General features: G+C 35.7%; 6 protein-coding genes and 2 non-coding genes across 8 annotated transcripts; 2 read left to right on the top strand and 6 right to left on the bottom strand.

Annotated features, from left to right (window-relative positions):
- Positions 1-22,922: 22,922 nt before the first annotated feature.
- Positions 22,923-35,437, bottom strand: LOC117343344 (E3 ubiquitin-protein ligase TRIM23-like). The gene is made up of 9 exons (XM_033905685.1): positions 34,379-35,437; positions 33,889-33,999; positions 32,139-32,263; positions 31,410-31,569; positions 29,930-30,061; positions 27,707-27,862; positions 27,225-27,335; positions 24,110-24,234; positions 22,923-23,501 (listed from the first exon to the last, which is right to left on the bottom strand). The coding sequence occupies exons 1-9, from the start codon at positions 34,521-34,523 to the stop codon at positions 23,340-23,342; spliced, it is 1,227 nt and encodes a 408-aa protein (XP_033761576.1). The 5' UTR covers positions 34,524-35,437; the 3' UTR covers positions 22,923-23,339.
- A 549-nt stretch (positions 35,438-35,986) lies between these two features.
- Positions 35,987-98,563, bottom strand: LOC117343343. Its single transcript, XM_033905684.1, has 9 exons — positions 98,376-98,563; positions 48,159-48,352; positions 47,650-47,760; positions 45,932-46,056; positions 45,233-45,391; positions 40,858-41,011; positions 40,365-40,475; positions 38,609-38,733; positions 35,987-38,042 (listed from the first exon to the last, which is right to left on the bottom strand). The coding sequence occupies exons 2-9, from the start codon at positions 48,301-48,303 to the stop codon at positions 37,881-37,883; spliced, it is 1,092 nt and encodes a 363-aa protein (XP_033761575.1). The 5' UTR covers positions 48,304-48,352; positions 98,376-98,563; the 3' UTR covers positions 35,987-37,880.
- Positions 49,767-59,203, bottom strand: LOC117343685 (ADP-ribosylation factor 1-like). The gene is given in 5 exon segments (XM_033906145.1): positions 49,767-51,779; positions 51,782-51,818; positions 52,388-52,512; positions 58,521-58,631; positions 59,010-59,203. Coding segments are annotated over 5 exon segments (486 nt in total). The 5' UTR covers positions 59,155-59,203; the 3' UTR covers positions 49,767-51,711.
- Positions 79,862-95,128, bottom strand: LOC117343342 (ADP-ribosylation factor-like). The gene is made up of 8 exons (XM_033905682.1): positions 94,981-95,128; positions 94,354-94,464; positions 93,344-93,468; positions 90,937-91,039; positions 84,334-84,528; positions 83,997-84,107; positions 81,847-81,971; positions 79,862-80,020 (listed from the first exon to the last, which is right to left on the bottom strand). Exons 1-8 carry the CDS (start codon positions 95,126-95,128, stop codon positions 79,862-79,864), a joined length of 1,077 nt encoding a protein of 358 aa, XP_033761573.1.
- Positions 97,250-97,321, bottom strand: Trnat-agu. Its single transcript has one exon. It is a non-coding gene; the product is annotated as a tRNA-Thr (tRNA).
- A 4,060-nt stretch (positions 98,564-102,623) lies between the features above and the next one.
- On the top strand, positions 102,624-115,088 carry LOC117343684 (L-galactose dehydrogenase-like). The gene is made up of 10 exons (XM_033906144.1): positions 102,624-102,736; positions 106,178-106,284; positions 108,372-108,517; positions 109,089-109,250; positions 110,098-110,228; positions 110,598-110,700; positions 110,857-110,988; positions 111,654-111,736; positions 112,535-112,621; positions 113,280-115,088. Exons 1-10 carry the CDS (start codon positions 102,723-102,725, stop codon positions 113,365-113,367), a joined length of 1,053 nt encoding a protein of 350 aa, XP_033762035.1. The 5' UTR covers positions 102,624-102,722; the 3' UTR covers positions 113,368-115,088.
- A 3,058-nt stretch (positions 115,089-118,146) lies between these two features.
- On the top strand, positions 118,147-118,218 carry Trnat-agu. Its single transcript has one exon. It is a non-coding gene; the product is annotated as a tRNA-Thr (tRNA).
- A 558-nt stretch (positions 118,219-118,776) lies between these two features.
- On the bottom strand, positions 118,777-129,683 carry LOC117343687. The gene is made up of 5 exons (XM_033906149.1): positions 129,478-129,683; positions 125,378-125,929; positions 122,854-122,950; positions 122,279-122,421; positions 118,777-122,003 (listed from the first exon to the last, which is right to left on the bottom strand). The coding sequence occupies exons 2-5, from the start codon at positions 125,867-125,869 to the stop codon at positions 121,884-121,886; spliced, it is 852 nt and encodes a 283-aa protein (XP_033762040.1). The 5' UTR covers positions 125,870-125,929; positions 129,478-129,683; the 3' UTR covers positions 118,777-121,883.
- Positions 129,684-134,109: the final 4,426 nt, after the last annotated feature.

Raw genomic sequence — 134,109 nt, 5'->3', positions numbered from 1 at the left:
TTTACTTGCCCGTTGATAAACTGATCACCGTCGCGATCCCTAAATATGATTAGGCCGTGTCTGTAGCGAACAGACTATAGACCAGAGTATAAACCATGAATTAGAAACATACCACCGCAATTAGGGATGGATGACTCTAAAGGAAATTTTAGGTCTGTGAATATATAATTATTTAATTCTTACGTATGATATCAAATAGTATTTCAGCTTTATCAAAAATGAAATATTGAATCTTTTTACAATAAAATTTGACTGCATAAGACAATTACTTTGTTAACAGGCTCACTATACGATTATAATTAACAAAAAATATAAATAAATAAAAAAATAATAAAAAATAAAAACTAGAACAAACTAGCTCGGAGGGTAGTTAATTTTTTGTAATAATTTCTTTTCATTTTTTGAAATAATTTTAATTGATGATTAGTTCAATAAAAGGATCAGACAACAGACACGTCAATTAGATAATTCCGAATTGTTTTTAATATGTGTTCAATCATATCGCGTCTGTTTTTGTTCAGTGTTGTAAAACTATTTTATCAGCTAGATCTAAAGTGGGTGACCTTTTCAAGAGGCTTAGGATATTGTATGTATTTTTTTACAATCGAACAGACAGCAGATTCTTAGACGGAGACGTTAGAAAGATTGGGAAATGAATAGGTAATTATGAAATTTTCCTAACATGCCTGTTCAAAAGACGATTGTTAAAACGAAAAAACGAGTTAGTGTTTAACTCTATAATGTCATTACCGGTTCCAGACAACCTGGAATCCAAACTTCAATTAATTCATATAATTACATGGCTGTATGTTTCTGATAAATATGATATACATCATTAGCCAAGGTTTCCTATTGTGTGACGTCATCAGTTGTTGCATTAGACCAAATTAGCTATTGATAAACGATCGATTATAATCAAATTCAAATGAGAAATGCGATTTAAATAAAAGTTAAATAGCCTCAATTATGTTATATTAAGAAATTAAGACTTGAATTGAAAATAATATCGTGGTGTAGTCGACCTATCTTACATTCCTCACCTAATAAAAATCACAGATTTGGTAAAAAATAAAAGTATATGGAATACAAAGGTTTTCCGGATATAATGACGTCACACTCGGGGGGTGGGGGGTGGGGGGTGGGGGGGGGGGGGGGATGGGGGCAGTGGCTAGGCATCCATGTCATCTCTGATGGAAGAAGGCAAAGTGTATTCATATATATATAAACCGCATGTAGTATTCGATATATCGTTATTTTATTATAAAACTTTGTTTTGTTTTCTAAATAACATGTAGAAGTTTTACGATATCACAATAACAAGTTTAACGATATAAATCTCAGGAGATTATATCATGATATTAAAACTGTTTTAAACGAAATCATTCATGAATTACGTATCTACTGAAATCGATGTTTCCTAATCCCCGGAAACAGATATTTGTAATGAAATTAATGAATGCAACGTTGTAACCGTTTCAGATTTTTTTCGAAACAAAGGATGTTTGACCAACATCCAGGAGTTACATAAGCATTCAAGCTAGTTATGGTACGCAGGCGATGGATGGCGACCACCTGTTGGGAAATCAATACAGAATTAATCAATGTTTATAATCAGAATGATCGATCATATCGATTACTCAGGCGGAATGAAAGTTTATCCATCATATTAAATTAAGAGACAATTTTTAAACGACTTGTGAAAATATTTACGAACTGTGGCAGACATATTGGAGTTTCCTCTGAGAAATGTACGTCTGTTTTCTTAAATGATTGTCAGAGCTTTAGTGCCTAAGGTCTAAGGCTGAACAATAAAAAAAAACTAATAAATCTTAACCGTGTAAAATTCCAGGTGTCATATCTTTTGACAGGTAATCTTATCTCGTTTCGTCCAAAAATTGGTCTTTTAACAAACAAGTTCGTCTGATAATTAGTCAAAATGACGTCATATGTCGATCGCCTCCGGATCGCGTTCGACGATACACCCGGAAAGTGACAAGTAAGGGTGAGAATTGGACACGGATTCCGGGATTCTTCCTTCCGGCTAAGGTGAAATGATTGACTTTACCAATCTCATTAGGTGCCCTTCAGTTTAATATCAGACGCTAACTTTTCACGATAAGAACCAATCAAAGACGAGTCCATTGAGTCTAAATGAATTACAGGTTGTACTGCAAATGTTTGTACTGACACAGACTCGCTAGTCTATCGTAAAGCTTCCTTCTTAAAATATATACCAAACTAATTTGTATTTAATGTGGCCGAGTGGCTAAGGTGTCCCGACACTTTATCACTAGCCCTCCACCACTGGGTTGCGAGTTCGAAACCTACGTGGGGCAGTTGCCAGGTACTGACCGTAGGCCGGTGGTTTTTCTCCGAGTACTCCGGCTTTCCTCCACCTCCAAAACCTGGCACGTCCTTAAATGACCCTGGCTGTTAATCGGAGGTTAAAAAAAGTTAAGGTAACTTATACCACTGCGCATGTTTAACTCCAAAGGGTTAACTCCAGGAAGGTTTACTGAAGAATTGTACCTGCCGCCCTCATTGCATGATTATAGGAGACGACCAAATTTGTTGTAACTTTCTCTTCCTGTTAATACTGTCTCAACATTTTCGGAGTGGCATAGTGTGACCGGATGGGGTGCCCCACTGGGTGTCTTCGACGGAATCACTGTCTTTTCGTGTCCTCCCTTTTCTCGATGATTCCATTTTCAGTGACCCTTTAATTAATCGAATACCACGGAAAGCCAACACGCCCAACGACGACGATGCTAAAGAATATGGACCAATACTTTCATCCCTACAGAAGAAGAAGAAGAAGAGAATTGGTGCACATTTACTATGTTTGGCCCCGCCTATCACCTGGGGGGCTCACCCAGCATTTCCTCTTCACCCAAGGATGATTCAGACCAACGTTTCCACATACTTAAGTCTTCATAACTCAGTGTAAAGTTGACGGCTGACGGAAGCTGCGACATGGCACAAGCTCATACAGTGATCCCTCATATATATTCATTCTTAATTTTGATGCCGTACATTCATAATAATTTATTTGCAACATCGATGGAATATTTATCACTGCTTGATGTAATCTAGTGAAATTTATAGAAACTAATTCTTAAATTTTTCTAATTTCTTTAAATAGAAAATATAAATAAATGTATTTTTTTCTTTCTACTTAGATATTTTGTACTGTCGAGCAGCATTGGCCGGTCTTTCCTGAGATGTTTATGCTCACATTCCTTTAGGGCAATGCGTGGACGATATGGCTGCTTCGTATGGCTGCATGTCGTAAGATACAACTAGAAATGCTATTTTGCCCACTCCTCGTTTGCAGGTCAGGTTTGGTTTTCCTATGTCTTCTGATTAGTTGACATCGGAGAGCCGAAGAATAAAGTCTGCTCTTTCGCTATATGTTGAACTGGCGAGGCTACTAAAATGATCCCCATCTGGAATGGGTAATTATGTTCTTTGTCTCCTACCTTGAGGGTTTGTCTCCTACCTTGAGGGAATTGAAGAGACCTGTTGCTCCGATTGCTACATTTTGAATTCTTATTCTTTTAAGGGGCCGCGGTGGCCAGGTACTGACAGTAGGCCTGTGGTTTTTCTCTGGGTACTCCGGCTTTCCTCCACCTCCAAAACCTGGCACGTCCTTAAATGACCAATAGGACGTTAAACAAAACAAACCAAACCAAAATTATCCTTTCCTTTCTTGTCTGGTTGTTCTTTCATTACTTCATTTTCTTACGTTGTCATCTCTCCGACACCCATCCTCATATAGTCTTGGTTTCAGCCAAGGCGTTAAACCACAGGGACTTGAGAATTTGTTACAGTCTACATGTATTTCGACCTCCCGGTGTATAGCGCATTTTGAGACGTTTAGGAGAGCTAGATTAAAATTCGGTAAAAATGACACCCCCGCTGTTCATTATATCACACCAACATCTGATAATAAAAAAGATGCTTGAAAGTTACGGTTTGTACCTCAAGAAGAAAATGGATACTGTTTAATCAACCTATTACCTAAATTTATTGACGAGGGTCTGAACGCGGATGTCATAAAAAAGCACCTTTTAGTTCAGCTATAAACAAGTTACCATGCACAATATCCTCAGCGATGACAGATGTTCAGATGGAGGCTTTTATTTGTTTGCTGGGTTTATTGTTCCGTGAACAGCCCAATAGTTATATTGAGGCGAGGTCTTCTTGTAGTAGTTGGCGACTACATCGCTGAACAACATATGGCAGGCCCGTCGCATGCCCTCAAGAGCAATTAGGGTAAAGTGTCTTGTCCAAGGACGCAACCATGACAACACTAGATGATACTTCAGTTTCCTCCCAAAGTTCCGACCCTACAAGCGTGATTGATATACGTTGTTATAGCTTGTTTCGTAATTGTTGTAAAATAATTATATATATTTAGAGAGAAATTTCTAAGATATTATCTCGCAACGATTTTGTTCGAAAACTGTAAAATAATGCCAATACGAAAGTCACTAAGATGATATTCTGTTCCGGAGTAAAAGACATCCGGATTAATTGAAATCGTGCGTTGAGTAGTACTGTATAACGCTTTCGGCGTCTTTCGTATATTTGTCGCTGGTGAACAAAAAATAATTATTGGTGTTAATTGCTTAATCGCTCTCTAAAATTCTCTCTTCACATACTGAATGATACATAGAGAAAAACATATTTACAATACGGTATAATATATACAATTATAGTAGTGCTTGTAATTGATACATAGCACTGCTTCACAACAAAACATATTCATTTTTATCAAGGAGGATATATCATGTTATTAATTATCCTGATAAAAGTATACATTTTCATTAGTGTTTTAACATTAAGGATGTTGTATTTTTGCTAAGGAAGGGTTTACCAAATATTATTAACCGAACTGTGTCATTTTACTGAATGTAAATCTGATCCTCTTTAATATGAAAAAAACTCTATACACACCAGGGCATCCAATTACAGTAATCACTGAGGATTTTTCTTGTTGGTACTAAGTCTACTTTTTCCCTCATTTACCGAAAATAAGCCAGATAAACGAATTACGGATTATAAATAACAAAACTCTCGTCTAAATATGTATATATTCATTAACAATTTGGACCGAATGCCGTTATGTCAATAATAATCACCATTACAGCAAACAAGTAAATAGCTGGTATTTATTATGATTATTTCGTCATCATTATAGCCAGTATCAATCCTCGTAAAGTGTGAAATTAGTAAAATGCACCTATTTGATATATAACATACTCGAGGTCGCTCGTATTGACGGATAATAGAGCCATCAAGATAGGCCGATAAAACAAGAGAAAGGATGTTAATTTCGTTGCCACACCAAGCGAAAATTGAAAATATAATGATGGCGCCTTGTACGGCTGATGACTATAAAGCAATGATATGATAATGATTTTCTGATAAGCAGTTATTTGCCTGTCTTGTCGGAGTTGCACAGCCCGTCTCCGATAATTATATTACATTATACCGAGGGCATGAAGGTCCCACAATCCGCCATGGCTTACCTGCAAAAAACCCGGATTGAGTAAGTAACGAGCGGTCCTCGGGGGATAATTATGGACCAGACGTTCTAATAGGAGGCATAGCCAAAAAGTCGTACCCCGTATCGTGAAAACCACGGCAATTTACTGCCAAAGCGATTAGCACCATTCCCCGCTAGGTGTCGCTGGGCAATTACGTCACTTCCAGATTAGGCGATAACGAGGTAATTTACGCGAAGACAACAAGAAAAGAGAAAAATAGTAAGAAATGAAATGAGTTTTGATTGCCATTTTTTTTTTATAATTGTCTCTGGAAGAGATCCACATATTCGACAGAAATTGAATTTAAACAGCAGGAGCAGCACGAGATAATGACTTAATTGCGAAAATCATGATTATACATGAGTAAGTGTTTAACGCATGCTGTCTACATGTGCGAAATGACGAACTTATTCCTTTTATAATGAACAAATATTCTTAGAATTGTTGTTTGTTAGTTAGTTTAGTTTAGTAGTCTTAAACGTCCTATCAAAAGCTATGGTCATTTAAGGACGGCCTACCGTGTGTACGAGATGCAGTCGTGTGGCGAGTGTTGTTTTGGGATTTGGGAGGAGGCCACGATTTGTTAGTAAAGGTTGTGTCCATATGATCATTTTAAGAGACCCTACTATATCTCGTTCAGGCAACAGGGCCCGAAGCTTTCCTCACATGGGCAAAGTGAGGCAGTGTCAAAGGAAACCTTAGGGAAAATGTGGTTAAAAAGAAGAGAAAAGATTTTAGTCTCTTACGGTTTTTACACCCTACAGCAGAGGCTGGTTCATTGTGCACAAGTGTCAATATAGGAGTATATTTATGAAACTCATTAAATAAATTTCATAAATTCATTTTCAAATCGACACGAGTGTGATAATATCTTGATCATATGCACGAGAATTCTCAAAATAATTTCTCTCCTATTCAGCAATTGTCGGCGGCAATGGTTTTTTATTACCAATATAATCATAAGACCTGTCTTAAAATATTAAAAGGTGCATGATTTTTGTGTGTGTGTAGCATGTTAAGTCAGGAACATAGATATGTTTTGTGCATACTGTTCAAAATAGCAAACTATATGATCTACAAAAAGTAATGTATGACACAATCTAAAAGATTAATTTCCTGGTTTTGGGGAAGTCAGGCATCCCAAATCACAAAAATGTTGAAAATATTATTATGATTTTTAACATCTGTCACGTTTAGGTCGAATCAGGCCAATGTACCCCATAACTCTTTCTGAATCTCAAAAATATTGCATTTGACGGGCTAATATGAAGAAGCATCCTAATTGTGAAATGTGACGTCATGTATGATCCTCTTCATAGGGTCCCCTCTCGCACTGCCTGACTATCTCTACACTTACACAAACATATACACTATTTACATACAATGTAATTGTGTATATTCCGACTCTAGTGTAAACTTGTATACAAAGCAATCTTTAGTTACTTTTCTGCATTTACTGCTAATGTACTACCAGTAAACATATCAGTTTAAATTATCCGACTTTTATTTTAGACCCCACGTCCTGCCACAGATGTACTTGTCAGGCCAGTCACGTTTGTTTCATCATGTTAAGTCAAATTGTCAAACACGTGCTTTAAAACGCCGTCGGTGATTGAACTGGTTAGCAGAAATACCTTTGTAACTAAAGAGCAAGGTCTGTGATACTTTAAATCACCTAGATTTCGCGAATACTTTATTTCGAGAACTTACCTCTTCAGACATATTCGAACGCATGATTTCACGGACGCTGAGCAAGAAATGACTTAAAATTCGCGGGTGATGAACTATTAAAGACAGGGCATCTGCAAGACTCCTATATCGGGGACCGATAGCGTCATATTAGCCGCCATTTTGTTTTTTTAGCATAACGCGACTACTGAAAAGGCATACGATTCAGTGTTGCGTAACTGTACATACAGAACGGAGACAGTGCAACCTTAGACTGTGAACGCTCCACGTGTTGTTTTTTTATATATATATATTTGAAGAGTTTGGTGAGTTGTTTCCGAGATAAATAAAACAACTCAATTGCCTGGAAGATGACAGAACTGCAATAGGCCAGACATACTATGGTATAATATAATCAACGGAAAGGGATGAGATCCGGGGTTGTTGTTACCGCGAAAATAAATCAAACGCGAAACACAGGTGGTTTACAGTAAACACTTAAATATGTGTTTAGAGTTCACGGTGGAAATTGACTGAGAGTCGAATACAATTTAGGAGATCAGGTCGGCCATGTTTGAAATTTTATTTATTGATTTAACAGAACGTTATCAAATAAAAAAAAAAGTCAAACTTTGTACTTCATTTTCAGAAATAGCTTATTATCACCATGTCGTCATATTTGACGTCATACTGGTCATTTTAATTTGTGCTTAGAGAAGAAACCTTAACTATTCGGTTTATTTCTACCGCAATGCAGTCGTGGTGTTCTTCCCTGTCTCCTGCTTAAGGAACGTTGACTTTAAAAACGTCACACTCTCTCCTTTTTACATGTAACAAACAGAATACAAGACACCCCACGGCCTCTCTGTCTCTCTCTCTGTCTGTCTCTCTCTCTCTCTCTCTCTCTCTCTCTCTCTCTCTCTCTCTCTCTCTCTCTCTCTCTCTCTCTCTCTCTCTCTCAGTGATCCAATGAGAGGGCACTGCACTTCGTCAGTGGGTGAAAAATGTACACAGCAACTTTCATTGAGATATTTTTAACTGTATAAAAGTTATCGCCCGAACAAGACATATTTAGACATGCACTTATTTGACCTTGCGGTCCAGGTCACGGTAACCGAACAGCAGTATGCTGTGCTAAGCGATGCAATACATATCATATATCTTCAACAGTTTATAAGTTATATTTCGGACAAAATTCGACCTTTGACCTCCTGGTCAAGGTAGCAATGACCCAATGACACACTGTACTTCGTCCGTGAGCGATAAAGCTATACATTTATTTGACCTTAGACCTTGGGGGTCAAGATCACAGTGGCCTAATGATAGTGCACTGCATACTGGCTTGATGTGATGTAATTATACTGAACGTTTTGTCAAGGTACATTGTATCTGGAGAATTGATGATTTTTTTGTATTTACATAAATAAACATATACATGTATAACAAACTAATACACATACCTTATTTTAAGTCAACATTATCATATAGATATAATATTAAGACAAAATATTTATGACAAAGAAATAGACGGCCGTGGTTCGTTTCCTCGATCGGATAAAAGTGAACACCGTGACACTAGTGGCCAGTGTCCTTACTATAGGCGGCCATGGTTCGATTCCTCGATTGATAGGTTGTCCGACCCCTCCGGTCTTCTCCAACTACTCCGAACTCATCCCCATTTAATTACAACGCCCGGTGAAGATGAACCCGGGCTGAGACGAAAAAACAACCAGTTGTAAAGTATCAAAGGTTTCATATCAAAAGCTATTCAATGTAAGTGTTTGCTTTTGTTTTCTTTATTTTCTTTGTTCCCTTTGTTTCTGTTGCTGTTGCATATTTGTTTGTTTGTTTGTTTTCCTTTTTATTGATCAAGTCCATTTAAGTATGTCCAAAACACTTAAACACAAAACTCATTATCTTCCTTACAAGGTAACTCTAAATAACTAACAACATCGATCATTGGTATACACGTGGTAGTTCGTGTCAAATTTGGAGAGTTTGTAAATATCATAAACACACTACAGTCTCGGCGCCGATCATGGTTACAGCGCGCGGACAACACTCTTCACTTTTAAGTAGTCTCAACGAGGTTTATATTCTTAAACCAAATCTTCATTTATGGCAGTGTTCAAGTTATCGTAATAGGAAAACTTCCGTTGCGGAAGGTCTTCCGTTCAGATCAATACGCCAGTGGCGAATCACCATCTGTCGTACAATGCAAAACTACAATGAATGTACGACAGCCCACACATCGCAGCAAAAAGAGTTCAGATTTAAAGTATACATGTTTATTTTTTCGACCGCAATGTCCCATATCAATATCATCAAATAATATGTAATTGAAATTTAAGCTTTGCTTCAAATCTAAATGTTCCCCACACATATTCCACATATATTCAACTATGTAACAACATGTACACAATACCAATACGCGAACTGTACTTATTCCATTGGCTAAATTTATCATTGATATATGAAATAATTAATTCACAATACTGATGTCCATCCTGTTTTACGATGTATCATTGTTATCTATTTATTATTAATGTTTATATTCTCTGCACTGTACTGTTTATGAGAATAAACAATTGTCATTGTCATGGGCGATGGACATTTTGACAACACGATAACCAATATAGCACGGATCATGGCAACCTTGACGACACGATACTGATGTACATTCGGACGATGTTTAGTTTGACAACACAATTCCGATGTTCCCACGGTCAATGGCTATATTGACGTCACGATGCCGATATACTCACGGATTATTATTATTTTGACGCCACTATACCGATATACTCACGGATTATTATTATTTTGACGCCACTATACCGATATACTCACGGATTATTATTATTTTGACGCCACTATACCGATATACTCACGGATTGTTATTATTTTGACGCCACTATACAGATATACTCACGGATTGTTAATTATTTTGACGCCACTATACCGATATACTCACGGATTGTTATTATTTTGACGCCACTATACCGATATACTCACGGATTGTTAATATTTTGACGCCACTATACCGATATACTCACGGATTGTTAATATTTTGACGCCACTATACCGATATACACACGGATTGTTAATATTTTGACGCCACTATACCGATATACTCACGGATTGTTAATATTTTGACGCCACTATACCGATATACACACGGATTGTTAATATTTTGACGTCACGATGCGATATACACACGGATTGTTGATATTTTGACGCCACTATACCGATATACTCACGGATTGTTAATATTCTGACGTCACGATACCGATATACTCACGGATTATTATTATTTTGACGCCACTATACCGATATACTCACGGATTATTATTATTTTGACGCCACTATACCGATATACTCACGGATTGTTAATATTCTGACGTCACGATACCGATATACTCACGTATTATTATTATTTTGACGCCACTATACCGATATACTCACGGATTATTATTATTTTGACGCCACTATACCGATATACACACGTATTATTAATATTTTGACGCCACTATACCGATATACACACGTATTATTATTATTTTGACGCCACTATACCGATATACTCACGGATTGTTAATATTTTGACGCCACTATACCGATATACACACGTATTATTATTATTTTGACGCCACTATACCGATATACTCACGGATTATTATTATTTTGACGTCACGATACCGACATACACACGGATTGTTATTATTTTGACGTCATGATGCCGATATAGGCACGGAGTGGTTAAATTTTGACGCCACTATACCGATATACGCACGGATTGTTAATATTCTGACGTCACGATACCGACATACACACGGATTGTTGATATTTTGACGTCACGATACCGATATACACACGGATTATTATTATTCTGACGTCACGATACCGACATACACACGGATTATTATTATTTTGACGTCACGATACCGACATACACACGGATTGTTGATATTTTGACGTCACGATACCAATATACGCACGGATTATTATTATTCTGACGTCACGATACCTACATACACACGGATTGTTGATATTTTGACGTCACGATACCGATATACACACGGATTATTATTATTCTGACGTCACGATACCGACATACACACGGATTGTTAATATTCTGACGTCACGATACCGACATACACACGAATTGTTGATATTTTGACGTCACGATACCAATATACGCACGGATTATTATTATTCTGACGTCACGATACCTACAAACACACGGATTATTATTATTCTGACGTCACGATACCGACATACACACGGATTGTTAATATTTTGACGTCACGATACCGATATACGCACGGATTATTATTATTCTGACGTCACGATAACGATATATAGACTAATACGCACGGACGTCATTGGACAGATATAAAAAGTCATGTCGTTTAGCCGATATGTATATGTTATCAACCAATCAAATCCTCTCGATAGATGAATTACAAAATGGATTTTTTTTATAAACACAAGCGAAATATTTTGAAAAATCTCAGTTCTCCTTTTCACGCTGAATAAATTTCAATACATGTTTATTTACATCTCTCCCTTCTTCGGCTTTGTAAACTCTGCATGACTGCGTTAAAATTAGCATAAAGGAGTGAAAAAAGCCTCAGCGAATTAATAAGCGCGGGAATCGGTACCATAAACATGACGTCGTCTCTTGGTGACGTTACCGGAACGTCAACTAGACTGCGCCATTTTCAAAGGACTGATCAACGTTATCTTAGCGTTTCCTCCTGTTAACCGATGATCTCTGTACAAAAAGATCATGCCAAGTGAATGTTTTGTCAAAAAACTAAACTGAAGATTGCAGAAATGAGTGATTATTTAACTTGACTGAAGCGTACAGTTCCTATAGAACAATCGACCACGTCACTACTATATATGTGTCAATACCCGCTGTACTTGTCAACCATAGTTAATGCGAGACGGAAATTGTGGACTGTGAATATATTAATGAATTGAAAACGTAAAATGTATTAAACAAAAACAATTGTAAACAATACTGGTGTCTTTACGTAGATTAATTGGAACTATATTATCTTAGCGACCACGTATAGAATATGTCTGTATCCTATTGCATTCATACCACCGTAAACGCAATAAAAACACCACTGAATCCCTATACAATTGTATCTGAATTGATAATGGAAGATGGCAGAAGATGGCAGGTATATAATGTATTAAAAGGAGGTAATTGATCCCGTTTTAAATTGTCTCCTTTACGTTTCCATACAATTTCGATATTTTCTTTTCCTTCAAGTGTAGTAGCGGACGATTTAAGACCACGAAGGCACCCGTCTGTCTGAGAGGTGATAGATGCGGTTTTACCTCCAGACTCGACTGTCGATATGTATATGTTTGTAGGAGTCCTTTAACATAGACGCTTAATTCAATAAAATTATCTTGTGACGTCATCTGGGACAACTACTTCGCCTTTTCAGTGTAATATATGACCGAGAATGCCACATATGTCAAGCCGAAATCACCAGATGATTGAGTGAAATAAAGTCGGTGTACACAACCTGTCAAGCAGAGTTTGTCAAATTACACACAGACACTGTTTCGTATCTCAACTGCTAAAACAACTCGTCTGTGTATCTACTTGAATCGATCGCCCCCTGTCCCCCTCCCTCGAATAAACCCCACCATACGTGAAATAACTTGAGCAAAGTTCTCATAGTTTGCATAAAGCAATAACACGATTAACTTTTCTCTGAAACTAGGCGACTTAATTTTGATTTCAGAAAACTGAAAAAAACAATAGGTAGAAAATAAAGACACTGGGCTTAGAACACGGAAAATGTCAAAGTATTTATAAACATATTCATTATGTATATATATTTACCATTGTATGGCACTGCCACTATATAACCCTACCAATTCAGTTGCGAGTTCACCAGCCTATGAACTGCCAACTGAAATTTGAATTTGAAAATTAAAAAAAAAAATCGCACGACAAATACAAAATCGCAGATGGTAAATATAAGCATTGAGCGGCTTTCAGTTGGCATTCATATTGACTATAAATGCCAACTGAAAGCCGTTCAATGCTTAAATGAACAGAATGCTTTCAGTTAACATTTGTTTAAATAGTCAATTCTCAAACAACGAAATTGCAGATCCGGAAGGAGGGACGAATGACGGACGGAATCCAGTTATAAATCCTTGGTCATCATTCGGTAGATAGTATACGGTGTTAAACAGCCTTTTAGAAGTATCAGTAATATTAACATTATCATATATGCATGGAATAATTAAGGAAGATGGAACAATTTTTTTCCGGCAAAGCAGTATAGTATCCTTTTGGTCCCGGATATGACGCGACAGGTGGCGTTACTGGTCAAGATGAAGTATGTGATTGGTCAATGTAGCGGTAAATGCAAAATGAATATATGCAGTTTAAAACCGAAATAAAGATAAGATTGAATACAAGCTGAATAAGTGGATGTATCTTTTCAAATGACACATTGATAAAATTTTATTCCTGATTCAAATGCAGTCTTATTATCACCAAAAATGATTCAAAATGATATAATTTTGTTATCCGTGCTGAAACGCATTAGTTCGTTGATTTAGTTCACCAGCAGTTTTTCATTATAACCACCAGCATTAAAACTATGCCGTTTATCTTTTTTAAAGATATTTCTTGTTCGTACATGAAATCCTATGATGTTTAAAGGCGACGTAAATTGTCACTGGGTATATAACAGGATTCATGACCGGAAACCTTGGTATACTGGAATGGTACTCCTATCGTAATAGTGGAGATTTGTTGTAGAGAAGAATGATATGTTAAGACTGGCTCTACTATATTAAAATTATCAATAAAATTAAGCTCCATGATGTTGGTCCCATGGATATGTCTGATTCTAGAGACCCTAAGTTACAAGCTAGGGGCAGATAATCTAGTATTATAATTTAGCTTGGCAATTATAAACAAAAAACAAACAAAAAACAAAAAAACAAACTTAGGGTCTGGTAGCCAGTCTATCCATGATACGAAACTTCCAGTTGCAGTAAAATAATGAAACTCGTTTGTATTAGAGGTCAATAGAGAACACTGGAACTCAATCGCAACACCCTGGAAAACTACTCGGGCCTTTCCGTTACATCTTCGGCTTTTAGTGTTCCCGAATGTATGACGTAAAGTCCCGAACGGTTTTCCGATTGGCTTCAAGGCTCGGATGATCGGATTGATGATCCGAGCCACGGTTCCGACCCTAGACGGTTTCGGTTTGGTTTGGTATTGTATTACTCAACGAAATATTAACAGTTATATATGGCTACGTGAGGATGGAAACCTTGAGGGTATGGATCGAGCTATTGCGATTTAATATTAGTTACAATCAATTGATCATAAAAACATTTTGTTTTGTCACGTTGTTTAAACTTTGACAAGATTCCGGCTCTTGACGGGAAAGGCGAGATTCTGATATGAAAGCATACTGCATCCGGAACTTCTCGTTTTTTTTTAATACACATGTACAGCCAAGCCGAGGATGATCCGAATGAGCAACCTTTTCATTCAACCTTTACATCTACCGGAACCGGAAATAGAACTCTTACACAAAGCATGACAAAAACAAACTGTTGTTATAAATCCAGCATATGTGATGTTTCGATGTATTGCATTTTACAAAAAAAGAACACGTGACTCGGTTTGGTCGGGGTTTGGCCACCTCTGGAGGCTTACACTTCCTTTAGACTCTTAATTATCTATGTAGAACACAAGATAAAAATGTCCCCCGTGTCAATGAAGACGGCTGTTATCATTATTATGTAATTACTCCCATAATGCCTATCATCTTTTCTCCCCAGAGTCACCAACAGCGACTGCTGGGGTCCTCTTCCCATGTAACCGAGAAAATGGGTTATCAGAAACACAACAGGCTGGTTTGTATCGTAACTAACAGCGAATTTACAGGGTTTGATATAGAAATTATAGGACTATGTTGCAATCGAAATCTCTCATTAAAAACACATGGTCCAGATAACTTTGTATTAACTTAAGTGTTTACACTTTGGACCCGGATATGACGCGACAGGTGGCGTTACTGGTCAAGATGAAGTATGTGATTGGTCAATGTAGCGGTAAATGCAGAATGCAGGTATGCAGTTAAAAACGAACCTAAGTTAAGATTGAATGCAAGCTGAAAAAGTCTATGTATCTTTTCAAATGACATATTAATAACATAATTCCTGATTCAAATGCAGTCTTATTATCATAAAAAATTATTCAATCTGATACAATTTTGTTATCCGTGCTGAAACGCATTAGTTTGTTAATTTATTTCACCAGCAGTTTCACATTATAACCACCAGCATTAAAACTGTGCCGTTTATCTTTTTTAAAGATATTTCTTGTTTATAGGTCTTTTGAATACATACAATGTACACATCACTAGTTTACACAGTATACATTAAAAAGTCGGCACCTCCAAAGGATTCTATTATTATGTAATAAAGTGTAGCCAAATCTATTTGACTAATTTGTTAGTTCCATAGTCTTTACGTACACTAAACGTAGCTGAATAGAGTTTTTTTCCTGTCGTTATACATCACTCTAATCGCCGAAATATTTATTTATTTTGATTCATTCATTCGTTTATTTATATATCTATTTACTTATTTGACATTAGAAACACACACCCCTTCACCATCTACCCTCCTCCCTTCTTTTTCTCACATGAAAGGAGACGGATTTACTTGCTTGTAACGATGCAAGGGGAGTAACTCATACAAAGAAGACGGAAAATAAGGTACGGTATAGTACAGTAAAATCCTTATAAACTGAATCAGAGATCTATATAAACTAACTAGTATCTATATTTCTCTCTGTACAACTACGACAGGAAATTCAAATCTATATCTTCGGATCTCCAACACTTAATCCCTTTTCCAGAGGTAAATCAAACGTGCGTCATCAGCCCCAGGGTAATGTAATTCACAAGTTTTGTAAAGTAACTTGAGACCCTCATATCTCTGTTTGTTCTACCGTAAATAAGTCTTCAGAAGTTCAGTAAATTTAGACCATTTTTCTCCCGCCCATCACCCCTGGGGGTCAGTGAGGGCCAATATGTGCATACCATCATAATGCCATCGCACGCTGATAATTCTAAACAGGTCTGAATTATTTCCGATGACAATCCAACAAATGATGCTAAAATGTGGTTACCTTATATAAACTATAGTAACGACCATGAGTTCACAGGATCAGGAAATTCACAATTTGGGTAAAGCATCTTATGACCATTCTATCTATGAAGAGTATTCGATTCTACCTTATTTGGGCCTTGAGAAGAATTTTTAAAGTCAAATTGACCCATTATTTCCCCCCTTCCTCAGGCCCCTGGGGGCAGTGATAATATAATTAAGAAATAATTAACGATGATTCGTGTATTGTTGCAGGATATACAACGAGGACGAGGATATTTTGCAATTAAATTAATAACGAAGGCCGCAGGCCTGAGTTATTAATTAAAATGGCAAAATATCCGAGTCCGAGTTGTATATCCTGCAACAATACACGAGTCAAAGTTGATTATTTCTATTCTACCATGTACAGTTTAGTTCTGAGATCGACCTCTTTCTAATAGAAAAACAGCAAAGAAACCCCGAGAAAACCTTGTAATTTATTTCTTGAGTATTGCATTATTTGTTGATGAAATATACAGGCAATACAGTACTACGATCAAAAGAATCAATCATATGGCATTGATTTTGAAAATTTAAAAAAAAGCAGAAAAAAAGGGGGAAGGGGGCCTCCGTAGGATTCGAACTCGCGTCGTGATCAAAATATAATGAAAGACTTACCATTAGCCCACTCGGCTATAGTAACCTCTGATAAAACGGGTAAATATTAGATGTATAAAATTGTAACAGCCGTGACTCACGACCGTGTATTATTGGCACGAGCGTGGGTTATTGGAAAATAATACATGGTTTTAAACCAATCAAAACTGGCGTTGCATAGCAAACATGGTAGAATTCACAATTTTGGTTGACCTTTTGTCCATGAAGGGTTTCTGCCAAATTTCATTGAATGGGACGAAAACGTAAATAATTTACGGACAGACGAACGGGCGCATGACGGACAACGACGGACAAAAGGCGATATCAGATTTCGTGTCATGTGACCTACAATGCCGAATCATTAATATCAAACTGCATCAGACTGCTGTTTCGTCCTTTAAGGACTCGCTGTTTGATGCTAGGGGCCAGAAGTGTTGAAGTCCAGAAGTGAAAGCAGAAAAATCCAAATGCCGCCGAACAAAATAATACAGTAGGATAGGACGGCATAACTTATTTGATAATTTTAAAACATACATAAATAGACTGACCACCATCCTTCTGTATTCGATTACTAGAATATCTCCCTTTAATTTGAAACGCTGGTTCACTAAAATCAGACATATTATGAATGCCAAAATGAGCAAGCTCAATTTAACCATTCTAGAGACAGGGATCTATAAAAAGGGGCTGGCTAAAAACATGATAAAGCTCAATTTTACCATTCTAGATACAGGGATTTATAAAAAGGGACTGGCTAAAAACATGATCAAGCTCAACATTATTCTAGAGACAGGGACTAATAATAATAGGCTCAACTGAGTTCTGATATGTACAGTGTAAGATGATGCATTAACACATCAACCCTGTGACCATGACAGTATACTATGGTCATTCGAACATAGAACCTACCTGGTAGTCCTCCATTCCAGCATGCCACTGGACCAATATCATGACCCTGGGGGTCTTCGTTATTAAGATGTCGTTTTAAGATTATGACGGACGCCAGACGACGCCGGACAAAAGGGGATCGTAAGACGACGCCAGACAACGCCGGACAAAAAGGGGACCGTACGACGGACGTCAGACGACGCCGGTAAAAAGGTGATCGTAAGACGGACGCCAGACGACGCCGGACAAAAGGCAACCGCAATAGTTCACGGGAGACTTGAGACTTTAAAAGGTGCTGCCTTAAAATGTTTCTGTAAGGTCGGAACCAGTAACCGACAATTGACGTTAACACGTCCCATTAGGTGACCTGCTTTGTCCACAGGCGCTTGCATAAAAAAGGAGAAATAAAAAAAAAATATGATATCAGTGGTATGTGTACTGTGTCAGAAATCATCCGTCCGTCGTCCAGTGCTATATTTGTTATTGTAGCTACATACATCGCATTGTCATGGTCTTATGTAAGTTCTACATGCCATGGTAACTGTACAGACGTCCTATCAACATCTCTGGTCACTTAAGAACCACATCCCTTGTGTGTGAGTGCATGTGTTTTGAGAGGCTGTGGTATGTTAATGTTCCGTCTGCTTGTGATAGCGCGGAACGGATGCCGACTTGATAGGGGTACCTCACTGAAACATACTGCCGAAGACACCCAGCAGGATACCGCGTCCGTCACATTATACTGACAAGAGGCACACAGGGCCTGCATCGTTCACCTGGATATTTCAGTAATCAAAGTGTCAAGGCCACCCATAGGTGCTGTGCACGAGGGAATGAAATACAGGAGAAAAGCAAGTGGTATATTAATATGAAATGACAGGAAATAAGAAGACATTTTTGGATTTTTCTTTTTTTAATTGCATTCCTGAATGTTTTACTGATGATTATCCTATGCCATTTAAAAAAAAAATGTTTATTTTAAAAAGGCTGTGGTTGCGTTAAAATTTTGATGAACGGTGAAGAACTACGTTTTTAAACCTCACTTGAATTGGCATACTATAATTAAGTTGAATTCTTAGATCGATTAATCCATGATGTCCGTCATGTTTCTTGATAAACAACATCGCGATTCCCTACATATAAGATTCCTGTGCATTACTCTCCAAGTACATTTTGGTTCCTAAAGTTTTAAAATTTTACTCAATTTATTGGGTTTATTTCTCTCTCCCCGTGTATTAACTGATCTGTATCATGATTAGATATTTGGCAACTTTCGTTAGAAGAAATTCGTATCGGAAATTTAATTTGCTCCCGATAAATGGGCCTACCTTATCTGTTCCGATGACTTGTTGAATCATATGTTCATGTTATATACTTTGTACAAGCATTTCACTATCGACTGATTTAAAACATACAACCTCTTTATTGCTATCGGAATCGCTGTTGCGGAAAATAGCTTGGCCATATATTTGTGTGGCGTATTTCTTGGAAATGACGAACAAATCAGAAGTATTTTACTTTCATTTTAAATATCAAATGTAAACACAATCGGAGTTTTCACTTATCGATTTCAAATTGGAAAATCCGACACTAAAAACAATATTCGACGGACGAAGGTCACTTATCAACCCAAGAGCTCGATGCGACTAGAGTGTATACGAGTTACCTCCCCTCACGCACAAAGCAGGAAGCAAGCGTAATAATTTGCACAGAAAAATAGTTCGGAATACACGGGGATAAAACAGGTAATTATGTACGATTTGAACTGTTTTTCTGTAATTCATTCCTAAGGGTGTCACATCCATCAGTTATGCAACGTTCAACACCGCCACAAAATCCATTTAGTTGTTCAGGACTAGTAGCGTTTTAAAAAGATTTCCCCTTCGGACCTGGTGCGTTAAAAATATAAACATGTACCGGTAAGTTACTATCGAATAATTTCCATTTCGAACTCGTCTGAGATATTGTCGATATATGGCTACATTCAAAGTTTCATTAAACTTGGTTGACATTTACTCCAAGTTATCGTGTTCACGGGGTTTTTGTTGACAGACGGACGAACGGCCAAGGTTGACTTGTGAGGTGTAGTGTTTTGTCTGTTGACTTGTGGTGTGCACGACGGAAGTCGCTCAGATTGCGCAGTGAGATTTAATTTGAATTATGGGTAAAATAATTAATTACTTTAAAATTCGTCACGTAATGAATCGGTGAAAACCAGTCATCCCTCTCCCACAACGCAAGAGCTCAACTAAAGGCAAAAAAGTGAGGCAATGTCAAGAAAGGTGTTAGGAACTGAAAGTTGCTTAGAAATAAGATAAAGGAAATTTAGTCGCCTCCTACCATCATCTGGGAGAATGGGAGCAGCAGGTACCAATCTTCCGACCACCCAACAGGATAATGGAAAACTCTTCTTTTTAAGTTAGGTCTAAGGAGTGATATTTTCGGAAGAAAAACGTGCTTTAGGAAGAGAAAATACAAGCTCATGCATGGGTTCTTATATTTGTTTATAGATATGGGGTTGGTTTGCTCCTTCAAACTTACATTAAACATATCTCACTTCTGTGACCTTTGCAAATTGAGCAAGGTTTGTATCTTTGAGAAAAGTCGACCAGAATAGACACAGGAGACTCTCCGATTCTCAGGTGACCTATATCGCAAATGTATTCTCTTATGAGTCATATAATTTGGACAGCAGGTGAAATTCTCACAAAAGTGGATAACGACAAAATGGTAAAATGCGAAAAAAATCGATTTTGTTCTGCATGATTTTGCTATTACATCACTCCTAGACTTCTAATGAATGCATAAATCAAATAAGAAGGGTGTGAGGTATATACTTTTGGACTTTTAAGCTTCCTAAAAACTTTAAAGTGGGGTGGGACGCCGACGCGGACGCCAGGGGTACAGCATTAGCTCACGGTTACTCGTAACCGGTGAGCTATCAAGTTAGTAATAAATTCAACATTTATCAAATAATCGGTACAGTTATATAATCTTACATTATATTTGTTTCGTTCAAAAGTGTGGAAATCTGGAAATCAAATTTTCCTGAACTTGAAAGGTCAAGGTCATTTACGTAAGGAAACAAAACACTATTGACAAAAATACAAAAATTGAATTGTTAAAGATTTACTACACCAACAATTGACTTTTAATTCGCCTACCTTTCCTTTATACAAAAGATAAATTTAAATTCACCTCAATGCAATTTAGAAGCACATACATATTCTGCTTAATGCAAGTTAGAAGCACATACAAAGACTATTATTAAGAAGACAATTTCCGATATGACCAAAATAAAATCCAGATACAATATACACGAAAATCAAATTTCAACAACGTGCAAATACAATATCAATGTAATAAATCCTGCATGACCATTCTTTTTCAAAGCACTCACACTAGCTATGATATAATAATTATATATATCATAGCAGTCATTCTCGCCTAGTTGGAGTGCTCTCCATTATATGGTTAGACTGATCAAATGGGTCCGCCTTATATCATGGAATGAGCCTCATCTTTCCGAAGATGAGCTTGGAGTTTAGAAAGCGGAATTGTAGTGTTAGTATCAAATTCTACCAAAGTTGCATTTTTTCCTTTTGTTAATGATATCACATCTACGATATGATAAAACCTAAATGGTTATGGAAATGGCGATCTTAGAAATAACTCGAAATTTGGTCAGACCAAACCGAACAACGGAAACCATCAATTTTGTTTAAATAAAGAAATAACATCATTATGACATACATATATTGTAAACATGTACAGCGATCTTATGTTAGTGTTCTTCAATCAGAACCAGTAAGAACAGTATCAAGAGGAAAAAATGTATAGATCACATGTGCCTTAACCTAAGAAATATTGTCACTGGAAAGCAATACAAAATTTAATTAAAGTTCCTTTTTCTATGGAAAAAGTTAAGTTAAGGGATTTACTCAAGTTAAGGAATATTGATGGAGCGGTGGCCTGATAGCGAACAAAACTGAAGAACTGGTCTGCCTGTTGGCCCCAATTGTCTGCAGCTCGGTTCAAACTTGATTTGAAACCCACCAACAAACCTGTGACTGCTGTAGCAGACAAAACTTTCAATTGATTATTGTGGTTAATACATTGTATGCTAATTAATGACTGTTAAGCAGTCACTGGTGCTAATTTTTATGGCACCAGACAGGTAGGATACAATATATATTCTGAAACCTGTAGCAACAGGGAATGATTTTTTTTAAATCTGATATTGGCGTGGTTTTAAGAATTTTTTTTAGATAACACATATTTTTGGAAACAAGATTTCATGAATATTTCTGTCAACACTTTCCTTACAAATAAGATTCGTACCTATTATCTTGGATATCTACCCCCACCTCTTTCAGTTACACAATGGCAATGACAGGATTTAAAAAAAAAGGTTATGGCCATAACAGTGTACATACAAGTCTCTCTTGTGAGATTTCCGAAGCTAAACTATCTCTGTACTACATGCCAACGCAAAAATATATCATAACATCTAATTCGTTCAATATCTCTCATTTGAATGTATACATGCCATTTTTAACAGGTGACTTGAATAAATACAGCTCGTTTATAAACCTTTGATAATTAGACAATAGAACCAAAGGAAAGTATTTTACAATTGGATGATTTCTTAAAACGATAAATTTATTTCACTTTTGTTCACCAAAAAATAATTAAAATATGCGAAAAGGAAGAACTACATTTGATTTGACATTTAACAGTTCAACATTACATCTGGTGTTATGTCCTTCTCTCGACACAATACATAACTTAAGAAATAGTGAGAATTGTCTACCCCTGCAGAAAGTCTTCCAAGACAAACACTTCTCCAATAGTATTACACATCCCTGCCAACTTATCATTTCTGATTCTTAAGTTGATTGGATTGGATTATCTCTGATTACTACACCACCTCTCTCTGCAACACAACAGTAATGACAGGATTTCAAAAATATGTACACATGATAGAAAGTCATGTTCAATAATACAAAATAGTAAATAAACAAGCATCCCTTGTAAAATTTAAAAAAAAAAGATTTCCTGTCATTTGAAGTTAATGTGATGTTTATCTTAACAGGTAACTTAACAAATACAGAACATTTTTGTAAACTTAAACCATTAATAATTGGGCATCAGAGCCAAATACATGTACTAGCATTCATTTTATAACTGGATTATTTCTTAATATGATTCATTTTACTTTCTTACATTAATAAAAATTCAAAGTGTAACAAGCAGGTATTCCAATTTATTAAGATTCTCTTTTTTTCCTGAAAAAAAAATGACTTAAGAAATAATGAGAATTTTCACCCCCTGCAGAAAGTCTTCTGAGACAAACATTTCTCCAATAGTATAACACATTTCAGTAAAATAGTATTACACATCCCTGCCAACTTATCATTTCCGACCCTTAAGTTGAGCGGATAACCAATCAAGTCCCTCATATAGACCGTCACCGCTTGTGGCGCATGTTGCTTGAATGTACCAGTTTCTGTTTCTCAGGCTTTGGAGTCCAAGTTTATCAGTGATCTCTGCTGCATTCATGGCATTCGGCAGATCCTGTCACAGAAGAAATATTAATAGGGATTTGAAATGTTACAGTATAGAATGCCCCATCTGTGTACAGAGGTTTTGACACTGATGCAAGACATTTTATTATGTAAACAAAAACACATTTGATTTTTGTTTAAAAATTTGCGGGCAATCAAACAAAAAAAATATAAGTGAAATTACTTTCAGCACTTTGTAAAAAATCTACAGTAGCAAATATCTCATTCGTGTCCATAAAAACAAAATAAAACATGCATTCGTTGATTAGATAATTGACATGTTTCTGATCTTGCTCTATCACAACGTCCACAGTACCCTAAAATCTCGATAAACAGGATTTATTTTCTTTCCTTTCTTTTTCTTTTTGCTAGGAATCACAGGCTTGTATTTAGGATATTACCCGACACGTGTAATTAATATTTCCTGCATAGTCTTTCTATTTTGCCAGGACTACAATTCTTCAAGGAGAAAAGGCTACCAGGTACATATTTTTATATTGGATGATGAGACAGTTGATATAATTTAACATCACAGCCTCGCCTACGCTTTGATTATCAACGAGAGGATCATAGTATAATTCACCGTTGATATCAAATGATACCTAGACTGGCACTTACCTGTTTGTTTGCGAACACCAATAACACTGCATCCCTTAGCTCATCTTCATTTAACATCCTATTCAGCTCTTCTCTGGCCTCTCCTGCACGCTCTCTGTCATTGCTATCCACCACAAATATCAATCCTGATGACAAAACAGTACATTTCGTTATAACTAATGTGAATGAATGTATGAAACCTTCTAGGTAATCAAAGGGCCAAAGGCACTAAAAAACGTCAGGGTCTGAGGTCATAAAATAAGAAATTTTAAATTGGATTTTATAGACAGACAGCTACTATCTGCTGAAAACTTTCTAAAAGATGAGTCTAGTTCTTTCCCTGACCTATTTCTTTAATGTTTGTGGAAGATTATATATTGATATACTTCTTAATCAGTAAAGCTTCTTGCAACCTTTGAAAAAAATCAACTGAAGGCCAAATCGGTTACATGTACAACTACTTGTAGAGATAAAATCCAAGATGTACACCATGTATATATGTAAGGGTAAATAGACTTGTCCAGTTCTCTAATTAATTGGATAGTTCCAATCTCTGGAGTTCAGGACACAGCTCTATAACTGTCATTGTACATCTATTATTATCTATTACTGTAAATACCGTTACTATCTACTGAGAGAGTCAATAATAGAGAGAGTTTGGAGAATATTGTATGATTACTTGTATTGTTTTATTCTCTTTAATAAACGGTAACCATAAAGGTGTGCGTAAACTTATCTTGCGCTTTATAGTTTTCTTTGATTGCTGGATCTGGTATAGTTTAGGATAGAGGTTTGGAAATACCATATAATTTCCTGGGGGCTTGTCAAGCAAATCTAAACAACAATCGTGCTCTACAAAAAGGGTTTAGCCAGGGGCGAAAACCGTTACAATACTTCTTAATCAGTAAAGCTGCTTGCAACCTTTGAAAAAAAATCAACTGAAGGCCAAATCGGTTACATGTACAACTACTTGTAGAGATAAAATCCAAGTTGTACACAGCCTAAGTTTTTTTAATTGATAAGATGTTAATTAGGCCTAGCAAACATCTATTTTATGACCTCTAGTCACATCGAAAATGCAAATATTTTACCCCCGATAAAAAGCATGCGGTCGCGCTGTCGATCACGTTGTCCGATGAGACATATAGAGGCCTACAGTTTTGACAAACAAGACGCCAGTACATCAGTCACGGATCGTAATCGTTAGATTCTTTTCAAATTAACCAAATGATAATCTTATCTAATCAAATCCTCATGAAAAACGGCAATGTAGCTTGTTACAACTTGCCTTCAATTACTGTTGATATTTCTTGCGAATCATACTAGCGACATACAATAAATATGAAACTACGAACGGTCGCTGGTTTAGTTACATTAGACATAACCGCCATTTACGCCGATAAATGATGATCACGTGATTAGTCAGGTGACAGCTATAGTTACGAGAATGTTTGGATGCAAGGCTATTTATAGAATTGTAAACATTTTACTACGTAAACACGGTTGGTTTTAGGCGTATATGAAATGTCCGTACACATGAACTCAGGATGAACATGGGTCTAAGACATGTGGATAGTTTCTGTGGACGCATGCAAATTTCCACGACGATTAAACTGCATTTTTTTACTTTCGTTTTCAAGGCAGGATACGTAATCCTATGTCAACAAAATTGCATATACTGATGCGGGAAATGTTTATATATTTATAATCTAAAGTAGTCTAGAACATCAAACATTCATACTTCATTTTAAATAATTGCAGTAAACATGGGAACCATAAGTTAAATCGTATCAATAATTGCTGTTGAAATAGGAACTTTATTAGGCTGCAGATGTATATCATTTGTATTACAGAAAAGAGAAGTTGTTAGCCGGAAACAAAAGTGTGGCTAACAAAATTTACCCACCATGACTATAACGGCAGGTGCCAAATGCATGCTGACGTTAAAAATGCTTTCCACCTTGTTATGTTTTACTTACACCTATCAGGACTACCTGTTAAATTGTGTTCATTTTTTTTATTATTTGTATTATGCTTTGAACGTAACACAATTTTGAAAATGGAAATTTTATTGAGAGTAATGTTAGATTTTAGGCTCTAACCTAACAGGTAATTTGTGCTTGTCACCTTCATATTTTGAATGTTTATAACACAATTTTGAAAATGGAAATTTTAGTATTAAAGACAAGTGTAAGAATTAACACCTGTACCTACCATGTAAGTTATGTGTGTCAGTTCATGCAATTGTTCAAACGGAGCTTTTCACCGCACCGGTGAATTTCCTAGCGCATGGTTAATTTAAACTCAAAAAGTCAACCACTGCTCAACAATTGGCTATCACCTACAATTGGCTATCAGCCACAATATTTGTAATTTTGCACAATTGTTATATCTATCGAATTGCATTTAACACTGCTAAAATAAGCCACTCAATTACGAAATTGCTTTACAACTTCAGATTTTATGAAATTTTAATTTAGCGACATTTATCTCGATCTTTGTCGACATAAACAAATTTCAAAAGGCCAGTCATATTATCATCTGTCAGTAAATTGCAAGAATGATGATGAAGACCACAACAGTCAAAATCTGTTTTTGGTAATTGTGAAATTCTGTTTTTAGTAATTGTGAAATTCTGTTATCAGTAATTGTGAAATTCTGTTTATAGAAAATGTGAAATTGATGTTATTTTAGTGTAATGAATATAATATTAGAGACAACAATTGTAATTATTTAACATAAAATATCCCATTGAAAATAACTTTTCTAATACTTTGACAACAGCAAAATCTTCTAGTTCACCTCAGCAAGGGATATAAATATAATTTTTAATCTTGTGCTTGTTTCAAGTAAAACTTACCTTGTGTGGACAATGGTTTGTATCTTATCTTGTGTGTACAATGTTTTGTACCTTATCTTGTGTGTACAATATTTTGTATCTTACCTGTGTGTACGATGTTTTGTATCTTACCTTGTGTGTATGATGTTTTGTATCTTACCTTGTGTGTATCATGTTTTGTATCTTATCTTGTGTGTATGATGTTTTGTATCTTACCTTGTGTTTATGTTTTGTATCTTATCTTGTGTGTATGATGTTTTGTATCTTACCTTATGTGTTCGATGTTTTGTATCTTACCTTGTGTGTTTTGGAAGTAATGTCTCCACAGAGGTCTGATCTTGTCCTGACCACCAACATCCCACACAGTAAAACTAATGTTTTTGTATTCTACAGTCTCGACATTGAAACCTGCAATTTAATGACAAGAATTTTGCATGATTAATTTGTTTTGCCGGCCAATCCGTGTAATGAGTTTAATTTGCAGTGACTAGCATAAAAAACAAGAGGCCAAAGTGCCTTAACGGGCATCCGACTCTAAAGACCCTTGTATTATTGTAGTTTACATATATGTACTAAATAGCCATTATAGTGGTACTGTTGGTCATTTCAGACCCTCTTAAAAAATAACAACACTTGATCAGGACCAACTCAGGATCATCTAAGGTACGTTAGAGCTGAATCATACTGGTAAGAGTAAAAAAGTTTGAAATGTGACAAAAATTACCCTTCTAGTCAGATGAGATGACCTAAAAAGAAACAAAATTCTCAGAAAGACTTACCTATAGTTGGGATGGTTGTAACAATTTCTCCAAGCTTCAATTTGTACAGAATTGTTGTTTTACCAGCAGCATCCAACCCAACCATTAATATCCTCATCTCCTGTTTGCCAAAAAGTCCTTTGAACAGAGATGCAAATGCACCCATGACTACTACTTATTCTGTGAACACAGGTGATGCTGGTGTCGGTTATTATCTGGGGAAAAAAGAAGAAAAGTCTAAGGACCTTGATGGTATTCAAGACTTTTATTTAAGTTTGTGGTTTCAATTAAATTACCAAATATGGAAAAATAATAAAATAAAAATAAAATATGATGTGGTAAAGATACTACTAGGTACCCCAGAGATAAGCCAGGTTTCCTTTGGCCCTGACATCATGTCTGGTGCCAGGGCCAGAGGAAACTTTGGCTACCCTGAGATATGGTATTCACGAGCTTCATGAATGATTATGGGGAAATATTCATCATTTTCCATCAAATATCTCTAATAAACTGTTCATGAACAATAACTGTTGCAATTCCCATAATTCCCATTTAACTAAACATACCACCTATGCATAATGAGAATTAATGAATTATTAAACATAAACATTCTTTTCTAAGAATTTAGAAGGAGTATATATGTGTTCACATGATTCTGAACCATTGGAGCTGGAATTATTGCCAGTCCTCTAGCCGATCTGTACCTACAGGTCTGGATTGACTTAAGTCCTGATTTTGAGAAGTAGTGGGGGCACATCACTGTGAATCAATTTTAAAATTTGAAATGAGTGATGGTTCAATTTGTAAGCAAGATGCAATGGGAGGACTACGAGGGCATCGTTAAACATCCAGTGTTACAGTTTTTGATGAACTTTCATGAAATTAAGTGATGAAATGCCTATATATTTTTGAATTAGTTCCTGATTAACTCATGAATGTTCATGAACTGAAAAGGTCTCTTTTTCAAAATTCATGAATGTTCATTAAATAATGTAATCATGATTATTCATGATAGCTTTAAGTTCATGAATATTTCTAAAACATTCATAAACTATAATATATTGGTATGAATATTAAAGTTATTGAACATTAATGAACTAAGATGATTTCAAAATGAAAATCTTGCTATCAGGATTGAATAATGTTCATGAAACATTTCATTCACGAGTATTGACATCATCGGATGCCCACAATTGATAGCACTGCACTACACTACTTTTGTGAGAATGAATGCACTTCTGAGAGACAATATCTTTGTTGAGTTTAGTGACCAGACCTTTCAACAAACAATTGGAACAAATTGTGCCCCTCTATTTTGTTTTCACATTAGGCTGATTATATATAAATGTATGTGTTATACATAAATGCTGTTTATGAACTAAGACGATCTGTTGCTAATATCTACGATCCTTGTATCATGTATGTATAGTAGTGAGATAGTTAGCAGTAATAGCAGAGGATACATAGTGATTGGTCAGCTTGATAGCAAGTACGTGATTGGTCAGTCCAGTCACGTGATTGGTCATTCTCTTCAGCAGTTTTTTCGGTGAAGATAGAAGTTTTGCGAAAAAAATATTACCGCCACCTCCCCACCACACGACCATTTCAGGTGATGCCTGGGGTTATAGCAGTTGTTTTTCTATTCGAAATTCATAAGGCAGTCTAAGTGAGTAAACACTTGCCAGCTGTTTCCGAGCATGGACAGTAATTCGTTAATAATAATTATATATATCATAGCAGTCATTCTCGCCTAGTTGGAGTGCTCTCCATTATATGGTTAGACTGATCAAATGGGTCCGCCTTATATCATGGAATGAGCCTCATCTTTCCGAAGATGAGCTTGGAGTTTAGAAAGCGGAATTGTAGTGTTAGTATCAAATTCTACCAAAGTTGCATTTTTTCCTTTTGCTAATGATATCACATCTACGATATAATAAAACCTAAATGGTTATGGAAATGGCGATCTTAGAAATAACTCGAAATTTGGTCAGACCAAACCGAACAACGGAAACCATCAATTTTGTTTATATAAAGAAATAACATCATTATGACATACATATATTGTAAACATGTACAGCGATCTTATGTTAGTGTTCTTCAATCAGAACCAGTAAGAACAGTATAAAGAGGAAAAAATGTATAGATCACACGTGCCTTAACTTAAGAAATATTGTCACTGGAAAGCATTACAAAATTTAATTAAAGTTCCTTTTTCTATGGAAAAATTTAAGTTAAGGGATTTACTCAAGTTAAGGAATATTGATGGAGCGGTGGCCTGATAGCGAACAAAACTGAAGAACTGGTCTGCCTGTTGGCCCCAATTGTCTGCAGCTCGGTTCAAACTTGATTTGAAACCCACCAACAAACCTGTGACTGCTGTAGCAGACAAAACTTTCAATTGATTATTGTGGTTAATACATTGTATGCTAATTAATGACGGTTAAACAGTGCCTGGTGCTAATTTTTATGGCACCAGACAGGTAGGATACAATATATATTCTGAAACCTGTAGCAACAGGGAATGATTTTTTTAAATCTGATATTGGCGTGGTTTTAAGAATTTTTTTTAGATAACACATATTTTTGGAAACAAGATTTCATGAATATTTTTGTCAACACTTTCCTTACAAATAAGATTCGTACCTATTATCTTGGATATCTACCCCCACCTCTTTCAGTTACACAATGGCAATGACAGGATTTAAAAAAAAAAGGTTATGGCCATAACAGTGTACATACAAGTCTCTCTTGTGAGATTTCCGAAGCTAAACTATCTCTGTACTACATGCCAACGCAAAAATATATCATAACATCTAATTCGTTCAATATCTCTCATTTGAATGTATACATGCCATTTTTAACAGGTGACTTGAATAAATACAGCTCGTTTATAAACCTTTGATAATTAGACAATAGAACCAAATGAAAGTATTTTACAATTGGATGATTTCTTAAAACGATAAATTTATTTCACTTTTGTTCACCAAAAAATAATTAAAATATGCGAAAAGGAAGAACTACATTTGATTTGACATTTAACAGTTCAACATTACATCTGGTGTTATGTCCTTCTCTCGACACAATACATGACTTAAGAAATAGTGAGAATTGTCTACCCCTGCAGAAAGTCTTCCAAGACAAACACTTCTCCAATAGTATTACACATCCCTGCCAACTTATCATTTCTGATTCTTAAGTTGATTGGATTGGATTATCTCTGATTACTACACCACCTCTCTCTGCAACACAACAGTAATGACAGGATTTCAAAAATATGTACACATGATAGAAAGTCATGTTCAATAATACAAAATAGTAAATAAACAAGCATCCCTTGTAAAATAAAATTAAAAAAAGAAGATTTCCTGTCATTTGAAGTTAATGTGATGTTTATCTTAACAGGTAACTTAACAAATACAGAACATTTTTGTAAACTTAAACCATTAATAATTGGGCATCAGAGCCAAATACATGTACTAGCATTCATTTTATAACTGGATTATTTCTTAATATGATTCATTTTACTTTCTTACATTAATAAAAATTGAAAGTGTAACAAGCAGGTATTCCAATTTATTAAGATGCTCTCTTTTTCCTGAAAAAAAAATGACTTAAGAAATAATGAGAATTTTCACCCCCTGCAGAAAGTCTTCTGAGACAAACATTTCTCCAATAGTATAACACATTTCAGTAAAATAGTATTACACATACCTGCCAACTTATCATTTCCGACCCTTAAGTTGATTGGATACCCAATCAAGTCCCTCGTATAGACCGTCACCGCTTGTGGCGCATGTTGCTTGAATGTACCAGTTTCTGTTTCTCAGGCTGTGGAGTCCAAGTTTATCAGTGATCTCTGCTGCATTCATGGCATTCGGCAGATCCTGTCACAGAAGAAATATTAATAGAGATTTGAAATGTTACAGTACAGAATGCCCCTATCTGTGTACAGAAGTTTTGATACTGATGCCAGAAAACAAAAAAAATATTAGTGATATTATTTTCAGCACTTTGTGAAAAATCTACAGTAGCAAATATCTAGATCTCATTCGTGTCCATAAAAACAAAATACAACATGCATTCGTTGATTAGATAATTGACATGTTTCTGGTCTTGCTCTATCACAATGTCCACAGTACCCTAAAATCTCGATAAACAGGATTTATTTTCTTTCCTTTCTTTTTCTTTTTGTTAGGAATCCAAGGCTTGTATTAAGGATATTACCCGACACGTGTAATTAGTATTTCTTGTATAGTCTTTCTATTTTGCCAGGACTACAATTCTTCAAGGAGAAAAGGCTACCAGGTACATATTTTTAAATTGGGTGACGAGACAGTTGATATAATTTAACATCACAGCCTCGCCTACGCTCTAATTATGATTTTTTTTATTATCTAGTGAATCATAGTGGATTTCACCGTTGATATCAAATGATACCTATGCTGGCACTTACCTGTTTGTTTGCAAACACCAATAACACTGCATCCCTTAGCTCATCTTCATTTAACATCCTCATCAGCTCTTCTCTGGCCTCTCCTACACGCTCTCTGTCATTGCTATCCACCACAAATATCAATCCTGATGACAAAACAGTACATTTTGTTATAACTAATGTGAATGAATGTATGAAACCTAGGTAATCAAAGGGCCAAAGGCACTGAAAAACGTCAGGGTCTGAGATCATAAAATAAGAAATTTTCAATTGGATTTTATAGCCAGACAGCTATTATCTACTGAAAACTTTCTAAAAGATGAGTATAGTTCTTTCCCCGACCTATTTCTTTAATGTTAGTGGAAGATTATATATATATTGATATACTTCTTAATCAGTAAAGCTGCTTGCAACCTTTGAAAAAAATCAACTGAAGGCCAAATCGGTTACATGTACAACTACTTGTAGAGATAAAATCCAAGATGTACACAGCCTAAGTTTTTTTTAATTGATAAGATGTTAATTAGGCCTAGCAAACATCTATTTTATGACTTCTAGTAACATCGAAAATGCAAATATTTTACCCCCGATAAAAAACATGCGGTCGCGCTGTCGATCACGTTGTCCGATGAGACATATATAGGCCTACAGTTTTGACAAACAAGACGCCAGTACATCAGTCACGGATCGTAATCGTTAGATTCTTTTCAAATTAACAAATGATAATTTTATCTAATCAAATCCTCATGAAAAACGGCAATGTAGCTTGTTACAATTTTGCCTTCAATTACTGTTGATATTTCTTGCGTGTTATACTAGCGACATACAATAAATATCAAACTACGAACGGTTTGGTTTGGTTTGGTTTATTTTGTTTAACGTCCTATTAACATCTAAGGTCATTTAAGGACGGCTTCCCGTGCGTGCGAAATGTATGCGTGTGATGAGTGCGTATGTGTGTTTTGGGAGGCTGTACTACGAACGGTCGCTGGTTTAGTTACATTAGACATAAGCGACATTTCGGCAAATAGGTGATGATCACGTGATTAGTCAGGTGACAGCTGAAGTTACGGGAATGTTTGGCTGCAAGGCTTTTTATAGAATTGTAAACATTTTGCTACGTAAACACGGTTGGTTTTAGGCTTATATGAAATGTCCGTACACATGAACTCAGGATGAACATGGGTCTAAGACATGTGGATAGTTTCTGTGGACGCATGTTAATTTCTACGACGATCAAACTGATTTTTTTTTAACTTTCGTTTTCAAGGGAGGATTGAGACAGAACTACGTAATCCAACGCCAACAAAATTGCATATACTGATGAGGGAAATATTTATATATTTATAATCTAAAGTAGTCTAAAACACCAAACATTGATATTTCATTTCAAATAATTACAGTAAACACGGGAACCACCGGTTAAATCGTGTCAATAATTGCTGTTGAAATAGGAACTATATGATGCTGCGGATGTATATCATTTGTATTACAGAAAAGAGAAGTTGTTAGCCGGAAACAAAAGTGTGACTAATAAAAAATACCAACCACGACTATAACGGCAGGTGCCAAATGCATGCTGACGTTAAAAATGCTTTCCATCTCCTTATTTTTTACTTACACCTATCAAGGCTATCTGATAAATTGTATTCATTTTCTTTTATTGATACAATGTTTTGAATCTTACCTTGTGTGCATGATGTTTTGTATTTTACCTTTTGTGTATAATGTTTTGAATCTTACCTTGTGTGCGTGATGTTTTGTATCTTACCTTGTGTGTTTTGGAAGTAATGTCTCCACAGAGGTCTGATCTTGTCCTGACCACCAACATCCCACACAGTAAAACTAATGTTTTTGTATTCTACAGTCTCGACATTGAAACCTGCAATTTAATGACAAGAATTTTGCATAATTTGTTTTGCCGGCCAATGTTTGTCCGTGTAATGAGTTTAATTTGCAGACGCTAGCATAAAAAAAAAAGATGGCCAAAGTGACTTAACGGGCATCCGACTCTTAAGACCCTTGTATTATTGTAGTTTACATACATGTACTAAATAGCTTTTATAGTGGTACTGTTGGTCATTTCAGACCCTCTTAAAAATAACAACACTTGATCAGGACCAACTCAGGATCATCTAAGGTAAGTTAGATCTGAATCTTACTGGTAAGAGTAAAGAAGTTTGAAATGTGACAAAAATTACCCTTCTAGTCAGATGAGATGACCAAAAAAAAAAGAGAAAAAAATTCTCAGAAAGACTTACCTATAGTTGGGATGGTTGTAACAATTTCTCCGAGCTTTAATTTGTACAGAATTGTTGTTTTACCAGCAGCATCCAACCCAACCATTAATATCCTCATCTCCTTTTTACCAAATAGTCCTTTGAACAGAGATGCAAACGCACCCATGACTACTACTTATTCTGTGATCACAGGTGATGCTGGTGTCGGTTACTATCTTAAAAAAATAAGAAAAGAAGTTTAAGGACCTTGATGGTAATCAAAACTTTTATTCAAGTTTGTGGTTTCAATTAAATTACAAAATATGGAAAAATAATAAAATAAAAATAAAATATGATGTGGTAAGGATACTACTAGGTACCCCAGAGATTAGTAAAGTTTCCTCTGGCACCATATCTAATGTCAGGGCCAGAGGAAATTTTGGCTACCCTGAGATATGGTATTCATGAGCTTCATGGGGAAATATTCATCATTTTTATCAAATATCTCAAATAAACTTCATGAACTTTTATGAATAATTTACATATTTGTTAACATTCATAATTATTCTCGAGTCCTTTGATACGAATTATTCATGAAACCAATCACCATCCATATATTCAAATAACTGTTGCATTTCCCATAGTTGCCATTTAACTAAACATACCACATATGTATAATGAGAATCAATGAATCATTAAACATAAACATTCTTTTCAAAGAATTTAGAAGTATATATGGGTCCACATGATTCTGAACCATTGGAACTGGAATTATTGCCAGTCCTCTAGTCGATCTGTACCTACACAGTGGGGGGAAACACGTGACCTGTAACAGATATGGGAACACTAAAAGTCGGATAATGGCGGGGGAATGTGCCAGCTCGCGGTAAGTTTGATGCTTTCGACTTTCAGTATCTCCATATCTGTTACAGGTCACGTGTTTCCCCCCACTGCTACAGGTCTGGATTGACTTAAGTCCTGATTTTTAGTAGTGGGGCACATCACTGTGAATCAATTTTAAGATTTGAAATGAGTGATGTTACAGTTTATGATGAACTTTCATGAAATTAAGTGATGAAATGCCTATATATTCATTTTTGAATCAGTTCTTGATTAATTCATGAATGTTCATTACATATTGCAACCATGAGTATTCATGATAGTTTTAAGTTCATGAATATTTCTAAATCATTCATGAACTATAATAATGAATTAGTATGAATATTAAAGTTATTGAACATTAATGAACTAAGATGATTTCAAAATGAAAAACTTATTCACAAGTATTCACATCATCGGATGCCCACAATTAATAGCACTGCATTACACTAATTTTGTGAGAATGAATGCACTTCTGAAAGACAATATCTTTGTTGAGTTTAGTGACCAGCATAGAGAAGTATATTGCATGCCGTCCAGAGCAATTAGGGTTAAGTGTCTTGCCCAAGGACACAACTACGGCAGCACAAACCGGCACCTGTGATCTTCACCCGAGGTTATGTGGTGGTTCAGGCCAGCTTACACCTTTTCCCCTTCAAATTCCAACTGTATTGTTTGCCCTCATATCGACTTGAAGTTACAATTACGTTTTGTTATTATATCAGTGTTCTCTGTTGAATCACAAGTAAGAAATACACAACACAAAAATAATACATTTTGTCGTATTTATTATTTCTTTACAACTTCACTTTCACATAACTGAGTTGGCCCTCTAAGACAATGCATGTTTTCACACAGATCAAAACGGCTTGTTCATAATGTAATACATTATAGCAGTTCGGTTATGTGCAGAATTTTGATGGATGGCATGGAGAAAGATACCAGTGAATATACTTAACACAAGTGACAATAATTCTCACAATATTCTGAAAGACTTTATACACCAACAATAGAAATTAATTCCCCATCCACTTTCTTATTTAATTTGTTTGGTAGGAATCAATATACACATGATAAATAAACATTCTGCTCAATGTAATCTAGAAGCACATACAAAGACTATTCATTATCAGATGACAATTTCCAAGATGATCAAATAAAATCGGAATAAAATGTTCCGTATATGAAAATCAAATTTCAACAATGTGCAAATAGAATAAAATATATCCTATATGACCAATTTTCAAAGTATTCATACTAGCTAGCTATGTATATCACATTATATACCGTATATATATATACCATAGCAGTCAATTTCGCATAGTTGGAGTGCTCTCCTTTATATGGTTAGACTGATCAAATTGGTCCTCCTTTAATCATGGAATGAGCCTCATCTTTCCGAAGATGAGCTTGGAGTTTAGAAAGCGGAATAGTAGTGTTAGTATCAAATTTTACCAAAGTTGCATTTTTTCCTTTTGTTTATGATATCACAACTAGAATATAATAAAATCTGAACGGTTATGGAATTGGAGATCTTAGTAATAACTCGAAATTTGGTCAGACCAAACCAAAAAAAGGAAATCATCCTTTTTGTTTACATAAAGAAACAACATCATTATGATATTTAGGTATTGTAAACATGGACAGCGATCTTATTTAAGTGTTCTTCAATCAGAACCATTAAGAACAGTATAAACATGAAAAAAAATGTATAGATCACATGTACCGTGTCTTGAAACAAAAATTTCATAGTTCACTTTTCATAACATAGGCCTAGTTTCATCAATATTCCATAATTTAAGAAATATTGTCACTGGAAAGCATTACAAAATTTAATTAAAGTTCCTTTTTCTATGGAAAAATTTAAGTTAAGAGATTTACTCAAGTTAAGGAATATTGATGGAGCGGTGGCCTGATAGCGCACAAAACTGAAGAACTGGTCTGCCTATAGGCCCCAATTGTCTGCAGCTCGGTTCAAACTTGATTTGAAACCCACCAACAAACCTGTGACTGCTGTACTGCTGTAGCAGACAAAACTTTCAATTGATTATTGTGGTTAATACATTGTATGCTAATTAATGACTGTTAAACAGTCACTGGTGCTATTTTTTTTTTATGGCACCAGACAGGTAGGATACAATATATATCCTGAAACCTGTTGCAACAGGGAACGATTTTTTTAAATCTGATATTGGCGTGGTTTTAAGAAATTTTGGAGATAACACATATTTTTGGAAACAAGATTTCATGACTAAACTATCTCTGTACTACATGCCAACGCAAAAATATATCATAACATCTAATTCGTTCAATATCTCTCATTTGAATGTATACATGACATTTTTAACAGGTGACTTGAAAAAATACAGCTCATTTATAAACCTTTGATAATCAGACAATAGAACCAAATGAAAGCATTTTACAATTGGATGATTTCTTAAAACGATCAATTTATTTTACTTTTGTTCACCAAAAAATAATTAAAATATGCGAAAAGGAAGAACTACATTTGATTTGACATTTAACAGTTCAACATTACATCTGGTGTTATGTCCTTCTCTCGACACAATACATGACTTAAGAAATAGTGAGAATTGTCTACCCCTGCAAAAAGTCTTCCAAGACAAACACTTCTCCAATAGTATTACACATCCCTGCCAACTTATCATTTCTGCTTCTTAAGTTGATTGGATAACCAATCAAGTCCCTCGTATAGACCGTCACCGCTTGTGGCGCATGTTGCTTGAATGTACCAGTTTCTGTTTCTCAGGCTGTGGAGTCCAAGTTTATCAGTGATCTCTGCTGCATTCATGGCATTCGGCAGATCCTGTCACAGAAGAAATATTAATAGAGATTTGAAATGTTACAGTACAGAATGCCCCTATCTGTGTACAGAAGTTTTGATACTGATGCCAGAAAACCAAAAAATATTAGTGATATTATTTTCAGAACTTTGTGAAAAATCTACAGTAGCAAATATCTAGATCTCATTCGTGTCCATAAAAACAAAATACAACATGCATTCGTTGATTAGATAATTGACATGTTTTTGGTCTTGCTCTATCACAATGTCCACAGTACCCTAAAATCTCGATAAACAGGATTTATTTTCTTTCCTTTCTTTTTCTTTTTGCTAGGAATCACAGGCTTGTATTTAGGATATTACCCGACATGTTATTAGTATTTCTTGCATAGTCTTTCTATTTTGCCAGGACTACAATTCTTCAAGGAGAAAAGGCTACCAGGTACATATTTTTAAATTGGGTGACGAGACAGTTGATATAATTTAACATCACAGCCTCGCCTACGCTCTAATTATGATTTTTTTTATTATCTAGTGAATCATAGTGGATTTCACCGTTGATATCAAATGATACCTATGCTGGCACTTACCTGTTTGTTTGCAAACACCAATAACACTGCCTCCCTTAGCTCATCTTCATTTAACATCCTCATCAGCTCTTCTCTGGCCTCTCCTACACGCTCTCTGTCATTGCTATCCACCACAAATATCAATCCTGATGACAAAACAGTACATTTTGTTATAACTAATGTGAATGAATGTATCATATGAAACCTAGGTAATCAAAGGGCCAAAGGCACTGAAAAACGTCAGGGTCTGAGATCATAAAATAAGAAATTTTCAATTGGATTTTATAGCCAGACAGCTATTATCTACTGAAAACTTTCTAAAAGATGAGTATAGTTCTTTCCCCGACCTATTTCTTTAATGTTAGTGGAAGATTATATATATATTGATATACTTCTTAATCAGTAAAGCTGCTTGCAACCTTTGAAAAAAATCAACTGAAGGCCAAATCGGTTACATGTACAACTACTTGTAGAGATAAAATCCAAGATGTACACAGCCTAAGTTTTTTTTAATTGATAAGATGTTAATTAGGCCTAGCAAACATCTATTTTATGACTTCTAGTAACATCGAAAATGCAAATATTTTACCCCCGATAAAAAACATGCGGTCGCGCTGTCGATCACGTTGTCCGATGAGACATATATATAGGCCTACAGTTTTGACAAACAAGACGCCAGTACATCAGTCACGGATCGTAATCGTTAGATTCTTTTCAAATTAACAAACGATAATTTTATCTAATCAAATCCTCATGAAAAACGGCAATGTAGCTTGTTACAATTTTGCCTTCAATTACTGTTGATATTTCTTGCGTGTTATACTAGCGACATACAATAAATATCAAACTACGAACGGTTTGGTTTGGTTTGGTTTATTTTGTTTAACGTCCTATTAACATCTAAGGTCATTTAAGGACGGCTTCCCGTGCGTGCGAAATGTATGCGTGTGATGAGTGCGTATGTGTGTTTTGGGAGGCTGTACTACGAACGGTCGCTGGTTTAGTTACATTAGACATAAGCGACATTTCGGCAAATAGGTGATGATCACGTGATTAGTCAGGTGACAGCTGAAGTTACGGGAATGTTTGGCTGCAAGGCTTTTTATAGAATTGTAAACATTTTCCTACGTAAACACGGTTGGTTTTAGGCTTATATGAAATGTCCGTACACATGAACTCAGGATGAACATGGGTCTAAGACATGTGGATAGTTTCTGTGGACGCATGTAAATTTCTACGACGATCAAACTGATTTTTTTTTACTTTCGTTTTCAAGGGAGGATTGAGACAGAACTACGTAATCCAACGCCAACAAAATTGCATATACTGATGAGGGAAATATTTATATATTTATAATCTAAAGTAGTCTAAAACACCAAACATTGATATTTCATTTCAAATAATTACAGTAAACACGGGAACCACCGGTTAAATCGTGTCAATAATTGCTGTTGAAATAGGAACTATATGATGCTGCGGATGTATATCATTTGTATTACAGAAAAGAGAAGTTGTTAGCCGGAAACAAAAGTGTGACTAATAAAAAATACCAACCACGACTATAACGGCAGGTGCCAAATGCATGCTGACGTTAAAAATGCTTTCCATCTCCTTATTTTTTACTTACACCTATCAAGGCTATCTGATAAATTGTATTCATTTTCTTTTATTGATACAATGTTTTGAATCTTACCTTGTGTGCATGATGTTTTGTATTTTACCTTTTGTGTATAATGTTTTGAATCTTACCTTGTGTGCGTGATGTTTTGTATCTTACCTTGTGTGTTTTGGAAGTAATGTCTCCACAGAGGTCTGATCTTGTCCTGACCACCAACATCCCACACAGTAAAACTAATGTTTTTGTATTCTACAGTCTCGACATTGAAACCTGCAATTTAATGACAAGAATTTTGCATAATTAATTTGTTTTGCCGGCCAATGTTTGTCCGTGTAATGAGTTTAATTTGCAGACGCTAGCATAAAAAAAAAGATGGCCAAAGTGACTTAACGGGCATCCGACTCTTAAGACCCTTGTATTATTGTAGTTTACATACATGTACTAAATAGCTATTATAGTGGTACTGTTGGTCATTTCAGACCCTCTTAAAAATAACAACACTTGATCAGGACCAACTCAGGATCATCTAAGGTAAGTTAGATCTGAATCTTACTGGTAAGAGTAAAGAAGTTTGAAATGTGACAAAAATTACCCTTCTAGTCAGATGAGATGACCAAAAAAAAAAGAGAAAAAAATTCTCAGAAAGACTTACCTATAGTTGGGATGGTTGTAACAATTTCTCCGAGCTTTAATTTGTACAGAATTGTTGTTTTACCAGCAGCATCCAACCCAACCATTAATATCCTCATCTCCTGTTTGCCAAAAAGTCCTTTGAACAGAGATGCAAATGCACCCATGACTACTACTTATTCTGTGAACAGGTGATGCTGGTGTCGGTTATTATCTGGGGAAAAAAGAAGAAAAGTCTAAGGACCTTGATGGTATTCAAGACTTTTATTTAAGTTTGTGGTTTCAATTAAATTACCAAATATGGAAAAATAATAAAATAAAAATAAAATATTATGTGGTAAAGATACTACTAGGTACCCCAGAGATAAGCCAGGTTTCCTTTGGCCCTGACATCATGTCTGGTGCCAGGGCCAGAGGAAACTTTGGCTACCCTGAGATATGGTATTCACGAGCTTCATGAATGATTATGGGGAAATATTCATCATTTTCCATCAAATATCTCTAATAAACTGTTCATGAACAATAACTGTTGCAATTCCCATAATTCCCATTTAACTAAACATACCACCTATGCATAATGAGAATTAATGAATTATTAAACATAAACATTCTTTTCTAAGAATTTAGAAGGAGTATATATGTGTTCACATGATTCTGAACCATTGGAGCTGGAATTATTGCCAGTCCTCTAGCCGATCTGTACCTACAGGTCTGGATTGACTTAAGTCCTGATTTTGAGAAGTAGTGGGGGCACATCACTGTGAATCAATTTTAAAATTTGAAATGAGTGATGGTTCAATTTGTAAGCAAGATGCAATGGGAGGACTACGAGGGCATCGTTAAACATCCAGTGTTACAGTTTTTGATGAACTTTCATGAAATTAAGTGATGAAATGCCTATATATTTTTGAATTAGTTCCTGATTAACTCATGAATGTTCATGAACTGAAAAGGTCTCTTTTTCAAAATTCATGAATGTTCATTAAATAATGTAATCATGATTATTCATGATAGCTTTAAGTTCATGAATATTTCTAAAACATTCATAAACTATAATATATTGGTATGAATATTAAAGTTATTGAACATTAATGAACTAAGATGATTTCAAAATGAAAATCTTGCTATCAGGATTGAATAATGTTAATGAAACATTTCATTCACGAGTATTGACATCATCGGATGCCCACAATTGATAGCACTGCACTACACTACTTTTGTGAGAATGAATGCACTTCTGAGAGACAATATCTTTGTTGAGTTTAGTGACCAGACCTTTCAACAAACAATTGGAACAAATTGTGCCCCTCTATTTTGTTTTCACATTAGGCTGATTATATATAAATGTATGTGTTATACATGAATGCTGTTTATGAACTAAGACGATCTGTTGCTAATATCTACGATCCTTGTATCATGTATGTATAGTAGTGAGATAGTTAGCAGTAATAGCAGAGGATACATAGTGATTGGTCAGCTTGATAGCAAGTACGTGATTGGTCAGTCCAGTCACGTGATTGGTCATTCTCTTCAGCAGTTTTTTCGGTGAAGATAGAAGTTTTGCGAAAAAAATATTACCGCCACCTCCCCACCACACGACCATTTCAGGTGATGCCTGGGGTTATAGCAGTTGTTTTTCTATTCGAAATTCATAAGGCAGTCTAAGTGAGTAAACACTTGCCAGCTGTTTCCGAGCATGGACAAATCGTACCGTTTTTCCCCCTTCCTTATTAAGGGAGTTAGGGTTTATGGCACCCCGCTCTGCAGCAATTAATGACTACCGAGTGGGGCATTTTACATCATTTGTAATTCGTAAGTCCCCCAAGAATTCGTTTATATCTACTAATAAGTTCACTCGACTCAGTTACATGGCCTGGCCAACAGGAACAGCTTTTCTATATATATAGCTACATATACAGTCTACGCTAGCTTAAATTCAGTTTTAGTGTAAATGTATCTATTATAATTATATTGGCCAGGTCATCTACAAGAGAGAGTTAAGCACCACAGCTGTTATAGCCCTTTAGCCCAATGTATTAGTATAATAAATAGTCGTATAACTTCAGTCTGTGTTTGAGTTCTTTGTTCATAAACAGAGACTTTGCAAAATCCTTCAATTTCAGGGGATGGATACAAATTACAACACAAACTTGTTGACGATCTTTGTTTATTGTCCTATGAACGTTCACGGTCACTTTGAAAGGGGTCTCCTTGGAGTAGCTGGTAAATACATCAATGAACAGCATAGAGAAGTAACTTGCATGCCGTCCAGCGCAATTAGGGTTAAGTGTCTTGCCCAAGGACACAACTACGGCAGCACAAACCGGCACCTGTGATCTTCACCCGAGGTTATGTGGTGGTTCAGGCAAGCTTACACCTTTTCCCCCCTTCAAATTCCAACTGTATTGTTTGCCCTCATATCGACTTGAAGTTACAATTACGTTTTGTTATTATATCAGTGTTCTCTGTTGAATCACAAGTAAGAAATAGACAACACAAAAATAATACATTTTGTCGTATTTATTATTTCTTTACAACTTCACTTTCACATAACTGAGTTGGCCCTCTAAGACAATGCATGTTTTCACACAGATCAAAACGGCTTGTTCATAATGTAATACATTATAGCAGTTCGGTTATGTGCAGAATTTTGATGGATGGCATGGAGAAAGATACCAGTGAATATACTTAACACAAGTGACAATAATTCTCACAATATTCTGAAAGACTTAATACACCAACAATAGAAATTAATTCCCCTCCACTTTCTTATTTAATTTGTTTGGTAGGAATCAATATACACATGATAAATAAACATTCTGCTCAATGTAATCTAGAAGCACATACAAAGACTATTCATTATCAGATGACAATTTCCAAGATGATCAAATAAAATCGGAATAAAATGTTCCGTATATGAAAATCAAATTTCAACAATGTGCAAATAGAATAAAATATATCCTATATGACCAATTTTCAAAGTGTTCATACTAGCTAGCTATGTATATCACATTATATACCGTATATATATATACCATAGCAGTCAATTTCGCATAGTTGGAGTGCTCTCCTTTATATGGTTAGACTGATCAAATTGGTCCTCCTTTAATCATGGAATGAGCCTCATCTGTCCGAAGATGAGTTTGGAGTTTAGAAAGCGGAATTGTAGTGTTAGTATTAAATTTTACCAAAGTTGCATTTTTTCCTTTTGTTTATGATATCACAACTAGAATATAATAAAACCTGAACGGTTATGGAATTGGCGATCTTAGTAATAACTCGAAATTTGGTCAGACCAAACCAAAAAAAGGAAATCATCCTTTTTGTTTACATAAAGAAACAACATCATTATGATATATAGGTATTGTAAACATGGACAGCGATCTTATTTTAGTGTTCTTCAATCAGAACCATTTAGAACAGTATAAACATGAAAAAAAATGTATAGATCACATGTACCGTGTCTTGAAACAAAAATTTCATAGTTCACTTTTCATAACATAGGCCCAGTTTCATCAATATTCCATAATTTAAGAAATATTGTCACTGGAAAGCATTACAAAATTTAATTAAAGTTCCTTTTTCTATTGAAAAAGTTAAGTTAAGGGATTTACTCAAGTTAAGGAATATTGATGGAGCGGTGGCCTGATAGCGAACAAAACTGAAGAACTGGTCTGCCTATAGGCCCCAATTGTCTGCAGCTCGGTTCAAACTTGATTTGAAACCCACCAACAAACCTGTGACTGCTGTACTGCTGTAGCAGACAAAACTTTCAATTGATTATTGTGGTTAATACATTGTATGCTAATTAATGACTGTTAAACAGTCCCTGGTGCTAATTTTTATGGCACCAGACAGGTAGGATACAATATATATTCTGAAACCTGTAGCAACAGGGAATGATTTTTTTAAATCTGATATTGGCGTGGTTTTAAGAAATTTTGGAGATAACACATATTTTTGGAAACAAGATTTCATGACTAAACTATCTCTGTACTACATGCCAACGCAAAAATATATCATAACATCTAATTCGTTCAATATCTCTCATTTGAATGTATACATGCCATTTTTAACAGGTGACTTGAATAAATACAGCTCATTTATAAACCTTTGATAATCAGACAATAGAACGAAATGAAAGCATTTTACAATTGGATGATTTTTTAAAACGATAAATTTATTTTACTTTTGTTCACCAAATAATAATTAAAATATGCGAAAAGGAAGAACTACATTTGATTTGACATTTAACAGTTCAACATTACATCCGGTGTTATGTCCTTCTCTCGACACAATACATGACTTAAGAAATAGTGAGAATTGTCTACCCCTGCAGAAAGTCTTCCAAGACAAACACTTCTCCAATAGTATTACACATCCCTGCCAACTTATCATTTCTGATTCTTAAGTTGACCGGATAACCAATCAAGTCCCTCGTATAGACCGTCACCGCTTGTGGCGCATGTTGCTTGAATGTACCAGGTCCTGTTTCTCAGGTTGTGAAGTCCAAGTTTATCAGTGAGCTCTGCTGCATTCATGGCATTCGGCAGATCCTGTCACAGAAGAAATATTAATAGAGATTTGAAATGTTACAGTACAGAATGCCCCATCTGTGTACAGAGGTTTTGACACTGATGCCAGAAATTTTATTATGTTAACAAAAACGCATTTCATTTTTGTTTTAAAATTTGCGAGCAATCAAACAAAAAGACATTAGTGATATTATTCTCAGCACTTTGTGATTAGATAATTGACATGTTTCTAATATTGCTCTATCACAATATCCACAGTACCCTAAAATCTCGATAAACTGTATTTATTTTCTTTCCTTTCTTTTCCTTTTTGTTAGGAATCCCAGGCTTGTATTTAGGATATTACTCGACACGTGTAATTAAGATTTCCTGCATAGTCTTTCTATTTTGCCAGGACTACAATTCTTCAAGGAGAAAAGGCTACCGGGTACATATTTTTATATTGGATGACGAGAGTTGATATAATTTAACATCACAGCCTCGCCTACGCTTTGATTATCAACGAGAGGATCATAGTATAATTCACCGTTGATATCAAATGATACCTAGGCTGGCACTTACCTGTTTGTTTGCGAACACCAATAACACTGCATCCCTAAGCTCATCTTCACCTAACATCCTCGCCAGCTCTTCTCTGGCCTCTCCTGCACGCTCTCTGTCATTGCTATCCACCACAAATATCAATCCTGATGACCAAACAGTACAATTTGTTATAACTAATGTGAATGAATGTATGAAACCTTCTAGGTAATCAAAGGGCCAAAGGCACTGAAAAACGTCAGGGTCTGAGCTCATAAAATAAGAAATTTTAAATTGGATTATATAGCCAGACAGGTACATTTGTATTAGATGAAATGTCTTAATCTGGTTATTCCTATTCTATATATATTCAAGAAAACATGTACAGTTGTGTATAACATATTTATCTGCTGAAAACTTTCTAAAAGATGAGTCTAGTTCTTTCCTTGACCTATTTCTTTAATGTTTGTGGAAGATTATATATTGATATACTTCTTAATCAGTAAAGCTGCTTGCAACCTTTGAAAAAAATCAACTAAAGGCCAAATCGGTTACATGTACAACTACTTGTAGAGATAAAATCCAAGATGTACACAGCCTAAGTTTTTTTATTGATAAGATGTTAATTAGGCCTAGCAAACATCTATTTTATGACTTCTAGTAACATCGAAAATGCAAATATTTTACCCCCGATAAAAAAAATGCGGTCACGCTGTCGGTCAGGTTGTCCGATGAGACATATATAGGCCTACAGTTTGACAAACAAGACGCCAGTACATCAGTCACGGATCGTAATCGTTAGATTCTTTTCAAATTAACAAATGATAATCATATCTAACCAAATCCTCATGAAAAACGGCAATGTAGCTTGTTACAACTTGCCTTCAATTACTGTTGATATTTCTTGCGTATTATACTAGCGACATACAATAAATATCAAACTACGAACGGTCGCTGGTTTAGTTACATTAGACATAACCGACATTTCGGCAAATTAAGTGATGATCACGTGATTAGTCAGGTGACAGCTGAAGTTACGGGAATGTTTGGCTGCAAGGCTTTTAATAGAATTGTAAACAGTTTGCTACGTAAACACGGTTGGTTTTAGGCTTATATGAAATGTCCGTACACATGAACGGGTCTAAGACATGTGGATAGTTTCTGTGGGCGCATGTAAATTTCTACGACGACCAAACTGATTTTTTTTACTTTCGTTTTCAAGGCAGGATTGAGACAGAACTACGTAATCTTACGCCAACAAAATTGCATATACTGATGAGGGAAATATTTATATATTGATAATCTTAAGTAGTTTAGAACACCAAACATTGATATTTCATTTTAAATAATTACAGTAAACACGGGAACCATCAGTTAAATCGTGTCAATAATTGCTGTTGAAATAGGAACTATATGATGCTGCGGATGTATATCATTTGTATTACAGAAAAGAGAAGTTGTTAGCCGGAAACAAAAGTGTGACTAATAAAATTTATCAACCACGACTATAACGGCATGTGCCAAATGCATGCTGACGTTAAAAATACTTTCCATTTCGTTATTTTTTACTTACACCTATCAAGGCTATCTGTTAAATTGTGTTCATTTTCTTTTATTTGTATTGTGTGAATGATGTTTTGTATCTTACCTTGTGTATACAATGTTTTGTATCTTACCTTGTGTGTATGATGTTTTGTATCTTACCTTTTGTGTATAATGTTTTGTATCTTACCTTGTGTGCGTGCTGTTTTGTATCTTACCTTGTGTGTTTTGGAAGTAATGTCTCCACAGAGGTCTGATTTTGTCCTGGCCACCAACATCCCACACAGTAAAACTAATGTTTTTGTATTCTACAGTCTCGACATTGAAACCTGCAATTTAATGACAAGAATTTTGCATAATTAATTTGTTTTGCCGGCCAATGTTTGTCCGTGTAATGAGTTTAATTTGCAGACGCTAGCATAAAAAAAAACAAGAGGCCAAAGTGACTTAACGGGCATCCGACTCTTAAGACCCTTGTATTATTGTAGTTTACATACATGTACTAAATAGCTATTATTGTGGTACTGTTGCAATTGGTTATCTTGGATTTCAGACCCCCTTAAAAAATAACAACACTTGATTAGGACCAACTCAGGATCATCTAAGGTAAGTTAGAGCTGAATCTTACTGGTAAGAGTAAAGAAGTTTGAAATGTGAAAAAATTACCCTTCTAGTCAGATGAGATGACCAAAAAAAAAAAGAGAAAAAAATTCTCAGAAAGACTTACCTATAGTTGGGATGGTTGTAACAATTTCTCCGAGCTTTAATTTGTACAGAATTGTTGTTTTACCAGCAGCATCCAACCCAACCATTAATATCCTCATCTCCTTTTTACCAAATAGTCCTTTGAACAGAGATGCAAACGCACCCATGACTACTACTTATTCTGTGATCACAGGTGATGCTGGTGTCGGTTACTATCTTAAAAAAATAAGAAAAGAAGTTTAAGGACCTTGATGGTAATCAAAACTTTTATTCAAGTTTGTGGTTTCAATTAAATTACAAAATATGGAAAAATAATAAAATAAAAATAAAATATGATGTGGTAAGGATACTACTAGGTACCCCAGAGATTAGTAAAGTTTCCTCTGGCACCATATCTAATGTCAGGGCCAGAGGAAATTTTGGCTACCCTGAGATATGGTATTCATGAGCTTCATGGGGAAATATTCATCATTTTTATCAAATATCTCAAATAAACTTCATGAACTTTTATGAATAATTTACATATTTGTTAACATTCATAATTATTCTCGAGTCCTTTGATACAAATTATTCATGAAACCAATCACCATCCATATATTCAAATAACTGTTGCATTTCCCATAGTTGCCATTTAACTAAACATACCACATATGTATAATGAGAATCAATGAATCATTAAACATAAACATTCTTTTCAAAGAATTTAGAAGTATATATGGGTCCACATGATTCTGAACCATTGGAACTGGAATTATTGCCAGTCCTCTAGTCGATCTGTACCTACACAGTGGGGGGAAACACGTGACCTGTAACAGATATGGGAACACTAAAAGTCGGATAATGGCGGGGGAATGTGCCAGCTCGCGGTAAGTTTGATGCTTTCGACTTTCAGTATCTCCATATCTGTTACAGGTCACGTGTTTCCCCCCACTGCTACAGGTCTGGATTGACTTAAGTCCTGATTTTTAGTAGTGGGGCACATCACTGTGAATCAATTTTAAGATTTGAAATGAGTGATGTTACAGTTTATGATGAACTTTCATGAAATTAAGTGATGAAATGCCTATATATTCATTTTTGAATCAGTTCTTGATTAATTCATGAATGTTCATTACATATTGCAACCATGAGTATTCATGATAGTTTTAAGTTCATGAATATTTCTAAATCATTCATGAACTATAATAATGAATTAGTATGAATATTAAAGTTATTGAACATTAATGAACTAAGATGATTTCAAAATGAAAAACTTATTCACAAGTATTCACATCATCGGATGCCCACAATTAATAGCACTGCATTACACTAATTTTGTGAGAATGAATGCACTTCTGAAAGACAATATCTTTGTTGAGTTTAGTGACCAGCATAGAGAAGTATATTGCATGCCGTCCAGAGCAATTAGGGTTAAGTGTCTTGCCCAAGGACACAACTACGGCAGCACAAACCGGCACCTGTGATCTTCACCCGAGGTTATGTGGTGGTTCAGGCCAGCTTACACCTTTTCCCCTTCAAATTCCAACTGTATTGTTTGCCCTCATATCGACTTGAAGTTACAATTACGTTTTGTTATTATATCAGTGTTCTCTGTTGAATCACAAGTAAGAAATAGACAACACAAAAATAATACATTTTGTCGTATTTATTATTTCTTTACAACTTCACTTTCACATAACTGAGTTGGCCCTCTAAGACAATGCATGTTTTCACACAGATCAAAACGGCTTGTTCATAATGTAATACATTATAGCAGTTCGGTTATGTGCAGAATTTTGATGGATGGCATGGAGAAAGATACCAGTGAATATACTTAACACAAGTGACAATAATTCTCACAATATTCTGAAAGACTTTATACACCAACAATAGAAATTAATTCCCCATCCACTTTCTTATTTAATTTGTTTGGTAGGAATCAATATACACATGATAAATAAACATTCTGCTCAATGTAATCTAGAAGCACATACAAAGACTATTCATTATCAGATGACAATTTCCAAGATGATCAAATAAAATCGGAATAAAATGTTCCGTATATGAAAATCAAATTTCAACAATGTGCAAATAGAATAAAATATATCCTATATGACCAATTTTCAAAGTATTCATACTAGCTAGCTATGTATATCACATTATATACCGTATATATATATACCATAGCAGTCAATTTCGCATAGTTGGAGTGCTCTCCTTTATATGGTTAGACTGATCAAATTGGTCCTCCTTTAATCATGGAATGAGCCTCATCTTTCCGAAGATGAGCTTGGAGTTTAGAAAGCGGAATAGTAGTGTTAGTATCAAATTTTACCAAAGTTGCATTTTTTCCTTTTGTTTATGATATCACAACTAGAATATAATAAAATCTGAACGGTTATGGAATTGGAGATCTTAGTAATAACTCGAAATTTGGTCAGACCAAACCAAAAAAAGGAAATCATCCTTTTTGTTTACATAAAGAAACAACATCATTATGATATTTAGGTATTGTAAACATGGACAGCGATCTTATTTAAGTGTTCTTCAATCAGAACCATTAAGAACAGTATAAACATGAAAAAAAATGTATAGATCACATGTACCGTGTCTTGAAACAAAAATTTCATAGTTCACTTTTCATAACATAGGCCTAGTTTCATCAATATTCCATAATTTAAGAAATATTGTCACTGGAAAGCATTACAAAATTTAATTAAAGTTCCTTTTTCTATGGAAAAATTTAAGTTAAGAGATTTACTCAAGTTAAGGAATATTGATGGAGCGGTGGCCTGATAGCGCACAAAACTGAAGAACTGGTCTGCCTATAGGCCCCAATTGTCTGCAGCTCGGTTCAAACTTGATTTGAAACCCACCAACAAACCTGTGACTGCTGTACTGCTGTAGCAGACAAAACTTTCAATTGATTATTGTGGTTAATACATTGTATGCTAATTAATGACTGTTAAACAGTCCCTGGTGCTAATGTTTATGGCACCAGACAGGTAGGATACAATATATATCCTGAAACCTGTTGCAACAGGGAACGATTTTTTTAAATCTGATATTGGCGTGGTTTTAAGAAATTTTGGAGATAACACATATTTTTGGAAACACGATTTCATGACTAAACTATCTCTGTACTACATGCCAACGCAAAAATATATCATAACATCTAATTCGTTCAATATCTCTCATTTGAATGTATACATGACATTTTTAACAGGTGACTTGAAAAAATACAGCTCATTTATAAACCTTTGATAATCAGACAATAGAACCAAATGAAAGCATTTTACAATTGGATGATTTCTTAAAACGATCAATTTATTTTACTTTTGTTCACCAAAAAATAATTAAAATATGCGAAAAGGAAGAACTACATTTGATTTGACATTTAACAGTTCAACATTACATCTGGTGTTATGTCCTTCTCTCGACACAATACATGACTTAAGAAATAGTGAGAATTGTCTACCCCTGCAGAAAGTCTTCCAAGACAAACACTTCTCCAATAGTATTACACATCCCTGCCAACTTATCATTTCTGATTCTTAAGTTGATTGGATAACCAATCAAGTCCCTCGTATAGACCGTCACCGCTTGTGGCGCATGTTGCTTGAATGTACCAGTTTCTGTTTCTCAGGCTGTGGAGTCCAAGTTTATCAGTGATCTCTGCTGCATTCATGGCATTCGGCAGATCCTGTCACAGAAGAAATATAAATAGAGATTTGAAATGTTACAGTACAGAATGCCCCTATCTGTGTACAGAAGTTTTGATACTGATGCCAGAAAACAAAAAAAATATTAGTGATATTATTTTCAGCACTTTGTGAAAAATCTACAGTAGCAAATATCTAGATCTCATTCGTGTCCATAAAAACAAAATACAACATGCATTCGTTGATTAGATAATTGACATGTTTCTGGTCTTGCTCTATCACAATGTCCACAGTACCCTAAAATCTCGATAAACAGGATTTATTTTCTTTCCTTTCTTTTTCTTTTTGTTAGGAATCCAAGGCTTGTATTACGGATATTACCCGACACGTGTAATTAGTATTTCTTGTATAGTCTTTCTATTTTGCCAGGACTACAATTCTTCAAGGAGAAAAGGCTACCAGGTACATATTTTTAAATTGGGTGACGAGACAGTTGATATAATTTAACATCACAGCCTCGCCTACGCTCTAATTATGATTTTTTTTATTATCTAGTGAATCATAGTGGATTTCACCGTTGATATCAAATGATACCTATGCTGGCACTTACCTGTTTGTTTGCAAACACCAATAACACTGCATCCCTTAGCTCATCTTCATTTAACATCCTCATCAGCTCTTCTCTGGCCTCTCCTACACGCTCTCTGTCATTGCTATCCACCACAAATATCAATCCTGATGACAAAACAGTACATTTTGTTATAACTAATGTGAATGAATGTATCATATGAAACCTAGGTAATCAAAGGGCCAAAGGCACTGAAAAACGTCAGGGTCTGAGATCATAAAATAAGAAATTTTCAATTGGATTTTATAGCCAGACAGCTATTATCTACTGAAAACTTTCTAAAAGATGAGTATAGTTCTTTCCCCGACCTATTTCTTTAATGTTAGTGGAAGATTATATATATATTGATATACTTCTTAATCAGTAAAGCTGCTTGCAACCTTTGAAAATCAAAGTACTGAAAGTACTGAAGACACAAACGAAAACAAATTATTTTAACTGCTTTTGTTTAGTGGAAACATGGTCAACTTTGTATGGAACATCACCAATACCTGATTAGGACTAGGACAAAATATTGGCAAGAAAAGAAATTCATATCTACTTTTGATTGCAAGTGCGTCTTGGCAGCTAATTGTCAGAATAGGTACTCAGGTAATCTTATTTGACATCTTCAATGGGTTAATGTATACGTAGTTGTAGATGTAATATGAAGGTCCTAGATTACCTGTAAAATTAATGAGGCCTTTCTTTTCAAACTTTTGAGGATCCCATGCCTATAAGCGTTTCACAAATTATCATTATCATTAGCCATTGAAAAGATCTTTATACATTTGATGTAGCGCCCCATCTAGCTACCAGCTTTTAGATAAGAGAGAGCTCAGGTTAAAAACTCTTGTGTGATTGTTTTAGGATTTTATCGTGTGTGTGAGCCCTGGTTTGAATGATGTAATGTCAAGGTTTTGAATGATATTTTGTGGCAGATTGTTCTATCCCTTCAGTACCTTCTGTAAAAAAGCGATAACAAACTTCAATTGTCAAAATACAATATGGCTGCCTGTCGGCCATTTTGTTTTCCGATTAGTCTCAAAATTCAATATCCATACCTAGGCACCAAGGGGAACCTACATATAAAATTTGAGAAAGATCCCTTTAGCACTTTCTGAGAAATAGCAATAACAAACTTCAATTGTCCAAATCCAATATGGCTGCCTGTCGGCCATATTGTTTTCCGATTGGTCTCAAAATGCAATATGCATAACTAATGTAAGCACCAAGAGGAACCTACATATGAAATTTGAGAAAGATCAATTCAGTGCTTTCTGAGAAATAGCAATAACAAACTTCAATTGTCAAAACCTAAGATGGCGGCCTGTCGGCCATATTGTTTTCCTTCCGATTGGTCTCAAAATGCAATATGCATAACCACCCACCAAGGGGAACCTACATATCAAATTTGAGAAAGATCCCTTCAGCACTTTCTGAGAAATAGTGATAACAAACTTCAATTGACAAAATCCAAGATGGCTGCCTGTCTGCCTTATTGTTTTCCGATTGGTCTCAAAATGCAATATGCATAACTAATGTTAGCACCAAGAGGAACCTACATATGAAATTTGAGAAAGACCAATTCAGTGCTTTCTGAGAAATAGCAATAACAAACTTCAATTGTCAAAACCTAAGATGGCTGCCTGTCGGCCATATTGTTTTCCGATTGGTCTCAAAATGCAATATGCATAACTAGAAACCAAGAGAAACCTATATATGAAATTTTAGAAGATCCCTTCAGTACTTTGAGAAATAGCGATTACAAGAATTGTTTACGGATGGAGGGACGGACGGACCACGGACGCAGGGCGATTTGAATAGCCGATGGTGGGTTAAAAACACCTGGGTCTGATAAACAGACTCTGGAGGCGTAGAATGCGGATGTAGACAGGGCAGGGTATACCATCACAACGGGCACATTAAACTAAGCACTATATTCAAAACTTAGAATTATATGCTCATATCAGCTCAGACTTGAGACAGTTTCTTAATCGCTCATTAGAGTGAACATGATTTTCATATAGCACTCTACGTTATATGTTTACACTCCATACTGTGTAGCTACAAATAATCTATACAACAAAAACACATTCATTCACATGTACAGTTCAAATCAATTTGAAGTGGAATTTTGTTTTTCACTTATGTACATTGCATCAAATATTCTCCGCAATAGTATATGTACCATATACATAACTGTAACTGCATGATACATATATATATGTATGGTATATATATCATGTTAATTAATGTTAGTGAGATGTGAATGTAGCTATATGTATTGATATCATCGATTTCAAAATCAGAGGTTTTTTTTTAATCTGCAGCATCTGTCAGATGAAAATGTAGTTCGAATGCCCAAACTGGATGAACTGTACATGTAGTAGCATTCTTCAAAGTCCGTTATGAATGCTTTTCATACAAATGTATTTCTTTCAATTGTTCATGTGTTTAAAATATTAGAACACTGAAGTAATTTTTATTTTCATAAAAATGAAAGTACTGCTTATCTTTAAAACTAAATTGGATATTGATAAGATAAATTTGCCAAAATGTTAAAAATCAAACCTTATTAAGTAGAATCTAAACAGTTGTAAATGGCTAAGCCCACTATTCTTAACAACAAAATTACTAATTTTGATTCTCTGTCAAATATAATCAGGTTACTTGAAGACTTTGTCAGAAAAGTTAACACATATATACATTATTAATAGTTGCTTTAATTAAATTAATCTGAATTTGAACATTAAACCGACTTAACAATTTAAATGAAAAAAATGTGTTTTCACCATTGACCATAATTGATAAGAAAATAATTATTTAACTCAACCTATGATATAGTATGTAACAGCCATCAAGACAATACTATTATCTTTAGTCATGCCAAGTTATTTCACAATAGGATATATGCACAACACAAAAAAGTTTTACACATTTTTGTTGTTTAGAAGAATAATGAACTTAGTAATTTTTGCTGTTCTTCTCAAATAGTATGTACTAGTGTTGTAAAGAAAAAAAGATTAAATAATAATAATAAATCTAAGTTATAATAAATTATTTGCATTGCTTTATCAATACTTTAGTGTGCATTAGTTTAAAGGTTAATTTAATTCAGAAGCTGAAATGATTTAAGACAGAAAAAACCACAGATGTAGGAATATAACATTTCAACTGCCTTTAAATATCTCTGGTTAAATTTAGCAATCAGTACATTTTCATGAAAAATGGTGTTTTCTAAAGAGTTACTGCCCTTTAACCGTCCCTGAAGCGTTCAAAACTCCACCAAAGGTCTATGTAGATGTACATCGTAGACCCCTTTCTTTTTTATAATATGCTTCGACTGTTATGTAATATTTCAAATGATAATGATAGATCATTTTCTATTTTTTTTTAAACCATCACGAATATTAGAAAAAAAGAATCAGTCGCTATAATTAGAAATGAAATTTTCAGTGACGTCTACATCTGCATGCAGACAGCCACGTTAATGCGGTACGCGTTCTGTAAACGAAAAACTTCATGTGCATTACGTAGGATATAATCAATAGATCCGAAGTCAATATTAATATTCACAAGTCCATTTGACATTTCGAAACCCTATTCAGTGAGAATTTATTTAACTTTTTATTTGCAAACATGCGTATGGTACTGGTATGGACTGCCGTTGTTGTGATATTGTCATGATGAATAGACAACTTTTTTTCTTTCGTAAAAAAACATCTATATAATCTAACCATCTGCAGACTACATCAATCACATGCAAGTTAATATTTCAGTGAGAAAATGACAGTCAAAGTTGGGTTTGATCACCTACTCTTGCTTTTATTATTGTTTACATTACTGAAAGATGGCGGACAAAATCGGATGCTGGATGAGTGATTTTCAATGTACAAAATAACAACGATATTCCGACGAAACTTTATCAATATTATAACCCATTCAGTAACATGCCACCAAAGAAAAAAAACACATAGATGTCGATGATGAAAATTCAGCGTGATGTTAGTAGATTTTTCTTCCGGGTCACAGGTAAGCAGCAATATGGCGCCAGCGGAAAGTCGATTGTATCATTCCGCGTGAAGTCTAATGCGTTCAACGCGGAAAAATATTCTTACGTATCATCGACAGAACATACTTAAATTAAATACTTTGAAAACGATCTATTTGTGAGGTTCTGTTGTTTTGTCATATATCTAACGAAACTGCAGTGTTGCATTTGACTCCGTAAGTCACGGGACTATTTTTTTTTTGCGATTGAATATGATTGTGAAGTGGCAGTGGAAGTTGTGTCAGAGCGAACGAAAATGCCAAAAAAAAAAACACACATTGTCCTGTGAGCTTCTAAAATACAACAAAACAAAAGGTGATTTTTTTTAATAGCTGAACTTCATTGTATGTCATTTTTTATCGTGAAGTTAAACAAATATTTACTGCATAACATTACGGAGTTACTGTAAAGCAACGTTTAGATTGGCCAACAGCAGTATCCGCCAGAGGGCATCGTAGATTTTGTCAGCTACCCTCAAAAGCGCTGACATAGACTCAAACTTACGTTTGTGTCTACGGTTGTGTCAACAAAACAAAAGGTGTTTTTTTATTTACTATATGTCATTTTTTATCGTGAATATTTACGATATTTACAAATATTTACTGCATAGCATTACGGAGTTACTGTAAAGCAACGGTTAGATTGGCCAAGGCAGTATCCGCCAGAGGGCATCGTAGATTTTGTCAGCTACACCTCAAAAGCGCTGACATAGACTCAAACTTACGTTTGTGTCAAAAATCAACTGAAGGCCAAATCGGTTACATGTACAACTACTTGTAGAGATAAAATCCAAGATGTACACAGCCTAAGTTTTTTTTAATTGATAAGATGTTAATTAGGCCTAGCAAACATCTATTTTATGACTTCTAGTAACATCGAAAATGCAAATATTTTACCCCCGATAAAAAACATGCGGTCGCGCTGTCGATCACGTTGTCCGATGAGACATATATAGGCCTACAGTTTTGACAAACAAGACGCCAGTACATCAGTCACGGATCGTAATCGTTAGATTCTTTTCAAATTAACAAATGATAATTTTATCTAATCAAATCCTCATGAAAAACGGCAATGTAGCTTGTTACAATTTTGCCTTCAATTACTGTTGATATTTCTTGCGTGTTATACTAGCGACATACAATAAATATCAAACTACGAACGGTTTGGTTTGGTTTGGTTTATTTTGTTTAACGTCCTATTAACATCTAAGGTCATTTAAGGACGGCTTCCCGTGCGTGCGAAATGTATGCGTGTGATGAGTGCGTATGTGTGTTTTGGGAGGCTGTACTACGAACGGTCGCTGGTTTAGTTACATTAGACATAAGCGACATTTCGGCAAATAGGTGATGATCACGTGATTAGTCAGGTGACAGCTGAAGTTACGGGAATGTTTGGCTGCAAGGCTTTTTATAGAATTGTAAACATTTTCCTACGTAAACACGGTTGGTTTTAGGCTTATATGAAATGTCCGTACACATGAACTCAGGATGAACATGGGTCTAAGACATGTGGATAGTTTCTGTGGACGCATGTAAATTTCTACGACGATCAAACTGATTTTTTTTAACTTTCGTTTTCAAGGGAGGATTGAGACAGAACTACGTAATCCAACGCCAACAAAATTGCATATACTGATGAGGGAAATATTTATATATTTATAATCTAAAGTAGTCTAAAACACCAAACATTGATATTTCATTTCAAATAATTACAGTAAACACGGGAACCACCGGTTAAATCGTGTCAATAATTGCTGTTGAAATAGGAACTATATGATGCTGCGGATGTATATCATTTGTATTACAGAAAAGAGAAGTTGTTAGCCGGAAACAAAAGTGTGACTAATAAAAAATACCAACCACGACTATAACGGCAGGTGCCAAATGCATGCTGACGTTAAAAATGCTTTCCATCTCCTTATTTTTTACTTACACCTATCAAGGCTATCTGATAAATTGTATTCATTTTCTTTTATTGATACAATGTTTTGAATCTTACCTTGTGTGCATGATGTTTTGTATTTTACCTTTTGTGTATAATGTTTTGAATCTTACCTTGTGTGCGTGATGTTTTGTATCTTACCTTGTGTGTTTTGGAAGTAATGTCTCCACAGAGGTCTGATCTTGTCCTGACCACCAACATCCCACACAGTAAAACTAATGTTTTTGTATTCTACAGTCTCGACATTGAAACCTGCAATTTAATGACAAGAATTTTGCATAATTTGTTTTGCCGGCCAATGTTTGTCCGTGTAATGAGTTTAATTTGCAGACGCTAGCATAAAAAAAAAGATGGCCAAAGTGACTTAACGGGCATCCGACTCTTAAGACCCTTGTATTATTGTAGTTTACATACATGTACTAAATAGCTATTATAGTGGTACTGTTGGTCATTTCAGACCCTCTTAAAAATAACAACACTTGATCAGGACCAACTCAGGATCATCTAAGGTAAGTTAGATCTGAATCTTACTGGTAAGAGTAAAGAAGTTTGAAATGTGACAAAAATTACCCTTCTAGTCAGATGAGATGACCAAAAAAAAAAGAGAAAAAAATTCTCAGAAAGACTTACCTATAGTTGGGATGGTTGTAACAATTTCTCCGAGCTTTAATTTGTACAGAATTGTTGTTTTACCAGCAGCATCCAACCCAACCATTAATATCCTCATCTCCTTTTTACCAAATAGTCCTTTGAACAGAGATGCAAACGCACCCATGACTACTACTTATTCTGTGAACACAGGTGATGCTGGTGTCGGTTACTATCTTAAAAAAATAAGAAAAGAAGTTTAAGGTCCTTGATGGTAATCAAAACTTTTATTCAAGTTTGTGGTTTCAATTAAATTACAAAATATGGAAAAATAATAAAATAAAAATAAAATATGATGTGGTAAGGATACTACTAGGTACCCCAGAGATTAGTAAAGTTTCCTCTGGCACCATATCTAATGTCAGGGCCAGAGGAAATTTTGGCTACCCTGAGATATGGTATTCATGAGCTTCATGGGGAAATATTCATCATTTTTATCAAATATCTCAAATAAACTTCATGAACTTTTATGAATAATTTACATATTTGTTAACATTCATAATTATTCTCGAGTCCTTTGATACGAATTATTCATGAAACCAATCACCATCCATATATTCAAATAACTGTTGCATTTCCCATAGTTGCCATTTAACTAAACATACCACATATGTATAATGAGAATCAATGAATCATTAAACATAAACATTCTTTTCAAAGAATTTAGAAGTATATATGGGTCCACATGATTCTGAACCATTGGAACTGGAATTATTGCCAGTCCTCTAGTCGATCTGTACCTACACAGTGGGGGGAAACACGTGACCTGTAACAGATATGGGAACACTAAAAGTCGGATAATGGCGGGGGAATGTGCCAGCTCGCGGTAAGTTTGATGCTTTCGACTTTCAGTGTTTCCATATCTGTTACAGGTCACATGTTTCCCCCCACTGCTACAGGTCTGGATTGACTTAAGTCCTGATTTTTAGAAGTAGTGGGGCACATTACTGTGAATCAATTTTAAGATTTGAAATGAGTGATATTACAGTTTATGATGAACTTTCATGAAATTAAGTGATGAAATGCCTATATATTCATTTTTGAATCAGTCTTGATTAATTCATGAATGTTCATTACATATTGCAACTCATCATGATAGTTTTATGTTCATGAATATTTCTAAATCATTCATGAACTATAATAATGAATTAGTATGAATATTAAAGTTATTGAACATTAATGAACTAAGATGATTTCAAAATGAAAATCTTGCTATCAGGATTGAATAATGTTCATGAAACATTTCATTCACGAGTATTCACATCATCGGATGCCCACAATTAATAGCACTGCACTACACTACTTTTGTGAGAATGAATGCACTTCTGAAAGACAATATCTTTGTTGAGTTTAGTGACCAGACCTTTCAACAAACAATTGGAACAAATTATGCCATTCTATTTTGTTTTCACATTAGGCTGATTATACAGAGACTTTGCAAAATCCTTGCTGAGTTTATTGTCCTATAAACGGTCACGGTCAATTTGAGAGGGGTCTCCTTGGAGTAGCTGGTAAATACCTCAATGAACAGTATAGAGAAGTATAGTGCATGCAATCCAGAGCAATTAGGGTTAAGTGTCTTGCCCAAGGACACAACTACCGCAGCACAAACCGGCACCTGTGATCTTCACCTGAGGTTATGTGGTGGTTCTGGTCAGCTTACACCTTTTTTTTCAAATTCCAACTGTATTTTGCCCTCATATATAAGTAACAAGTACGTTTTGTTATTATATCAGTATTCTCTGTTGAATCACAAGTAAGAATTAGACAACACAATAATAATACATTTTGTCGTATTTATTATTTCTTTACAACTTCACTTTCACATAACTGAGTTGGCCCTCTAAGACAATTCATGTTTTCACACAGATCAAAACGGCTTGTTCATAATGTAATACATTATAGCAGTTCGGTTATGTGCAGAATTTTGATGGATGGCATGGAGAAAGATACCAGTGAATATACTTAACACAAGTGACAATAATTCTCACAATATTGTGAAAGACTTAATACACCAACAATAGAAGTTAATTCCCCTCCACTTTCTTATTTAATTTGTTTAGTAGGAATCAATATACACATGATAAATATACTTTCTGCTCAATGTAATCTAGAAGCACATACAAAGACTAGTTATTATAAGATGACAATTTTCAGGATGATAAAATAGAATCCAATAAAATATTCCTTATATGAAAATCAAATTTCAACAATGTGCAAATACAATAAAATATATCCTACATGACCAATTTTTCAAAGCATTCATACTAGCTAGCTATATATATAACATCATTTCTACCACAATACGCTGTGTTATTCCACTCTCAAGCCATTGTGTAAATGTGCCGACTGTTGGATAAATGTATGTTATATATGACCTTTCGGTCTTTTAATTGGTCAAGAATTCAAACTTTGACCCAAGCTGCAATTGTTATTGATGTCACTAATAATCGAATGACGTCACACCACCGGGCCCCGGACGTCACCGGTTATTTGCACACGCGAAATAATACTTGGTAACGTTTTACTTTTATTCAAGCCGATATTATTGTGGTAGAAACACGTCACACGTCTTGTGATTGTTGGATATGGAATTAATTTCACACTCGTAAGTTATTTTTTGAAAGCTTTAGAAACTTTTAAAAAATAACTTACTCGTGTGAAATAAATTCCATATCCAACAATCACTTGTTGTGTAACCTCTATATATATATCATAGCAGTCATTCTCGTGTAGATGGAGTGCTCTCCATTATATGGTCAGACTGATCAAATTGGTCCTAATATCATGAAATTAACCTGATTGTTTTAAAGATGAGCTTGGAGTTTAGAAGGTAGAATAGTAATTCTAGTATTAAATGCTACTAATGTTTTTTTTGTTCTTTTTTTTAAATAACTTATCTTGAATCTCATAAAATTGTCGTTGTGAAATTAGCACTTTCGTAATAGCATTTTTTCAAACCCAACTAAATTAATGATTTATGGTTGTAAAACAGTGTTCGGTAGTTATTTTCTTTAAATATTTAAGATTACAATATATGGTCTTAGACTGTCGCAACATGTCCAGTCTCAATGATGAAAACCAATCAAGTGATGAATTCCAATCTATGTTAATGCAATATATGGTCAAAAATTAAACCTGTCGCGACTTTCATTCGAGTATTTAACGTGAATTCGCACATACCATTCAAATAGGCAGTAAGGTCAACTATAAAATTATTCAAACCAACAATAAATATACGTAAACCGAAAGTAGAACAATGAACAAAAATAGATCACAAGATGTTGAGTGAGGATTACCCTTGAACACAATGAACCACGATCTACTGATCTAGTCACCCCAAACACTGTTTTTTTTTTCTTTTATTGATATATCGACATAGTAGGAGTGCTCTCCAATCGCAAACTATTTTCAAGATACGTATACTTTTTGGAAATGAGTGAAGACTGCATCTGTATTGTATTGACACCATGAAAAGTGTTTCAACCCAAAACTTTCCACACAAAACTTTCCACACAATTAGATTCATACTCATTATCTCTGATTACTACACCACCTCTCTCTGCAACACAACAGTAATGACAGGATTTCAAAAATATATACACATGATAGAAAGTCATGTTCAATAATACAAAATAGTAAATAAACAAGCATCCCTTGTAAAATTTAGAAAATAGATTTCCTGTCATTTGAAGTTAATGTGATGTTTATCTTAACAGGTAACTTAACAAATACAGAACATTTTTGTAAACTTAAACCATTAATAACTGGGCATCAGAGCCAAATACATGTACTAGCATTCATTTTATAACTGGATTATTTCTTAAAATGATTCATTTTACTTTCTTACATTAATAAAAATTGAAAGTGTAACAAGCAGGTATTCCAATTTATTAAGATGCTCTTTTTTTCCTAAAAAAAAAAATGACTTAAGAAATAATGAGAATTTTCACCCCCTGCAGAAAGTCTTCCGAGACAAACATTTCTCCAATAGTATAACACATTTCAGTAAAATAGTATTACACATCCCTGCCAACTTATCATTTCCGATACTTAAGTTGAGTGGATAACCAATCAAGTCCCTCGTATAGACCGTCACCGCTTGTGGCGCATGTTGCTTGAATGTACCAGTTTCTGTTTCTCAGGGCGTGGAGTCCAAGCTTATCAGTGAGCTCTGCGGCATTCATGGCATTGGGTAGGTCCTGTCACAGCAGAAAAAATGATAATATAGATTTGAAAAGTTAGAGAATCTTTCCCTACATACAAAATACAACGTCAACTGTATAGGGGAAGGTTTCAGAATGATGCGACACCAGAAACTTGATTTTGTAAACAAAAATTTACAGAATAGCAGTTTTACACTTCACACTAAATTATTGAACACATTAAAACATTGGAAGGTTAGATTCTCTGCACACTTAAACCACTCAGTGGAAATTCCAGAGTTAACAAATATCTATTTCTCACATACTTTACAGGGTAATCCAGTGGTTGCTGGGGCGGAGATGAATCAAGACAGCTGACATGTGCTATGACTCTACTCACAGCAGCATAAAATCATCATTTTATGTAACAAACCCACAACAGTGACAGTTCAGTAAGAAGGTTTAGCAATTTAAAAGTACCTGACTATCGGCTACATTTTTAAAGGTTGTGAGAAAAATAATAAAACATGGGTCTGTTTAGCCGAATTCTTACATGAGGATTGAAGTATCCCTGTCCACGCCTCACAGGACAGATCATGTATGATTCTATTATTAAATAAAGCATGTATTGCAGAAATTACTGGTATATATTTGCTATGTTTTTTTACGTCCTGCTATCATAACTGTCAGTAGTAGTAGCCAACTTGGTCATGCATGCATGATATGTATATTTTCCTGCTTAGTCTATAATTTGGCAAGGACTACAATCCTTCAAGTAGAAGAGGTTACATATTTGAACTTTTGGACCACAAGACAGTGATGACACTTGAGACATGACATTTTACATTAAGGGCTTCTCTATCACTCACCTGTTTGTTTGCGAACACCAATAACACGGCTTCCCTAAGCTCATCCTCATTTAACATCCTATTCAGCTCGTCTCTGGCCTCTCCTGTACGCTCTCTGTCATTGCTATCCACCACAAATATCAATCCTGATGACCAAACAGTACATTTTGTTGAATTTAATCTAATATATGTGGCTTCAAGGTACATTTTTAATATTTCACTTAAATGTATAGTAATTTCTTGTGTATTGCCTGTTGCCTATATGATCTAAAACCTTAAAAAATGTCTTCTTCGTCCTATCTGATGAAGTGGGTTATCTGACAAAATGTTTAAAAAAAAACAAGAGGCCCATGGGCCTTAATGATCACTGGAGTTTTGAAGTGCCCGCCCATCAACCCAAGGGGTCAGTCAGGGCCAACATGTGCATACCATCAAACTGTCATCCCATGCTGATAATGTTAACCAAATTAGAATGAATTCCAATACAAATCCAACAAATGATAGTCAAAACTGTGATTTCCATATATAAACTATAGTAAAGTTTACCCCCTCCCCAGGGGCAACATGAGACCCCAGGGTTTTGAAATTCACAATTTTCGTAAAGCACCTTATGAACCTTCCATCTTTGAAGAGTATTTGATTCTACCTTACTTGGGTATTGAGCAGATGATTTTTGAAATTTCAGTCAATTTGACCCTTTTTAGCCTGTCCAATCAGCCCCTGGGGGTCAGCCAGGGCCAACATGTGCATACTATCAAACTGTCATCCCATGCTGATAATTTTAACCAAATAAGAATGAATTCCAATAGAAATCCAACAAATGATAGGCAAAAATGTGATTTCCCTTTACAAACTATAGTGAAGTTTACTCCCTCCCCATGTGAGACCTCAGGACTGGGTCATGAAATTCACAATTTTGGTAAAGTACCTTAAAGACCCGATCTGACCCAGTTAAATACCCCCCCCCCCCCCCCCCCCCCCCCCGGACAGCCATTAAGCCTATAAGGACAACGGCACGCCTACAGTGAGATAAGCAGCAGTGTTGTGATATAAATAGTGATTGTGAGACTGGGCACATGGCTGTGTTTACATGTGTACAATACAATAACAACATACTCACAAAATTGATGTTAATCCACTTAATTTAATTTCTCCGACTGTAAATTTCACAGACATACCTATTCCAAATGTTTTGCACGAATTTAAATGTTTGTTTTGTGTAATTCTTTTTACCAGCTTGCCTTCTAGGGGCATGAGGGTCCCGCAGATATGAAATAGATGTGTATGGTCTGTTGACATTTTCATTCCAATGACATGAAGCGAGGAAAGCACGAGTCTGATATTGCTTGCTTCCAAAGGCAATACGCTTATCCTCATAAATGTTCAGTGTATTGTTGAAACTTTCAACAAAATATGTGTCCTTTCCTAGTTTGAAATCTTGAGGATTTTTATACACTGTAGAATTTTGAATAACACCACGGAGAAGTTTTTCAGCTACTGGATCAGTTATCACCAGTCTGGAAGGCTCATAATTTGGATCTTTTTTGACATCTTGATGATTTTGGGCAATCTGTATGGTTGTCATGATAATGCTCCACTACATTGTCTAGTAGCTTGGTCAGAACATTGGCATCACCGTTACAGTTTCGAACAGCCCAGTGGAAATGAGTGGCGATGGGTTCAACTTTGTCGTTAAGTTGTTCAGACCAAATCTTTCCCTCTTTGTACTTTGGTCCTGACGCTACAGCAGACAAAGATTTCTTCATACTCTTAATACCATGCCATGTATCATTTTGGGTGAATGGATGATCTTTCACCAGTTTGTTTCTTTGTCTTTGGAATTTTTGCGCCAGCCATGACGAGCATCCGTAACGATATCAATACTGTCTAGATCTTCATAGCTGGCAACTTCCTCCAGAAGAGCAGCATTGATGGATTCATCATATTCAAGCTTAACAAAGTCCTTGTAGGTGGAGAAAAACTTGTTTCTTTTTTCAACTGACAGAATACCAATGCCAGCCCCATTACAAAATCTTCCATAATGGGAGGGCAGCATCCCACTGCAGACAAATGAATGATTAATTTTGTCATTAATGAGGTACTGTCCTGTTGGTAGGTATGGTGAGGAAGACCATAAGTAGGTATGGTGGGTTCGACTTTTATGTGAGCATTTCAGTTTCAACACAACCACATGTCCTTTACGTGTTGATGTTTTTACCAACAATTTTCCTTGGCACAGCCGGGCATGGTTTGCTGCAATTTCCATAAGTCTTGAAACTGAGTTTTGAGTTGTTACAAAGAACTTCCGATTCACTTGCTTCCGTGTAGCACGCAGGTATGCTGCTGGTATTGGTGGAATTTCTTTGTGATGCTTGCAGGATTTCTTTTCTTCAATCCAAAAGTCCAAAATATTTTCAGTTATGTCAAAGTTGTTCACTGGTCTGTTCATTTTTTTCATAAGATGTTCTCTAACAATCTGTAATTTCTCAAGTAATATTGCTTTTTTTGAAAAATCTGCTGGAATTTCTAATTTGAATGATGGTGGACGTGTCCTTTTCTCTGACATGTTGAAAGTTGTGAATTGTATAAATGAGAAACTGATATTGAACTAAAGTTTGGCCCACACATATGTGTCTCATGGATATGGAACATTCTAATGTTCCCTCACAAAGGGGAACCAGGGAATTATAAAAACATATACAAACATGTAGTTGATCTACAGAAAACTTGAAAACCAGTTATAGAATTACATCAAACAGATTGTAATATATAAAAAGTATTTATTTACACCTTTTGGTGATTTTGTTGTAAATTGAAGACACTGATCAATTGCTTATTACCCCTGTGTTAGGCTGTGACCATTATAGGAATACCTGAGAATGGTCCCGCCAAAATGCCACATGGCTCCTCTGTGACAAGTGGGCCGCTGAAGGGGTACTGAACGTAACATATTATTACTACTTCTTCTATCAACGTATATATTAAATGACCATTGATATATTCTTATAAAAGATAAATTGTTTGTATCTTTCAGTTTTCAAATAGAAATAGTTCGAAATCATACAATGAGTCCACACTGTTTTCCCCATGCACACCCTCCTTAACCTGTGATGTATTGGTCAGAACTAATTACTTCAGGGGGCTTAGTACAGATTAGAACAATGAACCAAATGGAGGGAAAACAAACTATATCTCTGAAAGTAACACAGCTTCAAAAGGATACCATTCGTCATTTATTTCTTCACAATGGATGGGATTTTGATGAACACATGTGTGACATGACTTGTTTGGAGCCTGGGACAGATAATGAGACTAATAATGATAAGTTTATTATTGAGCAGAGAGAAGGATATCAAGAGTGTCCATATTGTTTCTGTAAGCCATGTATAACTGGTGAAGTTGACCGGCAAATGTGGTGGGAAACTAAAAATACTGAGCCAAACAAGCAAAATAACAGTGTTAGGAAAGAGAAATATAAGCGTTTTTGGACAATGCGTTTCCACAGGGAAGTGTTTTTGGATGATAGATACAAAACAAAAAAACTGCAGGCTTTGCAGCAGGACCCACATAGGAGAAAGCTAGCCTGGCATAAAAGGGATATTTTACCTAAATGTGTGTTAGACAAAGTGAGAGCATGGTTCCCTAATCCACAAGATATGCCCTACATGGGCCATATGTGGGAGTAATCATTAGCCAGACTCTATGGTCAAGCGTGGTGATCTATAGGATAAACTGATACAAGATAACCACTAGCCAGCTATTATCATCCCCTTGGGAATCGGGGAACCAGGGAATCAAGGGCCCTAATTAATAGAGTTGATGCCGTTCTCAATGGTGAGTAATAATGAAACAATTTAAAATTTAATTAGAACTTTACATGGATGATTGTTGTGATATAATGAAAGTGTTTAGACTATAAACACGTGGAGCAATCCTAAGGATTCTACTTCCGGTGTAAACATAAACATTGGAATAGCTGTCAATCAAAAATAGTGAACCTTACTGCTTCAACATTCTATTCAAATATTACAAAAGAAATATATTTTTGTTTGTAATAATGTTAACATAACCATTTTCAGAACATAAAAGTCTGTGAGCATGCTGAAAAATTAGGTGATTATTTCATTAAATATGTTGCTTTTCAAAGAAAAGTTCCTCTGAAGTGACTGTGGACAGAAAAATTGAATTCACCACCATCTTTTTGATTGGTCGCTATTTATACCCCCAACCCAGTCTTTAAGACCCTTCCATCTATGAAGAGTTTGATTCCACCATATCTGAGAGTAGAGAAGAAGATGTTTTAGTCAATTTGACAATTTTTGGCCCCACCCCTCAAGCCCCTGGGAGGTGGGGACCATATTATTTATAATTTTGATTAACCTTTAGCCATGAAAGCTTCCTGACAAATTTCATTGAATTTGGTTCAGCAGTTTGGAGAAAAAGTCAAAAATGTTAATTGTTTATGGACGCACGACGGACAAAAGGCAATTATAATAGGTCAATTGAGACTTTGTCTCAGGTGACCTAAAACAAGTGCAATCAATGATTGCGAAAGCTCACCGGTGTTTGTATGTATAAGCATGTCATTTTGAAATTGTACATCACATAATATCCCGCCTAGACCTCTAATGGATGTATAAACCAAATAAGAAGGGTGTGGACTTACAAGCTTTCCAAAATCTTTAAAGTGGATTTTGGTGCTAAAAAAGTAAAGTCCACAAAATGGTAAAATGCGAAAAAGTCAATTTTTTTTTCTGCATGACTTTGCTATAACATCACTCCTAGACCTCTAACTAGAACCGTCATCCAGAGGGCCAACTCATACCCCCCGCTCCTGCAACCCCATTCGTTACTATGTGTTCATTTACACAATAAACGAGATATACAGTTAAATCTCACTTGGTCGTATTCAGTTTTCTTGGTTACCCTAATTCTTTTTTTTTATCTATATTATGAATAAATTGTTGTACATGACATTATGAAATGATTTCACATGAGAAAATTTGTTCAATTGATCAATTTATAACAAAGAAAAAATTTAAAATGTTATGAGAAAGGTAAAGTGTGAATGGGATTTATTCAAAAAATTACGACGTGATTTAGATTACGCACATCTACAATGTATAAGGGTTATTGTCATGAAGTTTCGTTGAAATCAGATCAGTAGTTTAGGAGGAGTAGCCGGTACATCGTTACGTCAAACTCGCCCAAAAAACTAAGTTTTGTGCCCTGGTTACCATGGTAACCAAAAAATTACGACGTGATATAGATCATGCACATCTAAAATGTATAAGGATTATTGTCATGAAGTTTCGTTGAAATCGGAGCAGTAGTTTAGGAGGAGTAGCCGGTACATCGTTGTGTCTACAGACGGACGGACAGACAACCTGATTCCAGTATACCCCCCCTAACTTCATTGCGGGGGGTATAATGAATGTATGAACCAAATTAGAAGGGTGTGAGGTGTATACTTTGGGACTTAAAAGCTTTACAAAAACTTATACAAAAATGTTTAAGTCTTGGGGTGGGATGCGGACGCGAACACCTGGGGTACAGCATTAGCTCACGGTTACTCATAACAGGTAAGCTAAAAACTGTGGGCTAAATGATATTTGTCAAATTTAACTTTTTGTTTTTCGCTGGTGTACTATCAGGTGCCAACATTACTGTTTACACCCGAAATACAAAGGAACATTTAACTGTGCATGGACATATCAAGTAATAACAAATGACAAGTATATATAGTAATACGTTTATAAACACTGTTCATAATCACTTGTCAAGGCAATATAGGTCTCAACTGTGAGAGCTAAACAAACAGAGCAAGGGTTTTCCGTAAAAGTAATCTTGTTATTAATTATGTAGCAGGTGATAACCCATGGACATTTAACTTATAAGACCATTATTTTGGCTAGTGTGGGCAATCTAACAGTGCAGGCAATACACAAGCAGTTATAGTTCTTTCAATATTTTGACTGGATCTTTTCATTTTGAACATTTATATTATAACACAGTTTTCAAAATAGATCTTAGATTTGTACTTTCAGGTTATTCATAATTGTCACTTTTGTGTTTAATAATTGAAGTTTAAAGCAATCATTCAATGGAACTTTTCAGTGCATCATGGTTAATATTGGTGTAAGAATTTCTTTGCGACCAATTTAAACAAAAGTAAGTGAACAAGGCTCACCAATTAACCTGGTGCTAACAAAATATCTATCAACTATTCATTGATAATGTTAATGAAGATCAATTTCAAAAACTTTGACAACAGCAATCTTTTAAGTTCCTTTCACCAAGGGAGGTAATTATCATTTTTAATCCTGCTCTTGTTTCTAGTAAAACCTGGTGTATAAAATGTTTTGTATCTTACCTTGTGTGTACGATGTTTTGTATCTTACCTTGTGTGTACAATGTTTTGTATCTTACCTTGTGTGTACGATGTTTTGTATCTTACCTTGTGTGTACGATGTTTTGTATCTTACCTTGTGTGTACGATGTTTTGTATCTTACCTTGTGTGTACGATGTTTTTTGTATCTTACCTTGTGTGTACGATGTTTTGTATCTTACCTTGTGTGTACAATGTTTTGTATCTTACCTTGTGTGTACAATTTTTTGTATCTTACCTTGTGTGTACAATATTTTGTATCTTACCTTGTGTATTTTGGAAGTAATGTCTCCATAGAGGTCTGATCTTGTCCTGACCACCAACATCCCACACCGTAAAACTAATGTTTTTGTATTCTACAGTCTCGACATTGAAGCCTGAAAATTAATGAAAACAATCTTTTTTTTATCTTAAAACAAACATTTACAAATCATTTTTTTGTTGGTTATTTCTTTATGCAGACTTTGTCAAGTTTCATTCCATGAACATATATCAGCCAAATATAACAAGAGGTCCAGAGGGCCTGTGTTGCTCATCTGATTAGATTTGACCAAAGTATGAATAGTTTTATGTGTTGGCATCCATCAATGCTATATATGTAGTGGGGAGCTCAACTTCAAATATAAAACCAAAAGACTAAGTCCCATGGTGTGGAGAACGACAACTGGGCCTTATTTCATGTCAGTATTATGTTTATTGCTTGATGCCAAGCAATGCTATATGTACTTGTGGGGTGGGGATCTAAACAGTTTCAAAGATGTAACAAAGAAAGGGGTGGGGAAAGACCCAAGGACCTAATTATAATTTTACAACAGTATTGAATTATTGTGTTTATCTCTTGTTGCCAAGCAATACTAAATATGGTTATATTTATAGGCTAGGAATGTCAACGGTTTCAAAAATATAACAAGAGATCCCAGAGGGATCTTGGCGCCCACCATTGAATGATCTTTATAGGTTCCATGTCAGATTGATCTTTTCTCTACTTTTCCCTTCCTCTAAGTCTTACTAATCTGTGTAAATTCAGAAACAGCCCTCTAGTGCTTTTCAAACAACGGTAACCTATACATAAAATTTAAGATTTAGCGATAATGGCTGTCTGTTATTTTCGGATTGGTCCCAAAATGCAACACCAGGGACCAAGGGGAACCTACATATGAAATTTTTTTAAGAAAGATCCCTTCAGTACCTTCTGTAAAATAGCGATAACAAACTTCAATTGTCAAAATACAAGATGACTGCCTGTCGGGCAGGTTGTTTTCTGACTGGTCTCAAAATCCAATATGCATAACTAGGCACAGAGGGCAACCTACAACTGAAATTTCAGAAAGATCCCTTCAGCGATTTCTGATAAATAGCGATAACAAACTTCAATTGTCAAAATCTAAGATGGCTGCCTGTCGACCATGTTGTTTTCCGATAGGTCTCAAAATGTAATATGCATAACCAGGCACCAAGGGGAACCTATTTATGAAATTTGAGAAAGATCCTTTCACTACTTTCAGAGAAATAGCGATAACAAACTTCAATTGTCAAAATCCAAGATGGCTGCCTGTCGGCCATGTTGTTTTCCGATTGGTCTCAAAATGCAATATGCATACCTAGGCACCAAGGGGAACCCACATATGAAATTTGAGAAAGATCCCTTCAGTACTTTCTCAGAAATAGCGATAACAAACTTCAATTATCAAAATCCAAGATGGCTGCCTGTCGGCCATGTTGTTTTCCGATTGGTCTCAAAATGCAATATGCATAACTAGGCACCAAGGGGAATCTACATATGAAGTTTGAGAAAGATCCCTTCAGTACTTTCTCAGAAATAGCGATAACAAACTTCAATTATCAAAATCCAAGATGGCTGCCTGTCGGCCATGTTGTTTTCCGATTGGTCTCAAAATGCAATATGCATAACTAAGTACCAAGGGGAGCATACATATGAAATCTGAGAAAGATCCCTTCAGTACTTTCTCAGAAATAGTGATAACAAACTTCAATTATCAAAATCCAAGATGGCTGCCTGTCGGCCATGTTGTTTTCCGATTGGTCTCAAAATGCAATATGCATAACTAGGCACCAAGGGGAATCTACATATGAAGTTTGAGAAAGATCCCTTCAGTACTTTCTCAGAAATAGCGATAACAAACTTCAATTATCAAAATCCAAGATGGCTGCCTGTCGGCCATGTTGTTTTCTGATTGGTCTCAAAATGTAATATGCATAACTAGGCACCAAGGGGAGCCTACAAATGAAATTTGAGAAAGATCCCTTCTGTCCTTTCTAAGAAATAGCGATAACAAACTTCAATTGTCAAAATCCAAGATGGCTGCCTGTCGGCCATGTTGTTATCCGATTGGTCTCAAAATGCAATATGCATAACTAGGGACCAAGGGGAACCCACATATGAAATTTGAGAAAGATCCCTTCAGTACTTTCGGAGGATTAGCGATAACAAGAATTGTTTACGGACGGAGGGACGGACGGACGGACGACGGACCACGGACGCAGGGCGATTTGAATAGCCCACCATCTGATGATGGTGGGCTAAAAAGTCGTTAAAAGCTATATCAAATCGCTCCCTTTTGACCCAACCACTCAGGCCCCTGGGGGTCAGCCAAATCATTTGTATAAATTTGAATCCCAGTCTTAGGGATGCTACCACTGAAATATAAATATCATATATTGCTCATTTCCAGAGAAGAAGTCGTTAATATCAATATTGCCATATAGACCCCTTTTGGCCCCATTCCTTAGGCCCCTGGGGATTCAGCCCCATCATTTGAATGAATTTAAATCTGAGCCACCTAGGGATGCTACCACTGAATTATAACTAGCATATATTGCTGATTTCCAGAGGAGAAGTTGTCAGTATAAATATTGCCAAATAAACCACTTTTGCCCCCTGCCCCTCAGGTCCCAATGGGCTGAATCCCATGGGGTTCAGCCCCATCCCCTGTATAAATATGAATCCCAGCCACATATGCTACCTACCAAATTAGTTAAATTCTGATCAACGGTTAAGCAGAAGTCAATTGCTGACGGACAGACGCCAGTATGCCATAAGCTCACCATGGTCCTTTGGACAAGGTCAGCTAATAAGATGGCTCTTGGTTTTTGAGAAGAAACAAATCTGACCCCTGAGACAGAGAATATGGGTAAAGTTAACTTTTGGGGCTCCATCCCAGGAACCAACCACCCAATTATCCCGATTCTGGATCTCTTGGTTAAAAAGCCATTAAAATGTTTTAACAAATTAGACCCCTGTGAGCTTGAATATGGGTCCATGACGCCAGACAGACGAGGCTCGCCACACCATGGCATACACTCTTAAGCTCACTTAGTCCTTCGGGCCAGGTGAGCTAATAAAAAAAAGAAATAAAACCAAAAGGCCCAGAGGGCCTGCATTGCTCACCGTGATATTTATGCATAGCAAAATGCTCTGATTTAAGTTAAATTTCAAATATTTTCCTACTTTTGTACCGACTCTCTCAACTATGGTTCAAACTATAGATTGCCTAAATCCTGTCATTCTTGAAAAAGAAAAAGAATTTTAAGTTTTTTTGGTTTTTTTTTGCTACATTTCCCTTATTTGGCTAACTTTCTCCCACCCATCCTTCATTTTTGCAACATACAACATTGCCAAAATAATTCTCCAGACCAATATTTATCAAAATCCATTTAGTTTTTCAAGACCAGTAGTGTTTTTAAAAAATGTGAGCTAAAAAAAAGGATTAACAATAATATTATTACAAAGGGCAATAACTCTGTGAGCTACAGTTGGTTAATTCCCATTTTCAAACTCGTCCCAAGATCTTGTCAATCTATGGTTACATGCAAAGTTTCATCAAACTTGGTTGATATTTACTCCAGTTATCATGTTCACAAGGTCCAATAATATGATGCAAAGGGCAATAACTCTGTAAGTTACTGTCAAATAAATTCCATATTCAAACCTATCCTAGATTTTGTCGATATTTGGCTGCATACAATGTTTCATCAGATTTGGTTGATATTTCCTCAAGTTTTTGTGTTCACAAGGTCAAAAAAGTGCTTGCGAAGCCCACCGGCAGCAACAATCACATTATGCCCTCATTTTTTTAATGTCATTTTGAAATTGTATGTCACATAACATCACTCCTAGACCTCTAATGGATGTATGAACCAAATAAGAAGGGTATGAGGTGTATACTTTTGGACTTAAAAGCTTTCCAAAAACTTATCCAAAATTTTTTAAGTCTTGGGGTGGTATGCGGATGCGAACACCTGGGGTACAGCATTACCTCACGGTTACTCATAATTGGTGAGCTAATATTATTACAAAGGGCAATAACTCTATAAGTTACTGTCGAATAATTTTCATTTTCGAACTCATCCGAGATCTTGTCCATATATGGTTGCATGCAAAGTTTCATCAAACTTGGCTGATATTTACTAAAGTTATCATGTTTAGAAGGTAATTGTTGATGAAGGCATAAGCTCACTTTGGTCCTTCTGACCAGGTGAGCTAAAAACTATAAGGACTTACCTATCGTTGGGATGGTTGTAACAATTTCTCCAAGCTTCAATTTGTACAGAATTGTTGTTTTACCAGCAGCATCCAACCCAACCATTAATATCCTCATCTCTTTTTTTCCAAATAAATTAGAAAACAACTTTACAAATGTACCACCCATGATTGCTCCTTTTTCAAGTTCCCAGGAAGTTTAGGCCTTTGCTATCTGGAAAAAAAAACAAAGAAAGTCATCATGGGCAGCCAGCTGAGTGTCTGACGGGGTATCTCAACTATCAACACCAAGAAGAAGCAAAAGCAAGCATTTTGGATTCAGGGATATAGTTAGTAAGGCCATATTCAGGGATGCTATCCAAGAAAGTTGGAAGAACTAAGAACAAAGAGCTCAATATATGTGTCACCAGTGCCTGATTCAAAATTTTGAAACCTAAAGGCTGAACAGGTTTGGCCAACTGTACAGGCCTTAAATGAAAAATTTGAACAATATATTCCCAGTCCAGTTTTCATTGAACTTGATCTTGGGTATCTTCTTTGACCATACATATCTGCTTATCTCAATATAACCTCATGAGAAATCGGAGAAAGTCTGCCCTTCTGTCAGGGCTTATATATAGTATATTTTCTATAGTATATTCCTGGTTTAATTTTTAATAATTGCTACCTTGACCTTTCATAAAAGTTTAATTCCCTATTCAGTATTACACACCTGCACATCACAGTATATCTCCATGCATGTGAAATTTCAGAAATTTTGGACTTCTAGATTTCAAGACAATCTCCAGACAGATGGAAAGACGGACACTATGATTATGGATACTATTGATAAGTGTCAACGACAAGCTTAATTTTTTTTGTAAACACCTGAACGTTCTGTCCATTCTATAACGCATTTTGATTCATCTTTGCCAAGGTGAAGTTAAAATGATTTTTTAAAATAAGTTTTTTTTTGAGAAGTTAAGAATGTGGAATTTTGTATCGAAAGACAAAATCTTATATAATCTTTTAGGTTATATAAATCAGTGCAGCTTTTGACCGTATTTGATCATTGACTTTTCCACCAACAGGTGATGATACATTAATTATATATCAAACTCTTGCATTATCAGGACAGACGAACTAACAAACAAAGAGTAACACTAGTACTACTCTTCAAGGCTTGCATCTAGTACTACTCTTCAAGGCTTGGATGCATAAAAATCAACACTAAGATTATATCGGTACAAATTTATTATCTATCTTGAATACGTCACAAATTACAGAACATTTTTAATTCCCCAGCACATTATATACCACATCGGACAACATAGTTACAAATATTTGGGTAAGATAAGGAAACATCCACAGGAAAACTGTAGTGATGTAAGCTGATTTAATCAAGACTGAATGATTAGGGCGAGAGGTTGCCTTGCCTTTATTTAATTTTTTTTCTTTCTTACTTATGAGATTCCTCAGGCATCAACACTGATGAACCTCAGCATCACTGAATAGTCCTAGAAGGACGAAACACAGCTGTATGATGCCTCTAACATCACTTGTGAGTCCTAGTAAGGACTGATTTAAGAGCAACTGTTCAAAGATGGTGTATAGTAATACACGAAGAATTAAAAATTTACTACGTCTGCCAGGTTTGATTAGAAACAGAATTTTAATATTTAGAGTCGAAATTCAATTCAAAATTGTTCATATTGCATTTGGAAGATTGTTCATTAATGTTGTACTATATATGTGATTTAAGTAAATTAGGTACAGAAGGAATGTTATATCCCCTGTTGACATAATATCAGACAAATTGCAAACCTTTAAGGTCCGAGGGCAATTTGGTAGTACCCGAGACGAGATATGTTTTCTTACTACCAACTACACCACAAATTGGTTGTGGAATATAGTAGTACTTAGATGATAAAACAGATTATATCACTTCTTACATAGATATTTCAGTATTTATCCCCATACAAAACATAAAACATTTCTTACATAAATTTCACCTTTACACAGAAAATAGTGGTTGATTAAGATGCTGTTACTAAATCTATTAAATTTCACCTTTACACAGAAAATAGTGGTTGATTAAGATGCTGTTACTAAATCTATTAAATGCCCTTTATTAATACTAAAACATATTTGAACACTACCACTATATTTGGAATGTCAAAATCAAGATAACTTGATTTATTGGATTTGTCAACTTATCAAGACATCAAACAATTATTTACATTAAATTTAATCAAATGATATTCTAGGAGAAAGTTGTTCATTTTGGAAAAATATTCTTGTGAAACATCATCAACATATCAAATTATTATACTTTTTTCATATAAATAAACATGTATTTATTTTTAATCATTTTGTAACATTGTTTGCATATCAAATTATCAAACAGAATAAACTGCAACATGAATATTCTTTGCCATACCATACTCACAGTTACCTCCCATTTTAACAAAATCATTAAAAATTCCAATATTGTTGCAGTGTTCTTAAAATAACTACACTGATCCTTAATCCTTCTTAATATTCTATTAAATCTTCATTCTAGACTTATTCTAGGTATAAAAACAATGGAAAAGAATACTAGTTTTCTGGCATAGGTTTTTGTCTGATAGGGCAGATTTGAAAAATTATTCCACATTATTTAAATATTTCAAATACTCTGATTCAATGATTGGCATTACTGAAAGGATATTTAGGAAAATCATTACGGATGGGGTGTTTTCAAAGTCTAATCTAGTGTCAACATTCCAGAAACCTTTCTAACTTTCAATTTGAAGTACAATTGTACCAGTGGTAAATATACACATATATTAATACATACATACTTATCTAGTCCTTGTTTCTCACGCCTGCCAGCATCTTTCTAAAATCTGCAACAATGCCGATCTTGGTTAAATCTTCTGAACTTTCCAGAATTCGGAGATTGAATGGAGATCATTGCTGAAGTGTATCGCAACTAAGAACGAGCGAAATTATTGAAATTTCCAAACATATCATGTCTTTTGCATGTTTTTAGAATTTTATTTAATTCGTAAAAAAACAATAGAGGCCACCACCAACAGGGCCTTCAAAACTAAAATATTTGAGTAAAGATTTGGTAGAAAGGAATCTCACTTTAAGAGGTTTGACCCCATTATGTCAATAAGAATTACACATAATTACATGTTTCACCTGCCCAACTTTGTTGGTATTGGTTTAAAACTTACTCCAAAATTAAATTCACCATTGAATATTTCATTATTTTTTCCCAAAACAACCACCACTTGAAAGAATGGAAGCACCCTATATATATATCATAGACATATGTAAATATTCACGTATTGCAAAATTTACTTTAGCAAAATAGCTTATTCTCCAAATTCCCCTAAATATGCCATTTCTACCCTCAAAATCACTCCTTCTGGAAAGTGAGAAGAAAATTCATTGGATATATTATAGAATGAATTCCAATTTGGCTATAATCTAACTTGAAAATCAATTGGAGAAGCAATTGAGATTTTATATCAATTTGTCAAAATTTAAGGTTTTTAACCCAAAACTATAGCAAACATTTTATTTTTATAGGGTTTGTTGAGATGTACATACTAAAATGCAACTATAGTCAAGGTTTTTTTAGAATGAAATTGACACTTTTCGAGAAAATGAGCAGCACAAAAGTTTTAAGTCAAGATTCCCAGTATCCCTAATTTCCAGAGTCACTGGATCCCTGAGCATAAATTTGATCTGAATAATATTCTATAAATGAAAACTAGGTGAACATGTCCACTGATCACACTATAAACCAAGCTTGGTTAAGGTCTTGGTCTTACTAATAGTTCATGAGAAACAGATCTACATGTATACATGTACAGTAGGGTCGTTAATAACACTATTCTCACTTTGCGACTTGATTGCAGTTGTCAAGTTGAGACAAAAATGGCTGTTGATGAAAAGGCAAGCAATATCTTCTATTTTGGATGATATAACCCATACAAAATTAAATTGGGAGAACACTTTTGCTCCCCTTGGAACAGTGATGGAATAAGTGCAATGCTGTTACCTGTGATTGAGACACAAGTTCAGCATAAAATGCAATTATCAGTTGATGATTGTAGATAAACAACAAAGGAAATTTCCTGATTCTTTATTATTATTATTTATTTATTTATTTCATTTCAAACTTCTGCCAAAAAAGAAAAAAAATCCTCTTGATGGAAATAAAGAGAAAAGAGGTTTTTTTTCACACCCTCATTCTCCTCCCTCCAAAAGAATTTTTTGCCTGAGAAACAAACAGCAATAGTGACATGTTGACCCTTTAACTTTGAAACTAAAACTTGTCTCAGGATATTATGGTCCTTTATTGGTGTGTGAAGTTTGATGAAAATCCCCCAAGGAATGAAGACCTTTAAGTTCTGAGAAGGATTTTCTAAAAATAATAACAGCAACATTGACCCAGCAACTTTAAAACTTAAACATGTCAGAGACATAAAGGTCTTTTTATCATTGTTGCGATGTTTGATTGAATACCCTCAAGGAATGAAGCCGCTAGAACTTGGTGTTATGTACATACAAGACGGATAGAGAGGAAAACTAGTGAACAACATACACACCTTGTTATTAATCTTATATGTTTGGCATAACATTTAATGCAATTATACTAACACTAACTGTCACATTAATAACATAAAAAATAAACTTTAATTACCTCCACGAACATGCTACAAACTGAATCTATTATTTTCCAACCAACATTTCACTTGTATTAAAACAAAAAAGTTCCAAACCTGTTTAAAAACTACATTGTACACAGCATTTAATACAATATTGTTTTTTGTAATTCCCACTCCAAGTATGTGATCCAACAACATTTTTCATCCCCATTCATCCTCCAGTAAATCGTAGTATTTTGATATAGTTACTACGATCAGATATAAAATTGTACATCATAAAAGTTATAATTCACAAAATATTGATTTTATGGCTTCTTAAGTTGATTGGATAACCAATCAAGTCCCTCATATAGACCGTCACCGCTTGTGGCGCATGTTGCTTGAATGTACCAGTTCCTGTTACGAAGAGTCGATAGACCTAAGTTTTCTGTTATATCAGATGCAGCCATAGCATTTGGTAAATCCTGAAGTTGGAAAAAAAAATTCAAATAAATTTTAAGCTACATTATGTATCTGGATGAATGAGAGGTAGAACTGACCCCATGATAACATATTTATCACAATTCAATGTCGGGCTATTGTATACAGTGCATTCCACTTAATCGGGTAACGCTTAATCGGGTATTTCGTTTAATTGGGTAAAATTTCAAAAACCAAAACCATTTTCTCTTAAATCATGTTAAAAAAATTCGTTTAATTGGGTTGGAAAAGTCGTATTTTTCGGTTATTCGAATAGAACAATCGGGACAAAAAATAGAAATGCTCCGATTTTCACGAAAGTCATCGCGTATTTCTTTAAGTTTTAGACATTTATCAACAAATAGTGTAATTTTTATGGTTCAAATGTCAAAAAACAGTTAAATATTACCTTAAACGGTAATGTTATGTCGGGGTTTTGTCATGTTCAGAACTGTGTTGTTGTTGATTCTGCCTCGTGTGGTTTTTCCCCAACAGGAAGTCGACTAAGAATTGTGGGTAAAATTAAATGTTATTTTTAGAGTCAGCAGCAGGCAAAACGTAATGGGGTTTTAAAAGCATAATTAAGCGACTAGACAATTAAACTTTTACGTCTGGGATGTAAAATCTTCGAAGCAAAAACCAAAACAATAGGTTTTACCTGGGTCTGATATTGCTACAGATCGATTGATATCACCGCTTACTGTATGTGGCGAATCCAAAGTGAGGGGTTCGCCACGGGGAAATGTGACGACACCGTTACACAGGTGAGTTAAAAATCAGTAGCGAGCAGTAAAAGGACAGACGCCCGACGTTAGCTCATAATTCCTATTCAGGTTAGGATTAGAACTGGTTAATAAAAAACATTACATTGGATTTCGTGTTGTTTTATCAGTGACTGCCAGTGTCAAGTTCGTATAAATTTATACCACAGGAAACGACCTAAATAAACTCGGTTTCTCCGATCTCTGTGCTTTGGTAATTGGAAATAATATGGAATATTTTAAACTTCAAAGCGAACATAAGAATGTCTCTATGATAAACATAAATGATTTTAGATGTAATTGTCGGCGAGTCCTTAGATCGTATGTCAAATTAGGAACACACGGATGAAACAGGGATGTATGACCCCCCGATTTGAGGTGCTACGATTGTACTGTGCCGCGAATAAGAAAATCATTAAGGTTTTGTTATTTTAATACACACATTTTTATACAATTAGTAATAGTAATCTGACAATTTGACATCAGTAAAAGCACAAACAAAAACACCGTTTATTAACAATAATAACGCAAATATTTTCATCCAAGATCGACCCAAGTCTGACTACCATTACGGACCAAATCCAAGATGGCGACAAGCATTTCGGCTTATCGGGTAAGTCGGTTAATCGGGTAAAAAGTCCCCGCAAATAGGCAACCCGATTAAGCGGAATGCACTGTATATATATAGGCCAGTAGCTTGAGCTTAAACAAACACAAAAAAATGTTTAACATCGAAATTAATGCTAATGAATGGATTGTGTTTTCCTTTTATATGTAGCAAAGTTGTAATCCAGTTAGTTAATTCTGCCATCTGGATATTTCCAAAAAATACCTACACCTAGGCTAGTTGACTGTATGGCAGAGCTAGTCAACGTATATTTGCGATGATAGAGGAGTCTTCAAAGAGTGGAAAATAAGTCAAAATACTTTTAGATTAACACTTCCCATGGAATTTGATACACCAAAACTATGAAAGCCAGTGTTTGCGTTGAAGTTGAATCCATCTGTATAGCCTTTATAGAAACAAGAAATTGAAACTATACAAAGAGAATCCATTTCATCCAACCAACCTGCTTGTTTGCCAATACTAGCAGTACTGCATCTCGCAATTCATCCTCATTAATCATTCTCATCAACTCCTCCTTGGCTTCAACAATTCGTTCTCTGTCGTTGCTGTCTACCACAAATATCAGCCCTACAAACAATAAATGAATATATACATAGTGTTGTTGAACAAAGTAAAGTGACAGCCATTTTTACAACATTTATATTGCCTATATTCTCAGTGATAATGTAATCAGATAAGTCAATAAGAAGATTTAGGATTATAAACTGGATGCAATTTATACATAGTCATATATTTACATCTCTCCCTTCTTCAGCTAATTAATAAACTCTGACGCAGTGAAAAAAAAAGGCTCAACGGATAAATAAGCGCAGGAATCCATCACATAATCATGACGTCGTCTCTTTGTAACGTAACCGGAACGTGAACTAGACGGTGCCATTGTGAAAGGACTGATCAACGCAATTTTAGCATTTTCTCCTGTTACCTGATGATCTCTGCACAAAAAGCTAATGTCCAAAGAGTATCTTGTTAAAAGCTAAACTAAATATTGCGGAAATGGGTGCATATTTAACTTCTCCACAAGGTATGCTAAGAACAAATGGCTGAAGCATACAGTTCCTAGAGAACCTTTGACCAAGTCACTACTAAATCCGTGTCAATACACGCTGTGCTTGACAACCATACTTAATCAGAGACGGAAATCGTAATCGTATATTGTGAATATATTAAATCATTTAAATCGTAAAAGGTATTAAATAAAAATGTTGAGTTGTTTCTTTTAATTTTGTTAACAATACTGGTGTCATTCTGTAGATCACTGGAACTATATTATCTTGGCAACTACGACTGCAGTAGTTACCAACGTCGCAACACAAGCTGAATTTTATTTTCTTAGTACTGTTTCTAAAATCATGTTACAAAATGGCCGTCATGGTTGCCATGTTTTTACTTTGTTTGCTAATTCCCTTCCTTAACATCCCCACCTATTTCCAGCTCGACAGCACCAGTTCCACTGGTGATGAAGTATACAATGTGTTTTTAAAGCTGGCGGCCAACTTATGATCTTATAATTAAATGGTCAAATGACTTAATCAAAACATCTACAGTATGTTGATAAACGTCTTACCTTGTGTGTATGATGTTTTGTATCTTACCTTGTGTGTATGATGTTTTGTATCTTACCTTGTATGTATGATGTTTTGTATCTTACCTTGTGTGTTCTGTTTGTATCTTACCTTGTGTGTTCTGTTTGTATCTTACCTTGTGTGTACAATGTTTTGTATCTTACCTTGTGTGTACGATGTTTTGTATCTTACCTTGTGTGTACGATGTTTTGTATCTTACCTTGTGTGTATGATGTTTTGTATCTTACCTTGTGTGTATGATGTTTTGTATCTTACCTTGTATGTACGATGTTTTGTATCTTACCTTGTGTGTACAATATTTTGTATCTTACCTTGTGTATACATTGTTTTGTATCTTACCTTGTGTGTTCTGTTTGTATCTTACCTTGTGTGTATGATGTTTTGTATCTTACCTTGTATGTACGATGTTTTGTATCTTACCTTGTGTGTACAATATTTTGTATCTTACCTTGTGTATACATTGTTTTGTATCTTACCTTGTGTGTACAATGTTTTGTATCTTACCTTGTGTGTACGATATTTTGTACCTTACCTGTGTGTACGATGTTTTGTATCTTACCTTGTGTGTACGATGTTTTGTATCTTACCTTGTGTGTACAATGTTTTGTATCTTACTTTGTGTGTACGATGTTTTGTATCTTACCTTGTGTGTACGATGTTTTGTATCTTACCTTGTGTGTACAATGTTTTGTATCTTACCTTGTGTGTACAATGTTTTGTACCTTACCTGTGTGTACGATGTTTTGTATCTTACCTTGTGTGTACGATGTTTTGTATCTTACCTTGTGTGTACGATGTTTTGTATCTTACCTTGTATGTACAATGTTTTGTATATTACTTTGTGTGTACAATGTTTTGTATCTTTCCTTATGTGTTCGATGTTTTGTATCTTACCTTGTGTGTACAATGTTTTGTATCTTACCTTGTGTGTATGATGTTTTGTATCTTACCTTGTGTGTATGATGTTTTGTATCTTACCTTGTGTGTACAATATTTTGTATCTTACCTTGTGTATTTTGGAAGTAATGTCTCCATAGAGGTCTGATCTTGTCCTGACCACCAACATCCCACACCGTAAAACTAATGTTTTTGTATTCTACAGTCTCGACATTGAAGCCTGCAAATTAATGAAAATTAGGTTGTTTGTTTATATTCTCATTTCAACTGGACTTTGTCCATTCCAAACATCAATGCCATACTGAACTTGATCCTTTGGTAACATCACCAGAAAAAAAATGATCATTTCATCAAAAATAAAAACAAGTTATAATTAAGACAGCTGATGGCTTAACACTGTAAGGTTGAGTTACCGACAGCCACATGGATTGTTAGCTAATACTTACCTATCGTTGGGATGGTTGTAACAATTTCTCCGAGCTTTAATTTGTACAGAATTGTAGTTTTACCAGCAGCATCCAACCCGACCATTAATATCCTCATCTCCTTTTTGCCAAATAAAGATTGAAACAACTTTCCAAATATATTTCCCATTTTCAATGTTTGGTATGTTTCTTCTTGTCCGATAGTAAATGTGCAACCTGCAATGCAAGAAAGCCTAACTGTACCAAATTATCCGTAAAATTATCCTTAATACTAAAACTATTGCAATTACTTGAATTGTAATGATTTGGCGCACTTAATTTTTTTTCTATTCTCCCTATCAGACTATGATATACTGATGAAACTGGTCAATATGCCCAGAGCTTGTATTTGTGAAACCATTCTCATGCGAAAACATGAAATCTTTGCTCATTTCAGCTTCTTCAAGAGTTTAAACTCGCTTAAATCATTAAATAACAGAACCTAAACACTGAAATTTAAAATCTCCCTTGAAAACACTGAAAAAAACATCTCCCTTATGCTTGAAGTCTATCTGAATTCCCTTCGAATCATTGAAAAACATTAATTCTGATTTTTCACCAAAAGTATTTGAGTCTGAGCATGGGTATTTAAGCATGAGTACAGTTTCATATACAATGTATATGTCCCAATGAGACTAAAACCTATAATCTTTGACTAAATGTTAGGCTGAAAAAGCATTAGTTGGCTTTTTTTCTAAACAGTTAACATTGTTTCAAATAGATATTTTAGGATTGAAGCTGTTAGGATTCCACTACAAAATGTTATTCTGTAACATCTTCAAAGAGATTTCCCCCTTCCAAAAAATCTATTTTAAGTAAGAAATTTTGTTGGCTACTAACCAGATCCACAAAATGAAAAAAACTTTGACACAGACTCAAATTGAGGGATCATTTACAGTAATCAATTAAATGCCTGTCCCGTTGTTTTTTTTATGTATTTTTTTTTATGTCGCCCTTTTCTCTTAAAAAGGTATTCAAATTTCTTGAAAATATAAATCTATTAAAACTTACATCAATTTGGAAAAAGTTAAATTTTCAAAATTTAAAAAAAAATCTACTTGATTTAGAATATATATAGCATGCATTGTAAAGTCTTAATTTCATGGAACAGCTAATGTAATAACTGAATAAAAGAAAGCAATTATAGCTATGGAAATATGAGGTCGAAAGAATAGTCTGAACTTGATTATATCTTGGATAGGGTAATACATGTACACTGCACAATCAGGATTCATGGACATAGAAAAGCATGCTACAAAGGTGAACATTTTAGGCATTTTCACATGGATCCAGTTAACAGTACAACAAATACTGTGTAAAGATATATAAGGCCAGCACTGCCTTCATGTTTTTGATCTCTACCACCTATTTCATTTAATTTTTTTTTTTTTTTTTTTTTAGAAATATATGCATTTATTTCATTATTTTTAAAAAATACATACATTTTGTTGTAGTCGTTTTAAATTTGTTAAAAGAAAAAAAATGATTCTAAGGCCACTGGTAATAGCTCTTACCGAATTAGTAATAAGCTGCTCCTGTGGCCTAGAGTATACCAAACACATGTAAAGTGAGTTTTTAAACATAACTTTAAGAGTTATTTCCCTTAAGCACATTGGCCTGTATAATATGATTTTTCACAGATATGGAGCTTCTAACAATATCTTCTACACAAATCTGACCATGACAAGATTTTTCTTTTTGCAGTTCATGGAAATTGAACTGAATTACAGTAATTTTAATCTTGTCACCTAGTGAATTTTCATATTGTTAAAGATCTGATCATGTACTGAAATGTCCAACATACTATAGATAAAAGTTTGACCTACATGGTTTAAAACCAAATCATTAAGCATTTAGGCTTTCAAACCCATCAAAAATGTAATTGTCTTCAGTAAATGTCACTAAATGTACACATACCAAAACATCAATTCCAAAAAACTGTTTTCATAAAACTCCATGTACATGTGTTCTTACTACATTTCAGCATAAGAAACTTTATATTACAATTATTATAATAAACATAACTGATAGCTTATATAATTATGGTATTCACTTTTACCATGGATTCAAACACTAACCTGATCAAACTCAAAAAAGCTCTTCTCCAAAATACGACGATATTCAAAGTTTGCAGCGTCATCCTTCTCGAAGCAAAACGGTCGTAGAATTTCCTGCGTGAGTATTTCTTTGTTTCTAATTTCTATTGATATTCGCCTTAAAACAAGTACTTGGTCCACCGGTGAAAATGCCTCAATAGCAAACTGTTACTGCACAAAAACATGGCTGCATAGGAGTGATACCAGAACTCAAAACACACGCACAACATGTTGTAAAATAAAATACTGCAATGTGCAAAGACATACAAATAAAATGTCTATAGTATAGATATTTAAACCATATACTGGGGTAGATGTACATGTATATGCATTTTTCTTTTCTAAACAGCAAGGTTTCATCCCCTTGTACATCAATCCTTGTTGATGCAAACCATCTTGTGTGTATTTACATAGTGTATACACTTTGGTAGAATATAATTCAGAAGAGATCTTTATGGAATATTGATACATGTATATGTGTTATACATGGTATAGATACAGTGTCTGCTATATTTCTCATTTGCACAAATAAATCAAACAATATATGTATGAGAGAAGAGTAGATACTGTAATATGTATGTAAAACAGGTATTTGTGATTTTGGTCACATTGCCATCAAAGTATGTAACCCCCCCTTCCCCCATAAAAAACAACTACAATTTAACAATTTCATACAGAAATGATTTTTTATTCACAGTATCATACAACCATACCTAATCACTGTCTGTTTGGCGGACAAGGCAGCACAACTTCCGTCTCACATCCTGAATGACATTTTCTGTTTAACAGCACATTTTACAGAACAAGAAATTGAAAAAAAATTCCTTTCATATTGATTCATCAAAGAACCGGCTTCTTCAATGTCTAAGTCCAGATAAACTTACAATGTTGTGGAACATTGTGTTCCTTGTAAAGCTTTATATGGACTAGAACACATGGACAACTACATGATAATGAGACATAACTGAAAGGAAAATGAAGATGGGAAACAAATTACTGTAAGTGGTACGGTTATCTCATCTACAGTTGAATTTTTTTAAATCTAAATATTAAATAGCACTGGGTGTTGATCTCTGGTAATTCATTAGTAAAACCTGGTTAATCCACAATTACAACCGAATGGCAGCTGAAAAAAATTCAAAAATTTTTCTTCAAAAAGCTGCATCAGTCATCATAGATCAAATTAAATATTCTTTACGATAACTATAAGCTATCACTGCATATGGGCTATTTCAGAAACAAATTACAGCGCAACTTTCCAAAACCTATCCTTCTCAAAACCATTCACCACTTTATACCAAACAAAACGGCAATGTACATAACTGATCATTGATCATTCTTTATTAAAGCAATAAAAAAATTCCAAATACCAATCCTTTTGAGTTCTAAATACTTTTAAACTGATTTTGTGTCCAGAATGGTTAAAATATACCCAAAATTACTTCAGTAAAATTGGCAGCAATATCAGAGTGAACATGACAGGTGCCCGGCCATCCCATCTTGAAATCATTACAAGTGGCGATCGTAGTCGTAAGCTTCGTCTTGGAAGCATACGCATTTAGGAGGTAAATTGGTACACAACACCTACATTGAAAGGAGCATTATGATTTGATCGTATGCTTATCAAGATAAAACCAAATCACCATGCATTATTGAAATGTCTGTTTACAATAAGAAAACAAGTAGAGCTGCAAAGCCTGAGTTTCACATTAACTTTGCACGAGAACCTGCATGGGTTATTTTGATGTCCTGAATAAGGTTATTACAAACCAAAGTAAATCTGGCTTACTTTTGAAATGCAATATTGATATCCTGAATAAGGTTATTACAAACCAGTTAATGTTTAAGTTAAATTATCTCTTTCATATTTACCCATAGCCTTTCTATTTTGTGTGAAATGAATATCCCTTGTTGTGCCTCATAAGCAGACTGGATGTAGGTCATGGCCATGACAATTTTTTCGATCAGTAATGGAACTTTTCAAGACTCTGCATTCTGTGAATTCACTAACTTCCATAATATTAACACTGCTTCAAGGATGCAAAACATAATCTGATCAAAATTATCCCCAGATCCTGATCGGTCAAAATAGATCACTTCTCCAAACTGAACTCTCCCTAAACTGGCCTAATATTCTTGTACATTACATGATCAGTCTAGAGAAGTTCCACTGTATGTAGGAATTTCGCAAAGTGAAATAAATCCTCCACTGTATGTAGGAATTTCGCAAAGTGAAATAAATCCTCCACTGTATGTAGGAATTTCGCAAAGTGAAATAAATCCTCCAATGTATGTATGAATTTCGCAAAGTGAAATAAATCCTCTACTGTATGAAGGAAGTTGGCAAAATGAAATAAATCCTGTTTCTGTCAAATTTGGACAACAGTAAATACTTTGATATATGTAAGCTTTGCAACCTTTTTAATATGCCAACCATAAAACAGATATACATGTATAAAGTGTGGCTGACAAATATGATATAAATACTCAGATAGCGGATGTTTTCATTTCATTCAAAAAGGAGAAAAAATACCTGGGACTCCTGCTACCCACCGATTCTGAAACAGTCCAAAATGATCTTTCTCCCTTTTTAAATAAAATGAGAAAAAATAGACGCCTGCAACACAACCATTCTGAAACAGCCCAAAATGATCTCAATATGTTAGTACTGAATTTAATTTAAAAGCAAACATTAAAATTCTGTTGTCTTTATTGCACAGGTAACGAATATTCCGAAATTATCAATGTGGAAGACATGGGAGACATTTTTTCCCCAAAGATCCCATCACCCATCAAATATCATACTTGCCTCCAACTCTTCCTACACAGACAATTTTGGATTAGCCGTAAGTTGTTCAGCATATTAATGCCCTGGGGACTACGAACAATCGTAATAATTGTTACAAATACAGGTATCTTTGACAGCGGTAAACAGCAAATTAAACACTTCACACTCACCAGAGTATACAGCTATTTCTCATTTAATCTATTCAATATTACTCAAAATGATCAATTAGTGAACATTTTATAACACATACACAATCATTAGAGAAGAACCTAATTAACTTAATAACCCACGTTTCCCCAAAATTTTATTAAATACACACTAGGATATACTATTTTCAAGGGATACAATTTTCAATGTGCAAGTTGCTTGTAAGGCCACACCACATTAATCAGTTTCATTGGGAATCCCGCTCCTAAAATGGCTATGTCCAGAAAACAATAAAAACAAATTTTGTCGCACACCTCTGGAAAAATTCGGCAAATCTGGTATAATTTTATCAAGGAACAGTATGTCAATAAATAGTTGTTGGATTTTTTAAAATGCAAATTATCGTTTTTTTTTAGTTATTTGTGCATGATATACAAGCTAACTTAAACAAAAAATGTGGAAACAAATTATTTTTCCGATTTCCCAAAGAACAACTTATTAATTTGGCATGGTCTAAGTGTAAAACTATTGACTAAGTTTAAGGGATGACTACTAATTTCATACAGTACAACATTATACATCTTTCTTAGAACTTGTTGACACACCCGCTTTCTTTCCACACTCCTGTTTGGCAATGAAAAGAATATGTGTAACATCATGTGACAAGTGTTAAACATCAAACAATTATCACTGCAACATAAAGTGTAGATGTATGTATACTATACATGTATCAAAATGAAAATTAGAGACATTCTATCATAAAACCTTCACAAACCCTTAATTATGAACCGTAGCTAAATATACCCTCTAGATCTGATTTCAGCATCACAAGTAAAACTGTATTTGTGTTGTAGGACACTATACAGTCAAAACCAGCAACACTTGTTTACCCAGCAAATGTAGTTGCTTCTAGGAAATATTTGTTAAAAGACATGATGTCAAATTTAAAATATTTTCTTGTATGAATTTTAGGAGATAATTTATGTCAATATCTCCTACTTTACATGAAATAAAATGGTCAATATCACATCAGAAATAATTCTTGATTTGTTGAGAAATTGATAAACAGCAACAATTAAAAAAAAAAGTTTTAAATACCCTTGGAATGTTGTCAACAAACCATCTAAAAAGTGTTTGGTTAGCTTACATGGTATGCCTACATTATGGCAAAAACATTCCACAATAAAGATTTTTGATACTAGAAGATATGTTACCGTTGGACCATGACTTCTTGCAGATCACAAACGGGACTTAACGCAAGTCAAGTGTTTCAGATAAGACAAGAAACAGAATCAACTTAACAAAGAAATACAACACATGCAAGTTAGCTACAGCATGTTATTTGAAAAAAAATTCAATCTCTTTGGAGTCCTCTTAAGACTAAACAACTCTCACATAAATACTAGGCTCCAGTTGCCATCTCAAACTGAACCTTGGTCCAGTTCACACCGAACTAAGTTTTATCTATCATTAATAAGTTAGGATTGCTGTTTTATCAACTTTAAGCCTTAAGTTGATTAGACATCCAATCGAGTCCTTCATAAAGACCATCACCATTTGTAGCACATGTTGCATGAATAAACCAGTTACGATTTCGAAGACTATGCAGTCCAAGTTTTTCTGTCAGATCCGTTGAAGTCATGGCATTGGGTAGATCCTTAAAGAGGAAAAGATAAAATTGTGTATTGCAATAATTGAGTACTGGAAAAAAAATGTCTATTGAAGATGTTACGAATTTTGTAGCATTTCTTCTCAAAGCATATTTTTCCTACAGCATTAGAGACACCAGTCAATTATGTGAAAATTATTTCTCCTTTATTGTCTAGAGGATTAAAGACAGAGCACAGCCAGGCCTGTATCCATGATACTGTTATTAAAGACAGAGCACAGCCAGGCCTGTATCCATGATACTGTTATTAAAGACAGAGCACAGCCAGGCCTGTATCCATGATACTGTTATTAAAGACAGAGCACAGCCAGGCCTGTATCCATGATACTGTTATTAAAGACAGAGCACAGCCAGGCCTGTATCCATGATACTGTTATTAAAGACAGAGCACAGCCAGGCCTGTATCCATGATACTGTTATTAAAGACAGAGCACAGCCAGGCCTGTATCCATGATACTGTTATTAAAGACAGAGCACAGCCAGGCCTGTATCCATGATACTGTTATTAAAGACAGAGCACAGCCAGGCCTGTATCCATGATACTGTTATTAAAGACAGAGCACAGCCAGGCCTGTATCCATGATACTGTTATTAAAGACAGAGCACAGCCAGGCCTGTATCCATGATACTGTTATTAAAGACAGAGCACAGCCAGGCCTGTATCCATGATACTGTTATTAAAGACAGAGCACAGCCAGGCCTGTATCCATGATACTGTTATTAAAGACAGAGCACAGCCAGGCCTGTATCCATGATACTGTTATTAAAGACAGAGCACAGCCAGGCCTGTATCCATGATACTGTTATTAAAGACAGAGCACAGCCAGGCCTGTATCCATGATACTGTTATTAAAGACAGAGCACAGCCAGGCCTGTATCCATGATACTGTTATTAAAGACAGAGCACAGCCAGGCCTGTATCCATGATACTGTTATTAAAGACAGAGCACAGCCAGGCCTGTATCCATGATACTGTTATTAAAGACAGAGCACAGCCAGGCCTGTATCCATGATACTGTTATTAAAGACAGAGCACAGCCAGGCCTGTATCCATGATACTGTTATTAAAGACAGAGCACAGCCAGGCCTGTATCCATGATACTGTTATTAAAGACAGAGCACAGCCAGGCCTGTATCCATGATACTGTTATTAAAGACAGAGCACAGCCAGGCCTGTATCCATGATACTGTTACAAATACACATTTTGTGCCCAGACTAACATAGGTGATACATCTGATATCTGAATTGTTATTTTTCTATTATTTGAAGGAATATTACAAAAACTTCACAGGAGATATTATTTAAGTTTTTTTATTCTTCTTTAAAACTACTATTATATGATTAAAGCAGTTTAAGAACAATTAAGTTAAGCACAGATTTTGTGTTTTAATTTTAAGACTGGTTTTCTGAATACAGGCCCTGGATAGCATGTCTCTTGGGAGACCTTGTACAAGATACAATTAATTTGGTACTGTGAATGGCAGGGAACAGATTTTCTGTTAGTGAATGTCTCTTCAATATAACTAACACTTGCAGATAAATCACTTGGGGTACATTTGAAGAGCTTGTTTCCATACCATTATCTATAATTTGTAGAGCTCTTTATCGTAAGGTTGGCAGCGATATGATTCATATCGAGATACAGGGGTCATGATACGTCAGGTTTTATTTGAGATATTTCTGGAATATTTAAGTGTTTTTCTACATTTGTCTATTTCCCACAAAGCATTCTTGAATTTAGATAATTTGGATTTGAAATAATGTTAGTCAAGGGAGATAAATACAAATTTTGAAGTATCATGATACAAATCAAGGATTGACGATGCTTTGATGTACCACTCTGTGATTCAATATATCGATGCATCAATGAATCTTTACACCACTAATAATTTTAAGTCTTCTATACTGCTATGTTTACAGCAATATAGCAGTCTCAAAGCAGTTTACAATTATCTGTGGTTGAGCCTTTACCGACCAGCCAATGTCTTTCTAAACCTTAAGGATCAGAGATACAATTGGAGCTTACACACAACATTTCTTGCACTGCCTTACCATGTATTCATTTACAGTTGAGTTGACTATAATGAGTTGAATAAAGTATCTTGTTCAAGGATACATCACAGGCTCATGCCCGGATTCAAACTATCGACATTTCGGTCAATGTAGTCTAAGAGTCCTACCACTTCATAGTGCCTCCAATATCAATCAACTATGGTTATTATTTGTGATCAAACACTGGCTACCAGTCACAGGTTATAGGATCAATATTACAGAATATACATCATTTGTACCTGTTTATTGGCAAACACTAATAAGACTGCGTCCCTGAGTTCATCCTCTTTAAGCATACGGGCGAGTTCCTCCCTAGCTTCTCCTACCCTCTCTCTGTCATTACTGTCCACAACGAATATCAAACCTGTCAAAAATAAAAATAGACTGACCATCATTAACCTCCAGAGAGTCGCTGCCAAAGTCTACAAAAAAAAAATCATTTTAGAAAAGCTGCAATAATCAATTTCTCATATATACATAATTATTGTTTCCAATTCCCAATAAAAATGCCTCAATATAAATTAAAGTCTGCATTGATCAATTTTTTTTTATTATAAGTCAGTGCTAACAAACTAATGGCTAACATGTAATTTTATACTTCTGAAGGTTACCAGAGGCATGTTCTGGTTGGCACACGCTCGCGAAACCGTCTCTGTGCCAATAAAGTTCAACAGTAAACTTTTTACCGGAATGTCTGTTGACAGCGGCTATTGATTTCATCGTTCACAAAAATGTGTATAAGTTCAAGTCGCACGTACATGTCTGTTCAGAAGCGAGCGCTCGCCATCATCAACACGCCTCAGGTACTAGCTCCAGGCAGATTTTGAAATCATCTACTTGCCTAACCTACAATATTTCCTGACATAAGCCTTGCCATAAAATTTAATCTCTTTGTGCAATTCTAGAATTATAATAATGTCCATTTTTATATCAAGAAATGTCTCGCTTGCCTGTTACAATTTAGAAAGTTATCAAACATTTACCTTTTTGTATCTTACCTTGTGTGTACAATGTTTTGTATCTTACCTTGTGTGTACAATATTTTGTATCTTACCTTGTGTGTACAATATTTTGTATCTTACCTTGTGTGTACAATGTTTTGTATCTTACCTTGTGTGTACAATGTTTTGTATCTACCTTGTGTGTACAATGTTTTGTATCTTACCTTGTGTGTACAATGTTTTGTATCTTACCTTGTGTGTACAATTTTTTGTATCTTACCTTGTGTGTATGATGTTTTGTATCTTACCTTGTGTATTTTGGAAGTAATGTCTCCACAGTGGCCTGATTTTGTCCTGACCACCAACATCCCATACCGTAAAACTAATGTTTTTGTAATCTACAGTTTCAACGTTAAAACCTGGAAGTAAAATGCAAGTTCAATTCAATAATTTATCATAAAATATAGAGAAACCCATGGAAGACAAAGGTAACCTTTGTTATCGTCAGATCTCATGCTTATATTACTGGGAGTATATACCAATATATGTGTGAGATGTGAGAATTGGGGCTGAACTCCCAATGGCAAAGACTTTCTGGATAGATTTACTTTCAAATCCAATAGATCTAGTTTTACTTTCAAATCCAAGCATTAAAATAACTAAAATATTGGTAGCTTATAATTATCTAAACATCTGGATGGTGCATGCCACCCCAGGGACACCTTAAGATTGTTGACAAAGAAGTCAGCCCTGGGTTCAGATAAATTCGAAAACATATGACCATTCCTTTGCATCAAGAACTTGCTCAAGGATTGAAACGAGATGCACTTTTACATTTGAAATAAATGACAAAAACATTTACCACTTCTTTTGAAGAGATATAACTAAAGCTAGGCTATATATATATAAAGCTAGCAATGAAAATATATACAAACCTATAGTTGGGATAGTTGTAACAATTTCTCCAAGCTTCAATTTGTACAGAATTGTTGTTTTACCAGCAGCATCCAACCCGACCATTAATATCCTCATCTCCTTTTTGCCAAAAAAAGATTGAAACAACTTTGCAAATGCATTACCCATTATTACTTCTTATTTTTTCAACCCTGCAGGTGCTTTGGTCCTTATCTGAAAAAAAAATACATACATACCATTAAAATCCACTGATAATTTGAGCATAATATTGCAGAAAGGTGGCAGACAATTCAAATATCTAATTTAATGAACAACACAACCTGCATCATAAAAACATGTACCTAAATCATTTCATGGGAATGTCCGACTTGTTTTAATACCAGATATTCAGTAGCGCTGCGATACCTTTGCAAAATCCCAATTTTTTTAAACAACAAACAATATATGGATCTGCAAAATTCACCTCATCTCTTGCCTCAGACAACTGAATATTAATTAGCAAATGCACATTGTATACTTGTAATGTACACATCTAGTCTATCACTATTACACTGGAAGCCAACAAAAAACACATTGCAGTTTTGTTTATAATGTAACCAGGTGAAATAAGCCAAGTTGTTATCTAATTACACAGAAAGCTCTGAAAACAGTATAAGTAAACAATGCATGTTTTGGTTTGTGCTGTTAATTATTCAAACTTCACAAGTTAGGTTTCATTATTTTATCAGATTTCAATTTGAAATAAACATGTTATAATGTAATAATTGCAATATAAATATATATATAAGATAACTAATTTCAGGGATTAATCTAGGTTATTTAGGGTACTGTCAACCTTATTGTTTTTGATAAAGCTGAAGGTTGGGTGGGGAGGTGGTGGCAAATTAGGATGGCACAAGATACCTCTATATGGACATTATGCCATTGCCTTATCAATGAATCATACATCATAATAGAAAGCAGAAATTAGTTGATTTTCTACTTTCATTTTAAAGCCTTTTGGGAGCTGTGGATGGGTGTTGGCGACTACCCATGTAGTTACAAGTTACATATATGGGATAAAGGTATGATTATATGGCCTAGATTAATCCCTGTCAGGTGCAACACAGGTACTTACCAAAATTAACATAAAAGTCCACATAACTGCTGCCTGTTGTCAACAATTCTGAGAAGCTATGTCTTCTATAAATACGTCAACAGTAATATACGTATTCAGACGTTTTTGTTTCTCGGCAAAATCAAACGAAGTTGGTCAGGCACATGCGTGCAAGTACAGAAAATCCGTGCAATATGTCGAACTTGGCTCGATATATGCTTCTTGATTAAAGCAAATATATATTTCTATGATTTTTGTTTTGTTTTTATGAGGATTATATTTGAATTATAGGCTGCTTTTATATTATCATTATTTCTGGGGGAAATCTTAAATTTTTGGAGCGGGTATCCAGATTAATTCTGTAAAGGAATTGTAATGATTCAAATGTTAAAACATCACCATCCTTTACAAGTTTGATATTCAGTCATCTGAGGCAAAGTATTTAATAAGACAAGGCTTTTTGATTACACCAATGACAGGTCTAGACATAAAAAATACATCGTTTACACTCAAGAATTCAACATGCAGGGCCTCGATACTTCTTCAATTACATGCACAAGGACATTATCTTTCAACTGGATAGACATCAAACAGCTGTGTCACAGAGAATTCATAATCCAATAAAAAAAAATAGTAAAAAAATTAAAAAGAAACAAATTTCATTTTGGTATTAATAAATTGAATCCTGATGGCTGACTACAAATAATTTTCTATTACACTATAGAACTTATAGTGGCAGCCTGCAGGCAGAGTTAAAGAAGTTCTAGACCAATACAACATATTCTTTTCGTAACAAGTCGTAGCATAACATTTTCTAGCCTCAGGCATTGCCAATTAGATTCTTTGCATTTATTAGAAACAGAGCATTTTAAATTCTAATTCCTCTTTTTTTGGAATGTGGATCCAGAAAGGACCTTGCATTATATTTTCACAATTGATATTCAAGCCCATAATTCTTTTCAAATACCAAGCCTACAATTCTTTTAATGTTGACAGTGTCTGAAAAGATTCATAAATAAATTTTAAACTATCTGAATCATACAAGTCATAACAGCCAAGGTTTATGGCCTTTCATGCATACTGTTATTGGTCAGTTTAGGGTTCACGTTTGAAGCAGCCAAAGTGAATAAATATTCCAAGAAGTACCTAATAATTGTAACCTTTTGTAACACTAACAAGAGAGGGAAATTTAGCAGCCAGACCGGGGTTCGAACCCGGGACCTCCGAACACTAGTCGGATGCTCTACCAATTGAGCTACCTGGTCACTGATGATCGACCCAGTCCAGTCCCGCTACACTTTTATCACAGACAAAAAATTGAATAGCTGCAGCATACTTTTTTAACTTAGTGTGTCAATTTTTGTTTTCAACAACTATTACAATTGAAATGAATAACAAGAGTAAAATGAGATGATGTATGTGGGAACATGGTTAGCCAATTCAAATACAAGCCATTTCCATCATGGATGTTTTCCATCCCACCTCTATGGAATTCTACTTATGAAACATGTTAATACATGCTTGACAGTCATGTGGTTTCTTTCTTCTAATTTCTATTATTTTCTCTCTCATTACAGACTCCTTGTTAAACAGTAGGAGCGTTTTCTATCAAACTTACTGAATTCCGCATCATGACCAGGGATTAGTCATTTAGGTGAACAGAGTTAGCTTGAGAAGCTAGTCGCCCAAATATATCACACCTGTATCTATAATTCATATTTAATTCACCGTTTTCATGACATAATAACAATTCGTGGGTCAAGAGCAAATTATTTTTTTTATGTATTTGATAGTATATTGATGATAAATACGGACGGCCTGGACGGGAAAGTTTCACGACTAAAATATGCATCACTGCATTACACGACCAAATCGAACTCACAATTTCGTCCAGTCACGTTACTTTAGAAAATCACGATATTTTAAACACACGATTGTGGTTCCCTTTTCGATATATCGTATGATTTTGTTGATGTGGTGTAGGTCAAATTATATGAATTGGTGTGTTCTTCAGTAGCAACCAGCAACAATCTCCCCCCTCCCCCCCCCGTGTCATTTGCATTTTCATTACGCCGGCTTTTTGTCAATCTTAGTCCGGCAATAAACATAACCCATCTACATTTTATTCCAATGTGGATAAATACGTTCATTTGGTTTGATTTTAGACCAAATCAAAATCACAATAAGAACATAGTCGTTTTACCTGGACACAAGACAAAAGGATAATCCACACCCTCAAATGTGGAAATAACACAAACCGGAAGCTAAGTTAAATTAAACGAAATTATAAGACAGTTTCGGCATTACGGTATATTTTACCTGTTCTTGAAAAGTGTATCAGCTCCCGCTTAATGCCTGTGCCTTTAAAGACGATCATACAGTAGGTATGAACAATACAATGTCGCCTGGTCGCGTGGTTTGACAGCACTGAGACAACACAAAATGGCGGACGTGGAAAGAGAGTTCGTTGCACATGCCACGTCAATTCCTGGGCAATTGGGGTCAGGCCAATGAAATGGTGCGGTACCCTATTTGTATGCAAAAATGGCGGGAAATATGAATGCTATGTACATTTTTAAAGGAGAGACAATAACGCTTTAGAAATTTGGTATTTCTGTTTTAAAAATGCGATTTCTCTTCAACATCCTAAAACCGAAGACGATGCCGGTATGACAACTCTTAGAATATAAAATATAAAATGACATCACAATTTAAATCCCCATCTGGTTTCGGCGGAAACAACAAAATTGTGAAATTGTAATTTGCCTTTGGTGTGTCATTAGCTCTACACCTTTGGAGACGGAATGCCCTTTAACACACGTAGTTGTAGCTCGTAAAATCTGATTTAAAATTAATCAATTAAACTTAATGTTTTTTTTTCTGTGATATTGACTTCTTTATGATGTGATCATCAATCATATTAGTGTAGTGTTTAGTTATCTATTTCAAAACCAATGTTTTATGAAAAAAAATGGTAAAATGCAATGTGAATGATTTAATTAAAGAAAATGTAGCTATAGTCTTTTTATAATCTTAATGAAATCTGTACTCTGGTTTGGTACAATAACACATTATTTACAGTATTATGGAGTAATCCAAAGCAATAAGAAATACTTGAGACCTTTTACAGCTCCAAAAATAAAATTGACTTTCCCAAATTTTCCTCTTAATCTTGAGTTGATCCTAAAGAAAAAAAGGTCACAGGACTTCTACCGTTTACTGTTGACAAATAATTCCATCATAACTGGTCATAAAAATGGGGGAATATTTTTGACTAAATAATAAAGGGAAATAGAAAAAAATACAGTATTCCTTTTCGTACAACTCAAATTTTCAACTCCGCTGGCTAGAGTTCAAGATTAATCACATCATTATAAAAAAAAAAAAAAACTCCTATGCGTATAAAGCAGGCTTATCAAACAAGCCTAATTGTAATTTTTGTAATGGAGGAAGGGAGACAATCGTGCATATGTTCTTGGAATGTGAAGAAGTTCAGAAATTTCTGGCAAGTTTTGAAAGATTGTTAGAATAGATGCAATTACAATTACTTCACCGATTACTGAGAAACATTGTCCTTTGGAATGGTAAATAATACAAGCATTTATAATCGTGTCGATAATGAAATTGTTCTTCTAAGTCATATATCTACAGAACCAGAACTAGACATGTTACTCTCTGTTATGGCGCTAGTAAATGTGATAAAAACGATGTGGTTCAAATATGTATTACATATGGTTAAGGTGACCTATGTCTACAATTTTTTTTTGTCATTGAATGGAACAAACGGATCAAACCTATAGATATTGCCTAAAACCTGACGGGACTGATTACAATTTCTTCATCTTCTTCATCAACTATATTGAAATTTTAACTATCCAGTAACTTTCTTATGATTTAACCAAAATTAACTCATTTTTTATTTCCTTCCATGATATGCTTGTTCTGTTATCTGCCCTTATGTTTCCTTATCTTTTGTCCTATCATCAGTTTCTCTTTCTTTCTTTCCCCTCCTTTTCCTCCTTTTAGCGATACAGCATCATATAAGATGAACTGTTTACTTTCTTTATACAGCCATAAAAATCCCTTTTTGGTATAATTTATATGGTATGAGAGATGCGACTAAATGTGAAAGACAAATCGTTGTAAATTGATTAGTATTTAGCACAAATGAGCTATTATTGTCACTGTATTGAAAAAAAAACCTTTTGAAAATAAAATCTAAGAAAAAGATTTGTTACAGATTATAGGTAATTTCACATTTTGTTCATTTTTTTTCACCAATGGGCGCAATTTTCTAATGTTAATAACTCTCGACTTGGACGCCAATTGTTACTTTACCGATACTAACATGCGTAACAGAAAGTAACAGGCGTCCTTCCTTATTGGGAAAATACATCGTCGAAATAACATGTAAAAATGACTTTTAGATAGTTCATTAGAGCATTCCTTCGTTCGCACAACAGAAGCATGCAAAATTTCTATTGATGAAATTTATGTCAGAACGATGATGATATGAGGGTTTGTGCCTACATGTAATGAAATTAACGACGAAATATACAGGAAAAAATCGCATCGTATGTATAAATACCGTATTACTTACTGGAAAATACGTACTTAACTTTTTCCAAGTAGTAAAAGTTATAATCTTTATATCAATAATTAAGGCAGTTTTACTCTCAAGATAAACCAAAGTTCTTCGAGTTTTAAGACCTGATAATTCTTAATTCGACTCGAAGTATCACCAATTATCGCAAAGACATACTGTATTTGTATACCATACGCCTTTTTCTTGTACATTTCGTCGTTAATTTCATTACATATACTAATAATCGTTCGGACATAGATTTCATCAATAGAAATCGTGCATGTTTCTGATGTCCGAACTAAGGAATGTCCCTTAAGGCTGGGTAAAATATTAATCATTTGGATAATTTAGAGAATTCGACTGGCTAATAAGAACATGGTGTTATATTAAGTTGATGATCAAAAAGCACGTCATACAGATAGAATTTCAATGGTAAACATTGGATTAAACGTAAACGTACCATTTGGAAGCGTTGACATTATGATTCGATACAGGCAGCCCACAGTTTTTATTTGCTATTGAAGGTAACAGCAACACTTCATTTTACTATGTGATATCTGTGTCTTTGGACTTGAAAAAAAATCATGTCAAATCGTCACGTTTCATAAATGAAATTCAAAATTCTTCTAGGTACTAGCAAATCAACCAATTAAAATGTATATTGATATTAGATTACTGTTTTGTTGGGGTAAGTAATGTCATATATATGTATCCATGTATGTAAATACATTGTACTCCAGGTATTCATATCATCTTATAGACGACTTCCACAATGATCATGTCAGGGTATCGGGCCGAGTCGCCACGGTGTCATGTTGAAGCAGTATGATATGTATTACAGTCTGTACAAAGAAAAGTATTTTTTATTTAAACAAGATTCTCTGTTAAGTATTTAGAAATGCATGTTTTAGTTTTTAATCTTAAACTCACAAAGTGAAGCTGCTGGCACTGCAACGAGATTACAATCAATCGATCGGTCCGTCCGTCCGTCCGTCCGTCCGTCAATCAATCAATCAAACTTTATTTCCACCAGTCTGTAGGTAAATTCATGTACATTTAAATAAATCTATGTAGTGGAGACGAAGTTATCACTTGTTTTTAATGAGTATGAGGCAGTTGAGTGTTTGATGGAAATGTATACATATTCTCATAATTCTGTAACTGCCTACCATTTACTCTAAGAGAATGTCAAGGGTACGGTAGCTATCAGGGATATATTTAAACCGACTTATAAATCCAGGCAACTATCTATTCTCTTTCGAAGAACGTTATTTTTAACGGGAAGTATTGCTCGATTAAAGTATACCAGTCTTTCCCGTTATCACCCTTGTCATCAAACACCAGACTAACTTTCCTCTTTACTTCCGTCCACTACACAAGATCAAGTTTTTGTTTGTTGTTTCTATGGTAAAACTTCCCGGTACAGCGGTTTCACAAAATGAAAATCTCCCTATATATATATATTCGTTTGAAGTAGTTGTATAGTGGTGGAGAGATATATAGTTATGAAACCTATACTTAATTTATGCTACTTTTATTTTCAGTTTTGGGTATTTCGTTCATCGTGTGCTGTCACGAGAAAATGCCTTTATAGAGAACTCCGTCTAAGTAGTAAATCATTAATCCAGAACTGTACATGATTAGATATTTCGCGAAAAAAAAAATTGAGCGAAAAAATTAAGTGACTGAAGAAATTGAACAGGTTTCAAATGTTTTGACTAAAATCAAATATGAATTGTAAGGTTTCTTCCAAAAAATGTTTGAAAAGTTAACAAGTTGAATGAATTAAGCCGTTGTAGAAATTCATTCATTGATATTGATCATCATTTATTATCATAAATAATTCAACCAACTGAATTGTTAATAAATAATATTTCTTAATTAATGAATCACGTCTCTGATTTCCACAGCGGCTTGCCATACATATTGTGTTGATATGGCGCGTTACTTAAGAGTTATTTCCCTTGTTACGGTGAGGACAAAGTTCGCGATAAGCCAACAGCTGAACAGCAACTGCGTCGTCACACAGTTCGTTACAACACATCCTAGCAGACGTTTCAACACACATCGTATGACGTAAAATGGCGGACGTCAGGTGAGTGAGGTGTTTTACAACACCAAATAACGCAGGCAAGTTGAGTTGATGTTATCGACGCTGATGAAGAGTCAAATGCGCCAAGAGGGGGCGTACCAATCAACGACTAACTGCATGCTAAAGCTTGGTTAGCTTTATTGCATGAAAGTCATATTATTGTTCAATCATCGGCGACTTATAATGCATATATTGTGTTATGAACACACCTGTATGAACAGCTTGTTACAGAAAATGATATGCTTAAAGAAAACAGAAACGTCCAAAGGCAAAATACTCGGCATATTGAGATTGGTTTTAGATTCAGACTAAGCCTGCATGAAAAGTGTTGCATTTCACATGATAAACATAAGACAACCGAGTCACAGACGAACTAGGCCTATGGTTGAACTCAGTTATCGTCAATTCAATGCTTAAGTTTAGCAAATTCTTTACATTGATATTTGTTTTGTCTTAGTCGTTATATTATGCAAAAAAGGGAAATAAAAACAAAATGAATAAGTAGTAAAAGAATATGTATAATGTTTAACACATATTTTGATTGATGAAAAAAAATCGACTCCCCTTCAGTGACCCTGGCTGTTCATGACATGAGGTGATAAATGACTGTTCTTTCAAACTTTAAAACTTTAAAATAATAAAAATAATAAAACCGGTCCTAGATCGACTCTTCCTTACCTCAGTAATCATTGCTGTCGACATTAGACTCACTGTATTATTTATTGTCACCTAGCGGTTACCTAGCTACGACTAAATGTTTTCCAGTTCGCTGACTGTCATTTTTCAATATACACACTGTATCGTGTTATTTTACGGTCTATTGACAATGTAGCACAATACTTACGTAAGCGAGAACAGACTTCTTTATAACCTTCACACAATGTTATGGGGTATAATATTATCTCTGCATATATAATTTGTCATCTCTGTATATATAATTTGTCAAGTAGTAATAACGTCAGTACAGACAAGTAAATTGTCGAATTTTCAAGACACAGGTTAATTAAAAACGATCGCATAAACAACAGCAAATATCGTTAGCTACGACACATAGCCATCACTCTCCTTGATTATGTAGTTATTTACTTATGTTGGTGTATGTGAGAGTGTGTGAATGAGTGTGAAAGTGTGCGAGTGTGTTTATTAGACGTGAATAATGGTATTCTTTGTACATGTATTGTTGATGCGCCTATGAGCCGTAAGGCTCTCGGCAAAATAAAGAATCTGAATCTGAAGAAAGCAAAGCGAATTACGTGTTTCTATAATAAATTCATTCCAGATTGAAGCTAAGTCGATCGTGCATGACTATGAAACGAACCTACAACAGCTTTGATATAAATGTAACCACAGACGTCTGTACCCGCAGGGACTTGAGAATGTGTTACAGTCTACACGTATTTGGACTTCCCGGTCTAGTGTATATAGCAGATTTTCAGACGTTTTGGGGGGCTAGATTAAAGTTTGGTAAAAATTACTCCCCAATGTTCATCACCCCCCCCCCCCCCCCCCCCCCCCCCCTCAAAATAAAAAAAAAAGGCATATAAATATATGCACCGATATTTTATATTCATTGAGAACAGACGAATTATCTCCAACTAAGTCCTCTACATATCTACACATATATATATATATTTTAATTTATCAGATGCACCAAGATTATTAAGTATTTGTTAACAATCGTGCATAACCAAAAGAATGTACTGGTTAAGTCTATATATAATGAACTTTACACGAAAGCGGAAACTTCCTGTACCATAAATTGGGCTAAACTAGTGAAGAAAATATTGATGTATTTTATAATTATTCCAATTAAGTGTACGTGACATATTTATACAAGATTGGCATAGCGAGCTTGTAGACTCGCCACGAGCCAGATGTTATATACTTTTCTCAAATGAATTTGGTTACAAGAGATATCTAATTTTGTTAAATTAAAAAAAAAGACAAGAAATTAACAAATTTTTCCCGGGGCCCACTCCAGTAATTTGGCACGCCCCTAACTGAAAATGCTGTATCCGCCCCTGGTTGTCATTTTTGTACTCCAATTGAAAACGAATATCATTTTCCTATGGGATGTCCCTTATACTCAAAAATTATGTCAATTTTTTTTGTATAGGAAATATTATGTTAGACCTAATATGTTTAAAATAGATCTTATGTCATCAGAGAACTGTACCGTCATTTAAACCTGGCTATGTATACGTATTTACAAAGCAAATTAATTAAGAAATGAGATACTGATTAACTAGAGAGACACTTGACATAACGTGTACCGGTATATTATCCTTCCCTTACTTTATGGTAATACGGTTTTACATGCTTTAATGTTCTGTCGTAAATACTGTGATGAAATATTTCATTTATCAGTTTATCAATTGTTGTTGGCTGAAATCGTACGAACGTAATATTATATCTGTAACTGTTCCTACTGAGTATTTATCCTAGTATGTATTGGATTTGTTTAGCCTGTCAATAACAACGGATTGGCAGCAGGTCATATGATAGTACTTTTTTTGTGACCAGCTGGGATGGGCAAACCGTCTGTCTTTAAGGCTAAGGTTATCTCTTATCAAATCAATTCATGACAGCTTGGTATTCATTTAGTTTGCAACAGTAATGTTATAGAATTTAAGTAATATATTTATTGTACCAGCACATACAATATTTCTAATAATTGACCTACTGTAATTATATATAACTATTCCTCAACCGAATTACATCAAATGGGTCTTTAATGATTTATATAAACAGAAATGGAGGATCAAGTCAAGATATTGTAATTGGCGTTTGCTTGACATTCATACAGTTTTCACAGATCTTTGGATCCAGCATCCGTTCTCTTTGATACTTTGCAAATCAATAACGATGTTCAAACTCAGGCTATTTCTAATAACTTGTCAAATAATTCAGTATCTGACAATAATTTGTATTTTACAATTGTTTGGTAATAATGAATAAACTTGTACATTATTGATAAAATTAGCTCATTATTGTTCATCTAATAAAGTTACTACTTGGTATATATTTTTATTTCTTGTCGGCAATATATAGTCCAGACTTGTTAATTATCTATCATGCAACCACAACGACGTAATATAATGTGCCCCCCGACGTAATATATTGTGCCCCCCCCCCCCCCCCGACGTAATATAATGTGCCCCCCCCCCCCCCGACGTAATATATTGTGCCCCCCCCCCCCCCCCCCCCCCCCGACGTAATATAATGTGTCACACCCACACACACACACACACACACCCACACACACACACCTCCAAAACGTCACCAGTCCATTACCTGATCCAAGACTCAGCTGATGGTGATCACAACGATATCATTAAACTTCCAAAGATTTTAAGTTTTAAATCTCAAAATCCTGGATCCGCCTCTGGAAGAGACATTGAGCTAATATAATGTCACCTGACTACTTATGTATATTGTTTCCAGCCTCCCTGTGACCTACGTAGACGGATTCCATGACAAAGATGCCGTGCAAAAGATGTCGTATAACTCTCTAGGCAACACTGGGATGAGGCCTTCCGTCATCAGTTATGGTGAGTGTCATAGAGTTACTTCCCCTTGTCCTGCCTGTGTTCGCACTCCTCATAGTCTCGTATTCCCCAGACTTTCGTCCTCGCTCCAGACTGCCTCAAACGTTTTGAAATCATACATCTGTTTGAAATGAATTGATTCCAATTCTCTTAACAGAAGAACATTGAACTGACTAAATACCAATCTTTCGATGATCGTAAATAAAATGTTCTAGTCACAAACTATTAATGAATGATTACTAAACGAGATAGAAAACTGGACACCTTATATAGATTGGCAATAGACAATTTATAGATGGGCATAGTAATTGGACACTATAGATTGGTGTGGTAATTGGACACTATAGATTGGTGTGGTAATTGGACACTATAGATTGGTGTGGTAATTGGACACTATAGATTGGTGTGGTAATTGGACACTATAGGTTGGCGTGGTAATTGAACACTATAGATTGGCGTGGTAATTGGACACTATAGATTGGTGTGGTAATTGGACACTATAGATTGGTGTGGTAATTGGACACTATAGATTGCCGTGGTAATTGGACACTATAGATTGGTGTGGTAATTGGACATTATAGATTGGTGTGGTAATTGGACACTATAGATTGGTGTGGTAATTGGACACTATAGATTGGTGTGGTAATTGGACACTATAGATTGGTGTGGTAATTGGACACTATAGATTGGTGTGGTAATTGGACACTATAGATTGGTGTGGTAATTGTACACTATAGATTGGTGTGGTAATTGTACACTATAGATTGGTGTGGTAATTGGACACTATAGATTGGTGTGGTAATTGTACACTATAGATTGGCGTGGTAATTGGACACTATAGATTGGTGTGGTAATTGGACACTATATATTGGTGTGGTAATTGGACACTATATCTTGGCGTGGTAATTGGACACTACATATTGGCGTGGTAATTGGACACTATATATTGGCGTGGTAATTGTACACTATGTATTGGCGTGGTAATTGTACACTATATATTGGCGTGGTAATTGGACACTATATATTGGCTTGGTAATTGGACACTATAGATTGGTGTGGTAATTGGACACTATAGATTGGTGTGGTAATTGGACCCTTTAGATTGGTGTGGTAATTGGACACTATAGGTTGGCGTGGTAATTGAACACTATAGATTGGTGTGGTAATTGGACACTATAGATTGGTGTGGTAATTGGACACTATAGATTGGTGTGGTAATTGGAAACTATAGATTGGTGTGGTAATTGGACACTATAGATTGGTGTGGTAATTGTACACTATAGATTGGTGTGGTAATTGGACACTATAGATTGGTGTGGTAATTGGATTGGTGTGGTAATTGGACACTATAGATTGGTGTGGTAATTGGACACTTTAGATTGGCGTGGTTATTGGAAATCTTATAGATTGGCGTAGCAATTGTTATGTAACAATTCAGTTTTGGTGTCTACAGTATCCTTATGAAGGATAGGGTTTACATCACCAGTTGTTTGTCCGTTTATATACTTTGTGTGTACATTTATCGGGTTCGCTCCAGTTGTACTAAATAGATACGGTACCTTATAATGAAACCCAATTTAATCTCAAGTGAGTTCACAAGTGAGTTCCCAAGATGACACCGTCTCTACGAAATATACGCTTCAAATATAACAAAACGGATTCTTTTTCTTTAAGCAACGTAATAGATGTAAAAATTAGTACTGAATAGTTCCGTGGCAAATGAAGATTTCCCGTCTGGTTTTCAGCAAACCATTTTACATTACGAAGGAAGAATAACATTTCCGCCATCTTGGGTCCAACTGGTACGTTTCAGAAACGGAACTTGCTAACCGGTTTGGTTCTGCTGCTAGGCGCATTTCATTATGAATACAGTATATTGGTAACGGTGCAACTGGTGCGAGCCCGAGTTAGGAACGCATGGGCAGTGTATTTAAAAAGTCTATGTCATCCCTAAACAGGCAGTGGATGGCATGTTGATATTACTTTTTGATATACATGTACCTCAGCTTTACTTAAAACCAACAACTTGTCATATCCCTCGCCCCATACATTAACTTATAAACTGTGTAGTAATAATTATGTACGAACAGGTGCGTCAGCCCTCGGTAGTGTGTTCCGGAAGACGGATAATTCGGAGTCACACCAAGTCGTCAAATACTTAATCAGGAATGGCATCAACTATGTAGACGTGGCGCCTTGGTATGGACACGGGAAGGGTGAGACTGTTCTTGGTGAGGTAGGTCGTACACACACCACGTGGTTGACATGATAATGAGGAGACGACTGTAGTCTGTATGAACAGGATATATCAGGCGGGATGCACACAGTTTTAGAAATTCTTTGAATCTTTCTATATGTACATGTAGCAATAAAACATTTTTAATTTAATTTCGGCATTGCATCCTGGTCTTTGGACTTGAAAACTCTTTGAATATGCTAAAAGCGTCCATACAAGTAATTGCACTGAAACATAGGCAGAGAGAACTGAAATTCTTTTCTATGTATTATTTATTTTTTAATTTTTCATTTTGATTTTAAAACGTGTGCACTCTGATAAAAAAAAGAGATTATAAGCCGTTATAAGAAAAGGATATGTGGATGTTGAATAACATTTTTCTCATTTTTTTCAGGTGAATTAGATTTACGTGATTTATAAACAGTCAGTTAAGCATTTTGAGGTGATATCTTCATATTGTATACGTTGTTGAAATATACATGTTTAGTCAAGTGTTATGAAAAGTTTAAAAAAAGATAATATACTATCAATATGAAAGAAGGTCGTTCTCAAGACGTCAATGTTGTTTAAGGGTTTACAAGGAGTCCCAAGAGAGGCTTACTACATCACAACAAAGATTGGCAGATATTTACCGGAAGCGGAAAAGATGTTTGACTTCCGGGCAGAGAGGACGATACAGAGTGTGGACGAAAGTCTACAGCGACTGGGACTGGATTACGTTGATGTTATTCAGGTATAAACAGATAACATGACGGGAATACCCGAGTGGATCCGAAATGAAATTCCGTTTTGTAATTAAGATACATTGTTATATATGTCAAAGCTGGTGTTGCAAAGTTATATATAAATACGTATTGAAGTTAACAACCTGTGACATTTGAATAGAGAAATAGATTTCAGCCCGGACTAGTCACTCCCTACGTCTACCAAATCTTCGACGTTTAGACACACGAGATCCGGTTAATTCAATCGCCCAACCCTCGGGCAAGTCTACTGCCTTTGCAGTCGACTTAGTACTTGTTTTGCCCTTCAGGCTTGTAATCATCCAAGCCCCTTTTCTATTCAGTCTTGTAATCATCTCAGCCCCCTTCTCTTCAGGCTTGTAATCATCCCAGCCCCCTTTCTCTTCAGTCTTGTTATCATCCCAGCCCCCTTCTCTTCAGGCTTGTAATCACCCCAGTCCCCTTCTCTTCGGCTCAGTCCAGTTCTTCTGCAATCGGCTCTGTTAATTTCCATTACAATCAGACCAGTCTTCTTCATTTGCCATCTGCTCAGTCCACAATCCTTGCAATCGGTCGAATCCATTTCCCTAGCAACCGTCCAGTCCAATACCTTTGCAGTCGACCCAATTAAAATGTCCATTGCATTCGTTCAGTCCAAAACCTTTGCAATTGGACCGGCCAACCTCCCTTGCCATTGGCCCAATCTACTCTCCACCCATCGGCCAAGCCCACTTCTATTGCCATCGACCAAGTCAACTACCCACATTTCATCATATATCTTCTCCCAAGGGTAATTGAAGATACGACAATTATTAATACACAGAATGACGCAGATCGTTGCTTTCCCTGTGTTTTCAGGTGCATGACATGGAGTTTGCACCTAATCTTGATATAATTGTGAACGAGACATTACCCGCCTTACAGAAGGTGAAGGACAGTGGGAAGGCTAAATTCATTGGAATAACAGGATATCCACTTGAGAACTTCCGGTATGTACCCTACCTCTTCTTTATAGATTTTTTTGTTTTGTTTTTGTGGACGAATGACCACCGGAAAGAATTGCATTCAGCTTCACTGACGAACTTTGTGGTTACAAAGTTGCATTTTGATATTTGTTTTGACGGATCCGGCAATCTTGGAGAGTTTCCAAGGATGTGAGTGGAGTGGTTGGTATCCAAATGAGGGAAAATGGGAAGATGGATTTGTTATCAAAGAAAATAAAGTGTATGTGTTATCCATTATTTACTGAAAACTTTGAAAATGCAACGTGTTCCTGTTGAATGCTATACACCCTGTACTTGTTTGAAGTAATGCAATATACATTTATGTTTGTTATAAATCATGTTTTATTTTGCCAGAGAAGTGCTAGAACGAAGTACAGTAAAGATAGATACAATACTCACCTACTGCCGAGCTTGCCTGAATGACAACTCATTGGCCGAGTATCTACCCTACTTCAAGGTACACCTCTCTCTCTGTCTCTGTCTCTCTCTCTCTCTCTCTGTCTGTCTCTCTGTCTCTGTCTCTCTCTCTCTCTCTCTCTCCGCCATTTATTATAAAAAACAATGTGTTAATTAATATCCAATTAAATATTTACATACATTGTATTTTAAACAGGAGAAAGGAGTGGGCGTGGTCAACGCCTCCCCCATTGGTATGGGTTTGTTGACAGACCGAGGCCCCGCCTCCTGGCATCCGGCTCAGCCCGAGGTCAAGGACACTTGTGCCAAAGCGGCGGCCTACTGCCGAGTAAGTAGTCCCGTTTCTGGAGTGGGTCTGTGTATCAAGTTTTTTTCTGTTGAATATATTCAACAATACTTTCTCCTCAAGAGATACATCTTTTATTTCGTCTTACTAGGACTCATCGATGATGCTAGGGACATTAACAATTGTTTCGTCCTTCTAAGAGACTTGATAGTCAGTCGTTGCTGTGGGTCTCACGTAAGAAGTATTTACGTATGTATCAGCAACACATGTGTGAATCTATGAAGTTTTACAAGACAAGTTTTGCTTTTGTGCGTTAAGGAACTTAGAAGTTTTGAAATGCTTCTATTGTTGTACCATGCTATTGATTTCCGGTTAGGTAAAACTCTTTACTTTGGTATTCCCTACATAGAATTGGCTTGTCTGATCGAAGTTACTTGTACTGATATTTAAATTTTCTATATAGAACAAATATGTCATAAGTTAACGTCACTGTTACTATAAATAACAAGTCAGATAGCGTTTGAAAATCAAACTATATGATACTAGTATACACTGTCAAACTTTGTTATCTCGAACACTAATATTTCGGAATGAAAATTCAGTTCCGATATAGTTTTCGATCTCCAGCACACTTAGCAAGACTTCAACACATAAGAGTAAATTTACAAGGCAAGCATATAAACAGATTTCTGTAATATTTGATGCAGGAAAAAGGCGTGGACATTTCCCGCCTCGCTTTAGCCTTTTCTTACCGCCAGGACATACCCACCACCCTATTCAGCACTGCCAGGTAAGACGTTTTATTGTCCGAGATAACTTTTAGCATATCTGTACACATCTTCGCTAGCCAAGGCTTCTGATTACGTTACACGTGCAGTGTAACGTAATCAGAAGCCTTGGCTAGCGAAGATGATCTGTACACTGTCTTTCTACATTATATATAGTATTACATATGTATATTTTCAAAAAATATATTCGTTTTAAATATTTAGATAGGATATTGATATCAAGAAATATGACCATTGCCTTTCTATTGATTTCTTTTATAAATTGTTTTCTTTATTATAGTGCTATAGATGACAAACTATTATTTATATTTCCTGGTAACTGGTAGCGTATCAGTCTTCGTCTGGAATTCGGAAATCGGCAGATTTCCCACCGAGACGGTGCCACTCACCTACGCCAGCCTGCAAAAATAGTTTCTAAAATTAAGATAGACCTTTCTTTTATTTTAGGAGGTATACGATAGAACTTTCTGTATATCTCTAAAAACGTGTTTTACCCAGATGTAATAGACATGCTTTTGTAATTTGTTGTTCAAACTGACTAAAACATCAACTGCACACACACACTTCAGTAATCATAACATAGCAATACATATTATTCTTTTGTCGTGTGACATTGATTCAAATATGAGAAAATAGAGCGAATGCGGTCGTCACAGTCGGAAGTAAGCTGTATAATTTAGGGCGGTTTTGCAACGGGCAATCTGATTGGTCGACAACTCTGTAAACAATACTGACTATAAATGTCGACCAATCAGACTGTCCGTGACGCCTGTTATTGTATACTGTTATGTATTTGCCAGCCTTGTGAACGCCAAGAAGAACCTGGACTGTTATTACACACCACTCACTGATTTTGAGGAGCAGACGAGTCGTGAGGTCATAGAAAAGTGAGTTTTTATGTTACCATTGACACAGATCCAGGACATGATTGTCATTTTCATGCGAATAGAGTTTGTCGTGATTCTTACCATTAAATGAGTATTATGAGTCCAATAGGTCGTACAAAGAATACGATATATATATAAAGCACCAAACCTTTCGGAACAGATTGAGCGTTAGATACAGCAAAGCCAAAACGAGCGGAAGATCCAGTAATTTATGATTTCCTATAAATATCATCATTCTCAGAAATGCGCTTTAAAAGAAATTAAGTACACGTGTGTATTCTGAACCTTGTCAATATTTTATTTAATGAAAACATGACAAGCGAGTTGAGGTAAATCTCGAGGACTGAAAATCCATCAGAAGTCGATACAAAATGTACTAGTTATTATTGGTTTGTTTTTATTTCCATCAGGATTCAATCAATTCCAAGATATTTCAATATTAAATGATTATTTTTTTCCATCAGTATTCAATCTAGTGAATAAGATAATACTCAAACCAACAAAAAATTGGAATTTCTGCTTGTCGCAAATAAAAGATTTTCATGTCATTCTGATTTTGTGTATACACGTCTCTTACAAAGTGTAGCACATTGTAGGTAAACCGAGTTTTATTTTAGATGTATATTTGTTTATTTCCCGGTATCATTTTCATACACAGGTTCATGAAGCCGCTGAACAATAATAATTGGGAAGGAATAGAGGTCAAAGGCTACTGGGATAAACTTAAAGCATCCAAGGTTGACTAAACTAAGATATCTTGACGCGGACTAGAGCCACTCTTGCCTATGGACTACAACGATTTGTTTTCTATTTCCCTACACAGCCATAAATATAGTAGTGTAGTATTTTATGATTATTTATGTTAATATTCAAATTTCATATGCACGCACAAAATGTACTTACTTTTTAAAAGCATATTTTGCCAAACATACAACGTTTTTAAAGTCGGAGACGGCAACGTATCCTGTCCTTGACGTTTTACGCTGACTCGACGTCGTTGTAAGCCGCAGATTTTGCGGGGTATCTTGAACCTGGTTGTGTGGTTTCCGTTGAATATGTTTTGGTGAAGCTTCCACTGCTTGTTGAGCCTAGATTTGAATTAATTCACATTCAACGCATTTATCCTGGCAGGGTTGGTGATATGAATTATTATATTTTTGTATTGTTTTACTTTCATGTATAGATATCATTTACACTATATTATTTTTCCAAAACTAATGTATGGTTTAAAGGAACTCACGGGTTACATTTTCACTTCGTAGCTGATATTATACACTCTTATAATTATCAAATTTAGATACACAATATGTTTACTTTAGCTATCGATTACAAAATGATACAAAGACAAATGATGGCCTTGTTCGTTCATGGATTTTTAACAACTGTCTCATTTGAGCTTAAACGCTTCCATTCTTGTTTTTCTTATGAACAATATACTTTATTAGTATAATATTACGGTATTACAAACAAGCTGTCTCGCAATATGTCTACATTATGTACCGGTTACACCGACACATCATATTAACAGTTTTGAAACACCTATAAATTACTCAAATGGGTCGCCTACTTTACAACTGGCTGACCATGCATACTCTGTACACGATGTGTTAATTAGTCGTAGCAGTAGAATTTTCGGTAATTCATGAATAGAACCAGGACTTTTATATCATCTTATTACGACATAAGATAATCGAAACTTGATCCATGTTTAAAGTGTGTACCGTTTTAGAGTTAAAGAAGCTAAATATGATGTCGGCAGCAACAATGCTTACACTTTGCTCCGACTCTATTTTCGATGGCTTTACGAAGTTCCGCAAAAATCGTATACATCTGTAGATTCTAATTATTCGGCAATATCCGATCACAGGGGCATGTCTAGTGTTATGAATTATATATGTATTTCTGGCTATTTTTTTTTTAAATATACGACTAGACATGTCCCTGTGATCCGATCAAAATAGCAAATGCCAGTCAACACAACATCGAGTGTGTATCGGTGAAACTTTGAAGCTTTCAATTTTTGTCATAAAAAGATATAATTTTGTCATTAGTTTAATTTTAAAGCATTCAAATGCTTGGCCTTAAGCGAATGATCGCAGACAAAGAGCGAAATCTAATCAATTAGTTCCTTTTTGTTATATGGCTTTGTTATATATTGTCATTACTCATATATGTGCACAGAGTCTTGTGACACACGTCTCCTGGGTTTCCGATGATATTACTAATAATATGATGGTATACATGTATGGGTTTCCGATGGTATTACTAATAATATGATGGTATACTTGTATGGGTAATGGATGATATTACTAATAATATGATGGTATACATGTATGGGTAATGGATGATATTACTAATAATATAATGGTATACTTGTATGGGTAATGGATGCTACGTCACAAAATTAAAAGAAACACTTGTATCAAAACTGTTGTAACACAAATAAAAACTATACATTTATACATTATTATTTCTATTTTCGTGATTTGCATTTGAATTTCTCGTCTTCGTTGACATGTCAGAATCTTTCACCGTCGTCGAAGTTGCTGGTGAAATATGACATTCCTCAATTTTAATTTGGTACCGTTCATGACGTATAAGCTTTGGTGTTTACTGATCATTGCAACATACAGTGGTTACTTGTAAATGCAAAGTCTCTGGTTAATTGTCATCGGATCGTTAGACATCACCCATTGTACAGGTAGACATCACCCATTGTACAGGTAGACATCACCCATTGTACAGGTAGACATCACCCATTGTACAGGTAGACATCACCCATTGTACAGGTAGACATCATCCATTGGACAGGTAGACATCACCCATTGTACAGGTAGACATCATCCATTGGACAGGTAGACATCACCCATTGTACAGGTAGACATCACACATTGGACAGGTAGACATCATCCATTGGACAGGTAGACATCCTCCATTGGACAGGTAGACATCCTCCATTGTACAGGTAAACATCACCCATTGGACAGGTAGACATCACCCATTGGACAGGTAGACATCACCCATTGTACCGGTAGACATCACCCATTGTACAGGTAGACATCACCCATTGTACAGGTATACATCACCCATTGTACAGGTAGACATCCATTGGACAGGTAGACATCACCCATTGTACAGGTAGACATCATCCATTGGACAGGTAGACATCACCCATTGTACAGGTAGACATCACCCATTGTACAGGTAGACATCACCCATTGGACAGGTAGACATCATCCATTGGACAGGTAGACATCCTCCATTGTACAGGTAGACATCACCCATTGTACAGGTAGACATCACCCATTGGACAAGTAGACGTCATCCATTGTACAGGTAGACATCACCCATTGGACAGGTAGACATCACCCATTGTACAGGTAGACATCACCCATTGTACAGGTAGACGTCACCCATTGTACAGGTAGACGTCATCCATTGTACAGGTAGACATCACCCATTGTACAGGTAGACATCACCCATTGTACAGGTAGACATCACCCATTGTACAGGTAGACATCACCCATTGGACAGGTAGACATCATCCATTGGACAGGTAGACATCACCCATTGTACATGTAGACATCCTCCATTGTACAGGTAGACATCACCCATTGGACAGGTAGACATCACCCATTGGACAGGTAGACATCACCCATTGTACAGGTAGACATCACCCATTGGACAGGTAGACATCATCCATTGGACAGGTATACATCCTCCATTGTACAGGTAGACATCACCCATTGTACAGGTAGACATCACCCATTGGACAGGTAGACATCATCCATTGGACAGGTAGACATCCTCCATTGTACAGGTAGACATCACCCATTGTACAGGTAGACATCACCCATTGGACAGGTAGACATCACCCATTGTACAGGTAGACATCACCCATTGTACAGGTAGACATCACCCATTGTACAGGTAGACGTCATCCATTGTACAGGTAGACGTCATCCATTGTACAGGTAGACATCACCCATTGGACAAGTAGACGTCATCCATTGTACAGGTAGACATCACCCATTGGACAGGTAGACATCACCCATTGTACAGGTAGACATCACCCATTTACAGGTAGACGTCACCCATTGTACAGGTAGACGTCATCCATTGTACAGGTAGACATCACCCATTGTACAGGTAGACATCACCCATTGTACAGGTAGACATCACCCATTGGACAGGTAGACATCATCCATTGGACAGGTAGACATCACCCATTGTACAGGTAGACATCCTCCATTGTACAGGTAGACATCACCCATTGGACAGGTAGACATCACCCATTGGACAGGTAGACATCACCCATTGTACAGGTAGACATCACCCATTGGACAGGTAGACATCATCCATTGGACAGGTAGACATCACCCATTGTACAGGTAGACATCACCCATTGTACAGGTAGACATCACCCATTGGACAGGTAGACATCCTCCATTGTACAGGTAGACATCACCCATTGTACAGGTAGACATCACCCATTGGACAGGTAGACATCACCCATTGTACAGGTAGACATCACCCATTGTACAGGTAGACATCACCCATTGTACAGGTAGATATCACCCATTGTACAGGTAGACGTCATCCATTGTACAGGTAGACATCACCCATTGTACAGGTAGACATCACCCATTGTACAGGTAGACATCACCCATTGTACAGGTAGACATCACCCATTGGACAGGTAGACATCCTCCATTGTACAGGTAGACATCACCCATTGTACAGGTAGACATCACCCATTGGACAGGTAGACATCACCCATTGTACAGGTAGACATCACCCATTGTACAGGTAGACATCACCCATTGTACAGGTAGATATCACCCATTGTACAGGTAGACGTCATCCATTGTACAGGTAGACATCACCCATTGTACAGGTAGACATCACCCATTGTACAGGTAGACATCACCCATTGGACAGGTAGATATCATCCATTGGACAGGTAGACATCACCCATTGTACAGGTAGACATCCTCCATTGTACTGGTAGACATCACCCATTGGACAGGTAGACATCACCCATTGGACAGGTAGACGTCATCCATTGTACAGGTAGACATCACCCATTGTACAGGTAGACATCACCCATTGTACAGGTAGACATCACCCATTGTACAGGTAGACGTCATCCATTGTACAGGTAGACATCACCCATTGTACAGGTAGACATCACCCATTGTACAGGTAGACATCCTCCATTGGACAGGTAGACATCATCCATTTGTTTCACGGTCATTTGACTGTTAAACTCAATTGTTATCCCATGTACAGGTATATGTAAAAAGAGTGCACGATTAGTTAAATTTAAAGCACTGCCTCTGCTTTGGATCGAACCCGGGACCTCTGGCTTACTAGTCGTACGCTCAACCTATCGAGCTAAAGAGAAAATCTCTTTAGCCGAGCGGTATATTGCGGCTAGTATTTACCATGTAACAATGCTCGATATACAAATGTAATGTTTGACGATATATCTGTAGCGGAACTGGGCCGGGTTGATCATTGGCGACCAGGTAGCTCAATTGGTAGAGCATCCGGCTAGTGTTCGGAGGTCCCGGGTTCGAACCCCGGTCTGGTCGTGCATTTTCTTACTCCTACTACATTTGATGCCTTTGACCAAACCTTGTTTCAAGTGAGGTGAATAGTTGACAAGGGGATACCCGACCTGGATTGTGAGTTGTGAAGTCTTCGGGGTCGAAGACTTTAAAAGGGAGGGAAGAATGTAGCGGAACTGGGCAGGGTTGATCATTGGCAATTAGCATCCGGCTAGTGTTCGGAGGTCCCGGGTTCGAACTCCGGTCTGGCCATACATTTCCCCACTCCTACTACATATCTAGCAAGTTTACGAATATCGCTAATATCATTAATTCTTAGTAACTGTATAAGTTTACACATGGAAAGATTTCGGATAATACGGTTTTAAGTATTTTACTCTCAGAAGATGATAATCAACTCGCTTGTAACCGACTCCAACAACGACCCATTACAATGAGTCAATTTAGATCAGAAATCAGCAGAGCACTCGACAATTAATCCTAAGTACTGGGTTCGACTCCTCGCAGAGGCAGCCCTCTGATACATTAATGTCTCTATACACACCTATGCATGGCAAAAGATTCATAAACAACAAACACAGATTTCTAATAAAATAAATGTATTAAAAGTAACAAAATATTATTCCCTCCTTACCATATCCGAGGCATACATTTACATATTGAGTAAATACAAACAAGTATTATCATATTAACAAGTACTTAGACGAAATAAATAATTAAACAAAAAGTATTGGCGACGGAGGCAACACAGAAATTAAGGTTAAAAGCAAAATACATATATGCTTGAAGGCCAAAGTCATTAATCAACTAGTGTAATATTTTCCAGCGTGATGACGGCTGGAAGATGATATAAAATAGTACGACCTGCTGCAACACGGAACATGAACTTTTGAGGCGACTTACGTGGAACCCCCAATAGAATAAGATGTTCTTCTATGTCAGTCAGTCTTCTATTCCCACAACGTCATCTCAGAGTTGTCGTCCTTACATAGTGTTGGGCAGTTTCACTGATATAAGGAACGATAACTCCGGGTTTAGTACACATCACAGTATGTATTCACTTTTATTGTCATTTTTTTCACACCTATCGACATAACAACACGACGTTGTCGTGTGGCACTCTAACGCCGTAATGAGAGGCAGGGTCGCTTAGACAAAAAGAGTAAACATTGAAATTTTCTGTTCTAACTTTCAGTACATTTTTTTAAAAAGGAACGAATTCCGTATACACTATTTGTCATTTTCTGCAGCGAACATACATTTCAGTCATCTAATTGAAATGTCCCCTCTCTTGCCTTTGTAAAGGTTAAACTGGACCCCCTGTTCGCGCCACTTTGACACAAGTTCTCTTGTTTGAATAATTTCTTTTTTCTTTTTTCTTTCTTTTTCGGTCAAGATGCTTAACATCTGTCCTGATATGATCTTGTTTGTTGCAAGGTAGTTCAACCCTCTAAAACAAGGACGAACTAGTAAAACAGGAATTGCGCGACACCAAGATCAAATTAGTCGTCTTTGACTTAATTAGTTGTAGGCTTTGTGGTTAATTTTGCTTAATTAGCACTAACTGAGCAATTGTCAGCGGAGTATTGGTATACATAATTGTATATAATTTAGCAGATAACGGTAATGAATTGTGAATGGTGTGTTAAAATTACAAATTATTTTTTAGTGAACATGCATATTTGAGCACATTTTGACATTTACATTTAGAAAGTTTGCTATCTATAAGTTAATGGAAGATAAGGGCGAATCCGGTGGAGGAAAGTGTTCCGAGAGGGGGAGTCTGGCCTTCTTCGGGCGTAAACTATTTACAATAGTTAGGCTATTCCATCGAATGTGATTACATATGTATATAAACAACAACAGCCAATCACTGCCGTGCTTCTATAAATGGTGACGCATGCTCAAACGAAGTCGTGTTACTATAGTCGGGCCAAGTGATTGAGCAAAGACGAATAGACATGCGCATTGTAACGTGTTTTTCTACGCATGCGCATTATACTTGTAACCAAAGTGAATCGGTTTCTACAATAGTTAGATAGACTGACATTCGTCATAACTCGGCCGATTCCGTATTCACTACCGAATTCAGCCGAAGTTAGCCGATTGCTCTGTGTAAAATAATCAAGGCAGGGAAATAGATATGGCAGAAGTTGAAACTAAATCGATGGGAAATTAAATTAATTATTCGACCGATATCTATAATGTATCAACAAACATTTCGGTTTATTTTTAATCAATAAAGAAAAACTATGTTGACCATTCAAACATGTAAACACTTTCTGAAGAATATGAAAATGGTTAATATTTGATATATCGATATGTTTTGATTAGAATAAATATGGTACTGAACGCTTATTCAGTAGGTACTTATTGATCTGCTATGGTTGACAATGTAACTCTTTTTAGATGAAGGTACAAAATAACCACACTGTATAATCAATAAACCTATTTATCGGCGAAAGTTTTCCGGATGTGCCTAATATCAAATGTGTGTTGGTGTGTGCAGCTGCTATGACGTTATCAATAATTCATTCGAAAATTCAATAAATCATTAGAGAATACAATATAAAATGTTCGTTGCTAAAAGCCGGATGAAATATACATGAGTATAGACTTGTGTATGCAGTTGTTGTGGGTTGCGTTGGAGTCAAATTGAAAGCGATTAAAAATAGTCAACATTTTACATAATTGATATGTACGTGCATATGTTTGGTTTACGCTATGACCGTTATTTATTCGAGAATTCAGGGAAGATATTTTAAATACAAGTCCTGTGGGAAGTTACAATCGTGGTTATAATTTAAGCAGTAAACATCCAGGGCTTCCGTCCCTCATTGATATCACAGATAATTTTGCCCAGAGGATCTACACAACGTAAAAATATACAAAATGAACACATTTACATACTTAGCACATTGAAAGGAAATAATTACACATAGACTTGGACAATTCCCAACCCCGCCGTCCGTATTGGAAGTATGTGTCATGTCCATGTGGATAAACAATATGCCCATACTATCACAAATATTTTATAAAAAACGAAATTGGGTCATCACATTCTTTTAAAGAAATATTAGTCATATAAATAAACATCACGCATTTGTTTACTCTTTTAAATAGGTTTAGACACCACACCATCAGGAATAGTAATACTGTTACGAAGGTAAAGACCAAAGGTTAATTCGAAAGTTTTCACGCAGGTCAATAATTTTAATTCTGAAATTGAGCAGGTAGTTAGAGAAACAATTCTATAAATAACGTATCATATAATGCCTGCCAATTCCAGAAATATCCTGTGGTACCATGTTTTAAATTCCAATCTTTCGGGGAAAAGGCTTTTGTAAGATATGTCCTATATTTCGTTTGTTATGTAAATGTTTTACCAGTCTGTTCATGGTTTGATCTTTGAATATCTAATTGTATTTTCTATCTAACAAATAAAATAATTTGAATCTAAAATTATGATTTCTATCATTGAAGCCAGTGGTCGTAAGCATTTTACTGAATAAAATTCAATCGGACGTCTTCGTGGATTTCCGGCTTATTCCGATAAATACCGACAATGTGCGATTGGGATGAAATTACAGGAGGGGTGCCTTACAACACTGCTATTCCATTTTATCTTACGTTATTAGAGAGAAGACATGTTATAGAATCCTTATTTTGTCTGTAGAGAGTGATGGTCCTCAGCTTTGCGCTTGTTCCAGTGCATTGTCTAGTCGTTCTTTAGCCCAATTCATATCCAGGGTTCGCGTCACTCTCTCCATGAACGCACTGCGTGCTGGTCTGAACCGTAAACGGTGTCGCTGGATGAAAACATGACGGTATCATTAATACACCGATTGGAGGATTTTAAAATATGTTTTACAGATCAAATTGCCAAAGTGGCAAGACAGGTTTCAAATCGATGGCAACTCTATTACAGCAGTATGATTTTGAATACGTTCAGCTTTCATAAATCATTTAGGGGCTTCAGCAAGACAATGCTCACAGATAATGGAATTTTTGTACAGTTTTGCATGTTGTTGAAGACAAAGTGGAGTTAAATTTGGAAACAATTCAAAAATTGAAAACAACTTACGTTGAACTCGCCAGGCTTGGTTGGAAATGGCTCCTGGTCCAAAATTAACTCTCTTTCCCATTTTGGCAGCATATGTACAGGGGGCGCCATTTGCAGGCCTTTGATATTCCGGTCAGCGGCTCTATCAAGTGGTTCGCCGTGAACTGAGAAATGGAAAGATGGATACGGTCACGGAATTACGGAGAAGTTTGTTTATGAAATGAAAAAGTATATATGTACATGTACTATCTTGTCTAAATAAACTCACATTCTGCTAATATGACATGCCACTCGGAACATCTCGAATGAGACTCGCGCCACATCATCTCGACTATGATGAGAGCTTACATTTTGTAACAAGGGAACTATTTTTCAAAACAATAATTCGTTTTCTGTAGTCGATGGAAAATTCTGACAATGTATCGTTCTTACCATATGTTTATCTTATTGATTGAATTACTTTTCAGGTATATTTATTATAACAATCCGAAACAACTGCGCTCCATCCGTGTTGGTTAGGAGTAAATTTATTATTTCGGGCAAAAAAGATGTTTGAATTCGTTACCTATTCATCTCACTGTTTGATATATACTTACTAATATTAAGTCTCTCAGTGTTGAAGTATAAATCAAACGGATCCGGTTCATCGTAAGTTGTAAACTCCGGTAATCCGAACTTTTTGATCGGCGGATACTGAAATGCAGGAAGGAATTGCACGTACAAGCAAAGTATTGATTTATAACTATTGGAATATGGCTCTTCTTACGTATGGGGTGTACGAACATAATAATAGATCCTAACGAAGGTTGCCCCTAAAACATATGGTCTCTCGATAGGGGTGGTCCCTTAACAGAGGTGGTCTTTAGTAGAGGTCAACCCTTGATATAAATGGTCTCTTAACAGAGGTTGTTACTTAACAGAGGTGTTCTCTTAACATAGGTGGTCTCTTAACATAGGTGGTCTCTTAACATAGGTGGTTCCTTAACAGAGGTAGGGTCCTTAACAGAGGTGGTTCCTTATCAGAAGTGGTTCCTTAACAGAGGTGGTTTCTTAACATAGGTGGTTCCTTAACAGAGGTGGTTGCTAAACAGAGGTGGTCCTTTAACAGGGGTGGCCCTTTAACAGGGGTAGTTCCTTAAAAGAGTTGGTCCCTTAACAGAGGTGGTTTCTTGACAGAGGTGGTTCCTTAACAGAGGTGGTTCCTTAACAGAGGTAGTTCCTTAATAGAGTTGGTCCCTTAATAGAGTTGTTCTCTTTACAGAGGTGGTCCCTTAACAGAGGCGATTTCTTAACAGAGGTGGTTCCTTAACAGCGGTGATCCCTTAACAGATTCTGTCCATTACCAGGGTTGGTCCCTTAACACAGGTTGTTCCCTTACAGAGTTGGGTCCCAAACATAGGTCGTCCCTTAACAGAGAAGGTTCCTTAACAGAGTTGGTCCCTAAGCAGAGATGGTCCCTTAACAGAGGTTGTTTCAAAACAAAGGTGGTTCTAAGCTTAACATAGGTGGTCTCTTAAGAGAGGCGATTCCTTAACAGAGGTGGTCTATCAACATAGGTGGTTCATTAATATATGTGGTCCCTTAACAGAGAAGGTTCCTTAACAGAGGCGGTTCCTTAGCAGAGATGGTCGGTTAACAGAGGTGGTTCCTTATCAGAAGTGGTTTCTTAACCCAAGTGGTTTCTTAACAGAGGTGGTTCCTTAATAGAGGTGGTTCCTTATCAGAAGTGCATGGTTCCTTCACAAAGGTGGTTCCTTAACAGAGTTGGTCCCTTAACAGAAGTGGTTCCTTAACAGAGGTGGTTCCTTAACAGAGGTGGTCCTTTAACAGAGGTGGTCCTTTAAAAGAGTTGGTCCCTTAACAGATGAAGTCCCTTAAACATAGGCGGTTCCTTAAAAGAGTTGGTCCCTTAACAGAGGTGGTTTCTTAACAGAGATGGTTCCTTAACAGAGGTGGTCCTTGAACAGAGGTGGTTCCTTAACAGAAGTCGTCCTTTAACAGAGGTGGTTCATTAATAGATGTGGTCCCTTAACAGAGGTGGTCCTTTAACAGAGGTGGTTCCTTAACAGAGGTAGTTCCTTAACAGAGGTGGTTCCTTAACAGAGATGGTCCCTTAACAGAGGAAGTTCCTTAATAGAGGTGGCCCATTAACAGAGGTGGTCCCTTAACAGAGGTGGTCCTTAAACAGAGGTGGTTCCTTAACAGAGATGGTCCCTTAACAGAGGTAGTTCCTTAACAGAGGTGGTCCTTTAACAGAGGTGGTTCCTTAACTGAGATGGTCCCTTAACAGAGGTAGTTCCTTAACAGAGGTGGTTCCTTAACAGAGATGGTTCCTTAACAGAGTTGGTCCCTTAATAGAGGTGGTTCCTTAAAATAGTTGGTCCCTTAACAGAGGTGGTTTCTTAACAGAGATGGTCCCTTAACAGAGGTAGTTCCTTAACAGAGGTGGTCCTTTAACAGAGGTGGTTCCTTAACAGAGATGGTCCCTTAACAGAGGAAGTTCCTTAATAGAGGTGGCCCATTAACAGAGGTGGTTCCTTAACAGAGAAAGTCCCTTACCAGAGGTGGTATTTTATGTCTTGTTTTACGAGGTGTGATGGAGACATGTTAACACAGAAAGACAGAAAGATAACAATTAAGATATTCAATTTTGTAAAAGGGGTTTCTTCAATGTCGCTTCAGTAGAAGGAACCCCCAATTCTTTGGGGACCCAATTTCTTTAAAAGGGGAATCTCTTAACAAAGATGATCTCTTGATATAACGCTCAAAGCACGCGATCTCTTTGGTCTCTAAATACATATGCTCTTTAAACCTGTGGTTTCTTAGCACTTTAAGTCTTAACTTGGTGATCTCTAAATTGGGGGGATTTCGTAACACATGTGATCGTTTAATCGAGATGGTCTATTGATATAGCTACACACTAAAGTGGCCTATGCATGAAAACAATAGTATGTACTACTATTTAATATATATATATATAATACATGTATTTGTGTGCATCAGGTACATAGTTATGTAGCTGTATCTACACATTTACTGATGGCAACATTTTGTTTGCAGACAACAATACCAAAAATAAAGTTAAAAACAAGTCAGAAGACATGAATATATCGTACTTACCCCTCTAAAATCATGCTCTGTTGGATTTACATACATTTCCGGTTTGAACATGCCCTCCCTTACGAATTTCTTCTTAGCTGTAAATGGTCGGTCTATATGAAATTGGGTGATTATTCGTCCTTCGGGTGCCATTTTGGGCATTAGAATTTTAGGAATTACTTTTGATGTAGGTTTCTTAACAAACACATGTTCACCAGGAAATGTCCCATACCGCCATGGTTGCATGGATTCTCTGGAGTTTCGTTTCGGCGGATTTGGCGCAAACTTCTGAGGCCGGAAGTCTGGAGGTGGGCGTTTCCAAATGTCATCGTCCTGTTCTAATCGCTTTTTGGAGAAATTGTTACTTCTTATAGAAATGAGCGATTCGTTAGCATCGTATTTTGTCTTTGAATCAAATCCAAATGGGTGCATGGACAGACTGCTCGCAGAGCTGTCCGATCGTCCGACCTGGTACCTCGGTACGTCCGACATGACCGAAGACGTACCACTCATCGTCAAGCCGTTGGTGGAACTTGTCCGAGTTCAAAACTTGTTTATCATTTCGTTACCATGCTGAAAGAGGATAAAATGATAGGTAAATGCATTGCTAGGTGATGAATGGGTACATCTAATAGCTAGACCGAAGTCCTAGCCACGGTACTAAAGCATTGAGTCTCGTTTAGGGCAGTCTCGGCTCCTATCGACTGTCAAGGTATCGCTCTACCATCTGAAAGTGAAACAAAGGGATGTAACTCTGACAGACCATCATGCGTTTAGGGTTCACAGGATACTCGGAATTAGCATTACTGTGTATAGTAAAGTAATGACATAAGGGTCAGGGGATACTCGGAATTAGCATTACTGTGTCTGTGTATAGTTAAGTAATGGCATAAGGGTCAGGGGATACTCGGAATTAACATTTATATAAGGGTCAGGGGATACTCGGAATGAACATTTCTGTGTAAAACTAAATATTGACATACGGGTCAGGGGGATACTCGGAATTAACATTTCTGTACAGAGTAAAGTAATGACGTAAGGGTCAGGGGATACTCGGAATTAACATTTCTGTGTATAGTAAAGTAATGACGTAAGGGTCAGGGGATACTCGGAATCAACATTTCTGTGTATAGTTAAGTAATGGCATAAGGGTCAGGGGATACTCGGAATGAACGCTTCTGTGTATAGTAAAGTAATGATATAAGGGTCAGGGGATACTCGGAATTAACATTTCTGTGTATAGTAAAGTAATGGCATAAGGGTCAGGGGATACTCGGAATTAACATTTCTGTGTATAGTAAAGTAATGACGTAAGGGTCAGGGGATACTCGGAATCAACATTTCTGTGTATAGTAAAGTAATGACGTAAGGGTCAGGGGATACTCGGAATGAACATTTCTGTGTATAGTTAAGTAATGGCATAAGGGTCAGGGGATACTCGGAATTAACATTTCTGTGTGTAGTTAAGTAATGGCATAGGGGTCAGGGGATACTCGGAATGAACGTTTCTGTACAGAGTAAAGTAATGACGTTAGGGTCAGGGGATACTCGGAATCAACATTTCTGTGTATTGTAAAGTAATAACGTAAGAGTCAGGGGATACTCGGAATTAACATTTCTGTGTATTGTAAAGTAATAACGTAAAGGTCAGGGGATACTCGGAATTAACATTTCTGTGTATTGTAAAGTAATAACGTAAGAGTCAGGGGATACTCGGAATTAACATTTCTGTGTATTGTAAAGTAATAACGTAAAGGTCAGGGGATACTCGGAATTAACATTTCTGTGTATAGTTAAGTAATGGCATAGGGGTCAGGGGATACTCGGAATGAACGTTTCTGTGTATAGTAAAGTAATGATATAAGGGTCAGGGGATACTCGGAATTAACATTTCTGTGTATTGTAAAGTAATAACGTAAAGGTCAGGGGATACTCGGAATTAACATTTCTGTGTATTGTAAAGTAATAACGTAAAGGTCAGGGGATACTCCGAATTAACATTTATGTGTATAGTTAAGTAATGGCATAAGGGTCAGGGATACTCGGAATCAACATTTCTGTGTATAGTTAAGTAATGACGTTAGGGTCAGGGGATACTCGGAATTAACATTACTGTGTGTAGTAATGACACAAGGGTCAGGGGATACTCGGAATGAGCATTCCTTGGTATTCCATGCATTTAATTGATATCAGGGGATCAGTAACATCTGTGTCTTAGTATAAAATCACATATAACAAAAAATACGACTTATCTTGTGACTGTCAATGTCATATGGTATTAAGGTCTATTTCATTCGTAATTAGTTTGAATGCACCTGAATAAGCCTATTGGGGCGTTTAAAAATCTATGTGAAAGGTAACGATCAATCACTTCGAGCACGTTAACAACGCCAATGTGTAGGAGAACTCGGGAAAGAAGTTACACTTTATGTTGGTGTAGTCTTCGATTTCTTACCGGGTTCAATGTTTGAGTAAAAAGTTAAACAAAATTCTAAACGCACCTGGAAACCCTTGTCGGCTCAGAAATTGGATATGTATGCAAATACACTGAAGGGTAATCAATGAGCTAAATGGATTTACCTGCAAGCCTGTTCCTGTTTACTTTAAATACTAACCTGCTGTGAAAGCTACCGTATCTTTCTAAAATGTCGTCCATCAATAAAAGGGTAGGTGTAAATATAATTGAAATTAATAAACAATTGATAAAATACCGGTGACATTTTTAATTGAAATAAATTGATTTTCTCTAGCACCACCAAACACCAAATCAATAAAATAAATATTAGAAAAATATAACAGGTGGCTATGTCTTTGAAATACACGATATGATTAGAGGAAACGGCTGGAAATAACAGTCTTAATCATGTTTGGCTGCTTTTTGCTGAGAGTGTTAGACTATTAGTATAAAATGAAGATACAGGTCAGGTAGTTCGGGACCTGTCCCTTTCTTTCTTTCCTTTTCTTTCTTTCTTTCTTTCTTTCTTTCTTTCTTTCTTTCTTTCTTTCTTTCTTTCAAAGCAATGGATAAATAATTAAATGAAGGAACGAATGACTGAACGAATGCCTGCATCAAATACATGCATCCATTCTTTATTTTTCAACTATATAACGTCAATACAGTTTAAAATTGAAAAAAACTAACCTGACGTAACGAATTGTTTCCCTTGGTTCAGGGATGGGTGTGGGGCCGGGTTGCGAACTAAAAAGTGGGTTAAATATGCAGTTTTATACTCCAGTAATCTGAACAGCTTTTTGGAGATATATGAGAAAGAAGACGCGATTTTATCTGTTTTAAAGTATGCGTCAGGTTGTAGTCCGTATGTCCTATCTCTAACACTGATATAATCACTCCGTGATACGAAATATAATCTCCCAGGTACAAAAGACACAGGTAGATCACCAAGTCGGCACAGGTATGTGATTGATCATAGGTAAATGAGTACCTGTGGTACTAATTATAGCACCACTGATTAACAATATGAATTATATACCTGGGAATATGCTTGCTGGTTGTAGATAGTGGTGACTGATTTAAATGCTAACGGAAAATAGAAAATCCATTAAAGTTGATTGTTCCTTTTGTTGTGAACGTTTGTTTTACTGTATACAACTGAACAACATTCAATGTTTAACTTTACTGACTATTAACAATCGTTTAAATTTAGCTGATGTAAGTTATTGTGACCTCATATTATACCTGTATTGACTAATTAGTTGAAATAAATAATCTTACATGCATTTTTGTTATATGTGTGGATGGAATTATAAGTAACACCAAGGCAATTGGGAGTGGGAGGGGTTGAGGGTGGGGGAGGGGTTGTTCAAATGGGCAGAATAAGAATGTTTTAATGTATAAATACCGGTTTGCCGTTCTGATATTGTTAATACTTCTTGTTTGTAGAACGAGAACTTCAATATTTACTTTTAAATTTCCTATAATGGACCTGTATATGTTAGAATAACTTGAGACTTTGTATACATACATTTAATAATTTCCTATACCCTAACGCCTTCCTGTCACGTCCTGTCCACGTCCGTGTAACACATACAGGTAAATACTATACAGGTGTGTGTATATATATACTAGAGTAGGTAAATTAAATAATTAGTACGATTCTTACCTGTACGAATTTTCCCCTCATATACACATGTAATTAACAGATTCCAGGCTATCATCCATCGAGATAAGTTAAACTCTCTATCTGTGCCTTTTATCTTAAACCTCGTTAATTTTTCACGGTTTAAACCAACTTCCGAAGTCGCTGAGCTATAGTCTTATGGAGGCAGACATGTTTCGGGTTGTCATGGGAAGGTTGACAGAAGTCGAAAAGCGTCAAACTGACATGCGCAAAGGGTATAAAAAGATTAAGCAACCGTGGCATTGATAATGGCAGACGCTTTTATAAGGGACTAACTCAGGGGTATTATAGTCCGCCAATATACACCGGGTGTTAAAGTAGGTTCATTGAAAGCCGCTTTAAAGATCGATCTTCGACGACGTACGAGTAATGTATTTTTGTATATATACACAGAGATACATGTATTTCAACAGAACGATCGAAGGTAGTGCTTAACGGTTGGTAGCACTCAGAAAATAGATAACATCCATTTTTAATGTAACGACGGTTTTGTTTAAATCTATAAAGTCACCAGGGATCAAAATGTCTGTTGTCGTCATACTCGTTAGGTACAAGATAGGATTCGCCTGTCTACAAGTCACATTTATCAAACGTGGTCTTTGTAATTCAAGGTTTTAACGTAATGTCATGTTCATCGCGATAATAATATTTATTACATTTTTACCAGTGAAATATCAAAATTATTCATTCTGTAAAAGTGATATTTTTCACTAGTGTTTTTCACTGCGCACTCGTGAAAAATATCAAAATATTAGCCCCACTCGTGAAATATATTTGGTATTACTGAAGACACTGTTAGATATCCTCTATTTCTCTCATATCTCGCCATGTTGGATAGAGTTTGCCCATGTAAGATAGCTATGTAAGATAAATCTATCTTACATAGCATTTCACGCGCGCGGATTAATCTGCGTTCAAGGGGGACAACTCTCACAACGTCGTCTGCTTGTGTTCACATCCGACAGTCCTTATCGTCGGTGTCGGTTTTGAAACGTTGGACTTAACTATAAAAATACATACATTCTTAGATAAATATATATCATATCAGCAGTAAATAAATAGGGCTACACGGTTAAACGATTAGACATTTCATCTGAGCGAACATATAACTCCGTTACTGTAACAAACAGTTAGACTACGCCTACAGGCCTGTTGTAACAGTTACAGTACAATACAGACTTGCCTACCCGACAGATTTGTCATTTGTCATTAAAAACAATTTAAACACACACAATCACCTGGCAATGACAGGAAGTAAAATAAAAGCCATACATAAAAAAAAATATAAAAAAGAAAATGTCAAACGTCACAACCTATGAAATGGTTCCGTTTGCGTCAGCAGGGGGCCCTGGAATTTGTTTACTCTACGGTACTGTCAGTAACTGTTAGGCCTACTCAGTAACCTGTGTATTTGGAAGTTGGGAATTGGCTCTTAAATGAACGAACATTCGGTAACAATGACACCCCTCGATGTTCATATAAAAAATATTTATTTCAATTGTAACTCAGAGTCTATATTTGTGTAGAGTAACCATGAAAACTAACTGCCATCCTAGCCTTTCAATATGATTATCGTTAGCCTATCGACTGACCTACCTTCGTCATTCCATCAAGACAACCGGTTAAACACATATAATCCTATGTCACAGAAAAGATCGAATACTCGTATAGAGTCACTGTTCGCTGGTTCACACACGAAGTTGCCAAAATCACAGTGAATTTAAAATTACCAGCCACGAAACATCGCCGCGTCATGGCGATCGAGATCGACATCACTCTCATTGAACTATGAATGGAATTCCAATGACAGTCGTGACGTCATGCAGTGACGTAGTATTTTATAAAAAAAAATTTGACTTGACATTTAAAAGTACAGTGTGTTCTGTGAAATGATTAAATATGTCGAGGTGCAAATCAAATTATATGTGAAGTTGGGAAACTCATTTCAGCGTTGGCTTTCAGTATTGTTGATAGAACTTCTTTTTCTCGGATGTTGACAATTTGATCACGGCCACGTAAAAGTCGGTCAAGTTACGGTAATTTTTATCGGCGAATTGTTCATTCGTTCATCACTTAACCACAAAATGAATGAAATTTGTGTGCAAACATTGTTTGCCAAAAATAGGGTATGATCTTTCAGAATATCATAAGTATATTTAGTAAAAACGTCAAATAAAGAAATTAAAAAATTGAAGAAAATGGATGGCTGAGGGACACTTTCGCCAGAAATTCGGTAATGATATGAGAGAAAAAGACTCTTTCATTATGTGTGTATGTAGGATAGGGATATTCCACCCTCGGGATCACAAAATGTGGTAAAACCCTCGGCAAGCCTCGGGTTTCACCACATTTTGTGACCCCTCGGGTGGAATATCCCTATCCTACATATACACATATGAAAGAGTCTTATAATCTTACGTTGATGACGTAGCTCTCTGAAAAAAAAAAATAACATTCTTATCTAATATAACGGTTGAGGAGTTTGTTTTGATATGATATTTTATTGTGTTATGACTGTTATTTTTACTACCGATCGAAGGTAGTGCTTAACGGTTGGTAGCACTCAGAAAATAGATAACATCCATTTTTAATGTAACGACGGTTTTGTTTAAATCTATAAAGTCACCAGGGATCAAAATGTCTGTTGTCGTCATACTCGTTAGGTACAAGATAGGATTCGCCTGTCTACAAGTCACATTTATCAAAACGTGGTCTTTGTAATTCAAGGTTTTAACGTAATGTCATGTTCATTGCGATAATAATATTTATTACATTTTTACCAGTGAAATATCAAAATTATTCATTCTGTAAAAGTGATATTTTTCACTAGTGTTTTTCACTGCGCACTCGTGAAAAATATCAAAATATTAGCCCCACTCGTGAAATATATTTGGTATTACTGAAGACACTGTTAGATATCCTCTATATCTTACGTTGATGACGTAGCTCTCTGAAAAAAAAAATAACATTCTTATCTAATATAACGGTTGAGGAGTTTGTTTTGATATGATATTTTATTGTGTTATGACTGTTATTTTTACTACATACTGATTGGTCAAAATACCTACCATTATGAGAGTCTCATAGGGTGGATATAGCGATGTTACGCTGAAACCTAGAAAATCCGTGCACGCGAGGTGAATATAACAGTCCAAACCCCCGTCTGGCGCCTCGCAGGTGAACAGTACAATCCAGTAATATGTGCTGCAATTTTGGACCAATCAGAGGCGCTTATTGCACGCGAGGTGAGTACAACAGTCGTAAACCGGAAAATAATAATACGATTTGCGAGGAAATATCCGCAGTCATGAAATCAACTAGCGTATCGAATACCCCTATACAACACCTTAAAATTGATTCCAAGTACCGGAATATTCCTTTTCGGTAAATTGAAATTGAAATCTCGTCTGTGATAGATCTTGGTAGCGTGGTGGCCAGCATTTGTTTCATCCTCACAACAAAGTTTACGAACGGAATATTTAAGGAAAGCCGGCAGAAGTATGGCAAGAGCAGAGAGCGAAGAAATGACAAGATAGATTGTTGCAAGAGGGCAAATTTGGTATTATAAATAGAGAACTAAAGGGAACCCGAATTTTGATACAGACAACCTATTGTCCCTTTCTATGACCAACATGCCATGGAATACAGCACTACTTAATATACTACCATAACTGGGTTGTCCAGTGCTTACTGGGCAGAATTCATTGGAGAAACTACCAATAAAAGCCACGACCAATGAAGATAAGTTCATCTAACATCTGATGTAAAAATATCAACATTTTACGGGAAATCAAAATACCAAACTTGTTCACCAAGTGGTCATTATTACACAATGACAAAGCTTGATTAAATATGAAATAATTGTCTGGGCAATCATAGGGACTCTTTACGTTCTTTGTACCAAATCCATGTATCTACCTAAAATCTGTAAACTAATTGGTGATATTACACCCGAAAGACAATTTGCCTAGCTGTCTATGGACATGTTGCCTTTGTATCATGTTCCCTCTTGCTGACGACGCAATTGTTTGTTTTACTGAACAACTGTTTTCCTGGTAAATTTGAAGTCCTTGTGAAGAGAAGTAATGTAAAATATATTTTACATCCATGAGATCTTTCCGCTTTCCTGTGATATATGTTAAGACAATTGTTATGATTTTCTGTCATTAAGTTAGTGGGCAGCCTTTCACCTGTGTGTATGGAACAATGATAATAGTCCAATCATTTTAAGGTTTTAACCCAAATCTTTGGGTTTTCAAACAGTTTGGTATGTACGGTGTAACAGAAAAAAGTCCCGAAATATCAAGTTTGGGAAAATTGGGAAATAAGAATAACTGTTTTTGAAGTGATATATAAACGTCTTGTGTAACACTGAGAAGACGAAAACAACTGTTTTGTTAGACCATTAAGTGTACAATTAATATCTTAGCAAGCTTAACGCGAGAATATATGGTACGGACGGAATTTTACATCGATATGGGACTAAGTGGGTGTTTTGGTGGTAAATAAATATCTCATTTATCCAAAAAAGTACGGGCGGTGTTATGTCACGCCTGATTTTATTGGATTTGCACAAAAATCTTAGCGACACTAAACGGTGTCGGAGAATCACTC

This window comes from Pecten maximus, chromosome 15 (genome assembly GCF_902652985.1).
Source record: "Pecten maximus chromosome 15, xPecMax1.1, whole genome shotgun sequence".
Taxonomy (NCBI): Eukaryota; Metazoa; Mollusca; class Bivalvia; order Pectinida; family Pectinidae; genus Pecten; species Pecten maximus.
Note: the sequence above shows the minus strand (reverse complement) of the source record. Positions and strands in the feature narration are given on the sequence as shown.

Coding starts and splice junctions, on each gene's coding strand:
- LOC117343344 (XM_033905685.1), bottom strand. CDS start 34,523: ATGGGTGCGTTTGCATCTCTGTTCAAAGGACTATTTGGTAAAAAGGAG. Junction 27,863..29,929: donor ATCAATATTCCTTAACTTGA/GTAAATCCCTTA, acceptor TGTTCACAGAAT/AAGTAGTAGTCATGGGTGCA. Junction 24,235..27,224: donor TTACTTCCAAAACACACAAG/GTAAGATACAAA, acceptor TTTTGTCATCAG/GATTGATATTTGTGGTGGAT.
- LOC117343687 (XM_033906149.1), bottom strand. CDS start 125,869: ATGAGTGGTACGTCTTCGGTCATGTCGGACGTACCGAGGTACCAGGTC. Junction 122,422..122,853: donor CACTGAGAGACTTAATATTA/GTAAGTATATAT, acceptor TCCATTTCTCAG/TTCACGGCGAACCACTTGAT. Junction 122,004..122,278: donor CCAAGCCTGGCGAGTTCAAC/GTAAGTTGTTTT, acceptor GTTTTCATCCAG/CGACACCGTTTACGGTTCAG.
- LOC117343343 (XM_033905684.1), bottom strand. CDS start 48,303: ATGGGTGCGTTTGCATCTCTGTTCAAAGGACTATTTGGTAAAAAGGAG. Junction 40,476..40,857: donor TACAACCATCCCAACTATAG/GTAAGTCTTTCT, acceptor ATTAAATTGCAG/GTTTCAATGTCGAGACTGTA. Junction 38,043..38,608: donor TGGTGTTTGCAAACAAACAG/GTAAGTGCCAGC, acceptor CTTCTGTGACAG/GATCTGCCGAATGCCATGAA.
- LOC117343342 (XM_033905682.1), bottom strand. CDS start 95,128: ATGGGTAATGCATTTGCAAAGTTGTTTCAATCTTTTTTTGGCAAAAAG. Junction 94,465..94,980: donor TACAACTATCCCAACTATAG/GTTTGTATATAT, acceptor TTTTACTTCCAG/GTTTTAACGTTGAAACTGTA. Junction 93,469..94,353: donor TTACTTCCAAAATACACAAG/GTAAGATACAAA, acceptor TATTTTTGACAG/GTTTGATATTCGTTGTGGAC.
- LOC117343684 (XM_033906144.1), top strand. Junction 108,518..109,088: donor GTGAGACTGTTCTTGGTGAG/GTAGGTCGTACA, acceptor ATGTTGTTTAAG/GGTTTACAAGGAGTCCCAAG. Junction 110,229..110,597: donor TATCCACTTGAGAACTTCCG/GTATGTACCCTA, acceptor TTATTTTGCCAG/AGAAGTGCTAGAACGAAGTA.